The sequence below is a fragment of the Xyrauchen texanus genome, chromosome 3 (genome assembly GCF_025860055.1).
Source record: "Xyrauchen texanus isolate HMW12.3.18 chromosome 3, RBS_HiC_50CHRs, whole genome shotgun sequence".
In the NCBI taxonomy this organism is placed as follows: Eukaryota; Metazoa; Chordata; class Actinopteri; order Cypriniformes; family Catostomidae; genus Xyrauchen; species Xyrauchen texanus.
The window spans coordinates 9,424,970-9,569,148 of NC_068278.1; the positions used below are offsets into that span (position 1 = coordinate 9,424,970).

At 39.5% G+C, this 144,179-nt stretch overlaps 3 protein-coding genes across 5 annotated transcripts in view; all 3 read right to left on the reverse strand.

The window, feature by feature from the left end:
* Positions 1-2,569: 2,569 nt before the first annotated feature.
* On the reverse strand, positions 2,570-65,492 carry LOC127631390 (serine/threonine-protein kinase PAK 3-like). 2 transcript variants are annotated; one of them, XM_052109500.1, is made up of 16 exons: positions 65,295-65,492; positions 42,741-42,931; positions 39,947-40,047; positions 39,485-39,638; positions 36,091-36,128; positions 31,113-31,175; positions 22,965-23,117; positions 22,573-22,747; positions 17,708-17,771; positions 13,788-13,836; positions 13,534-13,646; positions 11,809-11,926; positions 11,611-11,710; positions 10,973-11,169; positions 7,627-7,764; positions 2,570-7,342 (listed from the first exon to the last, which is right to left on the reverse strand). In XM_052109500.1, exons 2-16 carry the CDS (start codon positions 42,907-42,909, stop codon positions 7,253-7,255), a joined length of 1,722 nt encoding a protein of 573 aa, XP_051965460.1. In that variant the 5' UTR covers positions 42,910-42,931; positions 65,295-65,492; the 3' UTR covers positions 2,570-7,252. The 2 variants fall into 2 exon arrangements, with proteins under 2 accessions (XP_051965460.1, XP_051965469.1); XM_052109509.1 differs by lacking the exon at positions 31,113-31,175.
* A 48,593-nt stretch (positions 65,493-114,085) lies between these two features.
* LOC127631434 (zinc finger protein-like 1) lies at positions 114,086-121,560 on the reverse strand. Its single transcript, XM_052109548.1, has 8 exons — positions 121,421-121,560; positions 121,002-121,118; positions 120,771-120,882; positions 120,457-120,650; positions 118,211-118,289; positions 117,793-117,963; positions 117,478-117,601; positions 114,086-116,104 (listed from the first exon to the last, which is right to left on the reverse strand). The coding sequence occupies exons 2-8, from the start codon at positions 121,101-121,103 to the stop codon at positions 115,918-115,920; spliced, it is 969 nt and encodes a 322-aa protein (XP_051965508.1). The 5' UTR covers positions 121,104-121,118; positions 121,421-121,560; the 3' UTR covers positions 114,086-115,917.
* Positions 121,561-123,806: 2,246 nt separating this feature from the next.
* Positions 123,807-144,179, reverse strand: part of LOC127631377 (calpain-5-like) — a 21,239-nt gene continuing 866 nt past the window's right edge. Inside the window, exons 1-14 of one of the 2 annotated variants that reach the window (XM_052109488.1) lie at positions 142,810-142,834; positions 142,618-142,703; positions 141,013-141,202; positions 139,633-139,764; positions 135,683-135,891; positions 134,436-134,628; positions 133,921-134,111; positions 132,039-132,116; positions 131,048-131,243; positions 130,678-130,800; positions 128,372-128,574; positions 125,839-125,960; positions 125,582-125,718; positions 123,807-124,757 (exon numbers count right to left, since the gene is read on the reverse strand). In XM_052109488.1, the coding sequence (XP_051965448.1) occupies positions 124,575-124,757; positions 125,582-125,718; positions 125,839-125,960; positions 128,372-128,574; positions 130,678-130,800; positions 131,048-131,243; positions 132,039-132,116; positions 133,921-134,111; positions 134,436-134,628; positions 135,683-135,891; positions 139,633-139,764; positions 141,013-141,177 (1,932 nt within the window). In that variant the 5' untranslated portion in view covers positions 141,178-141,202; positions 142,618-142,703; positions 142,810-142,834 and the 3' untranslated portion in view covers positions 123,807-124,574. Of the gene's footprint in view, positions 124,758-125,581; positions 125,719-125,838; positions 125,961-128,371; positions 128,575-130,677; positions 130,801-131,047; positions 131,244-132,038; positions 132,117-133,920; positions 134,112-134,435; positions 134,629-135,682; positions 135,892-139,632; positions 139,765-141,012; positions 141,203-142,617; positions 142,704-142,809; positions 142,835-144,179 lie in introns of those variants that run through there. The other variant, XM_052109481.1, reaches the window with a different exon arrangement.

The following is a 144,179-nucleotide window of genomic DNA, read 5'->3' on the forward strand; positions in this document are numbered from 1 at the left end:
ATCAATGACCTCATGCCTCATTCTATGAGTAGATATCACATCAAATCAGTAAAAAAAAAAAAACTTTAACTACTAGATGATACTACTACTAGACTAGATGCAGGAGTGGTGGTGGCGTAGTGGGCTAAATCACATAACTGTTAATCAGAAGCTTGCTGGTTCAATCCCCACAGCCACCACCATTGTGTCCTTGAGCAAGGCACTTAACTCCAGGTTGCTCTGGGGGGATTATCCCTGGATAAAAGCATCTGCCAAATGCATAAATGTAAATGATGATTTAAAGTAATATGTTTGCAGTAGAACATTTTTAATTTGTCTTTTTTAGATTCTGAATTTGTGACGCAGCTGGTTAGAAGTTTTCCTAAAAGTTTGCAGAGGCAAACTGTTCCAAACCACCAAAAAGAATGCAAAAGCATCTTTTTTTTTTTTGGCAAGATTTTGTTCTAACCGGTAAACTTTTGGAATGGCGGCAGCGGAACTTCTGAACCGGAACAAAAAAAAATACAGTTTTTGCTCAGAACGAACCAAATTGAAAAACATTTTGTTTTCAGTCCCTGTCCAGTACTTTCATACTTTAAAATGCATGAAGGTCTTGCCATTAAATTATAAAATATAACAACAATGACATTTATTTCAAAAGAAATATAGCACAAACACTTTTAAAGCAGAATATTTCACAACTATCCACCACTTTCTGGTTGTCAAATGATAGAGGAACACCTTCATAGTTAATCAAAATCAAATCACTTTATTGTCACACGACCATATACACAAGTGCAACAGTAGGTGAAAGTCTTGTGTCCATTTCCGAGCAACATAGCAGTCATGACAGTGACGAGACATATACAATTACAATAAACAACATATTTAAACAAAATAATTTACATATCAAATGTACACATAATTACACAACACAATAATAATATACAATGTACAGTAAACAATATACACAATATAGAATACACATACAATAAAAAATAAAAAGTATATAAAAATATAAATATACAGTAGTTGTATTGTGAAGAGAATATAATTATGACAGTCCAGTGTGAGATACTGTAATAAGATTAATATAATGCAATGCTGATGTATATTGATCGTGAGAGATCAAGTGTTCAAAAGTCTGATTGCTTGGGGGAAGAAGCTGTCATGTAGTCGGCTGGTGATGCGGCGATACCGCCTGCTTGATGGTAGCAGTGAGAGCAGCCCATGACTCGGGTGGCTGGAGTCTCTGATGATCCTCCAAGCTTTTTTCACACACCGCCTGGTATATAGGTCCTGGAGGGAGGGAAGCTCACCTCCGATGATGTGTCTGGCAGTTCGTACCACACTTTGCAGTGCTTTGCGGTTGTGGGCAGTACTATTGCCGTACCAGGCGGTGATGCAGCCAGTCAGGATGCTCTCTACAGTGCTGGTGTAGAACCGTATGAGGATGTGCTGGTTCATTCCAAACTTCCTCAGCCATCTCAGGAAGAAGAGGCGCTGGTGAGCTTTCTTCACAACGGCCTCAGTGTGGACAGACCATGTGAGTTCCTCAGTGATGTGGACACCGAGGAACTTGAAGCTGCTGACCCTCTCCACCGGTGCTCCATTGATGGTGATGGGGCTGTGTTCTCCGTCTTTCCTCCTGAAGTCCACTACAAGTTACTTCGTCTTACTGACGTTGAGGGAGAGGTTGTGCTCCTGACACTAGCGTGTCAGAGTGTGCACCTCCTCTCTATAGGCTGTTTTATCATTGTCAGTGATCAGACCTACCACCATCATATCGTCTTCCTGACAGGACGTCCAGGATCAGCTGCACATTGAGCTGTTTAAGCCCAGACCCCGGAGTTTCACATCAAGCTTGGAGGGCACTATGGTGTTGAATGCTGAGCTGTAGTCTACAAATAGTATTCTCACATATGTGTTCCTTTTTTCCAGATGGGAGAGAGCAGTGTGTAGTGTAGATGCAATGGCATCATCAGTGGAGCGGTTGTTGTGGTAGGCAAACTGCAATGGGTCCAGTGAGGTGGGCAGCACAGAGCAGATGTGATCTTTGATTAGCCTCTCAAAGCATTTGCTAATGATGGGGGTCAGAGCAACAGGACGCCAGTCATGGTGTCACAAGTGATTTTTGATTGCTTTGGCACAGGCACAATGGTGGGCGTTTTGAAGCTACACCTGTGGTCACTACTTGGACACCTATGTTAAAATTGCTAAAAAAGTGAAGTTAGTTCTGAGACGTTAGTCTACTGTAGGATTATTTGTTTGCTTTCAGCATTCATTCCGTGAATAGAAAGAATGCAGTGCAAAATATCGCATTTTGATTTTGGGGTGAAATGTGACCTGTACATGTTTTGTGAAACTCACCCATACAGTATATTGTGCTTTTGGCCACATCCACACTAATACATTTTCATATTAAAAAGCATTGATTTTTATATATTTACGCCTCTCATCCATACTAGAATGGCGTTTTCTTCCACTGCAAAACGAGACTTTCGAAAATACTCTCCATATTCACATACTTTGGAAAATAATGGTGTTAGGAAATGGAAAAAACTTGCAAGAAACATCTGATTGTGTCCATGATTTTTTCCTTTTTTTATTATAATTTTCATTAATTCAGTCCAGTTCCCAAACTGAAGCTTTTTTGTGTGTGTTTGTTTTACACTCAAGACACAGCCATGCACAATTAAAATTTCAAAAAGTCTATTGCTTCAACCACAATTTAAAATAGCTTATCCAAAACAAAACAATTCTCACCCCAGCAAAATATTTTCCCATACACCTCTCACCTTTTCATATTTCTTTCCAAGAGAAGGGGATGGACTTGCTGAGATGTGCATGAGTCCACATCAACAGTTTTGTCATGATCAGAATAATTTAAAAGAAATACAATTTTAGAGTTTGTAAGCATGTACAGTCTTTGTTCCATTCTCATATTAGACACCAATAGAGGGATTTTGTCACAACACATAAACAGGGTTCACACATTCAGAAGAAAAGGGCATTTACAAGAGACAAGAGGAATCCTGGAGAGAGTCATTGCGGTTTCCCCATCCGTTTATCATGTTCACATGTCATGTGCTCATAGTTCACGTTGGGTCCAAGCCCTGATTGAATACAAAGTGTCTTTCAATAGGAAAGTCCAAGGGGTATAAATACATTTGCATTGTTTTCCTCCTTGAAATTAAGGGGAAGGCTGTTGTAGAAGGTTGCTTGGTTATTGTTCGGGACGGGTGCGTTCTGCAGTCTCTGTTACAGGCACAAGATGTTGATCTTTGTAAGATATGCACCACCATCTCCATCATTTTGATTGGTTGTACTTCTTGGGACCAGGGTGCACAATATTTACAAATACATATCAAAGATTAGCCTGAATATTACTGTTGTAATGTTTGTAATGCTAACTTATCAAAAGTTACCAGAGCTGGAAAATTAGTTGCGTTATGTCATGCATGAAACTGGTTCCTACCATTTACCTGCATTGATGTTTACTGTAGGTGGGGTTATGACATCCACTGCGGTATACACGGTGGCAGTAGCACTATTTAGATGTTGCTATCCATGCCTTTAGATGTTTATGGTTGTCTGCTAAACTACTGTACTATATCTACTCTTGTACACGTCTGCCTACGGTAGTCTAGTGTGGTGTCCTGAATTTTCACAGTGATTTGAGAGACAGACTATGCAGGCTGAGGTTATCCTATCTACGCAAATACGTAGCACAACTCTCACACAAACACACAGTTTTGTAAAGAAAAATATCAAGTGAACACAATCTATCAGATAACTACATCCTCTACAAGGGCGTACACTTAGGAGTATGAATCTATATTCATAAACCAAGGGAAAATACAAAGATAACTTCAGCAAAAATCAAACAGTTTTTTACTTTTGACCAAAGTTAAAAAAGGCATCAGAAATAGCACCCCTATTGTTGTGTGTTGAAGTCCACGTAGTGTTAAAAATGATAGATCATCTACAGTTAGTGTTGGGGTAGGATTTACAAACTGTTCTCTTAAGGGTCGTTCACACAGGATGGATTCTTGCATTCCAAAATAGCTAGACTGCAAAGCAATTGAATAGAAAGTTGGGGTCTCGAGACATTTTCTTAATAGATAAACTGTTGCACTGTGAATTCGGGAAATGTAGGTCGAAAGTTCTGCTGCTATAATCGGTCTGTTCTTACTGAAATTTGAATCTCTGCCCCAGTGGCTGAAGCTGGGAGCGCTGTTGCACATATGGGCAATTGTAAACCAGTGTAGACAGTGTACACAAATGCCCACTATAGCACCCCTTGTGGCAACGCTGAGAATGACGCAGAGAACAAAAAAACGAGATATGGCCAGCAGCCAAAGTCCTTCATCTAAATGCCAGGGTTTACTTAATTTTTTCTGCATACTGTAGCATCTCGTGATCTGGCAGGCTTTTTAGCCTTTCAAAAGTGTGTCCTTTTGTCCACAAGACCGAATGGATGCACTATGACTGCTTTGTGATACTCTTTAGTACAGACAACTACATCTATAGACAAATACTACAAATAAATCTACAAAAACTGGGCTGCACAAGGACAGTCCGTGCATACTGTACTGATGACGAAATTTGCGTCAGGCGCACTTTGCGCCAGACATAGAGGCATGCAGTTAATCAAAGTGTACATCGGTCTCAACACGTGTACGCTGACCAACAATAAAAATGAAAAAAACTTGATGGAAGGCAATGATGCATCCTGTGTGAAAGCTCTTTAGCACACAAATGTTTTCAGCCAAACGCTGCTCTTCCAATGATTGTACAGATTCACATATTGTTTTCTGACAATGTGTAATTAGCAGACGTTGACACACCAGCGGGGATTTCCTACTCCATAATGCCCAAGATGTAACACATTAGCCCGCTCTACTGGCTTGGTTGTGGGAATTTTGCATTAGCTCTTAAAATGCAGAGTATATACCTATGTGTTCTTATATTCATGCCTAGATGCTGTGTCCCACGGCAGAGATATTGCATAAGAAAACACGGTCTGTGAATCCATTATGGCAGAGAGTGAGAGAGACAGAAAGAGAGAGAGAGAACGGTGCCTTCTAGCAAATGTAATATGCATATAGCCTTCAAATGATTGTTTTTATGTTCAATACAGTTGAGTAATTATACTTTACTTGAAATAAATGAAGACTAGGATTCACCTTCATGTTTTTCAAGCTTTAGGACTGTTATGAGCTTTGCATTATTCTCCTGACAAATAACACCGGCCTGCAGTTTTTCACATCAAAATTAAAAAGCTTACTCACATACAGTGGATTTATTGCAAAAATTGTATCTCATTTTACAGAAAACCAATAATTCATAAATAAAACTGTATATGGTTACAATCTTAAAACAAACATTTCTTTATCTTGTCTTGCGATTTAGGCTCTGTTGGGTCTATGTCCCTGCAAAAGTGTTAGTTCATTCCTAGATGGCAGCAAGTACTGGGAAAAGGAAATGTCCTCTTTTTTCACCATCCATCACAATCTACAAATCTGACATGCAAGTGGCACTCTAACACAACTGACCCCTCAAAAATGTGTTCATCCATAGGCATTCAGTCTATTTTATGATCCCACACACCTTTCACGCTGTTTTGTTGAATATTTCGGCCTCTGAGTGGACTATAAACTTAATCTAGGCGTCATTTCAAAGCTGACATCGTCAGTGTCAAGAAGATATTTTGCATATGATTTTTCATGCTTTTTCTGCTGGACTGCATATGTTATCTGAGACATGGATTATTCACCCAAGCAAGCTCACAGATGAGTAAAATGGCTAATTTGGAAGAAAACAGCATAAGGTAAGAGCTGATATAGAGTTTGTGGCTACTTGAAAGCAGTGGCTTACAGAAGCAGTGATCGGAGCAAACATTAGACAATAGTCTTTGTTGTCTTACAGAGATCATAAGCGGTTGTATAAAATGTATGCATGTATGGATAGATATTTCACTTTGTGATTTATTTTGATAATTATTAAACTGCAGTGTTATGGCTCATTCCTGAGAATGAGAGCTTTCGTTTGATATATAACTCTATTTTAGGACTGTTTGACAAACTATTATATTCATATTGCTACATAATTTCCAGGCTGGTGCTCATTTGCGACACGAAGGCTTTTAGGTCCTATATTGTTATTTTATGTAACACAAAAGTGACAGAGGTCTTTAAATGTGTCATAGTCTTAGCTTTCAAATGGTACCACATACAGTATGACTATTTATGTATCCAGGGACTTCTTTTAATCTTAGCATAACCTTATTACTCACTACTAGCCTTGCCGACTGGACCATTCACATTACCATAATGCAAAAAAATCAAATTTTCATTACAGCAATGTGAAAAAAAAGTTATATTATTTCAATTCTTAAGTACGTCCTTTATGATCATTTAAATAAATCTATAATTATATTACAGTATTTTTATTACACTAATTGCATTATGGTAATGAGATTTGGGGTTGTGAAATGTGCCATAAGAATAATGCCACAATGATAGCTTTTTATGCAAAATATCAGTTTTTATTTCTGTCTTTTGACTTTGTGAAATTTCACCTGTTTTTTGGGATTCCACCTTGTACTTATATTTCTCTCGCTCCCCATGTCTCTCTCATACATACACACATATGCAGTCTGGTTTGCACGCACACACAGTGTAGAAAGGAAGTGATTGCAGTGAATAGCTGTTGTAGACAGACATGCAGATATTTTGATGAGATCCCGAGATTTGGAGGTACACATCGTCAGGCCTTTATCACAGGAAATCCCTGTAAAACCCAAAGCAGATCGCTAGTAATCCAAGACCACAGTTCAGAATAGATTAAATAACAGAATATACAGGTTGAGTGTAGAGGTCTACTGTAATCCACATCATCTTTCATTCCACAGAGATGGAACAAAGGAGCCATTTCTCATCTTTCAGTTTATTGGTCTCCTTTCCAGAGGTCTGGAGGTGGACATACACTGATGGACTGGTGCAACAGTTCCATACATAACAAGAGGTGTTTGAGGGCCAGGCAACAGGGCCGATCCCATCCAAAAGGCATTGAAGAGCTGTCAGTCAGCCATATAAGGGGAAGTGAATGTGTTAGCATGTGCTTATGTAAGGTTTTTATGTCCAGATTCAGATATTGTGTCATTGTGCCATCACACATCTACACACTGTACCTCTGTCGCTACAAGCATTGTGTATGCATGTAACTGTGTGAATGTGTATGTTTGTGAGTGTTGGGTACGGGGAACATCCTAGCGGCTGCTGTTCTTGATTGCTTCCTTGGCGGCTACAATCAGTGGACTCAAGCTGGAAAGAGGCTTGGCAAGCTTCAGGAATGAGTGCTGTAAAGAAAGAGAGATAGAAAGAAAGAAAGAAAGAAAGAAAGAAAGAAAGAAAGAACAAAAATTAATTGTGCTCTTCCGATCTCGGCATCTCCTCACAATCATGTAGGCCTGGGCTCTGTTTAAAACACTAGTGAACTGCCTATATAAATTGTATTGTTAGACATACTGTAGTAGGAGCCCTCCTGCCTTGAAGGCTGTTCCAAACAGTAGGCAGCAAAATATAAAAGTATAATCACTCAAATTTATACAGTTATGCAGATGTACAAAGTTTAGTTTGTTACCTGTAGCAATTCTTTAGCCGAGCCTCTCCGGTCCACATCCATCTCCAGACAACGGTTCAGGAAGTCTCGGAATACTGAGGACAGCCGCTCAGGATTTTGTAGTTCTGGAGTGCCATTGGTTGCGATTAAATACAGGGCCTAATGGAAGGGAAAACACATATATGCACATGTAAAATGTGAGAGAGGTTAAAATTTTAAGCTAAGCATACTGGATGTTTTAAAAATCAAATTTTTTTTTATGTCTAAGAGCAGCTAGATATGTGAATTTTCATGCATTCCTGTTATATTAAAGATTTGGTGACAAAAAAAAACTGCTTTTTTTGTGTTCTATGAGAAAGTTGAGCTGATGTTGACAGTGTCAGTCAGTGCATGGGTTTCATTGAAGTATTCCGGCATTGTCTCTCACTCAATGATCGCTCGGATTACTACTACACTTTATCTGAGAAATAGAGTTCAACTAACAGCTTCAGCATTACTGATGATGATCACCCTTACAATAATCATGTCCTACAGGGAAAAAATGGCAGCAAATAGATTTTTTTCACATGCAAATGAGCTTTGCGGCAAACTTGCAGCAAATTGTACATTGTTGCAAAAGGTTTGCTACAGGTTCCAAATTTTTGGCACGAGTGCCAAATTTGCGGCAAACTTGTAACAAGTATGCGGCTAGTAAGGGCACAGCTGAAGAGAAGACGTAAACTTTCAAAGTGGCGGAGGAGAGAACACTTTCTGTGTCGATGTTAAAGAATGAAACTGCCATCCTACATGTTTTCTTTCCGACAACAAAACACTTGAATGTAAGTGAAATACTCAAAAGATTGTTCCGATAGCAAGTATGGCAGTATCACTCCACGATTGGAGTGTTCTACTATCACACTACAGCTGAGGAATAGAGTTAAACTAATAGCTCCAGCATGTTCATCACTGCAACAGACGCAGGTAAAAGCACGTCTCTCTCTTTCTTTCTTTCTCTCTCTCTTTCTTTCTCACACACACACACACACACACACACACACACACACACACACACACACACACACACACACACACACACACACACACACACATACACACACACACACAAACACACAGAGACAGACATCCTTTTTTCTCCAATAACTTGTTAGAAATAGCCCAAGCTGTCTTTACTGTTTCTAAAATGTGGTTTTCGAATTAGTAACAGAGGCTTGGGTGCATCTTCCTAACTAGAATTGGCAGATGCTGAATACCTAGCATAAGAAAGTAGTTCCTCACACAAGAGCGTTTTTTGGGGGCTGTCCTTAGTTTTTCCCTTCTTATTTATTTAGTTGTTCGTTGAACTGTTGTATAAAACGCACTCACAATCATGCTGTATTGTGTATCTATCACCCTACGGCTGAATCACATTGTAAATGCATTACTGTTAAAGGTGCACACTGTCATTTTATTTTGTCATTAAAAAACATTTACTCCAAAATAAATTAATTGTAATTTTGAAACATATGTATAAAATCATGAATACTCACATGAGATGAGGACTCTAGTGCACCTTTAAAGGGCTAATTCACCCAAAAATGAAAATTATCCCATAATTTATCGTAGATTTGTTTGGGTGAACTAACCCTTTAACAAACTTTGATGTTGAAATGACTTTTTGTAGTAATATAGCTTAAGTTGTTTTTAACCTTGAATTCAGAATGATTAAATGGAAACAAACATTGTGAATGATTTATCCATACATATTTTTTTATAAAAATTGTCCATGTAATCTTTAAACGAAATGTAATAAGTTGCTCTTCCACTGTATGACTTCTCTTCTTTGCTGACGTATGCAAGGCAGCGAGGCAGTAAAGCCAACGGCCAAAGGTTTTTAGATGGTTTTAACCCACCCCTTCAATCAAGTGTCATATAAACATCACAAACTTAGTGTCAGTCGAAGCAGCAAACTTAGAGATTGTGAAGAGGTGTCTTTTTGGTTTCACTCCCAATGCTCTGTTCCATATCTCCAAACTACTTTGGTTACTGGCTCACTGATTTGAATGTACATTTCCCAGAAGGAAATTATTGCCTATTGGCTGTTTTGTTTTTTAAAAAGGATGAACCATTTGATGTGTGTTGCCCCAACTTCCTGTTTCAGTTGGAAATATGTCAGCTCAACAAAGAAAACTTGTCACTTCACTCAGACTTTAAGTGTTTTGGTACTGGGACATCAGTAACTCTTTTTATAAAGGGTTACTCCTTAACAGCTACCTTTGCCTTACCACCCTAGATGACTTTGCCAACTACTAGATTTCCACCACCTAAGCTCAAGATTTACCCTCTTAAATGATTAACAATAGGGTGGCTAATTTGCTCTAGTTTTTAATTTGTTTGATGAATTGTTGCATTTTAAAGGTGCAGTCAGCAACTTTTGTCATTGTGTCATCTTGGACTTACACTGAAACACCTAGTGGCTTGGATGCAGCATCATTTTTAATCAATTGTTTTCAGTTTCAGATGCCGCTGTAGAAATTTTGTATTCACAGTCAGTCATGATTACTTTAATCAATGAGTAAAAGTGTCAAATAACAGGACGGTTACTGAGATTAAGTATTGAGTAGTATTCAGCTGGTCATGTGATTCTAACATGGCTGCCCCCATGTGCAGACCCTCTCCATGTAGAATAAAACAGCTTTTATAAGGTTACTGGTATAACTGGAGTCTTCATTTTAATGTGAGTGCTCATGATTTCCTGCATATATTGCAAAATTACAATTAATGTCTTCAGGAGTTAAACTTTTTTAATGAGGAAAAAAATGACTGAGTGCACCTTTAAGGTTTAGTTGAAAGCTTTTTTTATTTTTATGAAAACTTTTACAGTACCAGTGTTGGGTAAGTTACTCCAAAAGTGTAATACACTAGAAATAACTCATTCTAAAATTGTATTCAGATTACTGACTTTACTGGTTACTTCATTGGAAAAGAAATCACATTTCGAATTACTTTTAAGTTACTTTCTAAAACACATTTCACAGAAAAGCTTTTGTTTTTCCTCTCAAAGAGTTGAAAATAATGTCATTACTTCCTCCTTGTTCTTCGACTCATTAGGGAGCACAAAAACTTCCGCTGTCAATAAACGCAAACAGATGTACTGTACATATTAACATAATTTATGTTTTAAATGTATTATACATATGTAATATTTGTTTTAAATATGTGTAACCCAAGGAAAGTAACTTAATTGAAAGCCAATAACTGTAATCTGATTACAAGAGTTTAAAGTTAATGCGCTACACTTCTCTTGGTACTATAAAGTAATTAAATGACAGTAATCAATAACTTTATATTTGCATTACAACCAACACTGTACAGTTTTGAAGGGTCTTACCCTGAGTGGGTTCTCATTCAGGTATGGTGGTTCTCCCTCCACCATCTCGATGGCCATGATGCCCAAGGACCAGATGTCAACTTTGGGGCCATAGGCCTTCCGGGTTACGACCTCTGGGGCCATCCAGTAGGGCGTGCCCACCATGGTGCTACGCTTGTTCTGCTCGGGTGTGATCTGAGCACAGAAGCCAAAATCCGCTAAAGAGAGAGAAAAAGAGAGAGTTATGATTTGGACTATGTTTGTGATGCTTGCCCTTGTGTTCTGAGAGTTTTTTAGAGTATTACTAAGTGGATGCAAGAGGGTTGCTTACTATCTCAAGTCAAAAGAGCCTACCCTAAAGTCCCTAGAGATAGCTCTTGTCCTTTTTTAAATGTATTTTTCAACATGTTTTATCATCTACCTACCGAAAACCCAAAGAATGATAGCTCAGAAAAGTAATAGCACACCTATTCTAAACGATTCATACAATTTTAGGTAGCACTCATGTCCATAGCACAAATGGTGCAGGACATTTTATGTACTAAAATGTAATAATCATTCATATTTATGAGGAATAGTAATAATGATGCTTGACAACAGTATTAAAGAGTAAAAGCTTTTAAAATTTGAATAAGCTTGATTTGGTGTGAGTAACTCACTGAGTTTCACCGATCCGTCCATGCCCAGCAGGATATTGTCACTCTTGATATCTCTGTGTATAACCTGATTTAAATGCAGGAAGTCCAGAGCCTGTAGACACTGTGAAGACATGCACACCCTAAAAGTTAGTATGCGAGTCCGACTGTGTGTATCCGAGTCTGGAAGTGCGTGTGTGATCTATATAAGTTGTGTGTTACCTCTCGGCATACAGCAGCGATCTGTCCTTCATCCATGCAGGTTTCTGTTACCACATCAGTAAGTGAACCACCTGCCAAATATTCCATCACCACCCACAACTCATCTCCTACCAGATAACTGAAAGAGAAAGATGAAAACTATGCATACCAACAATCTATTCAGGTTTTTGGATGTTTCAAGTCTTTAGTGGCATTTAGATTTATTGAGAAGTGTTGGAGACGATTATGAGAACAAGCAGAAGTGATTAATCCGAGGCATATAATTATCCTAATAGTTCTGTCCTATCAAAACCCTATCAAATTTAAAGTAAATAAATTCATGTATGTAAATTGTTAGTAATTTTTTTAAATATATATTATATTAAAAGTGACCAATTATGCCCCCTTTTACAAGATCATTTATTATACCATTTTATATATATCCCTCTTTTTGTGTGTAATCAAAAACACGCTGTTTCGTGTGTGTCTCTTTAAATGCAAATGAGCTGCTGCTCCCCGCCCCCTTTTCCAGCTTGTGCTTCGGTTACTACAGCAAACAATCCGCCAGTCCACCCCTGTTCGGTCCCAAAGTGCGTCGGCCCACTGGGAAAATATCTTCAGTGGCTCTGATGCCTGGAGTACATGAAGACTCTTATGTTCACTTTTACAGCCAACAACAGAACATTATGACGCTTACGAAGCCGAGACATATTCTTCTCACTGTATCTGCTCCAGTGCGGAACAAAATGGTGGACTGTGCGTAGATCACTCATGGGAGGAGGGTGGAGTCCGACACCAGTCGTGGACGAGGCTAGCTCTAATGTGACATCACTTTAGAGCAGAAACGAAAACCGTTCATTTTGACACACTGTTTTTGATAATAGAAATATAAGAAAGAGGAGTGGGTGGACTTTTAACATTGTAGGGTGGTTGTGTACACACACTACCGACTCACATTTGTGAGTACAAATACCATGAAAAAGTGAATTTTGCATAATAGGTCCCCTTTAATATTAGGGCTGTCAGAATAGTAACCCTTTAAATGTGTTTTTTTTTTTAAAGATTTCCTTAAAAAATGAAAGGCTTATAAAGGCTTTCATATTTTTTTATAATATAGATTATGATACATTCGGAGACTATCAGCCGAAGAAACTACTGAAACAAATAAAACAATAATCATTTTTCATATAAACTAATTACACACGAAACAAACAATGTCTAATGGTTTGCATAGCATGCAGATTTCACAGAACGGGTGCCTTTTGATTCACTTTACTTGGCGCCATCTGCTGGTGGCCATATGTAACATTGTGCTTCATGTGGTTTATCGGATGATCTATGCATCCGATTACCTTTTGTGTGTGCTCGTTTGAAAGATAATCACCTCCTCTAAGTAATGGTATGTAATATTTTGTTTTGTTTAATTTTTGTGAAGTTATAAGCGAAAATACGGCATATAAGCCATATACGTCAAAGACATATACGTTTACTCACTATATTTTTGTCTGTGACTAAAACAAGTATTGTATACTGATTGTATTCTACTCTTTGAGAGCTTTCCAATGACATATGACACATGGGTATTTGATCAGTTTGTTGTTTTTACTGATTACAATAATATGTGCAGTGCAAACATGTTTTTTAATAAATGATCAAATAGGAACACTTCTGATTTGTCTGAAAATTTCAGAGCGCTTGTTTAGTTTTGGTCATAATGCCTGCATATATAAATGCTGAAGGTTGTACCTGTCCAGGTAGTTGACTATATTTGGGTTTTTGTTTTCCCTCATCACTAGAATCTCATTAATAATGAGCTCTTTCTTTGGCTGCTGCTGCAGGTTCATCTGTTTGATTGCCACCTGAACACATGAGAGAGAGAGAGAGAGAGAGAGAGAGAGAGAGAGAGAGAGAGAGAGAGAGAGAGAGAGAGAGAGAGAGAGAGAGAGATATAAAACTGGATGGAAAACATGCTAACATGTCAGGGCTATTAACTAGCTCACCTCTTGTCCAGTGGCAATGTCAATAGCGGTGTATACTGTCCCAGATGCCCTGAAAACAAAGAAGCATGTGAGAACTGTAATAAATTACATTAGTTCATTTTCAGCACTACCACATGAGAGCAATAGGGGGCAGCACAGTATTTGCCATTGGAATTTCTCAATGCTCTTTCATTCTCAATGAAAATTAAATGTAAAAAAAAGTTAGGTATGCTGACAGCAGAGTAAAATAAGCTTTCTGTTGATGTTGATCAGTCTCTGTGTTGCAGGTTTAATTAAATCTAATACAAATACAAAAGGATACAAAATGACCAGACTCTTAACAACTTACCATACAACATTAAAAGCAGAATACTGTGTGACTTACACAAGGCTGAACACTAAAATCAATCTGATATATACAGCAAAGATAACCATAATATAACCAGATACATCATTGTATAACTCCTCACTCTCTCAGACATTTGAGTAATAATTCACTACAGGGGTCGCCTTTACACTGGCATCATCTGGGTATTTTCCTGGGCACAGCTCATTATCATGTCTATTTGTTTGCACTCATTCTGCTTTACATCAGTACTAAAGCGGTGATGCTGTACACACACACACACACACACACACACACACACACACACACACACACACACACACACACACACACAGAGAGACGCTCTCTCTCTCTCTCTCTCTCTTTCTGTCAGGGCACCAGGCCACAGACGATTATCAGTGTGCATGAATAATAGAGCTGCAACTGGATCAAGTATATTCAGGTTAAAGCCTCACGGAAGCACTCTGATCCTGGTGCAGTTTGTCTGTTCAGTATACATGGATTGCCAGCGACTGACAAAAATATGCACAGGCCTGAAATCAGTTATGAAGGAGCACAAGGATGCAGTATTTTCAGATTCAGCATGACAAATGCTTTTTTTTTTTAAAATGGGCATTAAATATTAAGGGACAATTAACCCAAAAGTATTTACATTTAAAATTCTACTTACTTTCATGTTGCTCGAAACATTCATATGTCTATTTCATTGGAACACAAAAGGAGTTATGTAGCAAAATGTCCAGATTGCTCTTTTTCATACAAATAATAAGGACTGTGCCCCAAAATTCTCTCATCATTTATTCACCCTCATGCCATTCCAGATGTGTATGACTTTCTTTCTTCTGATGAACACAAATAAAGATGTTTAGAAGAATATTTCTGCTCTGTAGGTCCATACAATGCAAGTAAACCTGGTCTAAAACTTTAAAGCTAAAATAAAAATAATCCATAAGACTCCAGTGGTTAAATCCATGTCTTCTGAAGTGATATGATAGGTGTGGGTGAGAAACAGATAAATATTTAAGTCCTTTTTTACTATAAACCTCCCTGCCCAGTAGGTGACGATATGCATGAATAATGTGAATCGACAAAAACTAAAAAAGAACTGTTAGGAAAGAAGAGCGCTTAGGAGGACTGTTTGAAAGTGGATATTTATAGTAAAACAAAACAATTAAATATTGATCTGTTTTTCACCCACACCTATCATATCACTTCAGAAGACATGGATTTAACCACTGGAGTCTTATGGATTCATTTTATGCTGACTTTATGTGCTTTTTGGAGCTTCAAAGTTCTGGTCAACGTTTACTTGCATTGTATGGACCTACAGAGCTGAAATATTCTTCTAAAAATCGTTGTTTGTATTTAGCAGAAGAAAGAAAGTCATACACATCTGGGATGGAATGAGGGTGAGTAAATGATGAGAGAATTTTCATTTTAGGGTGAATTATCCCTGTAAATTTCCCTCTGATCCTCACACAAAGTTGTTGTATGGCTTCAGAACACATCTATAGTGAACAACTCTACTAGGGCTGAACGATTAATCAACATAAAATCGAAATTGAGAATTGGCCCATTATCAAACCGCAAGGGCTGCGGATGAATTCAATTAGTGCAGCGCTGCCTGCTGTGCTGCACTAATGTGAGCAGCTCTGTGCCCGGAGTTTGGTTCAGAGTGCTCACCTCCCGTGACATTATATTTAAAACACTCCAGATTCCCTTCAATTTCACATTTGCGTGGAAACGTATTCAGAGGAGTGACGAATCATGCTTCTCTATCTGGCAGTGTGATGGACGAGTCTGGGTTTGGCGAATGCCAGGAGAACGTTTCCTGCCTGAGTGCACTGTGCCAACTGAAAAGTTTGGTGGAGGAGGGATAATGCTATGGGGTTATTTTTCTGGGGTTGCACTAGGCACCTCAGTTCCAATAAAGGGAAATGTTAATGCCTCAGTTTACCGAGGCATTTTGGAAAATTCTATGCTTCCAACTTTGTGGAAACAGTCCTTTTCTATTCAAGGCCCTTTTCTGTTCCAGCATGACTTTGCCCCAGCACTCAACAGCAAGGTCCATAAAGGCACGGTTGGATGAGTTTGGTGTGGAAGAACTTGACTGGCCCACACAGAGCCCTGACCTCAACCCTATCGAACACCTTTGGGATGAACTAGAACGGAGACTGCGAGCCAGGCCCTCTCGTCCAACATCAGTGTCTGACCTCACAAATGCTCTTCTGGAAGAATGTGCAAAAGTTCCAACACACACACTCCAAAATTATGTAGAAAACCTTCCCAGAAGAGTGGAAGCTGTCATAGCTGCAAAGGGGGGACCAACTCGATATTAATGCCTATGGATTTAGAATGGGATGTCATAAAAGCTCCTGTTGGTGTAATGTGTAGGTGTCCCAATAATTTTGTCCATATAGTGTATGTTTGGCCAGTACAATTTACTATACAAATCTAAAATAACCCCATGACTCCAGGTTTATATAGACAGCAGGGAAGATGAGAGCTGTTCACTGCATTAAAAAGCGGTTGTCAACTTCACTTCTTTGCCAAAATAAAAGCTTCTGCCAAAATAAATGCTTGAGGTTGTAATCGGACTGCATAGCAATACCACAAGCAAGTTAAGAATAATAAAAAATAATAATAATAAAATTGAATAACATATTTATTATTATAATACAATTATATAATATTAAAGTTGACTGTGTTTAAAAAAAATAATGATGAAAAGTGGGATGAGCCTTTGACAAATTGTATGTAGAGGACAGTTGCAATTTAGTTTGGTTCTGTTTAAGAGGTCTTAAGTGTTAAAACTCTTTTTAGATCAGTATTTCTATGGGCTGTAGAGCATGGGCTAAACATTGTGTAATTAACACTGTTTTTTATGTTTATCATATCGCATTTCAAATCGCAATCGCAATATTTTATTTAAAAATAATTGCAATTTGATTTTTTGTCCAGATCGTGCAGCCCTATGGACTAATTTAATGTGTCTTTTTTACCTTTTGGAGCTTGACAGGCACTGGTCACCATTCACTTGTATTGTATGGACAAGAGCAGCCAGAACCATTCTGCTAAACATCTTCTTTTGAGTTTCTCAGAAAAAGGAAAAAATCAAGAAGGCTTGGAATATAGTGCTCTGACCACTTTTACAAACTTAGATGTTGCTTTTTTGTTATTTTGGACCCCTAGCAACAGCCCTGGTTCACATTCACTTTCTGAATGCAAGCAGGCAGCATTCTAACATTCTTCAAAGTTTCTCCATTTGTGTTTCATGGAAGAAAGAAAATCATACAGGTTTGTAATTTGTATTTTTAACTATTCCTTTAAGAGGTGATCAGCTGCCAAACTCAAAGCAGACTCCCACTCTCTCTCTTTCTCTTTGGCCTCTAGCCACATCTGGATTATATTTATATGTTTTTCTTTGACATATCTCTTTTTCTTCTCTATATGACTCTTGGGCACATCTTCACCCTGTGACCCAGCCCTGCTTTCTCCTCTTCTCTGTACAAGCATCTCTCCCTTCTTGATTTTCTGAGAGGCTGAGAGGCTGGGTATTCAGCTGGGAGGGAATGTGTGTTTTGGATAGACTTACCCTTGCCCTATTTTCTCAAAACGTGTGTATTTCTTCTTGGGATCGCCAACACTAACAATACTTCCTGGAAGAAAGCAGAGAGCTCTGTAAGATTATATACACACAGGAGCAAATGTATGTGGAATGATGCATGCTGGGAGTTTGGCTCACAGTCCATGTAATCGTTGATGTTTGTGAATGACACAGACAAGTATGTGCATCTGTTTGTGTGTGTCACTGGCAGAGTAAGAACAGTAATCTCTGTCAGTTGTAAGGACTGTAATCTCTGTTTTAGGATTTAGTACCGTCAGTAATCTGAATCATGTGTGGGGTTAAAAGGAACCACTGTGAATGAGCTCCTCTCATAGTGCTCATAGAGACGTCAAGTTTTTCAAAACATTTCAACAAAACCTATCGTAGTCCTTCAGAATACTTGGAATATGATGCATGAGTCGCATGGACTTATTATATGATGGATCCTTTTTAAGCTTTAATGTACAGAGTCTTATAGAGGACAAGGCAGGATATTTTTCTGAAAAAGTATCTTTCTCGCCTCCTTTCCATTGATCACTTTACACTGGTGCCGAAGCCCAGGAAGGAGAAGGGATACGCCGTAGTAGAGTTCTCGCCACTACCGTCCACCCCAATGGAGCAGTCTGCCGGGGGACGAGGAGCCCAGCCACCTGAAAGAGGACGATGGCCGCCAACCGCGAGGGGAGAAGGGGCTCCTAACCGACCACCTTGAGCGGTCAGGGCCACTGCAAGGGGCGGAGGAGTTCCCTACCAGCCGCTGAAACGCGGCGGGGTTTAAGACCGCCGACCGCGAGCGGGGAGGGGCTCACTGCCAAATGCCTGGATCGAGAGAACTGCTACCAGGGGCGGGGGAGACCCCTTCTGTTCCCCGAGAATGCGGCGGGAGAACGAGGGAGGAATGTGGCAGGGCGGAGGGCGGGCCGGGTCGGGTCGTGATCCTACACACCCGGTCCCGTATTAGGCTAATTAAGCCTCCGAGGGATAAAGGTCGACTGCAGAGGATCGTGCAGGAGAGAGAGATCGTTTACGGACATGTCCGTCATGTGTGTGTTTGTGTCTTCTTTTAAGTTTATCATTAAACCATTATTTATATCTTCAAGCCGGTTCTCGCCTCCTCCTTCTATCCCTCGGAGGCTTAATCAGCCTGATACGGGACCGGGTGTGTAGGATCACGACCCGGCCCCGCCCTCCGCCCTGCCACACCATGATATTCGTAAAAATACAAATTTTAAGGTTATTATGGTTTTACTTTATGAATACAATAGTTTAACTATAGTTTTACCATAGTAATATTGTGCAAGGGCACGCAAAACTTCTTGTGAGGCAACCCAAAACTATTGCGATGGCACGTAAAACATATTGCCTGGGATGCAAACTATTGCGAGGGACCACACAAATTACTGCCAGGGATCACAAACTATTGCAGTGGAACACAAAACCGATAGCGAGGGGATGCAAAACTATTAAGACGGCACGCTTATGGAAACTATTGCAAGAGAACACAAAACTGACTGTGAGAGGAAAACTATTGCAAGACAAATCAAAACTTGTTACGAGGGAACACAAACTATTGCAAGGGCATGCAAAACTTATTGCGAGCGAATGCAGACTATTGTTTTGAACGCAAAACTGATTGGGAGAGAACGCAAAACGTATTGCCAAGGATCGCAAACTATTGTGAGGGTACGCAAAACAATTGAGAGGGCAAGCAAAACTTATTGCAAGGGAATGCAAACTATTGCGAGGGCACAAAAATGTATCACGAGGGCACACAAAAGTGATTGAAAGAGCACAGAAAACTATTGCGAGGGAATGCCAAACTTCTTGCGAGGGAATGCAAAACGTAATGCCATGGCACGGAAAAATATTGTAAAGGGGCGCAAAACTTATTGCTAGGGAACCCAAACTATTGTGAGGGAATGCAAACTTATTGCAAGGTAATGCAAGGCTATTGCGAGGGCATGCCAAACTTATTGCGAGGGAACACAAACTATTGCGAGGGAACGTTGTTGCTAGGGCATGCAAAACTATTGAGAGGGCAAACAAAACTTCTTGCGAGGGCTCGCAAAACTATTGCGAGGGTATGCAAAACTTATTGAGAGGGAATGCAAATCTATTGCGAGGGCACACAAAACGTATTGAAAGGGAACCAAAACTATTTCGAGGGAACCTAACCTATTGCATGGGAACGCAAAACTATTGCAAGGTCACACAAAATGTATTGCGTGGGAATGGAAAACTGATTGCGAGTGCACACAAAACTATTGCAAGGGCAAGCAAAACTTATTGCAAGGGAATGCAAACTATTGTTAGGGCACACAAAACTTATCGCGAGGGCACACAAAACCATTACGAGGGCACGCAAAACTTATTGCGAGGGAATGCAAAATTATTGCGAGGGAATGCAAACTATTGTGAGGGAATGCTAAACTAATTGCGAGGGAACACAAACTATTGTGAGGGAATGCCAAACTTATTGTGAGGGAACACAAAATATTGTGAAGGAATGCCAAACTTATTGCGAGGGAATGCAAACTATTGTGAGGGAATGCCAAACTTATTGCGAGGGAATGCAAACTATTGTGAGGGAATGCAAAACTTATTGTGAGGGCAAACAAAACCATGACGAGGGCACGCAAAACTTATTGCAAGGGAATGCAAAACTTATTGCGAGGGAACGCAAACTATTGTGAGGGAATGCCAAACTTATTGCGAGGGAATGCAAACTATTGTGAGAGAATGCCAAATTTATTGCAATGGAATGCAAAACTTATTGCGAGGGAATGCAAATCTTATTGTGAGGGAATGCAAAACGTATTACGAGGGAATGCAAAACGAATGCGAATGAATGCAAAACGAATGCGAATGAATGCAAAACTATTATGAAGTAACGCAAACTATTGTGAGGGAATGGCAAACTATTGTGAGGGAATGCCAAATTTATTACAAGGGAATGCAAAACTTATTGCGAGGGAACGCAAACTATTGTGAGGGAATGCAAAACTTAATGCTAATGAACGCAAATCTATTATGAGGGAACGCAAACTATTGTGAGGGAATGCCAAACTTATTGCGAGGGAACGCAAACTATTGTGAGAGAATGCCAAATTTATTGCGAGGGAATGCAAAACTTATTGCTAGGGAATGCAAAACTTATTGTGAGGGAATGCAAAACTTATTCCGAGGTAATGCAAACTTATTGCAAGGGAATGGAAAACGTATTACAAGGGAATGCAAAACGAATGCGAATGAATGCAAAACTATTATGAAGGAATGCAAACTATTGCGAGGGAATGCAAAACTTATTCCAAGGTAATGCAAACTTATTGCAAGGGAATGCAAAACATATTCCGAGGGAATGCAAACTTATTGCGAGGGAATGAAAAACTTAATGCGAATGAATGCAAAACTATTATGAGGGAACGCAAACTATTGTGAAGGAATGCAAAACTTATTGCAAGGGAACGCAAAACTTAATGCGAATGAATGCAAAACTATTATGAGGGAATGCAAACTATTGTGAGGGAATGCCAAACTTATTGTGAGGGCAGGCAAAACTATTGCTAGGGAACGCAAAACTTATTGCAAGGGAACACAAAACTTATTGCGAGGGAATGCAAATCTTATTGTGAGGGAATGCAAAAAGAATGCGAATGAATGCAAAACTATTATGAAGTAATGCAAACTATTGTGAGGGAATGCCAAACTTATTGCGAGGGAACGCAAACTATTGTGAGAGAATGCCAAATTTATTGAGAGGGAATGCAAAACTTATTGCTAGGGAATGCAAAACTTATTGTGAGGGAATGCAAAACGTATTACGAGGGAATGCAAAACGAATGCGAATGAATGCAAAACTATTATGAAGGAACACAAACTATTGTGAGGGAATGCAAAACTTATTGGGAGGGAATGCAAAACTTATTCTGAGGTAATGCAAACTTATTGCAAGGGAATGCAAAACGTATTCCGATGGAATGCAAAACTTATTGCGAGGGAATGCAAAACTTATTCTGAGGTAATGCAAACTTATTGCAAGGGAATGCAAAACTTATTGCGAGGGAATGCAAAACTTAATGCGAATGAATGCAAAACTGTTATGAGGGAACGCAAACTATTGTGAGGGAATGCCAAACTTATTGCGAGGGAACGCAAAACTTAATGCGAATGAATGCAAAACTATTATGAGGGAACGCAAACTATTGCGAGGGAATGCAAAACTTATTGCAAGGGAACGCAAAACGTAATGCGAATGAATGCAAAACTATTATGAGGGAATGCAAACTATTGTGAGGGAATGCCAAACTTATTGCGAGGGCAGGCAAAACTATTGCTAGGGAACACAAAACTTATTGCAAGGGAACGCAAAACTATTGCGAGGGCATGCAAAACTTATTGGGAGGGACTGCAAAACTATTGTGACAGTACGCAAAACATAATTATATAATTATTATTATATTATTATTATATAGTAATTATAATAATACTATTGGGAATTATGTGTTCTGAAAGATGTACTTTTAGTTTTGTGTTATATGTTGTGTCATTTATGAAATCCCACAGGAAAATTCCCATTTGAATCCTTTAGGTTTACTTCCAAACTATGAGAGAATCTATGCTCTAAACCCACGTGAAAAGGTAAGGAAAAAACGGAAAGGAAATGTTATATAAATATAAAACAAGAGATACAATGAAAGTGTATGGTGACTGAGGCTAACATTCTTCCTAACATCGCTTTTTTTACGAATTTGGAACCAGGTGCAGGTGAGTAAATATGTTGAGTGAAATAATGTCCGAATTTTCATTTTTGGGTAAACTATTCCCTTTAAGTCTATAATACAAGGCCCACATACTGAGTTTTTCCAGTATTTCCTCATCAGTCATCTTGGATTTCTTCCTCTGCCGGTCAGTGTGACGATACAGCATACTGGACGTGTTCTCCGGTTGGACCTGGGACTCCGGAGGGGTTGTGACCTCTTTGACAGGAGCAAGAGGTGCAGCCGGCTCAATGACAGAGCGTGTGAAGATCTACAGACATACAGTGACAAAGTGACAGAGGGTAGGATGAGATCTCAATTGTTTCTCGCATAGTTATGATTGAATATTATATTGTTATAGGCCATTTTACTTCTCTCGCAGCCTTGCAAGCAATGGGATTTCATTGTTTTATACCGTTCTGTTCGTAGAAAACAACTGGATGATGTAATATGTGTCTGACACCAACAAAATAAGCATGTGTACTAACAGATTTGGTGTGCTCTGGTCGTGGAGCGATGATGGGCGGCACCTCATCCTCATCGTCCTCGTCGTCTTCTTCATCTTCGTCATCCTCTTCCTCGTCTTCTTCATCAGACACCGGAGGCGCAAGCGGAGGTTCAGACGCTGTCTTAGCACCTTGCTGCATTCACAAACATAGACATACACATACGCGCAAAATAAAAACAGATGCATCACCGCTCATGGTGTAGCATTCATAACTGCAACATTTCACATTTAAACAAGACCACATCTTCTTAATGTATCATTGAAGTTGCGCCAGCCACAATTCATTTCAACCTCTAGAGGGCAACATCATAAACACAGCCGAGATGAGTGGAGCCCAAATGCAAAGTGAATGGCTATATTCAGAATGGAACTTCCCACTCACTGAATACCGCCAACTATTTTTTTAAACTGTGAGTGAAACAATAGGAAATACTCGACGATAAACATTTCAAACAGTAGTATGCTATGTTGTTGTTCACATGAATGACCTTGCCACAATGCATTTTCCATTCAATAAGTACTGTATCTTTAAAAAAAAAAAAAAAACTGCTATTTTCCACTTTTAAACCAATTTTCTGTACAAATATCGTATTTTTTTAGCAGTCTGAGCAAATAATGAGTCAAAAAAAAATAAATAGATGTTACAAATTGTAACTCGTTCATCACACTGGAAAACTAAGGTATTCTGTTTAAGGTATTCTATTGGCAAATGTGGTTGGTCTTCTGAGTATGCATACTGAAAATTTGCTACTATACACAGTATGCAGCAGTAGTAGTATGCTAGTATCCTCTTTCGTTTCATAGGCAATGTTTTCTGTCCATGTACATTCATGTTTTGAATTATAACATTTACGGACAAGATCCTGCAGCTTAAATGATAGCATTTATGGACAATGGTCTGTTAAAGAACTGCTGCTATCTCTGCTATCTGTCTGCCCTATATACTTTTGTGAAAGTTCATACTGTAACTGGAATTTCTTTTTACAAAACTTTAATCCAGTTATATTGACAGCACTGAAATGATTAAAAACATAAGCATAGATAATAGTATTAGGCCAGGAGGAAGAGCGTGTGATGCAATACAATCATTGTTTATAAGAAGTATGCAGGCTAGAAGTTTTATTTACACGGAAAAAAGGGGAAAGCAGCTCTATTGAAAATACTAAACTAGTACACTTGAAATGAACTAAATACATTTATGGTGGAGATGAGAACATAATTATATAGTGTAAAGTCCAAGTGATTTTAAACAGTCATCAATACGTTTTATATTAAATAAGAAATATTCAAATGGATTCAGACTTCTAACGTATGGTGTTCACTTAAGATTTTAACAGCTTGCTTTAATAACTTATAATGCATACCTTGGGTCTTTACAGATGTGGCACCCTCCACCCTGTAAAACACCTTCAATTTGTTGTGTAACTTAGGTGTAGCTGATGTGTATCTTATATGTTATGTGTAGCTCATTATTTGTTTGACAGCCAGTTGCTTTCTGTGAGAAAAGAATGAATCCTGTTCTAGATTTGTCCTGATTTGTTGCATTATCTCTTTGATTTATAAAAAATAAAACATCAAAATATGTTTTCTAATTGTCTTGAACATATGTTACAAATTTTACTCTATCTGGGCATTTTGTACATCCATTTTTGATAGATATAAGGGCTGGGTCTCTAAGAGAGTGTTTGGAGAAATGATCATGCATTTAAGGGATTAAATGAGCTAATATAACACAATTCTTTATCATTTGGTCTCTTAAAGGGATAGTTCGTCCAAAAAGGAAAATGTTGTCATTGTTTACTCACCTTTGTGTTGTTATAACCCTATATTAATTTCTTTCTTTTTCTTAACACAAAGGGAGAAATTGTGAAAACATATTGTGCTCAGTGATGTCATACAATGGCAGTTTATGGTGACCACCTCTTCAAGCTTCAAAAGAATGCAAAAGTATAATTCTAGAAGTCTAATAAATGATTCCATGAGATTGTTATGAAAGCATACGAAGGGTTGGTTAGAAACAAACCGAAATTGAATTTATTATTTAGTCAAATATTCAATGACCATTGATCTCCTGTGCGCTTTCATGATAGGGCACACGATGGCAACCTGGTGGCAAACGATACTCGATAAAAGGTATATTTTCTATGATAAACAGAGTTTTTGTCCTAACCAGCAGTTACGAGCGACCGTACATTCTATCGATAGCTTGTTTTCTATTTACTAGCACTGGTCCAAAAAACGTTCTCATAACAGTATATTAAAGCCAGCATCTCATGAGCCATTTAAAAACTACTTGATTTTGGCTGAGAATGTTTTTGTGGAGGTTTCACTCCCCTCAGCTATACCACAAATACTCACCGGTTCAGAATGGAGAAGAAGTGGCTGACATTCTGACCTACTCAATCTCTCTCTTTGATTGAGGACACCATTTAAAAATAATAAGGCTGGGCATAGAAATGCATCAATTCTTCAACTACAAACTCTTCAGCCGAGTCCATGGCATTTGTGATGCAATGACAAAAAATAACGTAGCATAGGGTGACCACACATGTCCTCTTTTTCAGACCTGAATAAAGCGTCTGGCCAGGATTTCAAAATTGCCTCTTAATGTCCAGGATTTGTCTTTTGTCTTCATAATGATGTGCTCTCTACAGTTAGTACTATCATTCATTCTGTATATTTGATACTGCACATCAGTTTTCACACATTTGTTTTCTTTATGTGTGATTGTGGTTGTGATTACTGTGGCTGAGAGCAGTTGAGTTTACAGTTACTATTTTAATTCAGATTCATGAACAGATTAATTCATGCTTGGACTCGACTCAGACTCTGTCTGTTATGGACTCAGTCTTGAGTCTGACTCGGCCCCTTTTGGACTCAGACTCAACTAAGGTGGACTCGAACCCAATACTATTAATAACAATCATGAGGCTCATGGAATAATTTATTAGACTTCTGAAATATACTTTTGCATTCCTTTGAAGCTTGAAGAGAAGTGGTTACCATAAACTGCTATTGTATTTACATATTTACATTTGGCAGACGCTTTTATCCAAAGCAACTTACAGGGACAATCCCCCCGGAGCAACCTGGAGTTAAGTGCCTTGCTCAAGGACACAATGGTGGTGGCTGTGGGGCTCGAACCAGCATCCTTCTGATTACCAGATTACCAGTTATGGTGCTTAGACCACTACACCACCACCACTCACAATTCTCAATTGTATGACATCACTGACAGAAAAAAGAAAGAAAGTCATATAGGGTTATAACAACACAGGAGTGAGTAAACAATTACTGAAGTTTCCTTTTTGGCTGCACTAATCCTTTAATTTAATTGCGTACAATCCGTTTATGTTCACTTAATCCAATTGTGTTGGCACAATGTAAATAATATTTGATCCATCAATGTATTGCTGAAACTGGAAATTTCCAGTTCCCAGTATGCTTTGCATGGGACTGGATTGGGTGACTATAAATGAAGTGTTATTTTGATGTATTTCTTTGCTAAATGAAACACGTGGGAGACTTGTTAGAGTTTAGTTAGTGTTAGTGATTTACAGTCATGTTTAATTTTTTGGAGGCTACCATTGTGGAGAAGAGTGGAGCTAATGGTTAGTTCAAGCTTGGGTACATAACTACTGTATAGTCAGTGAGTATTTCTTTTCTCTTTTGAGCGATCATCTGTTTAATGACAGATTGGGGATCTGTAGACCCTCAACAGTACCATACTTGTTATACAGTACAAAAAGATATATAATATGCTAAAATGTTTGTTGTTAGTTAGCAACAAGATGCAAGGTCTAGAGATAATTGAACAGATCAAATTAATGTTAGGTTAACTCAATTCATTTAGGTTTCTGCTACACAAAGTATTTGAGAAGAGCCAACAGAGTTGGGTCTATCATCCAATCAAGTGACTCTCTTGTCTCTTAAAACATGACAGTTACTTTCTTCCGTCACACATAACACTCTTTCCACTTCAGATCATGCTTTGGGACTCTATGGATAGATTTAGATCTATCCATAGATATCTTTAGGGTTTGGGTGATGGCAGAAAATTAAGAAGCATGTACACAACGCATTACACATCTGGGGATTTGCACGTCTACAATTCGTAAAAATGCATATGAACAAACTGGTACGATTTCATACGAATAAGCCATATATATACATATAAAAATTTAAATTCCACAACTGAATTAATTTAAACCAAAATTTAACAGCATTCATAATCATTTAACACACAGCTAACCTACCCATTACAGGCACCTATTTGCATTTATTATTTATATATATATATATATATATATATATATATATATATATATATATATATATATATATTATTTATAATGTAATAATTTAATTTTTTAGACAATATTTTTTTTTTTATATACAATTATTTTTATTTTTGTATTTAATTTTTTATATTTTACATTTAACTTAATTACAACATGTTTAAGCCCCTTTTTAAGCTTTTTACATCATGGGGATCGTTGGAAGGTCCCTAGAGTGTTGGTGGTTTCAGGATTTGCAATATCACCGTGATGGACATTTGATCCACACAAAGATAGCAAAACCTGAAACACATGCGCACACACATTTGCCAAACAAGCCATGTGAGAATTAGATCAATGTCCTTTAAAACCCACATGTTATGTTGACCAAATTGTGAGGAGACTTTACATTTGTGCTGCTAAAAAAAATAAACAAATCTTATATGACTTTCATCCACAGAACACAAAAAGGAGATGCTAGGCAGAATGTTAGAGACTGAAAACTTCAGTCACTATTCACTTTCAATGTACAGAAAACAGATGCAATGAAGGTTCTTCTTAACATCTCATTAACACCAATTAAAACAAAGCATACTGCTTCCCAAACTTTGCACATTGGTAAAAGTAAGAGTTCAAGAACCTCTTGAAAGAGGAAACCTGAGCCAAAACCAGTTTGAAATCAGCAGCTTTATTTGTATAAAGGTCAGACTCACAAGATTAAGCATCACATGCATTTTTAGATTAGTCTCTGCCAATCAGAAACTGGCATTTGGCCTAAAAATGATTCAAACCTGAAATATAAGGAAGAGATTGAGTATCGGGAGGCCTCCAGCACCTTGAGGTATGAGATGGATGGCGGATGATAACAGACACACATACACATATTTGCATGAATGTAGCACTGTCGGTGTGGCTATGTATGTTGTTTTAATGACCTGCAGTAAAGGAAGCACTATCTTTGATAAGGCAAGCAAGCTAGCAAGCAATTTAAGCAAAACACTAGAGCAAAACCCTAAAAATGTGGGAGGAACTTTTTGGAAAGTACCTAAATATCTTACTTTTAAAGACCCCATGAAATCAGACTTTGGGTTTTATGCAGCATGGTCTTTTAGAATCACGTTTCTACACCTATATTTTTGGGAAATAATTTTTATGTGGCTCGTTGTACGTAGAGCAGTACTTTCCTGGTGACATGAACACTAGGGGCGCTAAAACAACAATGACTTTTACTCCCTTACACACGCAAATTACACTATAAACTGAAGTAGTTGCTTTAGCAATTACGTTTATCATCTTACATTAGCTTTTAATGAATATATAGGTAAGGTTTAGGTTTAAGGTTTAGGGTAAGGTCGGTTTTGTTGATTTAAAACTCAATAGAGCGTTAACCTTGTGAACTTTTAACTCGCTTTTAGCGCCTCTCAGTGGACATTTCATCAGAACAGCCGCGATTAAAAAAAAAAAATGAATTCCTAAAATGTCACCACAGCCACGTTATTTTCATGAGATCAGGCTGGTTTTGTGGCTTTTAGTCCAAATCTGTTAGCTTTAAAGCCATCTGTATGAGAGTGCACAGCAAAAAATTTGTAATCTTAATTAGTATTTTTTTAGCGTGTTTTCCAGTAAAAAATATAGAAATATCCTTGAAACAAGATAATTTACTTGAGGCGCATCATTGCATAAGATATTAAGACTTCTTTATTGTTTATAGTTATAGCTTTAGTTAGTTATCCATTCAAAATATCCAAATCTGTCTATTTTTAACATTTACACATTAAAATGTTTTAACAAATTTCCATCAAACTGAACTGAGTAATCATTAACTCAATCACATTATACCATGGTCTGTTCGAATACTCGATTCTGATTGGCTGGAATGCATGCGGTTCAAACTGTTAAATGCACATGTTATTCAGGTCAGTTTTAATCATCGTTCGATATTAATGTGCTCTTTGTAACCCTAGCAACATAACAATACAGAGCAAGCAGAGTGAGCTTTAGCAATTGAAAACATTTCCTAAACGCTTTTATCAGCATAGCTAATAGAAGGAAACTTCTTTTTCTGTTCGAGCTGCTACTGAATGGAACCGCATTCCTTTAACAATCAGAAATCTAAAAACCTATTGTACATTTAAGAACCATTTAAAGAAATGGTTACTTGAATTTCAGAGCTGTCAACATTAACACATTTCTCTAGTCTTCTTGCCTTGTGTGTATGTATATGTTATGTCTTTGTCAGATGTTAGTTTGATTGTTGGTTTGCTGTAATTTGACTGTATTTATTTATTTATTTATTTATTTTTAACATAATAGGATCTTTTACTAAATGCATTGTACAACTTATTTATATATATATATATATATATATATATATATATATGTCATTTTAGTCTTTTTAGGGTGACTTTTAACATCTGTCCTGGGACTGCAGACGAAAAATAGCCTTCTGGCTAATTCTGGCATATTGGCAGCAATGTTAATTAATATGCACTGTCCCTGTAATAATAAATAAAGTATAAACCTATTAAATACGTCTTTTGCTGTCCGGCAAGACGATTTAAACTGTAATGTGTATGTTATGTTGCTGTGCTGAAGTGCCACCACTAGAGCCCAAATGCAGCTAGCATTTTGCAGTGAAGCGCTACCATTCAAGGACAAATTGCGATTTCATTCTTAATTCAGTCAATCGTGCGGTATTGATTGATACCATACCGATGTATAAATGGGTTTCCCCTTATCAATACAGTAAGTGCTACTTTTACTGTCACTGCCACATTTGTAACATCGGTTTTTCCACTTTATTGTGAAAATGACATTATAATAAAAATTCATTAATACATTTTCCCTGGAGTGCCAACCCATCTACTTTCTGTACATATTGTTATTTATGGATTGTTTATTTAATTTTTTATTTTCTTTACTTTGATCCCCCTTTCTCCCAATTTGGAATGCCCAATTTCCAAAACTTAATAGGTCCTCATGATGTTGAGGTTAATCACCTCAATCCGATTGGCGGAGGACAAGTCTCAGTTGCCTCCAATTCTGAGTACGCCAATCTATGCATCTTATCATGAGGCTCGTTGCACATGACACCGCAGAGACTCATGTGGAGGCTCATGCTACTTTCCACGATCCACGCACAACTTACCACGCGCCCGCATTGAGAGTGAGAACCATTAATCATGACCACGAGGAGGTTACCCCATGTGACTCTACCCTCCCTAGCAACCGGGCCAATTTGGTTGCTCAGTAGACCTGGCTGGAGTCACTCAGCACACCCTGGATTGGAACTCGTGACTCCAGGGGTGGTAATCAGCATCAATACTCACTGAGCTACCCAGGCCCCCTTATTATTTCTGAATTGTGGATTGTGCGCCAAGTGTGCGGTCGCACTACATTTTCTACACATGGAAATAACACTGCATTCATCAAACCATTTCATGGTGTCTTTAAGTTAACATGTTGGTGTTTTCTAGACTAGCTTTGCTGTGCATCCGAACAACATAAGCTATAGTGACAAGAATGTTCATTGTAGTTCAGCTTCAGGTGACAAATCCAACATAAATTCAGGGACAGCACTGAGATGACCTCAGTCGAGCCTCTTTCATATAAAACCAAGCTTCTATTAGCACACCTTTAATCAAAATGTGTTTCCAATTAAATCTAAAAGTGTGTTTGCAGTGTGATGTGCAGCATTGCAGAACTCTTAATGTTTAAAAGCTCCCTGCAGTAGCCAAAGTACAGTGAGCATCATGCCAAATAATGTTCTAGACCAGCACCGGAATGGCTTTAGCTTTGCCAAATATTATGCTGCTTCTTTAGTGGCGTACAGTATAAAGGTGAAGTTTTACCTTGTCGAATAACGCGCTGCAGGTTCTAAGGCTGACAGGTGGCCCGGAAGACAGGAGGCGGTTCTGAATGATGACAAGGTTGAGAACGGGAGGATATTTTACTTGACACAAAAATAGAACCACAAAGTATTCAAACACTACAAATGGACTGCAGAGGACAGAAGGGAAGGTGTGAGGGTGCATACAGAGGGAAAGGGTGGTTTGGGTTCTATATGTGAGGGGAATGGATGAGGGTAACATACAACTAAGAAAGGGCGTAAAAACATGGACATCCATTATCCACATTTTACTGCTCGATCGTTTGGAAAATATGTAGCAAAAATCATATTTATGAAGCTCAGATCTTTTGCCCCAGCAAAACAGGTTGTGTCATGGCTGTTCATGAAGATCTACAGTAGATGTTGTTTAACTACGTCACTGGTATTGTATTAGAGAGCAAATTGTGACATATAATAGTGTATTACATCCCACAATATATTCTTTATAATTGGAATATTCTTAATCAGTATACTGTATTGTTTTCCAGTAAAAAAATCTAAGCATCCTTAAAATGAGATACAGCACATTTACCAGAGAAGCAAAACCGTCTAAGAAAATGGGGTTTAAACCAATATAAGTTTAAGAATATAAAGGATACCATAAAAAATATATTAATTTCTATTTTCCAACACATTAGGGCCCAAACTACATCATCATGTTTAATTTTTCTTCACAATAATACTTTTATTATATTTATTTATTATAAGTTACAGTTTACGATATAGTAGTGACATTTTTCTGTCACAGTTTCTTTAATTTCATGCGTCTAGTTAAATTGAGTGTGGCAGGGCGGAGGGCGGGGCTGGGTCATGATTCTACACACCTGGTCCCTTATCAGGCTAATCAAGCCTCCGAGAGGGATAAAGGCCGACTGCGGAGGATTGTACAGGAGAGAGAGATCGTTTATGGCATGTCCGTCGTGTGTTTGTCTTGTGTTTAAGTTTAACATTAAAATATTATTTATATTGACAAGCCAGGGAGGAGGGATACGCCGTGGTAGAGTTCTTGCCACTACCGTCCGGCCATCTGCCGGGGGACGAGAAGCCCGGCCGCCTGGAAGCAGAGGACGGCCGCCGACCGCGAGGGGAGAAGGGGCTCCTAACCGACCGCCTGGAGTGGTCAGGGCCGCTGCCAGGGGCGGAGGATTCCCCTACCAGCTGCTGAAACCCGGCGGGGTCTGAGACCGCTGACCACGAGCAGGGAGGGGCTCGCTGCCAACCACCTGGAGCTGGAGAACCGCTGCCAGGGGTAGGGGAGACCCCTTCTGTTCCCCAAGAACGCGGCGGGGCGTTCCGTCCGCCAGGGGCTGGAGGACTGCCTCCGATCCACCCGGAGAGGCATGGCAGTCGTCCGTTAGAGGGTGGAGGAGTAGCCGAGGAACAAGCTACCGCGTATCGGAGAACTGGCGAGTAAGTGTTTTTTTTTTCATCTCTCTCTCATTGCTGCTCCGCGTTGGCCTTTTCCCTCTCGTTTAAATTTTACAGTGTTTTTTTGGGGGGTACTACACTGTTACAGGAAGTACCCCCCCCATTTTTATTATTTCTGTTTCCCTCCCCTTGTCCCTCCCTCATCCTGGTGGACAGGGATGACCTGCCAGCAGACGGGGCTTCGGGCACACCCTCCCCCAGGGAAAGAGGGGGGAGGGGTGTACGTCATGCCGGGGGCTCCCCTGCCTGAGAGAGGGCGGATCGTGATTCTACACACCTGGTCCCTTATCAGGCTAATCAAGTCTCCAAGAGGGATAAAGGCCGACTGCGGAGGATTGTGCGGGAGAGAGAGATCGTTTACAGACATGTCCGTCATGTGTGTGTTTGTTTTTTTGGCGGAAGCTTTTATTTTTGGAGTTAAGCCCTTTCAGTTTCTGTTTGACGGTAGCTTCTCACTTCCGGATACAGTTCACTATAATGTTTAATGTGCTTATTATACTGTGAATGGCTGCAATTTAATTATGGAAATATATAGTCTGGTCAAGGTTAATGAGTGCTCAGCTGTCTGTAATTTGTTTCACACGGAGCACATGTGATGCTAATGATCAGAGACCATTTAGCCTTGAAAGGGACCAATGCCGTGTCATCAGTGTATGAGCTGCCTGACTCACGCATTCATTTTGAAGCGTGCAGCATATGCAGCTTTATTTCATTAAATCACAGCCTTCTGGCATTTAATCATTAAGCTAGGACATATCACAATTTCAATTTGATTATTTTTTGCATTCATACGTTCAAATTCCGTAACACGCTGCATTTTATAGTTAATTCCGTTTTATGAATGGATTCCGCGATTCTGTCCGTGTTTGATTTCTGCATCGTGGAAATCAAAACCTTTTTAGGGTTAAGCAAAAGTCTTTGTTTAAAAGTTTGAGTGAAAGGTTCTTGTTTTTATGAATGTTTATATATTTGTGCTGGAAATCAAGACAACAACACTGATTAAGAATAACATTGTATATTGGAAAAAGCTTACAAAAGCACAAAAAATTTATAACTTATTTTCTATGTCATAAATAATATCAGTTTGGGGAGACTCTATTTAAAGAAATATTCCAGGTTCGAAGCTCAATCGACAGCATTTGTGGCATAATGTTGATTACCACAAAAATATATTTAGACATGTCTGTCCTTTTCTTAAAAAAAAAAAAGCAAAAATAGCAGTTACAGCGAGGCACTTTCAATGGAAGTGAATGGGGGCACAATTCATAAACGTTTAAATACTATTTCAAAAGTATATACAAGACGTAAACAATATGCATGTTTATTGTAATGATTGTAATGATTTTATTGTAATTTAGGGTAAAACCTTAAATTACAATTTAAACAACTTTACAGCTCAAATAATACAAGTATTACCAGTATAACTAATTTAAGTGTTTTTATAAAATTAGAAGCTTCATATTTCTGCCTTTTAGACCCTCAAAAAATTGCCCCCATTTACCTCCATTGTAAGTGCATCACTGTAACTTGACTTTTGCTTTTCTTAAAGAAAAGGATGGACCTGGGGGGCCTGAGTAGCAAGTATTGACATTGACTATCACCCCTGGAGTCGTGAGTTCAAATCCAGGGTGTGCTGAGAGACTCCAGCCAGGTCTACTAAGCAACCAAATTGGCCCATTTGCTAGGGAGGGTAGAGTCACATGGGGTAACCTCCTCATGGTCATGATTAGTGGTTCTCGCTCTCAATGGGGCGCGTGGTAAATTGTGCGTGGATCACGGAGAGTAGCATGAGCCTCCACATGCTATGAGTCTCTGCGGTGTCATGCACAACGAGCCACATGGTAAGATGTGCGGATTGACGGTCTCAGAAGCAGAGGCAACTGAGACTTGTCCTCCATCACCCGGATTGAGGTGAGTAACCGCACCACCATGAGGACCTAAGTAGTGGGAATTTCGCATTCCAAATTGGGAGAAAAGGGGATAAAAAAGAAAAAGAAACAGACGGAAGTAATAATTAAATTAAGTCTTAATAATATTTTTTTGGTAATCAACATTATGCCGCAAATGCTGTTGGCTGACCTTAACTTATATTGATCACGGAATATTCCTTTAAGTTAGTGGTGCAGTTAACTCATTCAACACCTGTTGAAAAAGAAAATATTAATTAAAAAGAATGTGTTGATATTACTGTGTGGTAAAAACTGCAGTGTGTATAAATCTATGTCTGAAATGATGAGTACAAACACAGACACATTTCCAATTATTAACCAACCAGTTTACAGCAAAGTGACATCCTAAAAGTGTAAAGGCTAAGCGCTGGAAAGCTCAATCTATCCACACATTTCAAGGTCAGTCAGCCCTGCAATTCAACCTGATTCTCACACATTCTGATGTGGGATTCCAGCCCTTAACCTAACGCATGGTGTTCAGTTCATGGAAAGTCCACATGAGGGGAAAATGAGATGTCCAGATTTAAAGAGATACAACTGTGAACCCGAGTCAGCTGCTGAGCTCGATGGAAAATGTAATTGCTGTTAAAAAAGGTGAAAATGTAAAAAGTATTATGTTGCTTGCTCACACCATCTTTGTTTATGAGAGTTGCTATACTGGTTTTGACCATAACTACACTAGCCACCCTCTTGGAAAATCCAAATGAAACCAGCTTAATGTGGTGTCTGATTTAAAATGGTTTCTAGCTGGTCATTTATGCTCATTAGCTGGTCCAAGGTGGTCAAGATGGTTGATCAACTGGATGGACCAGCTGTTGGGAGAGATGTTGACCACCTTGGACCAGCAACAAACCAGCTACCATGTTCTAAAACCAGCTTGACCACTTTAAAGGAAATGTTCACCCTAAAATTCTGCCTAACAACTACTGTATTGTGTTCCACCAAAGAAAGAATGTCATACGTATTTGGAACAAAATGAGGGTGAGTAAATGATAGCAGAATTGTAATTTTTGGGTGAACTTTTGGGTCCCTTTAAGCTGGAATGACCTGGTTTTTCTAGAAGTGGTATTTGAGAAAACACAATCAGTGGGTGGCGTATCAAAGTCAGCAACCGTTACTTAGGCAAGAGCTGCAAAGGAAAAAGCATGAGACTGTTGATACTAAAAATCTCATTTTGTTAATCTCTGTGGTGTCAAGTCACTATTGAGCCTGAGGCTAGTTGAAAAAGACGAACAAGTTGAGTCAAACACGGCTTGACTTATGTCATAGTCATCTGGCCGTGATGGAGGATATGCCAATGACAGTAACGTCAGAAACACATGCAGTTGAATGGAGAAAACATATTGTGAAAAGCTAACGATATAACCTCATGCAAACGATTGAGCCTCATTTGAAGTATTTCATTTTATAGGATCTTTTGTAAGTGCAAGTAATGGGTTTGCTTGTGAAATGGCATTACTGGAAGGTGTTTGAATCATGAATCTTTGATTCATGAGAAGGAACTGGCAAAGTAGATTCAAACATAAAATCGGGAAACAAAATAAGAAATATAAAGTAACTCACCAGAGTATTTGCCGCAATGTAACCATGAGCGGATTTATCTGGAAGCATAAAAAAAATTCCATTAGTTATAGATAATTTTATTAAAAGAAAACATATAAACTATGATTCTTTGAGACATATCTCTAAATGTAGGAGTACAAAAGAAGTACATAAAATGTTATCTAGCAAGTAAATTATGGAAGTATATTAATGACAAATGTCTTTGAAACAAAAAGCTCACTTTATTGCATTAATTAAGAAATAAAACCATGGCATTAACAATACATGCATATTTCAGTAGTTCTTATGTTAATGTAATCTTGTGTTGAAGCAGTAAACATATTTGACTTGCTGTCCTTATATTGGATGGCTCGGAGCTCGAGACTTGACTCGAGTCATGATTACCCCCCAGACTTTACTTATTTAGATAGGTGGAGATGGGGTGGAGGTGGGATGTCAGGAGAGTTGTCACAGGAAGCAGGAAAGCAGCGACATATTTACTCCTGATTGTGGGCTGTGATTTGTCAGATTAAAGTTAACATGCTCCTCCCAAACCTCTGTTAATTAACTCCATTTTGGGAATGCAATTTCATATGGTTGTATATTATATATTTAAGCTGTGAATATTTTAATTAAAAATGTTTATCATTAAAAGATTCAATAATAAATATTCACCTTCCAAAGTTCAGTCTTTGTCTTTAGTATTCGACAGGTAATATTTGATACATTATATTTCTCTTTGCAAATTTCAGTGGTTCCAATTCAGGATATTCAACCTTGGGGGCCTGGGTAGCTCAGTGAGTATTGATGCTGACCACCCCTGGAGTCACGAGTTCAAATCCAGGGTGTGATGAGTGACTCCAGCTAGGTTTCCTCTGCAACCAAATTGGCCTGGTTGCTAGGGAGGGTAGAGTCACATGGGTAACCTCCTCATGGTCGCTATAATGCGGTTCGATCTCGATGGGGTGCGTGGAGAGTTGTACGTGGATACCGCGGAGAATAGTGAATCCTCCACACAAGCTATGTCTCCACGGTAATGCGCTCAACAAGTCACGTGATAAAATGCACGGATTGACGGACTCAGAGGTGGAGGGAACTGAGATTCATCCTCCACCACCCAGATTGAGGCGAGTCACTGTGCCACCACGGGGACTTACAGCACATTGGGAATTGGGAATTAGGGAGAAAAGGGGAGGAAAAATAAAACCTTGATCATTCTGTCATTCCTGTAAGTTTGAATTCCCACACTGATATTTAAGAGGCGAATATTTAAAGCGAAATATAACAATGAGTGTAGCTTGTTGAATAATAAAGATGACATTTTAATTATTTTTTTTTTTTTAACTGAATTTTGGAAGGTTATAATAACATTTTTAATGTTGAAATTTTGTATGAAAAATTTTCAGTTGAAATATTCAAAGCTTAAATATACAACCATATAAAATGCATCCCCTCCAAAATGCATGCACTGTTAATGTAATGAATTATATTTAATTTTGTGCAATTCAGTCTGCTTTTTCAAAGACAAAATAGCTACTTTTGTATTTGATAATGATTTGGTTTTATAACTGTATTCAATTGTAAACTGGATTAAAAACCCTGTAAATAATGTTTTAGATCTCAAATTATTTATTTAAAAGAAAGTTTTGTGTTCAATGCAAGTTAAGCTCGATCGACAGAATTTGGGGCATAATGTTGATTATCACTAAAAATCATTATGACTCATTCCTCATTTATTTAAAATAGCAAAAATCACAGTTTCAGGAATGCCCCTGAAAATAAATTCCATGGGTAAAAAACTGCTTGTTAATAAAATACTTAATTTAAGCTATTGGCTCCTGTAATCACCATTAAGATTAGTTAATGTATTAAACTGTCGCTGTATATGGGTCATTCTCAAATAACAGTGCGATTCCTGGCTGAAAAATGAAGGATTTTATTTTTTCATGTATTCCAATTGAAATGGCTACTAATGATTTTAAGAAATCATATTTTTAATATTATTTTACATGAATATTTTTTATAGTGTTAATGTAGCATCGATGAAACTAGGCAGGAGATTCTCTGCATGGGACTTGATAGAGAGAGTAAATGTGGTATTTGACTGTTTTTGTGCAAGCTGAAAATAAAGGAGGGCACTTGTTAGTGTTTAGTGTTTTATTATGTTAGGATTTAGACGTTTCTGTTATAATGGAGTTTTGGGGGTTACCATTATGGTGAAGAGTGGAGCTTGAGATGTCACATATATAACTGATTTCTTGCTTTATTGAGCAAATGTTGTGCTAACCGTAACATAGCTACTAAACTACACTCTATAGTACTTTCAACCACTAAGAATACATTTAGCATGCTAACATTCACTTTCACTAGTTACTACATTTAGAAAAAAAAGAGGTTTATTTGAGTTACATTGACATGCCTAATTTTGTTGGGTTTACCCAATTCAACTAGTTTCATTCTACACAAAGTGTTTGTGTTGAGATTATATAGTAATTTTAAGTTAGAAGAACTCATTTCAAACATGTGGAACCCTGTCCACAATTTAATCAAGTTCAAAGAGCTATTTTTTTGTGTGTAGATGCATTACTCTTTGAAAACATATTTTGAGTTGCCTGTTACATACAAAATATTTCAGTGTTGAAAGTAAAAGGTCAGAGGAAAAAATGCTAATTAAAAGCCTTAACTAACGATATCAATTCACTACACCACATTATTAAGAGTCAGTATCATAAAAAAAATGTCTCCCCTATTCTCCCCAATTTGAGATGCCCAGTTCCCAATGCAATCTAAGTCCTCGTGGTGGCGTAGTGACTGGCCGCAATCCGGGTTGCCTCCGCATCTGAGACTATCATTCCACGCACCATTCACGTGGCTTGTTGAGCGCGTTACCGCGGAGACATAGCACGTGTGGAGGCTTCACGCAATTCACTGCGGCATCCACGCACAACTCGCCACGCACCCCACTGAGAGCGAGAACCACATTATTGCGACTACAAGGAGGTTACCCCATGTGACTACGGGGTGGTTGCCTAGGAGACCTAGCTGGAGTCTCTCAGCACGCCCTGGATTCGAACTCGTGACTCCAGGGGTGGTAGTCAGTGTCTTTACTCACTGAGATATCCAGGCACCCAGTCAGTGCCAAGGGCAATATTTGATAACATAATGAAAATGGCATACCTAGCCTAAAAAAGACATTTTCTAGGCTACTTACTCAAAAGCATACATTTTTTGATGAGCAAAATGAAGGCGGTTTTCTTGCGCTTGAAAAAGCCTGCACAGCGGAATAATAACGTAAAAGCATGCACAGATTTAAATAAGACTCATATGTAAAAAAAACATTTAGTCGACTAATCTTGCACATACCTAGTTTGTGTGTGTGTGTGTGTGTGTTTGAGTGTTTGCGTGCGTGCCTCACCTCCTGATGTAAAACTCATGTATTTCTGGTTATTGACGGTCTCTTTGGAGTCGTAGAACTTGAGAACATCTATAACAGCCTGAGGGTTCTTCTTCTGTTCCAGCTTAGTAATATTAGATGTTTGCAATAGCCGGGCCCATTGCTCTGGAATACCCTGTGTATGAACATTGAAGACAGACAAAAAGGCCAGACAGGTTAATGATTAATGTCTTTTGCATACATCAAACATAAAGTCTAATGCATCATAATGATATCAAAAAAACATGGAAGGGTTTGGCATTGTTCTGCAAATCCTCAATATGGTTTCTGATATTTATTACTAATACTAATATCTAACACATGTCCATACAAACACCAACTGTCATAATAGGACATCATTGGCAGATCCACACATCACTGATACCAGTCCCTCTCCACACACACACACACACACTACAGTCTATTGAGATTGGGTGCACTCACGGTGAACTCTCCCGTTACTGCGTCAAATCCTACATGGATGGTGTGCTCAAAATCAGAGGGCAGGGAAATCTCAGGACGCTCTTTCTCCTTCTTCTTATTGGCTGTGGAATGGAGAATCAAACACACTTTTGACACCCTTACATCAGCTCATCAAAAACATCCCTAGACTAGTTGGAGTGGTAGAGATAAAACAGTTTAATAGAAGAATTGTTGATGAAGAACTACACTACCCATCAACTACACAAGATCCTGAAGGAAAATGAACCACCAATCAGAGAATTGAAATAGGTATGGGAAAAAATAAATGGGGAAAAAATACTCCCCCAAACAAGACAGCTGAAAAAGTATGCTGGCACTGTTGCACTTTATAGGGAAAATTATAGGTCCTTCAACTGGTCCAAAACTCTCTAATACTGGCCCCGGGCCAAATGGCCATCCTTATTACTGAGCCCAGAGCTGGTACAGCTGGTCAACCAACATGGTCTTACTGGTGAAGCAGGCTGACCAAGAAAGTCTTGCTGGTTAAGCTAGTTAAGAGTGGACACAAGCATCAGCATCCCATTCTGGGGAGCAACATACAAAAACAACATACGTTAGAGACCAGCGATGCTGGTCTTTTCAACAAGGATGTCTAATCTACTTTCAGAGACTCTAGGCTGTGCTGGACTCAAATAAAGGAATAACAGAATGTGCCAGGTTCAACTAGGCAATGCACAGGAATAAACGTTAAAATACGAAGATTTCGAAAGTATAGCCTCAAGACTTAAATATTATGTTGTGTTAACATGATACCTAGTGTGACAGAGTCACTTGTAACTTCTGCATGATACAGTGCAAGCAAGTTTACCAGAAAGGGATGTAGTGCAACTATCCGCAAAGTACTATTTACAAAGAAAAATCCACTTGCAGAATTAAGTTGGTAACACATAAAATCATTCGCCTAGAACTATAAGAATAAATCAGAAAAATGTACAGCTCAAATAACACACAGATGCTGTTGATAGAGCTGAACCTAAAATGAACTTGAATGGAAGAACATGTGGTCAAAATATTTTGAGGAATGTGCTGATTTTGTCGTGATGTAGATGGTTGAGAAAAGAGTGTGCACTGTAGTGTGTTGTTCCTTGCACCCTTTGGTAGAATGTTAATTAGCAGGCTCATGTTACATGACTCAGAATCAGGGATGTGTACTAGTGTGCAAGTGTGTGTCTGTGTGTGTAGTGTTTTTAAAATTGTAGTGATAACTGCACATCTTTGAGTTCATATCTGCTACAATGTAAATCTGTAAGTGCAAGTTTCCATATTCAAGAGTGGGTTGCCAGGTAAAAGATTAAGCAGGTTATTTTAGATTTGATGATCTGTGCATCCCAAATCTCACACTTCTGCACTATTCTACACCATTTTGCATGGGTGGCACTAGGGGTAGGCTACTGGGGCTCTGAATATTTTCAGTAAAGCCCTGAATGTATTTATCATCTTGTAGTGGTGTCAAAAGTACCAGTGCCTCGGTATCAAGTTGATACTAAATATATTTTTTATAAAGGGGATTTTTTCCCCTTTTTCACCCAATCTGGAATGCCCAATTCCCAATGTGCTTTTAAGTCCTGATGGTCGCGTAGTGACTCGCCTCAATCCGGGTGGCGGAGGGTGAATCCCAGCTGCCTCCGCGTCTGAGACCGTCAACCCGCTCATCTTAGCACGTGGCTTGTTGAGCACGTTGCCACGTGTGGAGGCTTCACGGCATCCATGCTCAACTCACCACGTGCCCCACTGAGAACAAACCACATTATAGTGACCTCTAGGAGGTTACCCCATGTGACTCTACCTTCCCTAGCAACCAGGCCAATTTGGTTGCTTAGGAAACCTGGCTGGAGTCACTCAGCATGCCCTGATATTCGAACTAGCGAACTCCAGATGTTGTAGCCAGCGTCTTTACCACTGAGCTACCCAGGAAAAATCTATTAATAAGTCAAGGCGCCATGAACCTCACAAACTTTAGCAAATCTAGCAATAATCACATATTTTAGACTATTTACAGCATGCTATCTTCTAAACTAACTCAAAACACCCACTGAATCAATTTTGTGAATCTGTCAATTGTACACACAATATGTGTCAAACTATGGAAAGCCAAAAGTAAAAAAAAAACAAACATTATTTACAAAAAAAAAAAAAGGTACATATTGTTAAAAGCACACAACTTCTGATCTTTGCGTATCTGAAGTTGAGACAAAATTCAGTGGGACCTTTCAGTTTAATTTCAGTCAGGCCCAGGGCTGGACTGGTAATCTGGCATACCGTGCATTTTCCTGGTGGGCCGATCAGGCGCGGAATGTCCATCAGGAGAACCGAGCGGGCCGGCGGTCGCGAAACGTGCCGAATGGGACACGATAAGCAACAATGAGCCGCCTCGTTATGCAGAATGGACCACAAAACGGCTCCACAATATGCATGGCTGACTCAGATGATCAGCGGGAGAGCGAGATAAGGGGCAGCCGTAGATGCCGGTTCGAGAGAGAGATGTGTAATTTTTAACCAATTGGCACTACTGGAGGCCCATCAATTCATTCACCTTTAAATATTTTGGCTTTGAGCTTCACTTGATGTTTGATAAGTGCGATGCAAATTATTATTATTATTCATTATTATTATATACTTTTATTTGTACCACATTTTACCATAATTACATTTTCCATAAGTGCAGAAAATGTGAAAAATGTGTATACATTCTGTGTAAGCTAATAGATCACCAAGAAATTTGCAATACTGGAATCATGTGGATGGCTGCACTTACTCTTGTCTCCTCCGGGAAAAATGGACCTGAGACGGGCTTTCTTATTCTTCTCTTCTGGAGCCATTGGAAGCGGTTTGGAACTGTGCACTGATGAAGGGTCGCGGGAACTACTGTTCATTCTCAAGGGGGGGGCAGGTGGCTTCTCTTCAATATCGACACTATTGGACATCTTTAGCTGCACTCACTATGGCCTGCAGTGAGAGAGAGAAACAGAGATTCCTTGTAAAGTGTGTTTTCAGATTGGAAATGGAACCATGAACAGTTCAGTGAACAGAGAAGTGAGAGTCAGACTCATTTTCAGCAAGGTCTGTAATCAGTATATATAGACTCGTAGGCTTTATTGATCCTAAAAGGAAAATGGAGACTATGTACAGCAAAATTGCTGTGTCTGTGTAATACTCATAGTTGGTATTATACCAGAGACTATGCGATAAGAGATCCGCTGATACACTGGACACATGGGGTGCACTCGGAACTCCATACTTCCACACTACTCTTATTATTTTTGTGATGTATTAGTTTCAGCAGAATGCCTGAGTGACACACTATACTTGCTGACATTTGCAGTATACAACCAGAGTACAAAGTGAGGAATACTCCATTTCCTCTCTAATGAATGAACTGGAAAGAACACCAACCATATTTTTTTTGTTATTGTGCTTTAATATATTGTAACTGTTCTTGATATATTATTATTATTGCTACTACTACTTGAATATTACATTTTACATTACAGTAGTAAGATATTTCTGTAGCATTTTTTCAATTTCACACATAGTTAAATTGGGCTTTTATTTTGACGGAAAATGAAATTAACTCTTCTGTTTGTATGTTTGGTGCTTCTCACTCACTCAGTTCGCTATGGCTTAATGTGCTTATTAAACCGCAAACAGTTCCAATTTAATTCTATGGTTATATAGTCTGCATATGCTTGGCACTACACAGTGAATAAGGGCTTTGCTCTATGTCATTTATTACACACACAGCTGGGGCTGCAACAACTAATTGATAAATCTATAATTATTGATAATGAAAGTCAGAGACAACGAATTTCATTATCGATTAATTGGATATTTGCAGCGAGCACATATGCTTTAATAATGCTGAGGGTCCTGATAATGCCAAATCTGATTTCACCAGTAAATTTATATGGCAAATATTTTTGTTTTTTACATACTTGTATGTAATGTAATGTATGCAATCAGTAAAATAATTATATCTTTTTCAGTTGGGCAGAAATATTAATATTTTTATTGTTGTGTCATTTTGCCCTATGCTGGGCTGATTTTTTGCTCCACTCCATCCCTGATCGATAATTTCACTCTTTAATGAATTGTACTTTTTGTTAACCTTTACAATTAAAGTAAACAAACTGTTTTGCATATGTCCTGACAGTAATAATAATATTAATCAATTCAATCTTAACGTTTCATGATTAAGGCTTTGTTCAAAGTTTTGTGAGATTATAGAATTGTTTAGTAGAATACAGTACCATAAATCGAACCAAACACTCATGACCTTTATAAATTAATCTAAAATAACATACATTTTAATAAAATACAGGAAATAAAAATCTAGATTTTATAAGTTTAATTGATTAACAAAATAATCATTATTTGCAGCCCTACACATAACGCACTAGATGCTTATGATGCGTGTTTGTGTTTGAGTGGCCGGCTTAACACATTCACTTTGAAGCGTGCAGCACATGCAGACTGAATAATTATTTTAATAAAATTGCAGCCTTTTGTGGCTTTTTTTTTTTTAAGATTTTTAAAACTTGTTAATTTTAATTTTTATTTTTTAATTATATGACATGATATGATATATCATATATGACTGCAGTCATATCAGTAAAATCTATAAATTACTTTTAATTTTATTTTACATGGAGCAGATTACATGACTGGCCGAATGCTCCTCCCTTTCTCTTGGAACCCCCCATTATCAGACACTTTTGCTCAAAAAATAAATTCATCATGGCTGATCTTAAATGGCATCAGAACCAATTATTTGCCAGATGCATTCTGCAAGTTGTCAGTATAAGTCCAATATAACCGCCATATTGGCCTGCACAACATAAATTACTGAGTGTACCTTCAACATAACAACACACTGCTACTAGCATCTATTGAGTGGTGTGTACATTATCAAGAAAACAATTGTCCTCCAAAGCCTTTTAAACTGTTTATATCTACTACACAATGATTCAATAAAGATTTATTTAAATGTTCAGGAACCATTGAACAGCATAACAACATTGCCAACTTTCATTGAGAGGTGAATACGCGCTCATACACGTTCATACACACCCACACAAACAAACATAGAAGCTGTTTTCACCTTTTTGTAGCAATCAATTGTAATTAACCTGTGACTCTGTGGATGTCCTAGAATTTTCGCCATTATAAAAGCATATATACCAACAGGATGTTAGCACAGGCTAGTACCAAACAGAAAACACATCACACACAGTATCGAAAGATGTCCCCCAATGGAGCTTCTGTCAGATTTAGGTCACTTCTGGAAACTTTTTTGTCCCCAAAGAATAGCAAAGTAAGCACACGTTGTCCCTATGTAGAGAATTTTCCTATTATTCTCCCACTATTTTCCCCAAGGTTTTTTCCCACATTCCACATATGACAGATATGTACAGCAATTTAGATAATGAGCAAACCGAATCCAACCATAAATACTCTACAACAAACAATCTGTCATTTAGTCTCTGTATCATTACCCTTAGGTAAAAGTACCAAAGTATCATGGTTTTTAAGACACGGTAGATGGTATCATGGTATTCTTTGAATATATTGTAATCAAACAGTAACATGGTAGCAAACTAACATGGTATTGTAAATGGTCTGCACTTATATAGCACCTTTTTTTAACCTTAGAGGTTACCAAAGCGCTTTACACTGTGTCCCATTCACCCATTCACACTCATACACCAATGGTGGCAGAGCTGCCATGCAAGGCACTAGCCTGCCATTGGGAGCAACTTGGGGTTCAGTGTCTTGTCTTGCCCAAGGACACTTCAGCATGTGGGCCGGGTATCGAACTGCCAACACTGCAATTAGCGGCCGACCCGCTCTACCACCTGAGCCACAGCCGCCCCGTATAACCATCTGATACCTCCCTGTACATGTAAGGGTACTGAAGTGACTTGAACTCTTGTAACCAGAAACTGCTTTGCATACAGCCAGTAGCTCACATGTTAACTTGATATGAATAAGTGACCTCAAGCATAAACAGACTACAGTGTGTGTGTGTGTGTGTGTGTGTGTGTGGTTGTGTTCTCCTCTTTGATACAGGTGAATCCGTCATAATAATCATTATGAAACAGGAAAAAAGAAGCAACATGTCTGAAGTGGGTGAGATTGTCCAGCATATATATATATATATATATATATATATATATATATATATATATATATATATATATATTTAATTATTTATTCATTACATTTGTAATATGTATTATTAAATTTAAACTAAGGGGAATGGTCAGTAAAACTGAAAATGTAAGTTTTCTATGCCGATTATACTGTGTGTGTCTTTAAGCGCATATGTGTATTGATTTATTAGAAATTGATTGGTTTGAAAAAATTTTTGGGTACAGCTGACATAAACTTTACAACAATAACGACGGATTCATTCATGCATGGAGTCGGTTTGCGGGTTTTTCCTCTGCTGTGCAGTTCTAGGTGTGGCACAGACGCTTTAACTGTAGTTTTTCTGGCCCAACCAGAACTCTCAAAGAATAAGAAGTCTCTGTGTAAGAGAGCCATAAACCACCCCCAACACACACAAATACACACACAACCAAACCTTCAAAGGTTCTACTTCCCATCTACCTACCTATGCATGTCTAATGATTCCAAATACACAAACACACACAAAATTAAGCCTGTGTATGAATACAATTGTAGCAGTTATACCAGTTATAGCCGTTAGGATCTGTTTAACCCATTCATCAAAGCTAATGACTACTTTGCACCTCAGGTCACATCCACACTAATCCGTTTAGTTGTTGTCATGTGACGCAGATCCATTCAACCCAAAACAATCAAGATGGCGGCCTATGTTTTAGCGGCCTTATTGTGCCTGCTGTACACTTTGTGTTGTTAAGGATAAATGTTACTTTGTACAACCTTCACATCCCTTACAAACAATCTAGAGTTCTGGAACACTAGCCACAACTTCCCACAAATTTGCTATAAATTTGTATAGCATAATAAAAAATAAAAAATAAAGTATTGGAAACACAAAAAATGGGACTGTTTGAAAAAAGGTTTTGTCCCAGAGAAACAAATAACTATAAACGTAACTTTAAATATACACAATAGGGTACAATTATGTGCCAAAAATGAGTAATAAACATTCTTTATAAACTAGTAATATTCTAACTAGAGGTACAAATAAGATCCCCTTCAGAATACCACCCCAGTCACGGCCCTTGTATCTTAGAAAGTACAGCTAAAGTCATTTTTTTACACAATGAGGGTCACAGAAGTGAAAAAACATCTGTGTTTTATAATGACCCAGGTCAGTAGCTGGTCAGGATACTATATGCACTGGGGCTCACTTTTCCACACACTGATCAACAATCCCAAACATCCTCTTAAAAATCAATGATTCAATCAGAGATGCCCATACAGTCTATTTAGTCATAAAACACCATATTATAGTGTGGACAAAGGGATTCAAAAACAAATGTTAGACCATATGTGTGTGCGTGGGCAGGTTTAAGTGGTTTACGAACTGGTAATTACAAGGGTTTTGTGCTATAAATGTGGTTTATGAGGACATTTCTAGTGTCCCCATAATTCAAATCGCTTAAAAAAACATACTAAATTATGTTTTGTTGAAAATGTAAAAATGCAGAAAGTTTTTGTGAGGGTTAGGTTTAGGATATTGTCCCATTTGCACATATGCCATTAATATACCATGGTATTCTTGGATTGCCATGCAAATATCATGGTACTATTGTAATCATTCAACACAATATATGTCAATGTACCATAGTATTACCTTGTTATACCAATAGTGTACTTCCATAGTACAGTTAATGGCTTTTGAAGTGATATCAGGTTATCTGCAAGTACATGAACTCCATTTAAACCCCATCTGTTAGCACTATAGTAGTTTTGTGATGTTAGTAGCATTAGACATACTCGGGTCATCGCTTATCATTAGTAATAGATGGTCATTACTGCTCAGTGCACTGGACTAGTGGCCTAAATCTGTGTACAGTCCATATGGAGCAGCGATAGTCTTTTCTGTGGGGAGGGTTTAAGAGGGCCGCTGTAGTGTTTCCTTATGCCTCACTGTAGCATTAAAACTCTGACCTATTTAGAGCTGTGCGCAGACCAGCAAAGAGAGAGAGAGAGAATATGAGAGTGATTCCCTGAATCTCTCATCTTTCCCCTCATCCATTAGTCTCTCTTATCCGTAATGTCCTTTTGAGCAAAATAAGCTACACGGAGACCACAGTGATGGCCTAGATCTAACAAGAAACCTATTAAATTATCCGAAACTGCTCAGAATATCCTCAGTGTTATATACTTTACATTAGCTGTGTTTTAAAGTTGTGCTGCCTATTTGTCTTGCGCCTACACAGGCAGTCGCCTCCTAAGACTGCATCCTAACTGACATGGAATCTCATAAGTGACTGATCTGGGACTCTCTATTTAGGCAACAAATGCGTTCACCACACAAATATTGCTCATCACATGAGGTGCGCAGGAGACTTGGCAGACTCTAATGTTAGCATGTTGCTAAGCTAACAATATGAGACTCTAATAAGGAAACAAGGCCCGAGACTATTTATTCAGAGTCGGAGCACTTGTATTAAAACTAATGGGAGAAATTGGAACATCCAGTATGGCAGATGTAGAAAAGGAAGTCCTGCCTTGCAGGTAAAAGAGCTAATAACCTTTTAAGTAAGGACATCGTGTATGCGCATGAACTGGACCGTCCTGAAAAATAGGGATGTATCTCTAATGTATGTACTGTTTCTTTCTAGTTGCAAAGCCATAGAATATTTGCTACAGTTTACGTCTGAGTCTAGAGAGCAGGTTATACCTGCTATGGAAAAATTGTCATGCTATTCAGTGCACGAGCATCAGCATTGAAAATGGACACAACTGGCCTCTTTAATTTGTAATGCATTAAATGGTTTAAAACTTTGATTACTATCTAAAAATGTATTAGATGATAACTATTGGACTTCTATTTAATGTACTGTAGCAATAGCAACTTCCCAGCTCCATGGTTTGTCATTTCTCGATATTGCCGATCATCGCCTGTCAATGACTGTCACAATAAGCATCGGGGTATTTGTCAGATATCGTCAACATCGTCCTATTGCACAGCGCTAGTCAAGAGTGTGCCCCAAATGGTGCACTCATCCATCTTGTGTTTGAATTTCCAAAGTGTAGGTATCATCCCAAATGGAAAAGTTCTTGCTACACAGAAGCATTCACAGTTTTTCAGCTAGCCAAATTGGCATTTTAAATGCCACTGCAACGTGTTACCGCTAGCTTTAGCACGTTAGCCAACCTCAGTTCAACACTTCGACCTCAAATAATATAGGCCTACATATTCACACAGTGTGTGGTGATGGTAAAGCTTTAAACTCACATTTGTAAGGTGCTGTCTTAACAGAAGTTTCTCAATTGCCACTTTCTCCATTAATTACAACTGTTTCGTAAGGCCAGAATTGTGGCCAGGTAACTCCGCCCCTTCCACTGCGAGTGCATGAAGTGTCCAACCACACTTTTGTTTTGTCCATTAAAGAAGTACATTATCCGGGTACTCGTAGTATACTTCTTTCTGTTGCATTTTCAGTGTTAACATACTACTCGCACTACTTACCCTACAAAATGAAGTAGAATAGTGCAGAAGTGTGTGATTTGGGACTGCACGTTGGCAAATGTAGTAGAACAATTCGGTATTCCATGAATACAGAAAATGTGCATATTTTGTACAGCATACATACTGTGTACTGCAGAAATAGTAGTAGTAGTAGTAGTATAGTAATATGCTTTTACTAAGATCTCTCATTCTCTCTTCCATTGATCAAAGATTAATGCTCTCTTTAGTGTCCAGCTGAATATGAATGACTAATACTGCAGCTGCCTTCTAATCCCCCCTTGTATTACTCCCTCGTGTCTGTCTTTCTCTCCTTGGTGTTCACTCCTCTCACCTGCTGTAACACTTTCATATGTCTGCTGCAGGCATATAATGTTTCACTAATCTTGGACACCTTCCCTTGCACTAATTTGCATTATAACTGACCTCAAAACTCTGAAATGTAATTCTCTCTTTCTTTCACTCACGCACACATGCACACATGCACACACACACACACACACACACAGAAAAGAGAGAGAGAGAGAGAGAGAGAGAGAGAGAGAGACAGACATACATGCCCTTCTTATGTGCATCTCATACAGCGTGTGGTGTGATAGAGAGCAGACAGGGATTAATATTTGGGGTGCTAATCACCATCTCACTCCAGCTGATCCCTGATCTGCTACTAGGGATGATGAGTTATATTAAAGCAGAGTGTGGTAATGTTATAAGCATGGGTCATAATGTTTGTGATGGTTCTCTTTTAACATTTTCATTTGTACACAAATAGAAAGAAAAGTGAAGCTGAAGCTACTGGAGTTTTTAAATGCATGGACATAAAAGTTAAACAATATATTAAAGGAAATGAATGCTAGAATAGATAAAGTGGTTCTGGTGTTTAAATAAACTTTAGTAGTAGTATGTAGTATCCCCCAACCCTGGCTTATACTGTCTTACATACACAAAATGATGTTCTTTCCTATCACCAACTAAGTGCATACTTTCAGTGAATAGTATACAGACTGATCACACTGTGAATTCGGCAACGGGAGGTTAAGTGTTCTGCTGCTGAAATCGGTTAGTACTTAGTGCTGAGGTGAAATGCCCACAGGGTGGTGCAAAAAGCAAGTTGACTTTTTAGTAAATGAGGTACTACTCTCAACAGGAATGCACATTCCAGTTACAGAATATTACATCAGTAGTACATAGAATCCTTTGTGATCATGTTGTGGTATAAGCATACGAATTGGGACACAGACATATTTTCTATTGCTTGCTTTCCATTTCTGTCATGCCCCGCCCAGAGTGAAATCTCATTAGTCCAAAATCCCACTCTACGTAGCTGGAGGGTGAATACAGATAAAGTGGGACACTTTTTCAAATAATTTGTCATTTGTGTTGTTCTCAACATATGATCCAAATGACTACATCAATAGCCCCTTTCATAGATGCATCCTGGTAAACAGCAGTAAAATTGTTGGATTGCCTTTACTAGTAAATGTACCACATCTGCTTTTTTCACATCATCTCCAAAATGCCATTAAACTCTGAGATGTAGTTAGTATTTTATCAGTTGACAGATTTCTTCATTCACATCCAACATGAAGAGAAGTGCTTTAAAGCTGGATTACACTAAACAAATTCTATATGAAAAGAATCTAAAATATTAGGTATACCACACTCACCAACCATGTAAATGGCTACAGACAAAAACAGGGCGTCACACACTAAACGACTGAGGATTACTCCGACTGTCAATTCAATCCGATCACTAACTCATCTGGAAACACACGCCACCGTTCTAAGAGACGCATGACCGATGTAAAAAAACACGGATGTACGGGAGAGCTCCCGTTGATGTTACTGCTTCTCTGTTCCTCAAAAGTCTCAAAAGAAACAGCCAGAACTCATTTGAATGTGGTTTTGAGTGGAAAGACGGAGATGGTAGCGTGAAGCATTTACCCTTGATTCCATTGATCATGATATAAATAATGGGGGAACATATATAATGTACTTGCTTGTTTTCAGAATCTATGACCCTGGACAGCTGAGGAAAATGAAAGGCTGGTCTTATACCATATATGTGCCAGTTTACTGTATTAACATACAGCCTGTAACATCTCACCAGACTGCTTGCCCATTATGACGCCTCAAACTCCATTATCCTTTCTCTCAAGGTCAGTAAGGAAGTGAGGAACCACCCCGCCTCTCATCTCTCGCCATCTCTCTCTCTCTCTCATTTATTTGAGAAAAGGAAATAGTTTCATATTCTCTTCTTTTTATAGAGGGAGACAAAATGTCCTTTGTCAATTAGTGCAATGCTTAAACAGTCCGTCAGTCCATCGTAAGGCATATCGCAAATTTGGAAAGATATAAACACATAGAAGACTCCAAAAAAATTTTTTTATACATTATATTGAATAACTAATTGATCCTACACTGTAAACACAATTGTTGCCATTACCGGAATATCAAAATGTCTTAATTAAACATTACTTGAAATGTCAAGAAATATCTATGTTCCTTCATTAAATATATTGAATATTCCGGGTTCAATAAAAGTTCAACTCAATCGACAGCATTTGTGGCATATTGATTCCTACACAAAAATAAATAAATAAATTCTTCTTTAAAAATAGCACAAGTCTGGGTTCCAGTGAGGCACTTACAATGGAAGTGAATGGAGGCCAATCTGTCAACATTTAAACACTTACTGTTTCAAAAGTATAGCCACAAGACGTAAACTATATATGTGGTAACATGATTTTAGTGTCATAAAATCAGTATCGCCACTCCCTACATGCATACTACGCAGTCTGCGTAGGGCATCAACTCCCTAGGGGGGCACCATCTTACCCTAGGAGGCCACCAAAAAGTCCTCCGGCCCTTACTCGCACGTCATATGTTATTGGAGGACTGAAAACAGTTGCCGAACACAGACATTTACATTTATGCATTTGGCAGACGCTTTTATCCAAAGTGACTTACAGTGCCCTTATACAGGGACAATACCCCGGAGTAACCTGGAGTTAAGTGCCTTGCTCAAGGATACAATGGTGGTGGCTGTGGGGATCGAACCAGCAACCTTCTGATTAACAGTGCTTTAGCCCATTACTCCACCTCCACTCTCTGACGATCACTTCAAGCTCATATCACATGAACCCCCACCCCCCACCCCCCCATTGGAACTCTGCGTAGGGCATCAATTTGGCGAGCGGCGACCCTGGATAAAATTGCTTACTAAACTTTTCTATGTAAAGTTATATCCAATTTTAAAAGTCAAGTAATTTTTATTTGTATAGTGCTTTTCACAACACATATCATTTCATTATGCTTACATATGATGACATTACAATAGTGTGGTTTAGTGGGTTGCACTGTGGCCTCACAGCAAGAAAGTTCCTGGCTCACCCAGGGCCTTTCTGTGTTTGTGTGGGTTTCCTCCAGGTGCTCCGGTTTACCCCATAGTCCAAAAACATGCAGGTTAAGTAAACTGGAAACTTTAAATTGCCCGTAGGTGAGACTGAGAATGTGTATGTCTGTGTGTGTTGCCCTGTGATGGACTGGCCATCTGTCCAGGGTGTTTCCCTGCTTTTGACCCGAGACAGCTAGGATAGGCTAAAGCACTAACCGTGACCCTATTTAGGACAATGGATAACAAATGAGCAAATCTGAGTTCAGTCTTCTTGCATCTAGTAACCTTAACTTAAATAGATAAGTTCATCCTATATGAACCCCAAGTTAAGTAAACATAATTACACAAGTTTTGGAGATGGCATTACTCAGTTCAGCTGAGGGAACGAGTTTACTCAATAGATTGAGTAGGGTCAACTTATTGGGGTTTTCAGTGTACAATAAGTCATACGTATTTCAGTGTTATAACTTGAACAAAATAATTCAACTGATCACATTGTTTTGGCCTACATAGGTGTTTATTGCGTCTAAGATATTTCAGAATGGCACACATGGCTCTTTTTGAAAATCGGATGCACATGCTCTCAGATGATACCACTGGTCTGCCACTAATCACATTATAACTGCATGCAATTTGTTGTCATTGTTAGCTGATAATGTGATTTAAACCATATTTAAAATCATGTTATTCCATTATTCCATTATTCCTATTCCGTTAGGTGGAACTAGTGGTGCAGAAGCACACTTCAGCTGTATTTTGAACGTAGCCTTTGTGGATTCAGTTGACAGGTTGAAATTTAAACCCACTTATCTACTTCCCTCTAGGTGTATTCCCTCTCTAACTAGCCTATAAAGTAACATAGATATCCTGAAAGTGCTTTGACTTAAAGCCAACATTGTAATCCTTTGCATGGATGATGTAACAAATAGCCACTGTTAGATCTAATACAGTAAATCATTTTCACTGAGAACATTCTTTAGAAAGTATGAAATGAGAAAAAAGTTATGGATCTATTCTGTGCTGCCACAGTTTAATTGTCCATTTATGGGTAAAATTCTGTAAGGCGTTAGGGGCCATTATATATACAAATTTAACCAAAGTTGTCCAAATATTCCTTTATTTTATATGTTTTTCTCCCCAATTTGGAATGCCCAGTTACCCAATGCGCTCTAGGTCCTCATGGTGGCGTAGTGGCTCGGCTCAATCCGGGTGGCGGAGGACGAACCTCAGTTGCCTCTGCGTCCGAGACCATCAACCAATGCATCTTATCACGTGGCTTGTTGAGCACGTTACCGCGGAGACATAGCGCATGTGTAGGCTTCACGCTATTCTATGCGGCATCCACGCACAACTCACCATGCGACCCCACTGAGAGCGAGAACCACATTATAGCGACCACGAGGAGGTTACTCCATGTGCTTCCACCCACCCTAGCAACCGGGCCAATTTGGTTGCTTAGGAGACCTGGCTGGAGTCAATTAACATGCCCTGGATTCGAACTTGCAACTCCAGTGGTGGTAGTCAGTGTCTTTACTCGCTGAGCTACCAAGGCCCCCCCAAAAGATTTTATGTTTTACTCAAAATTGTATTTATGACTCAGTGATTGTATTCATGCATTGTTGGATATGTGTAATTTTGTAGATCTTATTGGACATTTATATTGAACCTTATGATTTTTATTCAAAGAGATCCAGATTTAGTTTTATGTGTGGACTTTTCAGACGGTCCCTTAACACACCATATGAAAAACTTATATCAGTGTTATATTACCGATCTGGAATGATTTTGCCTTGACACCTTCTAATCGGCTTTCAGACAAATGCTGATTCAATACAGGACACGTTATTTCATATTAAAACACTGGACAATCCCGTATTTTACGGGACGGGTGGCAACCCTACATACTGGTATAAATCATTCTCATGAGCAAAGTGGGGATGCGGAAAATCGTGAGTTTAAAGGGAGAAATTGTAAATTGGGAGTACTGTATATCAGGAGGAGAGGTGGAAAATGGTAGAAACATGGTCAAATCGGAAGTGTTGGCAGGTATGGATACCTTAAATCATGCAGCTTATTGAGGAGAGGTAAAGAGGAGAACCGAGATCATTTTTGCTTGGTGGACATTAAAGTAGGCTATAGCCTATAATTATAGATCTGTATTGCTTTTGTGCCACATAAATAATCAAAAAAGAAGAAACGTATCATCTAAAAACACAAATCACTTAAAATAAGCGAAGTGACTTCTGCGCAGGGAATGATTCCCTGAATTATTTGAACTATAGTTCATTTAAAAACCATCCGAATGATTCACTAAATTGAATTGTAGTTCCCTATGCTACATTTAGAGAGAGAGAGAGGATGGTTTAAGTGAGTATGTTTGATTACATTTCTGCATGCGCAATTTCAAAACCACTTCAAAACGCATGCCAAACAGGGTACATAAAGCGCAAATTATTAGCAGAAAAATCAATGGTAGTCTACTGGGAAATAGCAGACAATATTGATGGCTGAGGGTAAGTTCTGTGTGATTCCCTGCTGAGACGGCTGTAATACTGACTAACACTACAGCAGTAAATGGGTTTTCTGCAGCTACAGCAGCCTTAGGCTCATGAAAATCTTCCTCACTAAAGATGCTCTCGTTAACCTAGTTTCCATCCACTTGTCACGCTGTTTTTTTATCGATAAAGATAAAAGACTGTAATATTGGTCCTGATGTTGCGCCTATCACAGGTTGCCACCAGTTCTGACCAGAAAGCGAATCGTCATTGCCCTGTTCAAACTGACAACCTGTACCAAGTAGTGGTGGAAACTTTCACTCCTTGCACTTGTCGATGACCGGTGCATGATACAAGATTTGTGTTGGCACACCTGGACTTGTCATGATGCAGATCTGTTTGCAGCATATGCCGTTAAGACCAATCCATAACACTGCCAGTAATGCTTCATATACAATCATTTGGCTTTTAAGGACTTAAGGTATATGCCGTCATGATTAACACATGCTAATAATTCGAATAATTCTGTCACGTGACACTACATTTTTGCATTAATGCCAATTTTCTTGAATAAAATGTTTCCAAACCAGTTTTTCATGACATTTGAAGTATCGACATAGAGTTTATGCGCTAGATACACTGGCTAATTTAACATTACTCGTCTCACTTGCAAGAAGCGACCCAACAGACTTCACATTACACACATACACACTTTTATTTATTTTATTTTATTTTTGTTTCTCAGTTCACACAAAAATTTTAATTCTGCCATCATTCATTCACGCTCATGTTGTTCTCATCACGGATTGTTCCAGTCCCTTATTAGTCAATACAGCGTCCAGCCATGCTAAAATACACAATATAGTATGATGCTAAACATCTGTTCACAAAGCAACACCCATAGTCCAATGTTTTGTCATAGTCCAATAAGGCATTTAAGGCCAACGGAAGACAATGGGAAGCCCCCACCAAAATGTAAAAACAAACATTTGTGTATGTGTTTGTGTGTATTTATATTTATGTCATGACTTAATATCAAACATACAAACAGTGGCGGGTCTGGCTTACTTGGTGCCCTAAGTGAGATCCGACGTGACGACCCCCTTAATATCAACAACAACAACTGGAGAAACAGATCAATATTAAAGTCCTTTTTATACTCTAAATTTCCACTTTCACATCTGAAAGTCACATGTAATGCCTGTTTATTTTCACTTTCACATCTGAAAGTGTAAGTAGAGATTTAGTGTAAAAAGGGACTTTTTGATATTGATCTGTTTCTCACCCACATCTATCATGTCGCTTCTGAAGACATAGATTTAACCACTGGATTAGTTTTATGCTGCCTTTATGTGCTTTTTGGAGCTTCAAAGTTCTGGCCAACATTCACTTGCATTTTATGGACTTACAGAGCTAAAATATAAAATAAAATATTCTTCTAAAATATCTATCTATCTATCTATCTATCTATCTATCTATCTATCTATCTATCTATCTATCTATCTATCTATCTATCTATCTATCTATCTATCTATCTATCTATCTATCTATCTGTCTGTCTGTCTGTCTGTCTAATCTATCTATCTATCTCTATCTATCTATCTATCTATCTATCTATCTATCTGTCTATCTATCTATCTGTCTGTCTGTCTGTCTGTCTGTCTGTCTGTCTGTCTAATCTATCTGTCTGTCTGTCTGTCTAATCTATCTATCTGTCTGTCTGTCTGTCTGTCTATATATATCTATCTGTCTGTCTATCTATCTATCTATCTTTCTATCTATCTATCTCTCTCTCTCTCTATCTGTCTGTCTGTCTGTCTATCTGTCTATATGTCTGTCTGTCTATCTATCTGTCTATATGTCTGTCTGTCTGTCTGTCTATTTGTCTGTCTATATATATCTGTCTGTCTGTCTGTCTATCTATCTATCTATCTATCTATCTATCTATCTATCTATCTATCTATCTATCTATCTATCTATCTGTCTATCTGTCTGTCTGTCTGTCTGTCTGTCTGTCTGTCTGTCTGTCTATCTATATGTCTGTCTATCTGTCTGTCTGTCTGTCTATCTATCTGTCTGTCTGTCTGTCTGATCTATCTATCTGTCTGTCTGTCTGTCTAATCTATCTATCTATCTATCTATCTATCTATCTATCTATCTATCTATCTATCTATCTATCTATCTATCTATCTATCTATCTATCTATCTATCTATGTGTCTGTCTGTCTGTCTGTCTAATCTATCTGTCTGTCTGTCTGTCTGTCTAATCTATCTATCTATCTATCTATCTATCTATCTATCTATCTATCTATCTATCTGTCTGTCTGTCTGTCTGTCTGTCTGTCTGTCTGTCTGTCTGTCTATCTATCTATCTATCTATCTTATGTTTGTTCAGAATGTAAAAATACATTATGAACATTCATAATCTTAACCATATAGAGACTTTAAGGCTGAGTAGCCTGTCAGGAACAACTCAGGTCACCTTTACCCCATTGCAATCTTGCGAGCTCTCTGCGGGGGCAGGGTGGCTCGATTTAAGGCACCTTTCTCACATAGCAATCTTCTGGGGGCAGGGTGGCATGATTTGGAGCACCTTTCTCCCATAGTGAGCCAGGAATGGGGCGGCACAGTTCGGGGCACCTTTTCCCCATCGCAATCTTGCGAGCTCTGTTGGTGGGTGGCCGATCAGGTACCCTGTTGTGCTGCCCTAGGTGCCTATGCCAGGATCCGCTACTGCATACAAACCTACTTCATTTGCTCTTTCACACACACACACACACACACACACACACACACACACACACACACACACACACACACACACACACACACACACACACACATCGTTGTGTTTCCATGTTTTATGGGGACTTTCCATAGACATAATGGTTTTTATACTGTACAAACTTTATATTCTATCCCCTAAACCTAACCCTACCCCTAAACCTAACCCTCACAGAAAACATTCTGCATTTTTACATTTTCAAAAAACATAATTTAGTATGATTTATAAGCTGTTTTCCTCATGGGGACCGACAAAATGTCCCCACAAGGTCAAAAATTTCGGGTTTTACTATCCTTATGGGGACATTTGGTACCCACAAAGTGATAAATACAGGCTCACACACACACACACACACACACAAGGTTAGGGTTAGAAACTGACTATAGGATTAATAAATCAATAGTACAGAATGCCATAGTATACTCTATTAGGAGTAGATGTGGGGGTTTGTGGGTAAGTGCCTGTCTCTCTCTCTCTGCAGGCGGTTGCCAGATGGCACTCAATCCTCTATGTTAATCCAGTATAGTGACCAGGGCCCTCCTAGCACTTTGCAGAGGCACACAGGCACACACGTTAAATGTGACAATGCGGCCATAGAAGTGAGGCTGAGGATCATTTATATTTTCAAGTGTGTGGCTGAGTATATCATATTTCCTTAGTCTCTAACGCTGGTGCTAATTCTATCCAGAAACTTGCGTGTGTGTTTTAAGCAATTGTTAACACTTAGTTTAGGTGATTTCATCTGTCAAGAGATTAGGGCTGGGCAGAATACTGAGTATTGACAACATATATTCATTCATACAGATTCAATTATTGATTATTATCTACACACACACACACACACACACACACACACATTATATATATACTGTATATACACACAGATGAGCCAAAACATTATGACCACTCAGTGGAAGAAGGTCACTTGGTCCGATGAGTCCGTTTTCTTTTAAATCACGTGGAGGGCCATGTACTTGTGCACTGTTTATCTGGGGAAGTGATGGCACCAGGATGTACTGTGGAGAGAAGACAAGCCAGTGGAGGGAGTATGATGCTCTGGGCAATGATCTGCTGGGAAACCCTGGGTCTGGTCATTCATTTGGATGTCAATTTGACACGTACCACCTACCTAAACATTGTTGCAGACCAAGTACACACCTTCATGACAATGTATACCCTGGTGGCAGTGGCCTATTTCTGCAGGATAATGCACCCTGCCACACTGCACACCAAATTCCCCAGATCTCAATCCGACTGAGCATCTGTGGGATGTGCTGGACCAACAAGTTCAATACACGGCTGCACCACCTCGCAACTTAAAGGACTTGAAGGATCTGTTGCTAAAGTCTTGGTGCCAGATACCACAGGACTCCTTCAGGGGTTTTGTAGAGTCCATGCCTTGGTGTGTCAGTGCTGTTTTGGTGGCACGCAGAGGACCAACAGCATATTAGGCAGGTGGTCATAAAGTTTTGGCTCATCAGTGTATATAAATATGTTCATATTCAGTATATAAGAATACATTTTATAGATGGGCATTTTGATTAATTTTGTAGAGTACTCTTACAAAAACAAAAAAGACTAATCAATTACTTGAAATTTAGAATGTCCAGTCTTCAATCTTTGAACCAGTTACTGTTATTATGAAAATTAGCACTATGCGTAAACAACAACATCTAGATTTAAAAAAACTAAATGGCAAAAAAAAAAGAAATTGCACTCTCACATATAAACATACATTGAAGACTTATGAAGTGATAAAATCCAATAATTCAATTATTTTTGGGTAAACAATTCCTTTAACAAGGTCATGCATTCACAGCACCAACCAATTCAATGAGTTCTAACTGCAAGATTAGATGGAAAAGCAGTTTCATTGTGGTCAATGGCGGGCAAAAACACAAAGGAAAATCAAATTGCAATATTTGAGCAGTCGAATTTTTACTAGTCGAATATTTAAAGCTAAACTAGTACTTGATTAATTGATTACTCCTGAACATCCCTAATATATATTTATTATATGTTCAATAATTAATTCATTCATTCATTTATACATTGAATATATATATTTTTGCTGGTGATATACAATTAAGCAACCTTGTGAACATAAGAATGATTTTGACTAATATTTTTCATATACCGGTATTAGTATGTTTTATTAACATTTAGGTAGGCAAATACTGATGACCATGTATTGTTATATTTGTCTATATAGTCTAAATGAAAATGATTAAATATTAATTTTCCTTGTGTTCATTTAATATAAACATGTCTTATATTGAGTATCACTAACAGTTTTAATTCTTTTTTTTTTACGAATAATTTTTTAGCTATATCACCCAGCCCTAGAAGAAATATACCATTATTCCCTGTGTATTTAATATACAGAACTCATACATACTCTCTAAAAACATGTCTGTAACTAGAATGTGCAACCTCTGTTTACCCCTCTCTTATTCTCACTTGCAGTCCTTAAACTCAATCTGAAAATCTAATTAACATCACAACACTATAGAAAAAGCAATGAGAGCAATTTAAGCCAATGTGTGTTTCATAATTACATTTGCACTTGGCACTCTGACTGTCTCAATCATGCCAAAGGACTCTCAACTTCCTAATAATATTATCCAATTCCTTCAAACCTTACTGAGGCAAATTCACTTTACAGTTGCTCAACTTTTGCATGCTTTATTTCAAATGATGGTCAAATGATGGAGAAGTATCTAATGCACTTTCTGCATTATAAACAGCCAATTTAGGTGCCTGGATCGCAGTGGTGGAGCTATACAGTTCCAGATGGTGGGAGCCTGCTGCATCCTTTTTTTAAATAAAAAAACTGAGGTGTATTATGTGTTCATCTGAAAACCCCTTTTCTTATTCTTTTATGTTCTTGTGCCTGGCTGTAAAGAACTGAAAAGGACCTAAAACAGAGCCTTGTGGAACACCCAGGCCTATTCACCACAGTGATTAAATGTTCAGTCCTTCTGTTCATTTTAAGCCTTAGTGAGACATTTAGCACACATTCACAAGCATGCAAAGGCACCAAAACAAACAACATACTTTTCATTAAAGTTCATAACAGATGCCCTCCTCCTCTCCCATCCCTGCCAATCCTCACACACTTTAGACATGGAATTATATATGCAAACGCACACATTCACCAGCTGCTGAAATACTCAGCCTGTCGCACCCCCTAAAATCATCCTGCCATTTGGATAAATCCCCCATCACACTTAACACACTCACACACCCACTTTTACTCCCATTACTCACTCACATTCCATATATTTGCTTCTGGTCTCCAAAGAAACTCTAATCCCAAATATCCCCAGAATAATAAACCCTTAACCTTTGCTAATGTACAGAAGACACATACAGACACGTCTGGGCTCTTCATCTATATCTGTAGACCTCCACTAAAGATCAAGTTGGTCAAAATTGCTGATCTGGTCACTCATTCACTGTTCACCATAGGCTATAGTGAATATCATACAGTTTACTGAATTGGGAAACAGTGAGAAAAATGTATTGTTGTAATAAAATCTATTTTCAATTCCGGAAGGTGATGTCAAAGATCAAAATATGAAGGTATACAACAGTTTTATAAGTATGAATGGGTCTATAAAGGATCAACATTTTAACGTCAAACGTGTGGGCAAACCTTATCTGAAACACACACACACACACACACACACACACACACACACACACACACACACACACACACACACACACACACACACACACTCATGTTGGTCTACCTATCATTATGAGGACTTTCCATAGACATAATGACTTTTATACTGTACAAACTATAGATTCTATCCTCTAAACCTAACACAACCCCTAAACCTAACCCTCACAGAAAACCTTCTGCATTTTTACATTTTCAATAAAACATTGTTTAGTATGATTTTTAAGCGATTTGAATTATGGGGACACTAGAAATGTCCTCATAAATCACATTTATAGCATAATACCCTTGTAATTACTAATTTGTAACTTACAAAATTGTCCTCATAAATCACAAACACACACACACACACACACACACACACACACACACACACACATAAAGACATACTGTACACAGGAACCCCAGCTTCATGTATTTTAGTTGTGCTGACCTGGCTTACTTTGCTCATTAGATGCTCATACCTCAGTGGAATGAAACAGAGGAAAAGAGAGATTGCCATTATTGTTTTAAAGAAGAATGCATAGGAACCAACACACACACCTTGAAAAAGATACAACAACAACAAAAAACGCACCTTGATATTATCTGCTTCCAATATTGGCATAAAAAGACAAATGGCCATAATAAGAAAATAATAAGAATATACACTGGCAGCTAAAAGTTTGGAATAATGCACATATTTAGTTGTTTCAGAAGGAAATAGGCACTTTAATTCACCAAAGTGGCATTCAACTGACCAAAGTATAGTCAGGACATTACTGATGTAAAAGACAGTATTATCACTATTTGAAAATTTTAATTTTTCATCAAATCTAGACAGGCACCATTTCTAGCAGCCCTCACTCCAACACCTTATCCTTGAGTAATCATGCTAAATTGCTAATTTGGTACTAGAAAATCACTTGCCATTATATCAAACACAGTTGAAAGCTATTTGGCTCAATTAATGAAGCTTAACATTGACTTTATGTTTGTTTCTGAGTTGCCACAGTATGCAATAGTTTAGGCCAATATTAGATCAAAAATGTCAAAAAAGAAACAGCTTTCTCTAGAAACTCGTCAGTGAATCATTGTTTTGAGGAATAAAGGCTATACAATGCTTGAAAACTGGCCAAAGCACAACCGGCTCTACAAGGACAGAAAGAGACGTGGAAGGTCAGATGTACAAGTAAACAAGAGGATAAGAACATCAGAGTCTCTAGTTTGAGAAATAGACGCCTCACATGTCCTCCGCTGACAGCTTCATTGAATTCTACCCGCTCAACACCAGTTTCATGTACAACAGTAAAGAGAAGACTCAGGGGTGCAGCCTTATGGGAAGAATTGCAAAGAAAAAGCCACGTTTGAAAAAGAAAAAGAAAAAGAAAAAGTTAGAGTGGACAAAGAAACAGACATTGTACAACATATATTGGAAAAGAGTGTTATGGATCTTAATCCCATTGATCTTTTGTGGGATCAGCTAGACTGTAAGGTGTGTGTGAGAATTAACCGACAAGACCGTCACATCAATGGCAAGTGCAACAGGAAGTGTGGGGTGAAATGTCACCTGAGTATCTGGACAGACTGACAGTGATAAGATGCGTGGATTGACGGTCTCAGATGCGGAGGTAACTGAGATTCGTCCTCCGCAACCCCAATTGAGGTGAGTCACTACACTACCACAAAGACTTACAGCACACTGGGAATTGGGCATTCCAAATTGAGGAGAAAAGCGGGAGAAAATACCCCCCCCCCCAAACAAAAACAGCCCATCTGGCACCAGATATGGGTCAGGAGCTTAACTTAATGTTCATATCAACCACTAGAATGGAGAAAAAATGTGATTTCAGTGATTTGGACCATGGCATGATTGTTGGTGCCAGATGACCACTCTATACAATTGTGGTGAGAAAAATATCAATGCTATTCTGAGATGCGGATTGGCGCTAGTTTGGTGACACGAGGGGGACCTACACAATATTAGCCAGGTGGTTTTAATGTTATGGCTGATCGGTGTATATATATATATATATATATATATATATACTGTATATATACAATATATAAATTTGTCTTTTTTTTAAAGGCCAATATTGAAAGTAAATAATATGTGCTTTTTTTTTGGTTGACAATATTAGGGCAGCACAATTATGACAAAAATCATAATTGTCAGAATTTAAACAGAATTTACATTAAAATATTTATTTGTGTGGGGCAACTACATGCCTTATTATTTATGTTGCCTACATGTCCAAAACAAGTTGATTAGACATAACTCCTAATTTCCTATATTGGTGCTTTAGTTTAACTGTCAGTTATTTACAGTGTACCCCTCATCCATATACACATACAAAAACTCCATGAACACCCCTGTCCCACAGGACACATTTAAATTAATCAAATCCCCGATGCACAATGCAATCCTCCACCCAGTCAGGAACTACACCGATCACTTGTCCTTGCTCTTTGTTTCCACCATCTCTAATAACACTTCCATAAAGAGACAGGCCTTGGAAATATCTCAGACTCCTGAAATGTGTGTGTGTGTGTGTGTGTGTGTGTGTGTGTGTGTGTGTGTGTGTGTGTGTGTGTGTGTGTGTGTGTGTGTGTGTGTGTGTTCATGTGTGCATAGCCTCTTGTGAGTCTGCGCAGGCTTGGCAGAGGTAAAAATCAATCATTCTGAAGCGTCCCAATAAAAGGCTCAAATACTGACATGGAAAAAAGCAGGCTTTTCAGGCAGCCTGAAAAAAGGCCATATCCAAACACCAATGACATGAATCTCTCCATCTAATCATCCATCCATCCTTTTCTGCATCTACCCAGCTGTAGCACCAATAGAACAGGGCCGAGATTCTTTGGTTGAAATGGAGACATTCACACAGACACAAATGCAGCCTTGAATCTCAATGCCCCCAAAATACCAGTGCTTTTAGTAACTGTGTTTGCTCTGCAGCTGCTTCTATTCTGCAATCACACACCCCCACAACGTTCATTTATGTGACATCAACAGAGATGCATTTTGTGGATGTGGCATTGAATTGGGGCAGGGGCAGGGGCAGCTGACAGCAGCAACAGCACCCAGAATGCATCTCCTCCATCAACACAACTGCTATCTCTTTCTCTTTCCTCTGCCATCTTCCTTTTCCTCTCCTCCTAAGAAGGGCCGAATTCTGAAAGCCAAGGAGAAAGACAACCTCCTCCTCCCTTCCTCTTTCTACCTCCATCCACCTCCCTCCCTCTGTCTGTCTCTCTCTCTCTCTCTCTCTCTCTCTCTCCCTCATCCATATTCGTGTCATCGCGGACAGAAAAAGAGCCCTTTGAAACAACTCACCTGAAACATGTCTTGACATTCCCTGGCTGTATCCGTGGAAGCCTCCGTGTGTTTCCCTTGTACATCCTCCACAGCATATATTCCTGAAAGCTAATGCACACACAAGCTCTCCATTCTGTGGTCAGACCGGTTCCTGACCCCCAAGCCTGGACTCACTGGCTTTAGTCGGCAGCCTGCCTGCTTCACTGCCTGCCTACTGTTCCCTAGCCAGTGATGTCACAAAGCCCTTACAGCCTTATTGGCTAAGAGACTGCATGTTAATAAAGGCAGCTGCCAGGAGAGAGGGGGAGGGCGCAGCCAGACAAACTGGATCTGCTGTTTCACAGACTGGTGGATTCTCAGTTGATAAGGAGGGTTTTTTTTTATTCCATGCAGTTTCATTCAGAGTAAAAACCTCAGAAAACTTAAGACCCCATAAAAGTTGTATCGCTTTCATTCTATGTCTATTAGCTTTTCAATCCATCTATTTGCTAGAGAGCTTTTAAAAGTTGATAAAACTATGGAAAAATGATCTTTTAGCAGAAAGTAAAAATCCCCTTTATTTCAATTCGTCCATATTCAATTGAACTTGAACCAAACTTATAAACATTTAAAGGCCGACCTACCATGAGCTCTAAGGTTGTTAATCATTAGTTGATGCTTCTGTTGAAGCCATCATGCTGCATTATTTCAACTTAATATTTTCAAAATTGTATTTAATAGCAGAATTTCTGGTGAAGAACTACAATGCCCCTAATCCTAAGAGGTAAAATCAGCCAATTAGAGAATCACAGCAAACAAAGCACACCAAAAGAGCTCTGCAGCGAGCGCCCACTTACATGACGTACTGTGAAAGGTTACACTTTATTTTACAGTGTCCTTCTTACAGTGTAATTAAGTACTGAGTAATATTAATTAACAACATGTACTGGGACTGGGTAGATTAGATATTAAGCAAACAATTAGTTCTCGTAGTCAACGTGTTGAATGCAGGAGTAAAGACCTGAGTGACTTTGACAATGGCGAAACCGGCGACAGGGTGTTGAGCGCCCAAGGCTCATCGACGGCCGAGGGCAACAAAGGCTGTCAGGTCTGGTACGAACCGGCAGAAGATCTACTGTTGCACAAGTCACAGAAAATGTGATGAAGGTTACGGGTAGGGATGTGCCCGAAGCCAAATTCCTTGTTTGGAAAGTCACAAATAAAGACTTCAAAGAGGCACAAGCACAACCACTTCTTGAAATGTCTATGTTAATGGATCACACGATTCACACATGATTTCCATGTATTCATTTATAGCCGTGAGCGTGATGTCAAATTCCTGATCTGAAGTGATAATTTCACATTATGGAGCTCATCTAGCCGTCTTCTAAAGTTGACCACATGTCCACATTAGCAATTAAGGAAATTATCTGGTTAAGACTTTCTTCTGGAAAATGGTAAATGGTCTGTACTTATATAACGTCTTTTTTAACCTTAGAAGTTACCAAAGTGCTTTACACTGTGTCCCATTCACCCATTCACACACATTCACACTCACATTCACACACCAATGGAAAAAAAGTTCAAATGCTCCATAAAGGTTTAAATGCTCCATAGGGTATTCTATTATTAGGAATATTCCTCTTTATGTAAAACGAAGAAACTGAAACATGCTCTGACATTTTTTCTTCTTCTTCTTTATAGTGTGCTACCTCTGGTAAGGAGCTATATAAATGTAATATTATTATTATTATTATTATTATTTATTTTTACTAAATAATGGTGTCTTATCATAAAAAATCCTTTCACCTGTTTGTAGGCTATGTTGATTTTATTTCCAATTATTTAAATGTTTCAATTTGTATTTATTATCCACTGAAAAATGTGTGCTTGTCATCTCACATTTTGCTTGACAACTGCCTTCAGAATAATGTTGTTATACATGCACAGACAAAAGAAAATGCTGTTTCTTGCATATATTAATATCAGAAATATCAGGAGAAACCACAGTTCACCACATATTCCAAAAAATAATAAAATAATATATTAAAATTGTATCGCTATTATTATGAAAAGTCATATACAAGGCATTTTATTAATAGAAACTATAAATGTAAGAGTAACTTTTAATAATCAGATATGGCTAGACTGCTGCAGTCCATTATGTGCTTTAATTTTAAGTTTTAAGTTTGTAGTCTAACAATGCTCTTCAATGTCATTTGAATTAGCCAATCAATTCGATAAAGGCGGGACTAAAGTTTAAGGAGCTAATCGTGGCAGAGACAGTGCTTGCCAGTCCCCGGACACACCGTCGACTGGTCATCAGCCACTCCGACCTCTGTCAGACGACAACCTGCTCTTCCCCTGGCAGACGTCAGCAAGTCCTCCAACCCCTGGTGGACAGAACGGCTCTTCCTCTTTCTTGGCAGATGACAGCGGTTCCTCTGACTCTCCGTCCCCAGCAAGACGGCATCGGATGTCAGCGGTGAAGACTCCACGAAAGCATATCCCTCCTCCCTCACGGGTTTCGGTACCAATGTAACAAATGTTTACAGAAAAGAAGGAAGCGAGAGACAGCTGCAACAGTAAACGTAAGTTTTAATAACATAATTAACTCAAATCAATTTAAACACAAACACACAGATATACACAGCAGCCACATGTGGCTCTCTCTCTCTCTCTCAAACTGGCACCTCAGGCTCATCTTTATCCCCCTTCCCGCTGATTAGCCGTATTCAGGGCCGGGCGTGTGTCCTCATGGCCCGGCCTGGCTCCGCCCTCCTCCTCGTCACAGTCTTGACATTTGTGAACTTAAAAAACAAATAAACATATCTTTTAAAACCAAAAATGTTCCAATTTTAGGCCTTTATTGCAATTAACGTTTTTAGTCAGGACCAAAGAGTAACATTGTTTTTATCACTTCAACACCCGCGACCCCCCATCCTTCAAAATGGTTCAAGACCCCCATGTTCAAGACATGATTACAGCCTTGGTTAAAGGGAAACTAACAACAGTAGAATCTAGACTTCTGAACAGCAAAACAAGTGGGTTTACCGAGGGTATACGCAAATGTTGATTCTTAGAAGTCGTTATACTCAAACAGCCCTGGGAAAAAAGTAGCCATACGGCGTATACGTGCGTATAGCCCCGACTACACCACTGATGACCATCGAATACCATCACTGTACCATAGTACCACAGTACGTTCTTTTAAATGTTTAAACTAATAAAAAATTACTTTTGACATTATATAAGAATTTGAAGAAAATTGGAAACAATGACTAAGATAACAAGCATTAATCTTAGTTTATTTTTAGTCTTTTTATCTTTATATTAAAAGTATTTAATAGATAAAAGAAGATTATTTTTAAGAAGAATCCTTTAGTTTGCTATGCACAGCTTTGCACGTAAGTTTGTGTGTGAATGAGCATTTATCTTTTTGGCACAGCCTTTTTTGGATTTCACTGCGGGCAGCTACACCAAACAAAGTCCTGCTGTAGCTTGCCCTAATTTGCCTATGATGTCATCTTTTTTCCTCTTGCTCACCTGTGATTGGCTGTTGGCTGCAGCAGCTGCTGTCTTGAGGCGGAGTCTTGTCTTAGCTGCTTAGAATCAGAATCACACTGGTTTTCCTGACAACTTTTCAGTCCTGGGGGATAACAGACCTTAAGGGGGGGGTGTCAGACACTGACAAGTGTTTCAACAAATTATAATTATTATTTTTGTATCACCCAGAACACTTCCACCTGTTACTGTTAGACAAACACAACATCTTACATATTGTAAGAGTAATTAAATTCTTACCACACACACTTTATCTTAATTAATACAATTTGTCTAAATTACAATGGGAATTAAACAAAAAAGATCACCTCCCTTAACTATTTAGCTACAAGATGGAGCACTTCAAATGAATTGGAGAAATTGGAAAGCCCAATATGTTGGAAGTAGAAAAGAAAGTCCCGCCTTAAACCTTTTAGTTAAACGGACAGTTTTGGCCATTTGCATTATCTGTGCATATTGCCACCTACTGGGCAGGAAGAAGAATTTACTGTATGGGAAATACGGAATAAAATATTGATCCGTTTCTCACCCAAATATATCATGTAATTTCTGAAGATAAATATTTAAGTAAACACAAGTGCAACTTTTACAAAAGGGTGCATCAAGGGAGCATATATGCTGCAAAAGTGGTGCTCGTGAGCACCCTGCTGAATATAAATCATGACCAATAGGACAAACTTTTTGAACACACATGTGGAGGTCACTAGACTGCAAGTCCACAAAATGTGAGTAATTTTGGACAGAGCCTTAGAGGCTAAAAAAACAGACCTTACTCCAAAGTTGTCGCATAGTTGCTCCAGCCTACTTCACTTTAAAAGCTCCACTGTTTTGACCTTCTTTCCAAATCTAAGCGAAGAAAGAAGAACTTCACCATGAGAGTATCGGCACCTTTACGCTCTGGGCTAGTTCATCAAAGATGTCCAAACCCCCTTAGGCAAGTCTTAAAGTTGCACCACTGTTGTCCTGGACATCTTGCAGGTGTTTCTCTAGGTCATCTGGTAAAACATGGGGCTTGTAACACTAAGGTTACATTTTCAGAAAAACATATATCCTTTCAATATGTGCACCTTGAAAGCTCTTTAAGTTGCTTTGGATAAAAGTGTCTGCTGAACACAGAACAATGGTGATGGTTTAAGGCTCAATTTTTGGGGGACCAAATCCTCAACCTTCTGGCTAACAGCCCTGAACCACTACACCATGTATCCACTTAACAGATGATGAACCCAGATGACATATACAGTGATCAATGGAAGTTATCCTGCAGTCTACCCTTCCAAAATCAAACCTCATATCGTCTAACTGGTATCTCAACACTCAATACTTCTTTTCTGCTCAGTATATATTTTCCTGCATTACTGTTGATCTTTTGGGCAGAAGAAAAACACCAGCTTCATCAAATGACACATGTCATCTCTCCAAAGAGTTCAGGCCCTTTTACTGACATCAGGGGTCAACACACTTCTTAAGACAATCATCATACAATGCTTTGTCCTCCACATGAAAAATGTTGCAGACAGAATTTAAAGATTGGCTTTCTTTGAATCCATAAGTTTAAATTTGACAAGCCCCACAAGATGATGAGTTGGAATTAGATTCGGAATTCACTAGATTGCAATTCAAAAAAATTCAAAACTATCACACAAGAGACATGCAATATTGACAACTCAATTTGTTGGGCGCCCAAGGCTCATCCATGCATGAAAGCTATCCCGACTGGTCCGAAACAATAGAAGGTCTACTGTGGCACAAGTCACAGAAAATGTTAATGATGGTTAAAGAAGGAATGTGAAAATCACAGAATGCATCCTGTTGCGTATGGGGCTGCGTAGATGCAGACCGGTCAGAGTGCCGATAATGATCCCTGTCCACCATCGAAAGCACCCTACGATGAGCACACAAGCATTAGAACTGGACATTGGAGCAGTGGAAGAAGGTCATCTGGTCCGATGAGTCCCATTTTCTTTTACATCACATGGACGGTGGTGTACATGTGCATGGTTTTCCTGGGGAAGAGACGACACCAGGATGGACTGTGGGAAGATGGCAAGCCAGTGTGATGCTCTGGGCAATGTTCTGCTGGGAAAACCTGGGTCCGGCCATTCATGTGGACGTCAATTTGACATGTGTCACCTACCTAAACATTTCTGCAGACTAGGTACACCCCTTCAATGCAATGGTCTTCCCTGATGGCAGTGGTCTCTTTCAGCAGGAACATGCACCCTGCCACAGAGCACACAATGTTCTGGAATATTTTGAGGAACATAATGAGGTGTTCAATGTGTTGCCCTGGCCTCCAAATTCCCCAGATTTCAGTCCGATTGAGCATCTGTGGGATGTGCTAGACCAACAATTCTGAGCTATGGCAGATGTACCTCACAACTTACAGGACTTGAAAGATCTGGTGCTAATGGTTTGGTGCCAGATACCACAGGACACCATCAGGGGTCTTGTAGAGTCCATGCCTCGGTGGGTCGGCGCTGTTGGCGGACCAACAGCATATTAGGCACATGGTCATAATGTTTTGGCACATTAGTGTATGTTATAACAAATATTTACAAGTATATATATTTTAAATATTGATGATTAATGTCATCTAATGTTTCTAGAAATACTGCATATGTTGTGTGTATGATATCATACTTGTGGGTAATACTTCCTTAAATTCAAATTAATATTACATTTCTGCATTCTGTTTGCTGCCTCAAGTCAAATTCAATGTAAATTAAGGAACAGAAGGAGTCCTCACAATAGCTCTGACACAAATTCCATCTTGTGTTTTCCACACTGACATAGCCCACATAGGCCTAATAATCATGAAACAATCTGTTTGATAATCAATGGCTGCTCTTTGTTAGGTCAGTGGCAAACAGGGTCAAAGTTGAAATTAATTGAACTGTGAGAGTTGTGCTACAATGTGTGACCTGCATGCAACATGCCACCAAGGGCAATGTTGTAGCTTGATGCTTCATTCTATAGAGTTCTATGCATTGGGGAACATATCAAACATATATTATATGACATCTAGCACTTGGAAGTCACCATTTAGACCATTAGATCAAACAGGCAGCAGTAGCATATTCACCTTATTCGCCAGAGAAACTAGCGTGCAGCCATCTTGAAAATTACATCTTTTAACTTCCGGTCTAGCGGTTGCTACGTCAATGTTGATGTCAATGTGTAATTAGCTAGCAAAGTGGATTGACAGGTTATAGAGCTGTCAAAAGTTATCATTAGTGTTTTAAACTGTTCAGGGGATGACATGATAGCAGAAAGCAGAGCAGGAAGATTGTAAAACAAGAGTACTTTATACATAAATACACAAGATACCTTCACGCTGTGGACATACTGATGTTCTTCTGTGCTCATGAAACTCCAAGAGACAACATAAAGGCATTCAAAATATCTCTGTTCAACACCTGTGGCCAGCTTCTTATTTCATTCCCATTGCGATATTGTTAAGGTGAGCAGATGTTTTCAGTGTTAAACTGGGATGTGGGGATGGGTGCAACACACATACACACGCATACACAAACTTGTTTTTATATCATTGTGGGGACTCTCCATAGACTTCGATGCATTTTATGGATTTTATACAGATCTAATGATAATTTCTATCCCCTAAACCTAACCGTCACAGAAACATTTTTGCATTTTTACATTTTCAAAAACAAAAAAAAAACATTGTTTAGTATGTTTAGTAAGCCATTTCCCTCGTGGGGACTGCTGGCTGGGCCCCACAAGTTAGGTGATCTCAGGTTTTACTATCCTTGTGGGGACATTTATGTAATAGAAACATGTACACATAAACACACACACACACACACACACAGAGGTTAAGAGACAAAACACGGATGTGCACTGAAAAGGGGTAGGGCTGAATAAGGTGAACAGTGTACTGCTGCCAAGAGATAAACAGGAGACATTATTGGCCTTTACAATAATTGATGACTGAAGTTTACTCAGTCTTAACATTCATATTACACTGTCATATAGATCTTTCTAGCAAGTTTGAAAAGACAAATAAAAAGATAAACATTCCAAAACATGATATGGAACAATCACTACAGCCATTCATGTAGTAAGAGTAATTATTCAATTTACTTTCAAATGTGTATAGCATTTGAATTTAATCCTCAAACACCCCACCATCCCTACATTGAGGTAAAAAAAAATACAATAAAAAAAAAAATACACCTTTTCCCCCCTTTGACTTGAGTTTATCTTACCCAATTGTAAAATAGTTTTTTTTCTTGTTTTTCCTGAAAACAATACATAATATCACTTATTAAAAAGAATAATGTCATTTTTTTCTCTCAAGTGAATTGGCCCTATCAAGACCTCCAATGGACCCTGGATTTGTCCATGCCTAGCAGACCTCAGGCAATCAAGATCCATAACTTGATCTCACAAACTATCTCTTTAAGTCATGGTGACCCCCAGGGCTCTGTGTTCGGCCCTCAACCGTTCACTTTGTTGTTATGACACAACAGTGTGAAGTCTCATCCACAACAACTCAGGTAAGGTATTGCTAGACATGATGTCGACTCCCCGATGCGTTAAAGGCATAGTTCACCCAAAAATGAAAATTGTCTTATCACTCACTTTTACCATCCCAGACTTTCTTTCTTCAGAAGAATACTGTTTCTCACCCACACATATCATATCACTTCTGAAGATATGGAATCAACCACTGGAGTCTTATGGATTACCTTGATGTTTCCTTTATTTACTTTTTGGGTTTCAAAATTTTGGCACCCATTCACTTGCATTGTATGGACCTACAGAGCTGAAATATAAATTTGGTGGGCTATATCAAGTCTATAGTTTGTTAGCAGATTACAGTTTTTAACCAATCAGAAAACATTTGACCATGGCACAAATGAGTATGAAGTGACTTGCTGATGTCCTATGTTGTGTCAATTAATATTTGAGCATGTGAAACATTGTTTCTGACTATTGTGAATCCTGTTCATATACATTTAGGCGGTGCTGCCATAAGTTTATACAGACAGTATATTTCCCCCCAAATGGGAGCACTAATATAATGTACATTTTTGAAAAGAAAAAACACTTTTTTTCCCCCCTTGACTTGAGTTTATCTTCCTTAACAATATTTTTTTTTCTTGTTTGAAGCATGAACCCCATTACATTTTGTAAGATTTATCTGAAAAAAAAAATAATAATACTTAATATCACTTATTATGCATATGTTTTCTTCTCAAGTACGTTGATCTTGTTTTAAGAATATTTACTAGATATTTTGCCTAGAAAACAATAATACAAATTCAGAAAATAATTTTTTGCAGTGAAGCAATGGATCATCCTGCATAAAAATACACACACATACCTCCATCACATTTTTCTTTTGTTTTTACATCTTTATAGCACCTTAGATGTGGTAAGCATCCTGGGACACAGTTCAGTGGGACCCACAGATTGGTGTATCACCATGGACAACCCCTTTCCTCTCCATTGATCTCCCTCCCCCTCTTCCTCGCTCCCTCGTTCCACAACCCCTTAATGCTGCAATACAGCAATGAATCAGTGTTAGTCGTCATGGCAACCCCTCCACTCCTGCTTCCGCCCACCTAGCGACCATGTTAGTTGGAGATTTACGAGCTCGATCACGAAAAGATACAGAGAAAGAAAAAGGGAATGACAGAAGAAGAATGAGAGATATCTGACTAGAGTAATACAATTATTTTACTCTGGTGACTATATGAACATCAAGAAAATAACACTGAGACTACTGGTATATCATATCCTGCACGTTAATAATTATTTTAATATCATTTTTATGAACATCTATATTGAGCTTTATAGATCAGTGACATACATAAGAAATATAGAATTACATGGATGCAAAGCTGTGTCTCTTAAACTTTCAAACACACGTAGGCACAGGTGGCTCAGTGGCTGCTTTGTGTAATAGGGCAACAGACCCCTATATCATGTAGAACTCCCTTCAGATCAATCTCTGTGTGCTTACAATATACATTATATTCATTTCATTGTATAGAATCTACTGTATCTATCTGTTTGCCTGGTTTCATATTATATAATATTATACACTAGTTTGGTTTCCATTCACGTGTTTGTATGTGAATATTGGAATATTGCATTAAAAATACTGGATGGAAACACCAAGATGCGAATACAATATCCAAATTCTGCATAAAAACATTAACGCCCACTTAAAGTGGATAATTATTTTATTAGATGAGAAGGCATGAGCGCAAACTACAATAGAAATACATTTACTGAATATATTCCTACAAAATGTATATAGGAATATAGATACACATCAAAAAGTCATGTGACTTTTCCTCAACAAGCCATATGAATGCATAAATCTCTCAATGAATATCATCAATTGGTGCTTCTCAAACAGAAGGCTGCAGCCTAGTAAGGGTGTGTCCTTCCTAGACCAGTCTTTCATAGGCTGTAGGCTAGACTCCCCCTCATCATTCAGTGTTAGAATGAGACAGTCTAGTAAGTGCGCATGGTGAACCATTAGCTTAGTAACGTGATATTTTACTTTGTTTAGAAAACCTATATACTTCAGAAAACGATAAATATGTCCTAAATCCCTTAATTTCACGTGACTCGTTTTCCGGCCTTTTTTAAAATAATTTGGGACATGATTGTGGGTGATTGAATGCCACAAAGGATACACCTGATGCATCCTCCAAAATATGTTAAATGAAAGCTGTGAAACGAGGCTGACTTCCAAGGGTCCTCATTATTGAGACGGTCTTCAACGGTGCTTGATGACATGGCCCCTTCCGATTGAGAAGCACCCGGTATCATTGCATAGCTTCTCAAATGTTGCTCTGGTTATTCTAAAATGCTGGACACAAAGCATGTCATCGAATGTAGACATAAGGCTTCTGCCGCTGATTGCAAGCAAACTTGAGGTTTGTTTTTTGTCTCTAAACCACAAGTAATTTTTTGCAATGAACAAAAAGAGCCTTCTATTTTGAAATTGGCTTCTATTTTGTGCCAATTTTCCAAGAAGTGATTGTGTTCTCTGGAACACATGGGATGGAAACGCTGCTATATTCGCAATTTGTTTTTAAAATATTCAAATGTTTTGCATACTTTTGTAATTTGGATGGAAACATGCCTACTGATATTGCCAAAAAAACACTCCACAAGCTGATGAACAGGTGTGGTTTGTTATAACCAAGGTGAAAAGAACCCTGCAGTTAGAAAACCCACACAAACCTGCTCCAGATGGTATCCTGACAGGGTGCTGAATGAATGTATGACCTCCCTTACTACAGTCCCAATGTACTCACAATTGGCAAAATGAAATCCTTCAAGGGGCTGAAGACCCATATCAATGCCTCCATTGGATCCTGGATTTGTCCATGCTAACAGACCTCAGGCAATCAAGATCCATAACTTGGTGTCCCCCAGGGCTCTGTACTCGGCCATTTACTGTCCACGTTGTTGATATGACTCAACTGTGTAAAGTCTCATCCACAACAGCACAGGTACAGCATACCGAGAGTAGGTGATAGACATTATGCCGACTCCCCAAAGTGTTAACAAGTGATAGAATAAATGTTGACTACATTTATTAAAATAGACTACTAGTTATTAATAGTCAAAGTCTGGTGGGCTACATCAAGTCTATAGTGTGTTAGCAGATTAACATTTGACCATGACATTAAGTAAATGAGTGTGAAGTAATCTTCTGATTTCCTTTGTTGTGTCAATTTATATTCAAGCTTGTGATACATTGTTTCTCATGAATGTGATTCCTGTTCATAAGCATTTAGGTGGTGCAGTCACAAGTGTATAGAAACAGTATATTTACCGCTTTGACGCAGTATCTATGCAGAGTCAAATTTATACTGATTTAATCATTACATTTAGCAAATGTAATCTAATTGGCTCATAATGCCATGAGGGGGCCCAGTGACTATGAGCGCTCTTATTTCAGCTCAGCATGGATACAGAAAAAGAGAGAAAGTGAGTCCTGGCCGAGCCCTGACTACGCAGTGCTCATTAATAGTAAAAGGCTGATCATTTGCATGGTCAAAAGGGACAGGTGCAGTGGGGGTAGGGAGGAATTGACAGGTATTTGCTTTCATAGGGTGTGACATCCCTACACTTCATTTGTGTGTGTGTGTAGTAAAGGAGCGGATTAGGGTGTGGGAGCCAGTTTAAATAATGCAAGATAGTGGATAAAATAGTTTAAAATATATATCCACACACATTTTTATCTCCAAGAGACATTTCTCAAGTGTTATAGAACAGGAACTGTATGAGAGTCAGTGCAGAAAATGTAATGTAATATTTATTTTCCTTGTATGTCTGTCTGTGCAAGAAAACCTTCAAGGACTAAAACATGCAAAAGTAGTACACAAAACAGAAAAATCTATTATTATAATTAATTTAATCTTCCGCTGCATACAAATGTTTATGTTTGGGGAACTCTGACCAGAAAATTCATATAGCGAAGAGATGTTTGACCAAAAGATCTAAATGTCACAGATTGGCTTCTCGGCTCAATAAAAGTAATACAAACGTCAAAGTTAAATGGTTTGCGGAAAAGTGGGGTAGATAGTTCATTTTGAAATAGTGACTTTATTATTATTTATTCTGAACTAGAAAGTGATGTTATATCCTGTAACTGCACATTAACAGCGCAGTTAAGGACTGGCGCTGGCAATAAAAATGGTTAATTACAATGCAGGGCTGCATGTAATTATGAGGTCATCTGACCAGCATGGCAATCTATTTGATTTGTGTAAGTTAATTACTGCTGGTATGAAATACAAGGTTAATTGATTTGTGTGTGTGCATTTTTTTGGCAAGTTCAGACCTGCAAGAAGAACTACTTAAGGTGTATCAGAGCATTTTGTAAAGTTTTGGAAATCTATGATATTGATTCATTCATATCTTGATTTTATATACTTCTATATAGATTCTGTGTTGACAGCTTGAATTATGCATCAGTAGAAATGTCTCAACACAGTGCAGGTACACATGCTGGCTTCATTATCAGGTTTGACATTTACAAGTGCAGTTGCGTTTGTAAAGCTGCTATTTGCATACTTCTACTACACACAAAAAGGTATGTACTTTCCCCTTCACCAAGTATATACCTTTTTGTGTTGTAGTAAGATAGTGGACATTCCAGGTCATCATAAAATGTTATCTTGATACCACAATAACCCCTTGTTGCATTCTCTTCACTTTTGAATATAAGCTGAATTCATTACCTTAAAATTCATATTACTTTATTTTATTTAGGTTATCCTTTACTTTAAGTCTCGCATTCTTCACCACTTTTCTGCAATTGAAAAAGTTTGTGAACGATTACATTCTCCCCATCTTCCATCGCACAAGGGGTTAAAGTCGACATTAAATCAAAATTAACCGATTTTATGATTCTTCTCTGTTGGCGTATGCAAGGCTGCACTTCCGATAAGCCAAGTGTTTAAGGCACGGTCACATTTACCTTCGCTCAGCGAAATTCCACAGGCAAAATACTGTCATCTCAATGGGAATCTACATGATCATTTATTTCGCACAATGGATTTATAATGGACAATGAATTTGTTCTCGCAGATTTTGCATGGATAAGTTTGGCGAACTTTTACAGATGAATTTGCTGCGTTGACCAATAGAAAGTTGCTTGGTTTGGCAGTGACTTCTGTTATATACAATGGACAAGAATATCATTTTATTGGCTAGTTTCTCAAAGTTTAAAAGCAGCATTAAAAAGAGGCTGTTTAGCTATTCATTTTTTGCTGGTTTCACACGTGCTCAACATTCTTGAATTTTGCCGTGCAAAGATAAATGTGACAGCGCCTTAAAAACTTGGCTTAACTGAAGTGCAGCCTTACATAAGCGCCTTTAGTGAGTTTTAAAGGGGTCATGACATGAGAAACCAAATTTGCCTTGATCTTTTGGTATATAAGAGGTCTTTGTATCATTAAAACGTCCTGCAAGTTTAATATTTTAAGACGTCCTCCCCATTCTAAACGAATCATTTATTTAATCAAGCTCAAAATACAGCTCGTTCTGGATTCATGGTTAGAAGTGACGTGTCGGTTAGAAGTGACGTAACAGCGTTTGCATATGACCGCCTCCAGCACAACATAACTACGCTATAAGCGCAAGACAACTACGCTCATTTCAGTATCGCCGTGCGCCTCACAAGTGTTCAGTCGATGGACAGCGAGCTCTGACAGAGACTACTTGTGCACAGGAAAATTACGATGCCACACAGATGTGCTGTTCCTGGCTGTGGTCAAACAAAACCTCTGAATAAGCTGCCGAAAGATCCAGACGTCAGGGAAAAATGGATGCAGTTTATTTTTTGCAGACGACCCAGTCACGGCAGTGTTAACTTAAGCGTTTGTTCTGTACATTTTAAGGATGACTGTTTTGAGAACAAATCTCAATATGATGCTGGCTTTGCCAGAAAACTGTTGCTCAAAGATAAGTCCGTGCCGACTATTCTGGGAACAACGACGACGCAAACTGTAAGTAATCTATTTTAAACTTTAAACTACTTTTTAAAGCGCAATTTCATTCATTATGAATAATCACAGTGTTTTTACTTAGTTTACTTGCATATTGTTCTGGCTGGGGGCGTCAATAATTGATACATAGGCACTGACGTTAGCCAATCATAACAGTGGGCGTTAACACTGAAGTCTTAAATGGAAAACGCCCCCAAAACAGACTGTTTGAATCAGAGGATGAGAAACAGGGTGGGAAAAGGTCATAAATCACTAGATTTTAAAAGTTTTTCTTAAAAAAAAAATATATTAATACTATAATTGCACTTAAGGGAACATAATAATACAATAAAAAAAAAACATGTCATGACCCCTTTAATTAACCCCGCCCAACTCCCTTAGTTACGGGCCCATTGCCCTGAATTAAAAAAGCAGCGAATTTGTGGTTTTGTTCGAAACATTTCATGCCTGAATGCTTCCAGAGGTAATCACTTCCGAGTGGACCGGAAACCGGATGCTAAAATAAAAGTGTGTCTGTTTGTTGACAGCAAACTCGCATTCAGGTCTGCCTCCATTTCTCCATTTTTGTCAAGTGCGGCATAACAAAGCATGACAGATGTGAGATATTGCTTAAATATAATACAAGAACTATTGATTTATTTATGATTATTATTACTAGTAGTAGTAGCAGTAGTAATAGTAGTAGTAGTATAACAGTGAATATAACATAAATATACAGTAGTATATATTTTTGTCAAGTCAAGCGTATTTTTAAAGCCAAAGTGATGTACAATAGTAATTAATCCAATAATAAAACATAGATAAGAATAACAGCAATAAAAATGGAAATCACACAACAAGAAATAACTAATAATTACAACAAAACATTTTCATACTTTTTTCCATTTAAACTGACATTTAATTATTATTTTTTTGTTGTTGTTGAGTGAAGCTTTTCCATTTCTGTGTATTTTTGACGGTAGCTTCTCACTTCCAGAGGAGCATGTCAGAAAGTGACCCAGTGTGATTATTAAACCACAGAAAGCTGCTGATTAAATAAATACGTAGTCTGTATGTGCTGCATGCTCCAAAGTGAATTAGCAATCTGCTCGCTGTCATCATGATGGTGTTTTCCATGTATGAGCCAAGGAGCTCTAAAAGGTACTGAGCATCCAATGTCTGCACAACACCGGCCCCACACATTCACTTTGAAGCACATGCAAACTATATATTTATCTCATAAGGACTCACCTCAGCCTTACACAATCAAGGAACAGGCCTACACATAACAACTATTCATACATGTTACAGTTGAACAGCTGTAACATGTATGAATATTACACAAACAGTAAAGGCATACAGCTGTGGCCAAAAGTATTGGCAGTGACATAAATATTGTGTTTTGCAAAGTTTGCTGCTTCAGTATTTGTAGATTCTTTTTTCACATGTTTCTATGGTATTCTGGAAAACAATGATAAGAGTTTCACATGTTTTAAAGGCTTATATTGCAAAAAACATTCAATATATGCAAAGAGTCAATATTAACAGTGTTGACCCTTGCTCAAAAAATTCACTCTGGCATGCTGGATATCAGCATCTGGGCCAAATCCTGACTGATGGCGATTCATTCTTGACTTATTAGTGCTCGGAGATGATCACAATTTGTGGGCTTCTGTTTGTCCACTCGCCATTTGAGGATTGACCACAGGTTCTCTATGGGATTAAGATCCGGGGAGTTGCCTTGCCACGGATCCAAAATTTCAATGTAATGATCTCCGAGCCACTTCATTATTACTCTTGCCTTGTGACATGGTGCTCCATCATGCTGGAAAATGCACAGATCATCAACAAATTGATCCTGGATCGTTGGGAGAAATTGGTCTTGCAGGACGTTTTGATACCATTCTTTATTCAGGGCAGTGTTTTTGGGCAGAATTGTGAGAGAGCCCACTCCCTTGGATGAAAAGTAACCCCACACATGGATGGTCTCAGGATGCTTCACTGTTGGCACGACACAGGACTCATGATAGCATTTACCTTTTCTTCTCCGCACTATCGATTTTCCAGATGTCCTAAACAGTCGGAAGGGGGCTTTATCAGATAATTGTTTTTTTGCACCAGTCTTCTGCTGTCTTCCTTGTACTTCCTGCAGAATTTCAGCCTGTCCTTGATGTTTTTCTCTGAGAGATGTGGCTTCTTTGCTGCCCTTCTTGACACCAGGCCATTGTCCAAAAGTCTTCGCCTCACTGTGTGTGCAGATGCACTCACACCAACCTGCTTCCAATAATGAGCAAGCTCTGCACTGGTGGTGACATGACTCCGTAGCTGACTCCTCAGGAGGAGATGGTCCTGGCGCTTGCTGGACACTCTGGAACATCCTGAAGCCTTCTTCACTGCAGCTGAACCTCTCTCCTTGAAATCTTGATGATCCAGTAAATGGTTCATTCATGTTCAATGTTCTTTGCAGCAATTTCCTTGCATGTGAAGCAATTTTGATGCAAAGCGATTATGGCTGCACATCTTTCTTTAGAGGTAACCATTGCGAACAAGAACACAATGATTGGAAGCACTTCTTTCCTCATTTTATAGCAAACAGTCTGCTCTTATATTCCAATCAGAATTATAGAGTGATTTCACTTGACTTGTACTCATTCACACTTTCCAAGGTGCTGCTGATATGATTAGTGAAATGATGTTGATTGGTCATTTTGTGCCAGGTCCAAAAATCACTGAAATTTGGGTTTCTGTGATACAGTAAAAATGTTTGGCCAATGAAGCTTTTTGCAATTATTTAAAATGCATCTGATCACTCAATATACAATAATCTAGAAACAATGTGAATCAACACCACAAAAACTGAAGCAGAAAAAGAAAAAAAATGGTATGTAACTGCCAATACTTTTGGCCATGGCTGCACATGTCAGTACAGTGTATAATAGTTTAACAAAACAAAACATGACTGTGTGATGCAAATATGGAATACCATTTTTTATAATTTAACAATTTTTTTAAACATTTGTTAATAAACATCAACAATTAACACCAACATTACAGTGTCATTTGTCAATCTTTTGCATATGTCAGGTGTTAGTCCACCTATTGATCATCCAGTCAGAAGTAATTCGAAGGACCCATCTTAGTCTAAGTGATTTTCTTGGACAAGGCTATATCCCGTTATTGAAATGGCTGTATATTTACTACACGAAACACACATGTCTACTTTGGAGAGTCTATAATTAACATCAGACAGTTTATTTGTGACATGGTATGGTCCAGAGTATACAGTATCAGAGCCAGCTTGGCTGTGAAGTTTGCAAGGGCATCTGATTTGTGGTGATCCCTGACCAAGAAACTGTATGCCGCTTCAGATCATAGTAGTGTTTTCTACGCTTATGGCTGGTGTCCAGAACTGCTCTGGCATGATCATGAGCATCTTGCAAGGAAGCTCTCTAGCTCTCTGGGAAAGACACATTGGGTTCATCCATTCCATCAACACTTGGTTGTGTGATTAAATCACTTGCCCTCATGAGGTGCGGTACAAAAAGTGAAACAGATCTGGGGTATGTATCTGTCCCATGAAGTGTTTCTCTCCAATGTACTGTATGTGTGGATTACAGTTCCCCTTCTGTCGCTCTCTCCACGTTGTGTCAGAGAAGCGACACTAGGGGTCTCTCTTGAGCGCCGATATTCACCTCTGAACTATGAAAAAAGGCCAATGAGAGTTGGCAACCAGTATTTGCATGTCCCGCCCCCGGACATACGGGTATTTAAGCGGCGCAAATACGGGAGTTCATTCAGAAAATTTCTTCGGAGCCGATGGTCGTGTTTGCAGACTGCTGCGTTTTACACACCGAGTTCCTGCTATCCTCTGCTGCATGCTGTTGGATTCTACGGCGCACAACAGTGGCTTTCTCCTGTTTGCACGGCTGTGCACTTCCTGCCCCTGAGCGCATCGACAGTTGCAGATAAGAAAGATCTCTCACGAGTTCTTTCATTCATAAAAGAGTGATTTTATTTAAAAGAGTAATTTCCTCTAAAAGACCAAAAAACACAGCGGCGTTGAACGTCCTTATAAGGACGCGTCTTTATAAAGATGCCTTTCCGCCCCTGTGTTGTTCCTGGATGCGGTAGAGTACTCTCCGCTTCCGACGGCCACAGGCGTTGTCTCGTGTGTCTGGGCAGTGATCACACTGAGGCTGCGTTTGTGGATGGTTCATGTTCTCATTGCGAGAACATGACCATGACAACGTTAGCGGTCGCGGCTTGCTTACAACCGTAAGCAAGCCACTCCAGCCGCCCCGCGTCGCTACTTCTTCCCACGGGATTGAGGACGATGCGGCTGGCGATGGAGGCGATTCGGGATGGCAGCGGGTGCAGCTCCACCGGTACGCCCCTCGGACCACCCGCGCCCGGCACGCTCGTTGACTCCTGTCCCCGCCGAGGTGGCGGCGACTCGCCTCACAGCCAGTCTGCCTACCCTCTTGCGATGGAAGCAGATGAGTTCGCCGCGACATCGGAGGGCGTGGGCTCTGATGCTGAGGGCTCCTCTGGGCTGCCACCTCGGGCTTGCACGCCCAGGAGGAGGCCGACGCACAGATGTCCGATATGCTTTCCGGGCAGCCAACAGCGTGGGCCTGGATTGGAACCCTCCATCCTCCCCACAGCCATCACGGCTGGACGATTGGTTCTTGGGCGTGGGCGCCGCCACAGCCTCGCCCCGGTTCCTTTCTTCCCGGAGGTGCATGATGAGCTGACGCCCTCGTGGAGAGCACCCCTCTCCACTCGCCGCACCGCCACCTGCTCATCCGCCCTCGCCACCCTCGACGGCGGAGCGCCACGGGTACACGGAGATCCCCAGGTGGATAGAGCTGTTGCGCTCCACTTATGTCCCGGAAGCACTACCACCTGGCGGGCCGCCCTGTACTCCCTTCCCGGTCCTGTAGAGCAACATCCTCGCCACCGCGAAGGCCTACAGCGCTACCGACGCGCCGCCTCGCCCTGCATGCCATGGCTCTCCTGCAGGTCCACTAAGCCAAGGCACTTCGCAACATGCACGGGGTGGCCCTGATCCCGACACGCTGCAGGAACTGCGCTCAGCGACCGACCTCGCCCTGAGAGCGACGAAGGTCACAGCGCAGGCACTCGGGCAGGCGATGGCCACTCTGGTGGTCCAGGAACGTCAGCAATGGCTGGACTTGGTTGAGATGCGTGAAGCTGACAAGACTCGCTTCCTCAACGCCCCTGTCTCCCAGTTCGGCCTCTTCGGCGACACCGTTGAGGACTTTGCCCAGCAGTTCTCCCTGGTGAAGAAGCAGACGGAGGCCATTTCAGCACATCATGCCGCGCCGCAAGCTTGCCGCCACGGCCCAGGCCCCACCTGCTCGCCGAGGGCGTCCTCCCGCGGCCAGAAGACCTTCTGCTCCGCCCCAACCTGGGCCCAGCTCTCAGCCCCGGCATCGAGCAAACCGCAGGAAGCGTATGCCCCTGCCTCACGGACCCCTTCGAGGACCCGGAAGGCTCCCAAGCGTCCCTGAGACAGCGGACCCAGAGGACGAGAAGTTAGCTCCGAGGTGGTAAGACCACTCCGTCCCCGGTGGAGGGCCGGGAGGAGAATCTTTTGTTTTTTCATTTGCCGCACCCCTGACGGGGCTGCGGTACCCAAATTCTCAATAAAAGAGCTATTTCCTTTACCTCTGGGTCACATGGCTCGCAAATGCCGTTCTCACGGCACTTTGCTTTCAGGCCTCAACAGTCTCGGCGCCCAGGATGCGGTGCTTCCGCCCTCAGCCCCATGACTGTTCCCCGCCGGCCGTTCAGACGAGTCCAGAGGACGCCAGCATCAGACCTCCTCCTCAGTCACGAACCCGCCTCTGCCGGGTGCGCTGAACAAGGTAAGTGCTTTGAGTTTATTCTCAGCACCAGAGCCTCGGACGCCACAGCGCCTCCCGACGCCGCGTTACCTGTTCCGCAGACCGCCATGAGCCCCGCCGGTACGCCCAAAATACTCGCCCCTTGGTGCCCCTAGCACGGAGCTTAGAGGCATGGCTTTCACTGCCCAGCTCGTCACGGTGGCTGCACCGACCATCCGACTCGGTTACGCAATTCAGTTTGCCAGGTCTCCGCCCCTTCGTGGGCGTTCGTTCCTCCGCAGTGCACGGCGAACATGCCCACTCCCTGCGCTAGGAAATCGCCTCCCTTCTAATCAAGGACGCGATAGAGCCTGTCCCTCCGACCGAAACGAAGAAGGGTTTCTACAGCCCTTACTCGTTGTACCCAAGAAAGGCGGCGGCATACGACCGATCTTGGACCTGCGAAGTTTTCAATCGGACCTTGTCCAAACTCCCGCTCAAAATGCTTACCCAGAAACAAATTCTATCTGGCGTCCGCATCTAGATTGGTTCGCAGCGGTAGACCTGAAGGACGCCGTACTTCCACGCCTCAATTCGCCCTCGACATCGACCCTTTCTACGGTTCGCGCTCGACGGCCAGGCGTATCAGTACAAGGTCCTCCCCTTCGGCCTGTCTCTGTCCCTCGCGTCTTCATGAAGGTCGCAGAGGCGGCTCTTGCCCCGCTACGAGGAGCGGGCATACGCATACTCAATTACCTCGACGATTGGCTCATTTTTGGCCTCCTCGCAGGAATTACTATGCGACACAGAGACCAGGTGCTCGAGCACCTCGGCCGCTTAGGGTTTCAGGTCAACTGGGAAAAGAGCAAGCTCACCCCGGTCCAGAGCATCTCTTTTCTCGGTTTGGAGTTAGACTCAGTCTCAATGACAGCACGTCTCTCTAACGAGCGTGCTCAGTCAGTGCTGAAATGCCTCGCTTCTTTCGAACCAGGCACCGTGGTCCCTTTGAAACGTTTCCAACGGCTCCTGGGGCATATGGCATCCTCCGCGGCGGCCGCGCCACTGGGGTTGATGCATATGAGACCACTTCAGCATTGGCTCCAGACTCGAGTCCCGAGACGAGCATGGCGCCACGGCACGCACGGCATGGAAGTTACTCCCGCCTGCCGCCAAACCTTCAAACCCCGGACAGACCTCTGCTTTCTAAGGGCAGGAGTACCCTTGCAGCAGGTGTCCCGTCGCGTTCTGGTTACAACCGACGCCTCAAATTGGGTTGGGCGCCGTGTGCAACGGGCGCAGAGTCGCAGGCCGGTGGAACCGAGGTCGCTCGCGCTGGCACATCAACTGCCTAGAGCTGCTGGCCGCTTTTCTTGCCCTGAAGAAATTTCTTCCGTTGATTCGTGGGCAAGCATGTCCTAGTCAGGACAGACAGCACCACGGTGGTGGCCTACATAAACCGCCAAGGCGGAGTACGCCCCTCCACATGTCACAGCTCGCCCGCCGTCTCCTCCTTTGGAGTCAGCAGCGACTGGAGTCACTGCGCGCCACTCACATCCCCGCAACCTCAATGTGATAGCTGATCGCTGTCAAGGCAAAACTTGCCCGGCGGAGAGTGGAGGCTCCACCCCAATCGGTCCAGCTGATTTGGGACAGGTGCGGCAAGGCCCAGGTAGACCTGTTTGCCTCCCAGGAAACCTCCCACTGTCCGCTCTGGTATGCCCTCACAGAGGCTCCCCTTGGGACAGATGCTCTGGCGCACAGCTGGCCAGCTGGGCTGCGCAAGCACGCTTTTCCCCAGTGAGCCTTCTTGCACAGGTGCTATGCAAGGTCAGGGAGGACAAGGAGCAAGTCACTCTGGTGGCCCCCTACTGGCCCAACCGACGTGGTTTTCGGATCTCACGCTCCTCATGACAGCCCCTCCCTGGCTGAATTCCCCTGAGGAAGGACCTTCTTCTCAGGGACGGGCACGCTCTGGCATCCGCGATCCAGACCTCTGGAATCTCCACGCCTGGTCCCTGGACGGACGCTGAGGATCTAGCCGCCTACCTTCGGCCGTCATAGACACTATTAACCAAGCCAGAGCCCCTTCGACCAGGCATCTTTACGCCCTGAAGTGGCGCCTGTTCACGGACTGGTGTTCTTCCCGAGTCGAAGACCCGCAGAAGTGCGCAGTTAGGTCAGTGCTCGTGTTTCTTCAGGAGAGGCTGGAGAGGGGCTGTCCCCTCCACCCTCAAGGTGTATGTTGCCGCTATCGCCCACCATGACACGGTAGACGGCAAGTCTCTTGGTAAGCACGACTTAATCGCCAGGTTCCTAAAAGGTGCCCAGAGGATGACTCCCTCCCGCCTAACCTGTTTCCCTCCTGGGATCTCTCGGTCGCCCTTATGGGACTCCGGAGACCCCCTTCGAGCCGCTTGACTCAGTTGGACTCAGGGCCCTCTCTCTCAAGACCGCCCTGCTGATCGCTCGCTTCCATCAAGAGGGTCGGGGACCTGCATGCGTTCTCTGTTAGCGACGCTTGCCTGGAGTTCGGTCCGGCGGACACTTTCGTGATCCTAAGACCGCGACCGGGCTACGTGCCCAAGGTTCCTACCACACCCTTCAGGGATCAGGTGGTGAACCTGCAAGCCTGCCCCGGGAGGAGGCAGACCCAGCCCTTTCACTGCTGTGTCCAGTACGTGCCTTACGTATTTACCTGGACCGCACACAGAGCACCAGACGCTCTGAGCAGCTCTTCGTCTGCTTTGGGGACAGCAGAAAGGGAATGCTGTCTCCAAGCAGAGACTCGCCCACTGGGTTGTCGACGCCATTTCCCTGGCTTATCACACCCAGGCCGTGCCCCCCTTTGTGGTCCGAGCCCACTCCACCAGGAGTGTTAGCGCCCTCGTGGGCACTGGCTAGGGGCATTGCCCTAGCAGACATTTGTAGAGCAGCGGGCTGGGCAACACCTAACACTTTTGCGAGATTCTACAATCTCCGAAGTTGAGTCAGTATCGTCCCGTGTTCTCTCAGGTACCGAGCCCATAGAACTCGGTGGCACGCCCACGATCTGACCGGGTGAATCGCTTGCACCCAGCCCTTCCCCTAACCAGGGGAAACAGTGCGCCTTCTTTCCCAGGAGATCCCAGGTTTGGGACACTGGTTGACTCCTCCCTAGCCCTCGTGGGTCGCAGTTCTCGTGGAGGAACTCACCGACCCAAACCACTGCGGTACCACTAGCTACCCTGTACTGGTATAGGTGCACCACAGGTAAGGCCTCCTGTTCGGACTCCCCTGTGTGTAAAACCACGGTTCTGTCCCCTCACGAGAGTTGACTCCGTGTTTTCCTTAGGCAGTTACAGCTGCCTCGGGTGCCGTGCTGTATGCTTCCCCTCTGCGAGGCTGGATCTACCACCGCACTACTGTTCCACATAAGACCTAAGTATAGGCCATGCGATGTGTTTGCCACTCAAAATTTGCCTCCCCTCCCGGGTTGGTGTGGCCTCCGCAGGGTCTCCTCCGCCCTAATAAGGGCTAAGACCCCCTTCCCTCAATGCGTGTAAGGGCCCCGGCCGTAGTTGCTCTATGCGAGAAACATAGAGAGAAAAGAGGCCCAGCCAGGCTGGCCCGTTCCCATGTTGGCGGCCGTCACCTTGTTCCCCCCTCCAGGGTAACGATAAGGAATCCTGATGGATTCATGGGGCATTGGGGAAGGGTACGTGCAGCCTGATACAGTTGGTCGTTCTGCACGTAGGAATACCTGCTCGCTCCTGTATCAGTACACGGCTCAGCGCATGGCTCTCTTTAAGTGGACCCCTAGTGTCGCTTCTCTGACACAACGTGGAGAGAGCGACAGAAGGGGAACGTCTAGGTTATGTATGTAACCTCCGTTCCCCGATGGAGGGAACGAGACGTTGTGTCTCCCTGCCACGTCGCTGAGCCGAGCCCCTGTTGTGGCCGGACCATTTCCGGCTCCTCAGAAAAATCCTGAATGAACTCCCGTATTTGCGCGCTTAAATACCCGTATGTCCGGGGCGGACATGCAAATACTGGTTGCCAACTCTCATTGGCCTTTTTTCATAGTTCAGAGGTGAATATCGGCACTCAAGAGAGCCCCTAGTGTCGCTTCTCTGACACAACGTCTTGTTCCCTCCATCGGGGAATGGAGGTTACATACGTAACCTAGACGTTTTCAAGGTACAGTTCACGCTTTCTGTGGAGTTTGTTTGTGTGTGATATGCTGTTGTCAGCCTGTGCTCCATACCAAGGGTAGCCACCACAAGTTCGAAGAGGTTGCTCACAATTGGCATGCTTCGATCCAATGTTAGGTAAGTTGTGCGCCGTGGCAGGCAAAGAATTTACTTGCTGCTACCTGTGTTGTAGCTGTCCTTACTGCATTCACTTCGACCCATATCAAGGAATAGCCGACAAAGACAAAGACAAGTGTGTACTCCTCATTTCCATTCTGTGTATGAGGCAGAGGGCCTGCAGAATCCTCTCCTGCATATTCCCAAGGTTTCTGTGGTTTCATTGGGCCATCAGACCTGCTGGTTTTCTTTGGCTCAGCTTTGTGAACTGACATGGAGATGGAAACAACATATCTTTTGACATCTGCTGCCATTTTTGGCCAAAAGAACCTGAGCTTTAGCCTGGTCAATGTGACACCAAGATGGCCAGCTGTAGGGTGGTCATAGTAGTATTTCAGCAGAGTGCCTTGAAAGGCATAAAGTTTGAGCTGCTTCGTTCACTGCTTGTTGCAGGCCACAAGTCATCTTAGAGTCTTTAAAATAAAGCAGCTGATCTTAAATGACATACTTTTAATGTTTGTCTCCCTTTTCATTACTTTTCATTACAAGGTCACAGAGAAGATCACTGACCACTAAGTCATTACTCTGCAATTGTCTCAACTGTGCTTGGCCTGTTAGTATGACTGAGGAGAGGTTATGGTGATCCATTCCTTCTATGATGGCAAACTCCGGTAGGATGTCAATGGGGTTGTCGTCATTTGTAAGTGGGCTGCGGGACAGAGCATCTTGCACTTTGTTTTGAACAACTGGTTTGTGGACAATACTGAAATCAATGTTCTGTAGGTGCAAGGACCATCTTGCTTGTTGTCCTGAGGGGTTTGGGTGGTTCAAAGGTGGTTTAAAGACTGTCACATGAAGGCCTTCTATGTGAGGTCTGAAATACTCCAGAGCCCATATCACTCATAAGCATTTTTTTCTCAAGTGTTGAGTTAGGTTTCTCAGCCATGTGTAAAGCTCTACTTGCAAAAGCTATAACAACATCTCGTCTCGTGTCATCTTTTTGCATTAAGGCCTCCCCAAGCAGGAATCTGTGTGAATGAAGAATGGGCAGTTGAAGTCTGATAAGCACAAGATTGGTGTGGACGTGAGGCACTCTTTCAAGAAAACCATGGCTGCTTGAATACTCTCATGCCATCTGAACGGAATCTCTTTCCTGGTGAGAGCAAAAAATAGTTCTGCTTTGCGGGCATAATTTGGTATGAAATGTTGGTTATAGCCTGTGAGGGCAAGGAATCCTCTGACTTGTTTCAGGTCTTTTGGTATTTTGAACTCAGTCACTGCTTTTACTTTCACTGGGTCTGGTGATATACCCTCTGGCATGACTCGATTGCCAAGGAATATGCACTCACTTAAACAAAACTGACACTTGCTCAGCTTCAGAGATAAACCCACTGACTCCAGTCTTGACAGGACTTCCTGTAGGTCTTTCAGATGTTGCTCAAAGGTCGGCGAGTTGATAACAATGTAATCCAAGAACACTGTAGCATTTATAGATCAGGCCAGCGAGAACAGTGTTCATGACCCTTTGAACGGGGGCTTTGCTGAGCCCAAAAGGAAGAACTTTGAACTCAAAGAAGCCACAGTGTGATATGAAAGCTGTTTTTGGTCTTGACTTCTCCTCAACGGACACTTGCCAGTACCCTCGAACTAGATCCAGAGTGGTAAAGAATTTCCCATGAGCTAAGAAGTCCAAGGATTCATCAACTCGAGGTAGAGGGTATGAATCTTTCAGTGTGAGTTGATTTACACCCATGTAGTCGACAAAAAACCTGGGTTCGCCACACAGATTTTTAACTATCACAACTCATCATCACCACCGTTAGTCATTATCACACAGTGACACGTTGCAGTCCAACACGAAGCAAGAATGGAGCTGTATCCAGCCGGTTCTGGTGACCTCAGGATAGGAGTCCCGAGGTCAGGGAAACAAATTAAATAATATTAGCATAGATGCTATTCAATTTATTGCAGAGTTATAGATCACGATCAAGGTTTCTGGTTCCTGATTCCGGCAGACCTAACTAAAACAGTCTAATTGTGAGTTTAGGAGATTAGGTGTATGCCTGGCTGAATAGATGAGTCTTTAGTCTAGACTTAAACTGAATGAGTGAGTATGTCTGCATCTCAAACAATGTTAGGGAGACTATTCCATAGTTTATAAAAGATAAATCCTGACTGAAATTTTTTAGATATTATTTCTCTGTAGAAATGAGCATACTTTGGAGGATACTACATTTTCTAGTATTTTCGACATAAATGGTAGATTTGAAATCGGTCTATAATTAGCCAGTTCACCAGGATCAAGCTGTGGCTTCTTAATAAGTGGTTTGATAACACCCATTTTAAAGTTTCTTGGGAAATGTTCTAAGGATAGCGAGGAGTTAATAATATTAAGAAGAGGTTCTGAGATTACATGGAAAACCTCTTTTAAGAGCTTGGTTGGTATTGGATCTAACAAACATGTTGTGGCTTTTGATGTTTCGATGTTTCAATTATGGTGATGAGTTGGTCCTGTTACATTTTGTCTGACTCCAAGAGAGTTGAGAATATTGATAAATGCTAATCCCAATGTGTAATTTTCATTATCTATGTGAATGTTGAAGTCACCAATAATTAAAGCTCTATCTACAGTAACTTCACCAAGGAAATCAGAATAAGGCCCGGTTGATCTATGTACTGTAGCAAGGGTAAAAGACGCCAGATATTTTTTATTTCTATCTATATTTGACAGGGTCACATTAAGCAGTCTTAGTTCGAAAGACTTACATTTATATCCTGTCCTCTAAATAACACAAAACACTTCAATGTAAATCATTGCAACCCCTCCTCCTCGACCCCTCAGATGAGGCTCATGTTTATAACAATAACCTGGGGGAGTAGATGTATTTAAACTAATATATTCTTCTGGTTTAAGCTAGGTTTCAGTCAAACAGAGCACATCCAAACTACAATCTGTAATAATTTTATTTACAATTAGTGCTTTTGTAGAAAGAGATGTAATTTTTAGTAGCCCTACCTTCATATGATGTTTATCTTTAATTGTTTCAGTTTTGTTCAATTTTGACCTTAATCAAATTTTTTTCTAAATTATTTAGTGAGTGTTTGGTAGTTCGGGGAAGACACAGTCTCTGATATCTAGGTGATACAATCTCTATGTATTGTAGTTTATATGACCTGTGTGACGTCTCAAGGCAACTAGCAGACGTTCGGATTAACCAGTTTGTCTGCTTCCTGACCTGGGTGCCAGTTATTCAAATACTCTCATTATTAAGACTATGAGCCAAATTACTAGAGAGGAGAGCGGCACCTTACCTGGAGGAATGGAGTCCGTCTCTTTTTAGCAGGTTAGGTCTACACCACTGAGACATCCAACCATTCAGTGACACTAATCTACTATAAACCTCATCACAACGACGAGCAGGGAGGGGGCCAGCACATATCTGGATTTCCATACTGCCTTGAACTTTAGTCTTGAGTCTTGAAGATATCTGGATTGAGCGTATTAACTTGTGTTTGTGGATGTCTGCTATTTGGGATACTGCTGAATTACATGACTTTGATCTACATCAGATAAGACTTTTGCATTAATTCATTCAAAACCTCTTCATTCACCATCAACTGCATACATTACACTTTTTAACACAGTTTTCTACTGACTGGACCTTATACACTCATTTATTGTATTGTTTTTTGACTGGTTTAATTTCATGTATTGTTTATACTGTTGATGTTTTTGATTATTTTCATATTTGAATTCTACATAAAAGATATAGTTTTTCAACTATTTGGCATTCATGTTTCTTACTTGTTTAAATGGACAACTTAAAATGCATTAGATCCCCCTTTATTATAGTATAGCTGGTTTTGAGTTTAGTAAGACTCGACACAGATATAAGAAAATGTCAATTGGACTGCAAGCAGCACTGTTGGCAAGTTGAATTGGGGGTGCTGTCCAAGGCTGAAACTTTTCTTTGTGTTCCAGGACTTCCGAAATCATATTTGTTCAAACCGCAGTGAGGGAAGCAACTGTATCAAGTGCTGTGTCAACAGCTTTGTTGTTGAGGTTGACTTTGATGATAAATGGTGTGTTCCAGAATGATGGAGATGTTGGATCCTTCAAATGACCAAGGACAGGTGGCTCAGTTGTGGGCACAAGAGGGGGTTGAGGCACATTTATCTTCTGGAGGGAGGATTGCCTCTGTAAAATGTCCTCCCTCCCCTGAAGGTCAAATATTTTTCCCCGCTCACCCCTGTTGGCATTTGATGAGAGTTCTGCTTTAAAGTGGCAGTGAATACACTGAATACACTTGTGGGACAAAGTTGCAGTTTTTAATGTTTCGAGACGTGAACCCAGGTGCAGAATATTTAAAGCATTAAGTTTCCCGTACTTGTTTGTTTTTTGGTTCTGATTGATTCAAAACTGAAGCTAGAGCTTGGGTTGTGTTATTTAGCTCCAGGGAACTTTGAGCAAGGGATCTTCTATAAAGGTATCACTCAACCTGTGTCTCAAGGCAATCAGTCGGTTTTGGAGCTCTCTGTCTGGGTAGAGACTAAAAATGTACAGTCAGATCATCAAGTTCTGGTCATTGTACTCTAAACAGTGTATAACAGATCAGCTTAATATGCAACAGTAAATTAAAGTAGTTTCAACAAATGTTAATTGTTCCCCTTTCACATGCAGATAGTCACAGCAAATGTAAAACGTCAATTAAAGTATTTGAAAAATATTTTGAAAATTGCCCATAAACCAAGCAATTCAGTTGATTTAAAAGTTCCCTTGAAACATCAATGACAGCAGTGCAATATATATCAATGATTAATATAGAAACAGAGAAATAGCTTTGTTTTTGTTTTTTGTTTATTACAAATAAAAACATTTTTTAAATCAGTTGAATATGTAATTCCATGGCCATTAAATGCATTGAACAGTTCAAATGATGAAGCAACTGTTTAATTTCAGTTCGAATCCCAGTTAAATCCAGATGAATCATTTACTTCCATGCAACGGACAAGACTAGAATAGAAAATGTTCTTTCGTTTTAAATCCGCTGGCTCAGTACATGCAGTTCCCAAGGGAAAACGGACAAAAGAGCAGGAAATTCACCAGAAACAAATTCAAAGACAGGAAAACTGTCCGCAACGAACCACGAACCGAAGTGTTCAGTAAACCTTTTGTCGGTTCCCATATTTAAACAAATCCTTCATTCTCCCAATGAATCACTTCAAGCATCTTGATGAACCGCTGGTGTCCGAATGAATCTTCTCATGTGTCTGAAAGAATCTCATCTATCGCTCGTGTCTGAAGCACTAGGGTACTAGGGTCAGTGGACATTCGGGGCTTAGCCTAGGCCTCTGTGGATATGGGGCCATATACATAAACCTGAATACATTTATGATGTGTCATTTATATAGTACACTAAAAATTCTCACTAACTTTTGTCTCAGATACACTCGAAGATCAGAAATTGCATGCTTTTAACATATATACTTTAAAACAAGATTTTAAAAAACACTATTTTGTCCCTTTCGACTTTCCGTAGTTTGACACACATTGTCTCCGCTGTATACAGTTTTATTGAATCATCGGGTTCTTAAGTTAATTTACAAGAAAGCAGGTTGTAAACAGGCTAAACATGTACTAGAGATGAAAAATAATAGCTAGATCACCTAAAGTTTGCTTCGTGTCTTAATAAAGAGTTTTGCTAAACACGCAAATGTCCTGGCTCTTGACTTTAAAGTTAGCAAATTCCTCGAGTACATCGTATATATTACTCCTTGTTTTCAGCGTTATACATCTAAATATTTGGTACTTACTCCATCAGGATGGACCAACTCACATAGTTTCCAAGACACAGCCACAATCACGTGCCTCAAACTCTCCTCATGTTAACACAAAGTTTACATTAGAGCGTAAAGCAGTGTGGGTGCTGAATTGAGTCTGTATTCTGTGTTGTCAATACAATAGAAAGTCAGGAATCATTCATTTATATACAGTATATTACCCTAACTTTATGTAATGTTAAAATAAAAAAATTGTTTTCATATCAACTTGATACCCAAAGCACTGGTACTTATGACGTCATTACAAAGAGATGATCAAAATGGTAAATGGTCTGCACTTATATAGAGCCTTTTTAACCTTTACGGTATTGAAAGCGCTTTACACTGTGACTCATTCACCCACCCATTCATACACCAATGTACACTGCCATTGGGAGCAACTTGGGGTTCAGTGTCTTGCCCAAGGACACTTTGACATGTGGAGTCATGTGGGCTGGGATTCTAACCTCACGGTTTGTGAAACATTTTCAACAGTTTGGGTGTGAGATGCAAAAATACGGGACAAACGGAATCCCTTGTGGACTTCATAGGGAATGCAATTTTGTTGGCTCAAATATGGGATGATTCCGTATTATACGGGATAGTTGGCAACCCTATGCCAAACAATGCCTCTTAAAAGGATGTAATGCAATAGCTTGTGTGGAACACAGAGAAGTTAATGGCTTTGATATACAGTATTAAAATAATGTTATGGTCAACAATTTGCCTTTTTACTACGTTCAGATGTATTTGGAGTAAAAAAAAACATGTAGAATGGCCAGATATGTAAGCATGTGGCATACATATGTAGAATTTACATTATAATGTAAAATTTTATTTGTGTTATTGGATAATGCTCTGTAGGGGAATAGTTCTGTCATCATTTACTCAACCTCATGTTGTTCTCTACTCATATTACTTTATTTATTTGTTGCTTGGAACAAAAAAAAAGAGCCATTTTGAAGCAGGAGTCAAATGGACCATGTTTATGATACTTTTATAGTGCATTGAGCTTGACAGCCCCCAGTCCTCATTCTTTTTTGTTATATGATATATGATAGATTTTGTGTTCCACAGAAGAAGAAAAAATCATACAGATTTTAAATGAAATGAAGGTGAGTAAATAATGGCAGAACTGTAATTTTGGGTGAACTATCCCTTGAATAAAAGACACTCTTACACAGGGAAACACATCAGTAACATTGCAGTAATTTGTAAGATTTTATTAGAAGTTTTTGTTTTCTGCTTTGCCATTCAATGCCTCTCAGACTCTGACAACAATGTTTAGCTAAACCCTCCATCCTTACATCCCCCAACCCACTTTGTATCTCTCGTTCACATCTCTCCTCATGACTACATCTATGTGTCATTATTAATCACCACCTAATGTGAATGCTCGCACAGACCTGCATACATTTAATCTGAGACCCAATCAGGTTTTTGTCCCTCCTCCCTAAGGAGTCCCACCTCCCTTATATAAACTACAGCTACCTGTTGCTGCTAGGGATGGGCGATACCACTTATTTTCTTTTCTATCCGTTAACAATAATTTCAAGTCCAATATCGTCGATACCGATACCAATACTGATACTTGTTAAATTAATTTTTTGGCGAATACTTATAATATAATACTTATAATAATTTTAGTCATTATTCAAGTCATTATATTTTTTAAGCCTAGCATAACAGAAAATTATTAGACTTTTGTTTTGTTTACCTTACAAAAATTTTATATTTCACTGCAGTAACTATAGTTTAACCACAGTATTTAATTAAACCATAGTTACCACACAATTAACCATAGTTACTACTACAATATTGCAGTAGTAACTCAATGGGTTCCAAAAAAAAAGATCCATCTGTTAAGAAAAAAGATAATTTTGTAACTCAGGGGTGCAATAACATGCAGTATTTTCACAAAGTTTAATTTACATTTAGTTACATTTTAAATGTATATACATATATTTACGTTTAACGGAAATAAATATGCAATGCAAATTATAGTTACTCCAGGGATGCTTGTGTGTCAGATACTGGAAATGTCCCGCCCCTTACTGAAACGAAAAATATGATTGGTTTGCAAATATCCAAACACGTCTGAAATGAACGTTCTGATTGGTGGATCAGCTTAGTCGAACTGTCTGTCTCGCCAGTGCTCCCCAGTGCATCTCCGTGCCTGTTTAGAGAGAATCTCTGTAAAAAATAATAATACAACACAATTCACTCAACGGTGCTGCAGCATTGCGTTATTAGATGGAAAAAGTTCTGGGTCAAAAGCTTGTTGTTCTGGCGGCCACATGTATCATCACTTTTTTCAGGTGGGCATGCGATCGTTATTTTTGATACAACGTCAGTGTCGGAAGTATCGATACTTTTAGGATCGATCTGCCCATCCCTAGTTGCTGCTTTATTCTCCACATACCACAAGCAGAGAAAATGCAGAACCTAACAATTGTACTGAATCACACTTCCTGATATTCAGGAGGTGATATCAGAAAACAGAAGTATATGGCTTCGCTTATGCATCCCTCCCCAACATATAGGGATGTTGCATTCCTGCTTCAAAGACACAGTGAGCCACAGAAGGCTCTGTAACATCCAGTCTATAAAATCTTAGAAATGTGTAAGAAAATGACCAACTTGCCACAGCACAAATCTCTATCTCAAGGCATGGCCATACCCCTGGTGGAGTGAGTTCCTCAGCGGTTGACGATTAGAGTTATTATAACATAACACAATCACATCTACCACCCAATGAGAGGTTCTAGCTAGAAATAGGTTTACCCTTATGAGAGACAGACTATGAAATAAAGAGCTGACTATTTTCCTTTCGGGCTCCTGTCTTTTGCACATATACACTCAGAGCTCTTACTGGGCACAATGTAACCGCTCTTCCTCCACGTAGGAAAAAGGTGGCAGGTGAAAGGCCATCAAGTCTATCAACTGGAACAAGCCGAAGGAGTTGCTCACTTTAGGAACAAATGCAGGGTTTGGTTTAAGTGTTACATTCAGACCAGAGCTGGACCGTGAAGAAAAATCGGCCTGGGATTTTACATGCCAACTGGCCCAAAAGTTGTTGGGGGGGTCCTTTTTTGCAGTCTGACCATGATCGGCCCTAAAGTGTGTCGGCCCATCGGGAAAATGCCTGGTATGCCAGATTACCAGTCCAGCCCTAATTCAGAACTCCCTAGGCGAACCTCATGCATGAATTAACTTATGGAGCATGTAGTTCACTCACTTGCATAGCAGTCGTGAGAGCAAGTAACAAAACAGTCTTTAAAGAGAGCAGCTTTAACGTGATACTCTCTAGCAGTTCAAAAGGGGGCTGAGACAGCCCATTCAGAACCATGGACAGGCCCCACGGCGGAAAGACTGGTCTAGAAACCGGGTGTAACCTTCGAGCACCTCTCATAAAACGACAAATAAGTGGGTTCTGGCCCAAAGTGCCATAGTCAATGACCACATGACATGCTGATATAACAGCCAAATAGACTTTGACCATAGAAAACCATCTTCCCTTTTCTAAAAGGGAATGATATGTCTGTCTGCACACCATCATTCAAACACTCCCCATTTGAGATCATATAATGAATGCGTCAAGGCTGCTGTCGTGCTCTGGATCATTTCAGTCACTCTCGGGGGCAAACCGATGTTAATGTTTTGCCTCTCATGGGCCAGGCCTAAAGAGCCAACATCTGAGGAGAGGGATGGAAAATCTATCTGCGTCCTTGACAGAGAAGATCTCTGTGCAGTGGTAGAGGCCATGGGAGGTTGTAAAGCAGTTGAGCCATCCATTGCTTCCCTGGCAAGTTCAGAGCTCTTAGAATTAGAGAATGACCGAACTCCTTCACTCTCCACAGTGATGGTCCGATCAGGCTCAGTGGGGGAAAGGACATTGCACGTCTTTGTGCGATGTGAAGAGATCAATGGCTGCCTGTCCGTATCTCTGCCATATGAGGCTCAACAATTGAGGGTGACGCTTCTATTCTCCATATAGAGGATTTCCTCTAGACAGCAAATCTGCTCCCCTGTTCATTATGCCCAGAACATGCATTTTGCATAATGACAGCAGGTACGTGCTGCTCCACACAATCTCTGCCAAACTGTAAAGCTGGCATGAGTGGATTGCCCTTTGCCGATTTATATAGGCTGTCACTGTCATGTTGTCTATTCTGATCAAAATGTGATGATTCCTGAAAAAACTCACAAAAGGTCTGAGAGCTAGAAACACTGTTAGCAGCTCCAGAAAGTGTATGTTCTTTTCTCTCAGTGCGGGAGTCCAAACACCTCTCACAGTTCTGCCCTTGAACACTGCACCCCAGCCTGTGACAGAAGCATCCATTGTCACCACTGTTAGCAGCTCCAGAATATTTAAGTTCTTTTCTCTCAGTTTGGGAGTCCAAACACCTCTCGCTGTTCTGCCCTCGAACACAGCACCCTAGCCTTTGAGAGATGCATCCGTCGTCACGATGCATCTTTCTCATTAAAATGGGGCCCAATGGGCATTCTGTCCTGAGAAAAGATAGGACTCTCCAGTAACGGAGAGCATTCATGCATTTTGACGAGATGATCACACTACGACTTAGGCGGCGCTGATGGCCCATGCACAGTGGCGCTGTCCAGTTCTGACATTCCCTCATTCGCAGTAACCCCAGTGGAATCACAGCCACTGCTGAGACCATAAAGTCCAACATCTGAAGACCCAACAGGGTTTTCATGGGGGGCCTGGGTAGCTCAGTGAGTAAAGACACTGACTATCACCCCTGGAGTCACAAGTTCAAATCCAGGGTGTGCTGAGTGACTCCAGCCAGGTCCCCTAAGCAACCAAATTGGCCTGGTTGCTAGGGAGGATAGAGTCACATGGAGTAATCTCCTCGTGGTCACTATAATGTGGTTCAATCTCGGTGGGGCGCGTGGTGAGTTGTGTGTGGATGCCGCGGAATATAGCGCGAAGCAACCACACGTGCTATGTCTCCGCGGTAACGCGGTCAACACGCCATGTGATAAGATACGCAAATTGATGGTCTCAGATGCAGAGGCAACTGAAATTAGTCTTTCCTGAGGCGAGTTGGGGAGAAAAAAATTTAAAAATCCAAATAAGAAAAGAAAGGGATTTTCATGTACTCGTACTTACTGATGCATACTTACAGGGCTCTCTGATAAGGGAACCTGAGATATTTCCTGTGAGTAGGAAAAATGTCTATGTGAAAATACGCGTCTTGCAGATCTATTGATGTAAACCAGTCTCTGTGATGAATAAAATGAGACAGAGTTCTGAGCGTGAGCATTTTGAGGTTCTTGAGGTGCTTGTTAAGGACCCATAAATCTAGAATGAGACGGAGACCTTCCCCTCTTTTGGGAATAACAAAATACCAGAATAAAAACCCTGAAGGCATTCTTCCAACAGTATCATTCTTATCACTCCCTTGCTCAGTAAAGAGGATATTTCTTCCTCTAATATCCAAGCTGACTCCCCCTGAGCCGCTGACATAACCACTCCTTTGAAAAGAGGTGGCTTTACAGCTAATTGAATCCCATAGCCCTTCTCTACTGTGTTTAAAACCCTGGGATGAACTTTGCATGCTATACACAGATAGCAGTGGAACACTCAAACTTTCTGCTGTTTGAACCATATTTGTAGACATCCCTTCTCGAGGGAAACATGTGTTGGTCTTGTGAGAGATTGGGACAGAGAAGCCCTGGGTGCTGTCTCCAGACCCCTCCTGGCAAATTTGACTGACCTTAGATCGACCGCTTCTTCTTCTCCCCCTGAGGGCTAGCGGATGTTGCTTTGCAGCTGTGGCCGCAAAGGCACTGCTGATACAGTTCTACTCAGCAGTCATTGAGTTGGTCCTCTGCACTTCAATAACTGTCTGGTTTGGTTCAGCTACGAAATCGGACATCAGAAGACTACAAAGGACAGTTTGGAATGCTGAAAGGGTTATTGGTGCCCCCCCCCTTCAAGAACTGTACACTTCCAGAGTGAGGAACAAGGCTAAAAAAATCACTCTAGACCCACTCACCCAGCCCACTACCTTTTTGAACTGTTGCCTTCTGGCCGACGGATAACAGATAACATATTTGTATTAGAATTGCACTATGTGTGTGTCTGTGTGAATATGTACGTATGTGTATAATTATTTTTTATTATTATCTATGTCTATTATTATTACCTCACAGAAGCAGTTTATTCAGCGTAATTAAGCATGTCCTCCATAGATATCCCTTAAAAAAAATGCATCTTGTCTCCTCGCCAGTGTACCACCAATAGAATGTCTATGGGGCCGCCTCGTGTGGCTATTTCATGCTAAGATTGTAGGCTCAATAATGTAGAACGGTTTTGGCTGTGTTCCTGCATTCAGCGCTTCAGTCAGCACTGTGTGAGCAAGTGGCACTCTCTAGCGGTCTGGATGGCATTATCCATTATCTAGCATACCACCATTATAATACAGAATTTTTATTTAAACGTTTTATTTTTCCATGATTTTTCTATATTTACATTTCTATGGAATTGCCAAACATATGCATAGTATACATTTTTTATGTTTTCCCATATAAAATACATACATGTAAAATGTGCGTTCTGTTGTTTTGAACTGCAATAACAAAAGTCCACAAATATTTTAGAAGTACAAAATAAAAATTTTTCATATTATCATACAGTTATGATATTATCATATATAGATTATAATTTTTTTAATCTTTTATTTATCTTTCATTTTGGATCTCTTTAAAGTTTTGGCCTATCATGTGTTCAACAGATCCAATCCAATGTTCAATGGAAATTATGTAAGGGATAATGTACAGTCAGCCGTTTGTTTTGATAATAAAAAATAAACCCAACAGAGTGATCAGTACCCTGACATGAAGCGGAGGGGTTTTGTATAACCCTTAAGGGGTTTATGTGGCAATAACAACGGCTGACGCTACATTATCCCACTTAATACACAGCTACTAACCAAATAAATAGACATGAAATATTGATTTACATTGAAATTGTGTTACATCTTGTACATCTTTCTAAAGTAAAACAGTGACCTGATGACAAAATAAGGTAAGTTGCAAACTATCGGTATCGGCCAAAAAATGGCAATGCATCCATATAAAGAAATGAAACTAATATACATGACTCCAATCTAACAAAGATTTTTTAAATAAAATGACCAAAAATTTCCCGTTTCTCCATATATTATACATTTTTAAACCTTTACCATCTACCTTCATTAAACATGATAATTCCACTAGATATAGATAACACTATACAGACAACCTAGAGAAATGTAATGAAGTTAAAAATATTTAAATAATATCAGTTAATTAACAATTTAAATATAAAATGTATTATTAGAGATGTATTTAACACTATAATAACTCTGATTCACACAACTGTATCATGTGCCTACTCCACACACTGATATTCCTAAGAGATAAGAGGAGGGATGTATGAAGAAAAACATTTATTTGTGTGTCAGTTTGGGTGATTTGAGAAGGGTGGGCTCAGTACTGCACCTGCACAATAGCTGCAATTTTTTTAGTGTTATTCTTGCCTCTTTTTACCCCCTCCCTCCCTTTATCAACAAGGTATCCCTCTAGTGAAACAGATGGAATCTATGAAAATAAGGCTACGGATATCTGGGAGCAGCTTTTCTAAATAAACCTCTCTGTAACAGTTCAAAGAGAGTGTACAATGAGAAAGATTCCTGGTTGAGCTGGCCTGGGGTCCCAGTGACAACTGGATGTAAAGTGTTTGGTTGTCAAAAGCAAGAGCAGGGTTTTCAGAAGGCTTATTGTTCTAGGATATCACCAGTAAAAAAAAAAATCTAGAGTTCTGGCGAACTAGCCAAAAACTTGCTACACATTTGCCACTCATTGATGTGAATGTAGGGCACAGCATTTAGGTTTCAGACCACAAAACTGATGAGTAGCCTTGGTGAAAGACAGCGACTGGATCTAAAACCTTTTGATGAAACACAGTTCCAACATAACAGACAACTAATTGTCCAATGTATTTCCATTCATACAGCACAGGTTTAACGAACTCACTCTCAAAACGTGCATGTGCAGGGCCAGATCTAACCCTTAAAAAAAGGCACTGAAATGGAAGACATGCTTCCAAAGACCTAATTTCTTAAACTAATTTAAATGCACCAAGAACATCCTAAGAGGTTAAAGTAAACGGGTCCTGCAATAAATGTATCACAGCAATTGCTAAGACTTTTTTTAAGACATGTTTTCAACATTTACTGTGGACACCTTCCACATTCTTGCCTGGCAAACTATTATATTGCCCCTCCGAGGTGCTTTCTAGTCTAGTAATAGCACACCGTTCCTCAATAAGATGCACGATTTGAGGTGTCATTCATACCCATAACACATGATGCATGACGAGTTGAAGTTTTACACTTAAAGCCAAAGTATACTTCGGTTGTCTGTTGCTGATCGCTCCACGGACCGTATGCGTGATGCAAATTTCGTCATCAGCAGTCAGTGCGTGGACAGATTTTCTCAAGTGGGTATAGCTGCAGGCCAAAGATCTCCAAATGGTGGCAAAATCTCCACTAGATGGTGGGGTTACTCCAGAAGGGGGAGGGGTTACTTCAAATGGGGGTTGCGGCAACTTCAAAAGGGGGCGCCACTTCCACTCTCGGTTAGGGTTAGTGAAAGGTTAGGTTTGGGGCTCCCTATATCTTTACGCATGCGCCTGCCATTAAGTGTTCTAAAAGATTATCACAAAGCAGTTGAAGTGGGCATGCATCGAACACATTCATATTTGCTCACGATCAAAAGAGTCGACCAGGCACGATCTGATCCGGAGCACACAAAAACTAAGTATACCCTGCCCTTTATAGTTAGGGGTTTGTTCAAAACCCTAACCAAAGTACAGTTTGAGCAATAGTAATATTAAGGCGTCTTATAGAAGCAAACACACATCGAATATATATCAGGGTGGATACTCCCTATTGACCAGGTGTGCTATAAAAAATAGCTTTAGTTATTTTATCAAAATATATGACTGATATTGGCAAAAATGTTGAACAGCCAACCACAACAAAAGCATCCTTAAATTTGGGTCACTGTTAGAGCCCTTATAGAAGCTACCCAGGGAAGGCGTCATGTTGACATGAACTCTATTCTTCTCTCTCTCTCGCCCTCTTTTTTCCCTCCCCTCTCCCAATTTCACCCACCACATGAGCGACAATTATCTATGGCTCTGAGCTCATGTGTCTAATTGTTGTGAGCTTGCTGGGGTCCTCGGCTTGGGGATTGGGGTCCTTGTGTTCTGCATGGGCTCACACTGACAAAGGCAAGAGAGCATCTGGCCAGCACAGTGACCACATGGGGCTACGGCTGGACCTTAGGGCCAACAGATGGTGGCTAGGGGCCTCGGGCCACCATTAGCACAAGAAAGGAGGGACATAGAGAAGTATAGATAAAAAAAAGAATGAGATTGTTTTGAAGGACCCCCCAGTTGTATTACCCACAGCCCCACTTTCGGCACAACAAAAGCTAAATAGACGACATGGTGTCAAGCAAGCAACACATGCACAAGATACGTTATTAATTACATAAAGTCAGAGCAGAAACTGGTCCCTGGCCCAGTGCAGACCATTTTCACTAAGCTAAGTCACCAACACTACACATTCTGGATGTCTCCTTTACCTAATAAACCTGATTCAACTCATCAGCTTGTTAGTGAAACTGAAAAATGGGTGTGTCAAATAAAGGACATGGCCAAAATGTGCAGTATTGTGCGTACTACTCCAAGACTAGGATTTGGAAACCCAGGGAAATAATTTAAAAGTATTTGCCCCATCTGGTTGCCAAATATAATTTAAGGCATCATGTACCAGAAGTACTGGTGACTCCTCATTTATATTGTATTCAGCAGGGTTGTGCACCATTAAGAATCGAATTGAGAAAGCCTTTTACATTCATATTTAATTCCATAATTTAATAATACATTTTTGCTACCCAGTATGAGTCAATTTAAATAGTGTACTACTGTGTAGCATTAATGTAACGGGCTACATTAGCATGGTACAGTAAAAAGATATGATGGTAATAGTTATTTAATTTTATTTATTTAATCTTTTTTTATTTTAGACACAGACAACGCCTGTCAGTCAACTCGAGAATGCGCATGTGCATTATCATTTTTTTGGTGTAATCTGAGGTAAAGAAGCACTCTTTATGATACTGTCCTTATCAGGCTAATCAAGCCTCTGCTTGGGATAAAGGCCTACTGCGGACGGTGGTGTGACAGAGAGAGAGAGTGTTTACGGGCAGCTGTCCGTCCTATTTGTGTGTTTGTGTCTTTTGGTTTTAGTTCTTTATTAAAAATATTATTTATATTGTCAAGCTGGTTCTGGCCTCCACCTTTCCCTTAATCCCTTTACACACTTGTTTAGATAGCATAATTTACATAATTAGCTGCCCGGCCTGCCTGAGAGCGTTTCAAAGATGGCCGCTGAGTGCACTGAGTTGCTAAAAAAACTTTGGTTGCACCCAAGCAGCCTAAGCATTTCTAACGCCAAACATCAAGACAATATTAATGATACGTAAAATAAATCAAACGTAGCAACAAATCTGCTTGTAAAATTTTTCCATCTGCGTGAGACTTTAATTTTCTACAGAGAATATACTTTAAAGCTCTACAAAGGAAGTCAGACCTCCTAAACTGCTATACAGCCCTGACATTATAAACACCAATGTAAAGACGGACAAAACTTTGCCTTGCATCAACATCAATATGAGGCTATTAAAAGCTACACAATTGTTTTGTTAGACATGAACAGCATTTCATTAATGAGCAAGTACACCAACAATCGATCTTCCAAACCATGGTTTTGCCTCACCTTGATTCACTATGGTAAGCCTATAGGCCTTTATCACACTTCCACATTCACAGAGCAGAAGCTTCGCTTAGTAACATAAAACAACTTCCGCTGCAGTCTGTTTCAATGGCAGTGCCCACAAAGCGGAATTATTATGGACTATTTTATGTAAAATTCATCTTAAATAAATCTCAAATCTAAACAGACCTACCTCACCGTACAGTCATTACTCAGGGACAATGAAGTATATACAAACTTTGTCATGTTGTTTTATTATTTTAAACAGGATGTATGTGAGAAGGGACCACTTCGCTGGTGGCACTAACATCCTCTCTGGTGAAACAGCGTTTCAAAATTGTTTCACCATTTAATTGGCTTTCGACAAAATCTTTCACAATGCCACCATTTTATTGGCTGCTGGAAACATTTTCTGCATTTCAAACAGGATAAATCAGCCTCCGTAGGGCACTTTGAAGGGAGAACAGTCATGGCCGCCATGTTGAAGGGTTGTACCAAACTGAAGTGCTCATAAATAGCTGCTTTGATGAGCTCTTTGAAAAGAATGTTTATGTAGGGTTCAACTGATGGACACTTTGCTGCCAAACAGACTGGAACTGGACCAATTTTTTAAAACAAAGCTTAAATTAATTTATTAAGTCTAATAGTATTAAACATTTATTTTCCATTTGCATTCTTTAAGTAGTTGAAGGATTAGTGGTAACACTATACAAACGATAACAGTACGTGCAAAATCATGAATTAATAGTTACTTCAGCATAAATTAATTATGAGTTAAGTAATGGAAAATTCAGGAACTAACGAAGAGCTAGTCATGTGAATTCATGCTTTAATAACAGCCACCGTAATTACATGTTAGTACATGTCTGATAGTTAATGCATTAATGAACCCCTAACCAAACCCTAATCAGCCCAGCCCCTTTTCATCGCTCTACTCTTCAGAATTTTGTCATCTAACTTCCTGTTTGTATTGAAGCTATTGAGAAGAGTCAATCTAAATCGATTACATGTGGGAACACAGAAAGTATTTTTCACCAAGAGTTGATGATGTGAGTTTATACCACCCCTCTGCTATGTGAAAATGCTCCTGAGGTGTTTTTCTGTCACTGTCAGTGGTGGACAGTAACGAAGTAAATGTAATTCGTTACTGTACTTAAGTAGCTTTTTTGCGTATCTGTACTTTACTGAAGTATTTCAATTTGGGGAGACTTTTACTTTAACTCCACTACATTTCAAAGTCAAATATCTTACTTTTTACTCTACTACATATTCAAAATCAGTCATTCCTTTTTATTTATGAGTGGATAAAAACGTAACTGGTCAAACGAGCCACCAATCACAGTACAGCTGCAGCTTTGTTTTGAACTTGCCTTGGCGGCATCTACTAAGCACGTAACCAGGGGTGCGTTTCCCAAAAGCATCGTTAGCCCACTATGGTCGCAAGTTCGTCGTTATCATCATAGTTCAACGAGTCGGTGTTTCCGAAACCATCGCTCCAACGAACATTCGCAAACAGCATCGCAGAGTTGTGTGGTTGGAACGACAGCTCTCGACCTGAGGTTAGAAGCAGAGTTTCTTGTTATTATAACGTGGGCTTAATAAATTATTATCTTGAGCCAAATAAGCAAGATGACATTCAGTACAATCAGTATCTTTTATTTAGAAGACATACAAATGTACTTTATGTCTTTTAGTTTGTCAATAGATTTAAAGCACCGCTTTTGAAGAGTGCATGTGTGAACGTGCTCTAGTGCGTAAGAACGAGCCTATGATTGAATCTGGAAATAAAGCAAATAACTGAGAAAAATAACTGAGAAAAATATGAGATAGTCCTCAGATGACATGTCCGTAATTTATAGCAAAACATCTAGCATTAATTCGATCGCAAACAGATTCATTAAAAGTAGTTTTTACTCCACCACATGTGTGACATCATTAACCAACGTGGTTGAACAACCAATTTGCGACAATACGGTTTCGGGAAACAGTCGTGACTAGCAAGTTGATTTCTTCAACAGTGCATCGTACTACGGTAGTGGAGCAGCAAGTTACGCCGTTGAACGGGAAACGCACCCCAGAGCCGTTAAATATGAGAGTTGCGAACATAAACGTTTGCGACAGTGATCTCGCCGCCGCGCGGTCACGTGATTCGTGTAGCTCTCAATAGTTCCAAACAAATTGCGTTGCCAAAGATTTTAAGCGGGGCAGAGAGCAGCTGCTATTATTGCAGCAATTATCGATAAATATTGATATTATTTTGACACTAAAATGACTTGCATATAATAGCATTTTTTTTCTGGGGAGTAGCAGAAACAGTGCATTAATACGCTATGCGTTTAATTTTGAGGAAATTGCCTGCTCCCATAACATTATATATATATATATATATATATATATATATATATATATATATCTATGTATGTGTGTGCAGTGTGTGTATATACACTCACCTAAAGGATTATTAGGAACACCTGTACAATTTCTCATTAATGCAATTATCTAATCAACCAATCACATGGCAGTTGCTTCAATGCATTTATTGGTGTGGTCCTGGTCAAGACAATCTCCTGAACTCCAAACTGAATGTCAGAATGGGAAAGAAAGGTGATTTAAGCAATTTTGAGCTTGGCATGGTTGTTGGTGCCAGACGGGCCGGTCTGAGTATTTCACAATCTGCTCAGTTACTGGGATTTTCACGCACAACCATTTCTAGGGTTTACAAAGAATGGTGTGAAAAAGGAAAAACATCCAGTATGCGGCAGTCGGCAGTCCTGTGGGCGAAAATGCCTTGTTGATGCTAGAGGTCAGAGGAGAATGGGCCGACTGATTCAAGCTGATAGAAGAGCAACTTTGCCTGAAATAACCACTGCTACAACCGAGGTATGCAGCAAAGCATTTGTGAAGCCACAACACGCACAACCTTGAGGCGGATGGGCTACAACAGCAGAAGACCCCACCGGTACCACTCATCTCCACTACAAATAGGAAAAAGAGGCTACAATTTGCAAGAGCTCACCAAAATTGGACAGTTGAAGACTGGAAAAATGTTGCCTGGTCTGATGAGTCTCGATTTCTGTTGAGACATTCAGATGGTAGAGTCAGAATTTGGCGTAAACAGAATGAGAACATGGATCCATCATGCCTTGTTACCACTGTGCAGGCTGGTGGTGGTGGTGTAATGGTGTGGGGATGTTTTCTTGGCACATCGCTTAAATGCCACGCCTACCTGAGCATTGTTTCTGACCATGTCTATCCCTTTATGGCCACCATGCACCCATCCTCTGATGGCTACTTCCAGCAGGATAATGCACCATGTCACAAAGCTCGAATCATTTCAAATTGGATTCTTGAACATGACAATGAGTTCACTGTACTAAAATGGCCCCCACAGTCACCAGATCTCAACCCAATAGAGCATCTTTGGGATGTGGTGGAACGGAGCTTCGTGCCCTGGATGTGCATCCCACAAATCTCAATCAACTGCAAGATGCTATCCTATCAATATGGGCCAACATTTCTAAAGAATGCTTTCAGCACCTTGTTGAATCAATGCCACGTAGATTTAAGGCAGTTCTGAAGGCTAAAGGGGTCAAACACAGTATTAGTATGGTGTTCCTAATAATCCTTTAGGTGAGTGTATATGTGTAGTGTGTGTGTATATATATATATATATATATATATATATATATATATATATTTAATGGCGTTGTGCAGGTTTATGTGAATGTATCATAACATTAGGATGTTAATAATTATGACCATAGACACTGAGAAAAATATATACAGTAAATACTGTAAATGTATTATACCTTATGGGAACAGTCCCTTCCCTCCAAAATCAAATACACAAAAATGTATTCAATTAAAATATATATATATATATTTTGTATACATCTGACTAATTAATGTCATTTTATTAATAGATTGGTGTGCCAAGAGTGACATTAGTCTTCATGTAGACTGAGTTAAGCAAGAGTCTTGTGACAAATTATAATAGGACATTATGGCCATAAAAAATCATAGTACTTGGATACTTAAGTACATTTGAAGGCAAATACTTTTGTACTTTTACTCAAGTGAATGTTTAAAGGCAGCACTTCTACTTTTACTTGAGTAATATTTTACCTTGAGTATCTTTACTTTAACTCAAGTACATGGTATGTGTACTTCGTCCACCACTGGTCACTGTATAAGTTTGTTTTCTGACACTCCTAAAGGTAAATTGGACCTGGCAGGTCACATTCAGACAGCTGACACACTGCACATTTTCATGTTACAAGTGTGTCATTGTTATACATTATTTAGGGTTTCAACTTGTTCATAATTTGTGTAAAAATGTGTAGTTGACATAAAATTTCAAATAGGACAGCTCGTATTATTTTACGTGCAAGTTCATGACAATAAAGGAAATTATTTGTACTTTTTAAATCATTTCTTTCAACATTTTTAAGAGGCGTAAATGTGATTAAAATATGTATATATATGTAAACGGAATATAAAATAAAACGTATACTTTTATGTGTGTGTGTAAATATAGTGGCACCCCTTCCCCTGTCCTGGTTTAATACTCACCTGAACAATAACGTGATGGGTGAATAACATGAGAAGACACCAGTGCTGATCGTACAGGCGCTGGAAGTGAATTTCTCCAGTCTCACTAGCTGCTGCCTGTCCGTCAGAAAGCTGGTGATCCACTGACAGATAGATGAGCAAACAGAGAGTTGGGTTAATTTAGTCTGAGTATAACTGGGACGATGGTGTTGAAAGCCGAACTGAAGTCCAAATAAAGGATCCTTGCATATATCCCTGGTCTGTCCATATGTTGCAGGATATAATGCAATCCCATGTTGACTGCATCATCCACAGACCTGTTTGCTCGATAAGCAAATTGAAGGAGATCCAGAAAGGGTCCAGTGATGTCCTTCAGGTTGGTCCATACCAGTCTCTCATATGACTTCATGACCACAGATGTCAGAGCAACGGGTCTGTAGTCATTAAGTCCTGTGATTTTGGGTTTCTTTAGGACGTGGATGAGGGTGGAGCATTTGAAGAAGCTGGGAACTTAACAGTGCCGCAGTGATGTGTTGACGATCTGTGTGATGATGGGGAACAGCTGGTTGGCACAGACTTTTAGACAAGTGGGTGAAAATATGTTGGGGTCCTGTGCTTTCCTTGTCTTTTGTTTACGGAATATCCGGCACACATCCTCTTCACAGATCTTAAGTGCAGTTTGAGTAGCAGGATTATCCCCACTTCTGTAAGCATCCTCTTTGGCCTGACAAAGCTGCCTGAGTTTTGCTGTAAAACATGGTTTGTCATTGTTTATTGTTAAATAAGTCCTATTAGGAATGTACATAACCTCATAGAAACTGATATATGTTACAGTATCTGTGAGCTTGTCCAGATTGGTGTCTGCAGCTTCAAAAACACTCCAATTAGTGCAGTCAAAGCAGGCTTGCAGCTCCAGCTCTACATGTTTATTTCTGCCTGTAGGGCAGAAGAAGATGAACCAGAGAGTGATCAGAGAGTCCCAAAGCTGCTCTAGGGACACAGCGATATGCATCCTTTAATGTTGTGTAGCAGTGATCCAGTATATTTCTGTCTCTGGTGGGGCATGTAATGGGCTGTTTGTATTTTAACAGTTCATAGGTGAGGTTGGCTCTGTTAAAAGCACAGAGAATAATAAGTAAGTCCGGGTATTGTTTTTCCATGTCTGTGATCTGATCAGCCAGCTGATTCAGTGCTGCACTCTCACACGCTTGTGGAGAAATGTAAACACTCACCAGAATAAACAAGGAAAACTCCTGTGGCAAGTAGAAAGGCTTACAGTTGATAAAGAGCACTTCCAAAATAGGAAGGCACATCTTCTTTAACGTTGTTACATCTGTACACCAATTTTGTTCCACTGCCTCTCACTCCCTTCCCCATTAGCTCAGCAATGCGATCCGGTCTGAACAGCTGGAAGGCCGGCAGATGTAATGTGTTGTCCTTGTCTGTACATATGAGATGTACTTCATCCGTTTTATTTGGATGAGAATGGAGATTCACTATATGAATTCTCTGCAGTGCTGTTCAAAGCCGCGCTGACAGAACTTGACTAGCTTGTGCCTCATAGCGAGCTTGAACAACACAGCTGCGCCTCTGACAAAAATGTCCAGCAAAACATCCGAATAGTCAAAAACTGGGAAAAGAAGGGGGCCTGGATAGCTCAGTGAGTAAAGACACTGACTACCAACCCTGGAGTCACAAGTTCAAATCCAGGGCATGCAGAATGACTCCAGCCAGGTCTCCTCTGCAACCAAATTGGCCCAGTTGTTAGGGAGGGTAGAGTCACATAGGGTAACCTCCTCGTGGCCACTATAATGTGGATCTCGCTCTCTGAGAGGCGCGTGGTGAACTGTGCATGGATGCTGCGGAGAATAGCGTGAAGCTTCCACACTCACTACGTCTCCCCGGAAACACACTCAACAAGCCACATGATAACATGTGTAGATTGCTGTCAGTGATTTAATCCTCCTCTAAATTTGTCTAATTGGTTTTCGGTGAGATCAAACCAAAATATAACACAAAATAACTTTCCTTGGCCATCATGATTTCAAACTCTATTACACTTCCTTGCACCATCTAGAACTCTGTGTGTGCGTCAAGCACTATAAAGTGTAATTGAGCTTGAAATCATGATTGCGCCAAGAAACTGCATTGGCAAGATGTACAGTGAAAAATGAATTACATTTACATTTATTCTCACCCAAACTGATAGCATCACTTCAGAAGACATGTATCAAACCACTTTCATACAGATTACTTTTTTCTGTTTTATGTGCTTATTGAAACTTCAAAAATGTGGTCCCCATTCACTTGCATCATGCATTGTATGGGCCTAAAGAGCTGAGATATTTGTTTTCCTAGACGAAACAAAGTCATACACATATGGAATGGCATGAGTGTGAGTAAATGATGGGAGGACTATTCCTTTAATATGCTCAAAATTTGATAAGGATGATCCATGCACATTATGCAGAATAATCCTGCATCATCCAGTGATGTTTATGGTGAACCTGAAGACATCAAAAGTTATTAAAAAAAGTTTATGGTAACCACCTCTTCAAGCTTCAAATGGACACAAAGTATAACTCAGAAGTCTAATAAATTATTCCATGAGACTCATGATTGTTATGAAAGCATACAATAAGATTTGGTGAAACAAACCAAAATCGAATGTACTATTTAGTGAAAATGTTCACTGACAGTTGATGATCTGTGCGTGTTCATGAAAGGGAATGAGAGCAACAGTTCACGCATCTCCCTCGCGACATTGGGGTGTTCAAGCAAAAACTCAGGTCCACCAATGCTAACGACATGCAATAAAAGGTATATTTTCTTCGGTAATCAGAGTTTTTGACCTAACCAGCAGTGATGAGTGACGGTACATTCTATCGATCGCTTGTTTTCAGTTTTTGGCATCGTGCGGGTAACTCCGTCCACTGTGAACAGGCACCGGTCCAAAAAGCAAAAATAAGGCTGGGCATAGAAATGCATAATTTCTTTGACTACAAACTCTTCAGACAAGTTTAGTAAGTTCTCTGTTATGTGTGCAGCTGTATTGTGTTTTGTTATCGCTATCGCTGTGGAGGACCTGATTTTAGATAAACAAAACAAGTTTTCGAACGGCCCAATGTGGCGAGGGGGCTGTGTGTAATGTTGCTCTTGTGCTCTATCATGAACATGCACAGGAGATATAGGATCAGTGAACATTTTCACTAAATAAAACATTAGATTTCCTTTTGTTTCTCACTAAACCTTATCGTATGCTTTCATAGCAATCATGAGTCTCATGAAATTATTTATTAGACATCTGAATGATACTTTTGCGTTCTTTTGAAGCTTGAAGAGGTGGTCACTATAAACTGCCATTGTCTGACATCACTGAGCAAAAGAACATTTTCACAATTTCTCCCTTTGTGATAAGAAAAAGAAAATAGTAAGTTAAATAGGGTGAGTAAACAATGACTACATTTTTATTTTTGGGTGAACTATCCCTTTAATAGTTAGGACAAATCATGTATAAATATTTCTGCTTAGGTACAACTGATGTTAGCATCAGCCTTGTGCTACTGCAGCTCCATTGGCTTGGATAGATGACATTAAAGTGGGTTATTAATGACAGATATTTACTCAAAACCCTTTGAAGGGATTAGGGCATATGGATGAACCCTTCAGAATGAAAAGCACCCACTGTTTCACACTTTTTGGCCATTTTTATCCTCTTGCGCCCTCTTTTGGGCTCCCTCAGCCACAAGGGGTGGTGGGGGCAACATGGCCAGTGATAAAATGATTAATTCATCATCAATCCACTAATGTTTACGTGACCTCCATTCATAGTCTGAACACGTTACCTGAAACAATGGGTGCTTCCAATTGCACAACAAACTGGTTGACAAAGGCTTGTGGAGATTGCCAAGAAATAACAGGAGCCCAATGAGGATGGCAGAATTTGGCCTTTCTTTTTGCTTGCTTAAAAATTGGCATCTGCTACTCTCTGTATTGCAATAAATAAAAATTTAAATGTGGAAAAAATGAATGCTGTGAATGCTTTCTGGATGCACTGTATATTGCCACTTGCCAATGGCAGTGTTACCCACCTGCTGACAGGTCACTTCCTGCCACTGCCACCACTGGCAGCTCAAGACTTACTACTACTGCCTGACAACAACAGTCAGGGAAAGAGTATTACAGTGAAAACTTTTACATGTAAATGATACTCAAACAAAACAAATCAGAATGAGTCATATATTATATATCATTGTGTACAATATGACAAAGTGAGGAACCGTGGATCCAGAGGAGAAAGTTGTATGTAGTGTGCCACAAACAAATGATTCAATGCACTCCAATAAGGAATATCGGTAGGGAAAAACATAGCTGATAATTTTCTTGATGTCGAAGGTGTGGAAACAATAGCATATCAATGCGTAACTCCAGATATATTTGAGCTTTAAGCTGCAGATGTGAATGTTTACATTACACTGTACATTCTTCTTAAGTACATAAAGGCTGTTAGGGTGAATATTTATTTTGATTTTGGGCTAAAATATGGCCTAGATGTTTTTTCTTGAGATTCTCCTGTGTGCAGTTTGCATCTGTATATGTCGGGCTGTATCTACTTAAGCATTTAGTAATATTTCTGTAGTCATTTGGGTTAGGATTTAGTATGAAATCAACAAATCGTTCTCTAAATGCTACAGAAGTTTTACAATCAACTGCACACAAGGAAAATCTGCAGAGCACTTTTCACAAGCATGGAGTCTGGTAACCGAATCCGCCAATAGTAAAATGTACATTTGTGACACCTCACGTGTCCACATATTCCCTCTGCTGTTCATTTCCATTGAGTGAACACAATGAATTCTATGCATAAAAAGAAAGAATTAAAGGATTGATTGCAAAACATCCACACTCACTGCAAATCGTTTATCCCAATGTTCAAGAAGGGAATGCAAATTTATAAAAGAAGATTTCAAAACTGAATGAAATACAGCTGCCCCTCACTAAGTCTTCAATAATGCCTATATCATCTCACTCAAGAGAAATGTTGTACAGCAGCCTTTGTACCAGCTTCCTGACCATCTTACTTCTCTCAGGTAGACCCATAAGACATGCATTCCTCCCACAGTCCAAACGGAGACATCTTCACGCTGGTCCCAGCATCCCAAGGAGCTTTCTCTCTCCAGCACTTCCAGTTTTCCCCAGTAAAGCCAAACCGCAGGCTGAATCCAATTACAGAGTCTAAGTGGGAAGGGGATCGGTCACTTGTTGCCTACCCTGATGTTGGGATTCAGCATGGGATTCAGGTTCGGGTCTGCCTCAGCTGAGGCTCGCCCCAGTTTGGCCATGATGATGATGAGCGTGAAGAAACCAATCCCTCCGACCAACAACAGCATGAAGATTCTCTGCTTCAGAGTAAGGGCCTTCTTCTTAGTGCCTGTACGATTCCTAGAAGGAGAAACAAAAAGAGTACAAGTGTTACAGTAATCAATCATTAAACGACCAAATTCATACAGAAATGAATTCTGAGCGGAGTAGTAGTAACTATGTTTTTACTTGTATGGAAGAAAATGTGAGTGTTACTTGTCCATGCCGCCCTTATGCTAGGATATTCTAGGTGTTTGCATTCCTATGTGGTTGCTAGGGTGTTACTAGGTGGCTGCTTACTGGTATAAAGTCTAAAGCGGTCACCAGTATCTATGATACACTGGTCTCTAGATTTTAACTAGCACATTTTAAGTTGTGCAAGATAATAGTTCACCCAAAAATGAAAATTCTCTCATTTATTCACCCTCATGCCATCCCAGATGTCTATGACTTTCTTCTGCTGAACACAAAGAAAGATTTTTAGAACGATATTTCAATGCAAGTCAACAGGGTACAAAACTTTGAAGATTAAAAAAAAAAAAAAAAAAAAAAAAAAAATCACAAAAGCAGCCTAAAAGTAATATATACACGACTCCAGTGGTTTAATCCATGTCTTCAGAAGTTATATGATAGGTGTAGGTGAGAAACAGATGAATATTTAAGTCCTTTTTTACTATAAATTCTCCTCCCTGCCCAGTAGGTGGCGATATGCACGAAGAATGTGAATTGCCAAAAATGTAAAATAATAATGTGAAAGTGAAAGTGGAGATTTATAGTAAAAAAGTACTTAAATATTAATCTGTTTCTCATCTACACCCATCATATTGATTCTGAAGATATGGATTATAACACTGGAGTCATATTGAATACTTTTATGCTGCCTAATAGCTGAAATATTCTTCTAAAAATCTTAATTTGAGATGGCATGAGGGTGAAATATATGTGCATATATGATCATTTAAATTTTTGAGTGTTCATTTAAATGTTGATAAAGTAAAACTACTAGTTAAAATAAAAATATACTGGGTATATTTAGCTACATATATTATAATTCTTTGTATCAGGAAATCACTGTTAAATTGAGGAAAGTAATATTTGGCAACAGTAAACAATTTACAATACACATGTTTCCCACACCTTCCATGATATTTCCTGTCGCTTGCATTACTGGATAAGGATTAAAAAAAAATATTTTATAGAAACCACACTCACAAAGGATCATTTTAATCAAATGTAATGTTTTCAATGGCTAATTGACTAATGCATAACGTGAAACATCTATATTATTCACTACAGAATTTTCCATATATTTTAAAGATTTACCTAATTTAAAAGTGATATCCAGGCTTCAAAAAGTCAATTTTAAATTGTCCTGTTATTACAAGGTATTCCATAATTGTGGGAACAATAAACAACACTTGTATTAAAACACAGAATGAGATGAAAACACTCACTTTAGGACCTGGGCAAACCAGCTAAGGGCCGGTCGTCTGCGGTATTTATCATCGTCAAAGTCAATCTGCATGACTGCAGTGTTTGCTGAATCTCGTGTGTCATACACCTTCCTAGGGGAAGAAGCTGAGAAGATACATTGTAAGACATTGTCAGAGAATACATTAAATGTAGCACTTCTTTATTTAAACTAAATAAACCTAGTCTTATTCAGCAAACAAATGTTCTCATCAAAGTAAACCAATATCATCATAAATACAATAGGTGTGAGAATCAGTTAATAAGTCTATATGCATAAAATAGTATCTTTAGTCAACCTGTGTTGATGTTGATTGTGTCAGTGGTGGAAGTGGTGCTCATATTTATGACAGAGTGATTCTGGACACTCAGCTCGCCGTTATTTTGGACACTGTGGATGTGCTCCATATCCTGATGGGGTGGTAGACTGGCGGAGGTGGGGTCTGAGATTGCCATGTCCACTGCAGAGGCTGGAGTACAGACACATATTTTAAACATTTACTTCAAGCAAATTATCTGTGAGGTTAAATGGGTATAAAATGGGATTTCTCTCCAAGATTAAGTAACAGTAAAAACATAGTTTAGTTAAGTTTTAACAGACCTTGCTTTTGAGGCATTATAAACACCATGGATTTTCATTTGCAGCGTATGCCATGTCTTTTCAATTATTAGAAACAAAAACTGACTATTGTAATAAGATATTGTGAACAAACTCACTCTCAGTGTTTGACCAGTCAGAGTAACATGTTACATCGTTTGTTGATGAGTTTTCTTCCCTTTCTGGTGGGTCCTCAATCTAGAAAGCAAGTAAAGATGTCATTATAAATTCAGGTCTAAATCAGTGAGAACACTACACTGTTGGAAAGCAAATGTCATGTCCACACTATGCAAGGGGTTAAAATGCTTCCTTCATTTAATTGTATGAGGGTGTTAAGGCAGAGATATTTCTTAATTTAAACTTCTGCAGCAGAAATTGCATTAGAGTTGATAAGTTTGATTTATTTCTATGACTCCATTTCAATAAATCGATGCATTTGCATGACTACTCAAAAATGTTCACGGACATTGCTGAATGGCATTTTTCATTTATTAAAATGTTTTTACAAATATATATGTAGATAAATATTCTTGTGGCCGCGATTAGTGGTTCTCGCTCTCAATGGGGGTGTGGTAAGTTGTGCGTGGATCACGGGGAGTAGCATGAGCCTCCACATGCTGTGAGTCTCTGCGGTGTCATGCACAACGAGCCATGTGATAAAATGCACGGATTGATTGTCTCAGAAGAGGCGGCAACTGAGACTTTTCCTCCGCCACCTGGATTGAGGTCCTCGTGCCACCACAAGGACCTACAATGTAGTGGGAATTGGGCATTCCAAATTTCTAAATACAGCTAATTGTTAACGCTTGCCGTTTCTGTCATATTCATTTACGTATATCAGCAACCATTTGATGCATGTTGTACATTTTTACACAAATAGCTTGTATTTGACCAAAATTCCATTATCGTCAGCAAGCTAACTGAGTAATGTATTATGCTGTTAAAATTAAAGCTCCTAAAAAATATGTATGAATGTACCTGGCGTCGTCCATGTTTCCTATTCTTTCAAACAACAAAGCACTTGAACGTAACGTAATCGTTATAACCACTTCAGAAGTGGGAAGTAGAATAATGCCGATAGCACATGAAGGCAGCATAAATTAGCGCATGTTAGCGAGAGAGACTCTAAGCCAAATATTGGTGGTGGCGTAGTGGCTAAAGCACAGGGCTATTAATCAGAAGGTTGCTGGTTCGAACCCCATGGCCACCACCACTGTGCCCTTGAGCAAGACACTTAACTCCATGTTGTTCCGGGGGAATTGTCCCTGTAATAATTGCAGTGCAAGTCGCTTTGGATAAAAGCATCTGCCAAATGCATAAATGCAAATGTAAATGTAAATCCACAATCCAGAAATAATAATAGCTACAATATGTAGCAGGGTTGGCACTCCTAAAAACATGTCATATTTCATTTTTATTCTTTCGTTCCCACATTAATTTGGAATAACGTCCATAAACGGATGTGACAGTTTGAAAGCGGCACTTACCTATAGGCTACATGAAAAGGGAAACCACTCAAAACACTTTGAAACCAGTAGACTTTGACTTCTGAGATTTCGGTATGATATCCATTAATGCTGCATGATTGATTGGAATCACAATAAGCCCTTGCGCATTTACTGAACCTTAAAAGGCGTTGTTTCTGCATTCAGCGCTGTGTAAGCAAGCGTCGCCCTCTAGTGGTCTGGACGGCATTATCCATTATAATACAGAATTTAAATAGTAATGTTGTTCATTCAATTAAAACAATTTTTCCATGATATGGTTGACATTTACATGAAATTGCCCAACATATGCATAGTATGAATGTGTAATGTTCTATCATAAATGTAAAATTTGAGTTCTGTTGTTGTGAACTGCAAAAACAGGTGTGTAAAAATGTTTTAGAAGTACAAAATTAACTTTTTTTCATACCAGTTATCATAGTTGGTCATTTTTTTCTTTTATCATCTATTAAGCTTTCATTATGACCCTCTTTAAAATGTTGGCCAGTCATTTGTTCAATTCATCCAATCCATGTTCAATGGAAACTATTTATTGTTAGAACAGTAAAAAAGCTTTTGTACCTCTTTGAACATTTTTAAGGCATAATTCCAAAACAAAACAGTCATCTGAGTGGCAAAATATCGGTCTATGGTTTTTTGTATAAAATGTAATATTGTGCTTAAATAATTAATATGATTTGATATGGTTACTGATAAATAAAGAGATATAATTTTTGCTATATCGCCATAAAATGTAGCAGTCTCGATGCCAATGTTATAGAGAATAAAGCTCCATCTGAGAGACCCACAGTCTTGTTTTCAAATATCCTTTAGACTCATTAATTAGACAGATGATCTCATTCTGATCAATTCTTCCTCACCAGTGGAAGGCCTAGTCCTGCTCTCGCCCAGTTGACAGAGGACAGTTGTTCTCTCAGCATGTCAGCAACAGGACTGGCCAGGTTTGGGGGTGGGAACAAAGGACCCTGGCAGGTCGGGCACTGGTACCCAGCAGGCGCCGTGAAGAGGGGCTGACGGGATGCCAGCTGATTTAGACATGACCAGTGAAACAAATCTGAAATAAATTACATGTAATGCTACAGTTATTAAATTGTAAAACAATGTTTAATCAAGTAAAATGTAACCACTAGTTGATTTTCCTTAAAACAGTGAACTCCCAAATGTGTTTTCTCACCATAACACACAAGTCGGACAGTATCCTGAGAATTTAAGGGCTGACTGCAAAGACTGCAGTTTGGGTTGTAATCGCTGTCCTGTAGCCACTGTAGGTATGACTGCACAATACACTGTACAAATAAACAACATATTATTATTATTTTCCAGATCCATGCGAAATCAAGACCTATTCTCTGATCTATCCAAATCATCCATTACAAAAAATTTAAAAAGATATGAGACCACTAACCTTATTGTGATTGGACACAAGACAATGCTCACACACGTTGACACGATGTTCAAAGCAGAACAGGTTCGTTACCTTCCTCTTGGGACACTTGCACAAACCCATGGTCTGTCTGTTACACTAAACATCCATATACATAAGCACACAAAATCAATGTATGCACTAATGTACAGTTAAAAGTATTTTTCATGGCGCTTGAAATCTAACCTTAAATCAGCGAACCACTCTGAAAGCCGACATTAATTGACAATTGACAGCAAATGTATGTCACTTATTCCCTAATATCCCGGCAGTCAGGAAAACTACAATCATTTAAATGTCTATGTTGATGAACTGACCTAGCTACTGACTGAGTCTAGCCTGCAACAACAAACTTCCGGCACCTAATAAGCATATTACAAGCGAAACAACGCTGAATTTACCTGACGATATCGACGAAAACACTAGACGACCACAAAGCGATGTGAATATCAAAGTGAAGCCCAGCGGTCGGACCCCCAGCACAGATATTTTCCTCAATATGTTGTTAGCTTTTCTTCGGATGGCATTTCTGCCACGTCTCTTCCGCTACCGTCTCATGAATATGGCGTCACTGAAAGTCACATCAGAGTCATACGCGCGTTGAAAATTGTAAACTAGAAACATTTAACACTTTTGCGACCTTCGGAAAAAAAATATATTTTTCATTTTATAATTTTTTTTTTTTTGACCATTTTGTCTGTGTTACGCCAACGGCATAACATTTGCCAAAGCGGTGTATTTTGGGGGGAATTTTGATTGTTCATCCACAAAATAGTGACACTCAGGACCTTAAGGACAAAAATGACTCCATTGAAACCCATTACAACTGCAATATTTGATCCTAGTGCCATTGAAGCATAAAATCATGAATTCTATTAAATTATGCTTTCATTCTGGAGCCCTGGCTTCAAAATTTGAATTTGAAATATTGTCCACCAGATGGCGCCATTTTGCTCATGTTTAGCCTATGGAGCAAATACATGCTTTTTTCCTATTTTCTGTTTGCTTTATAATAGAGCAGGGGATTTCAAACTTTTCGAATATAAGAAAAGTGATATGATAATATCCTTGCAAGGGACCCCCTTACAAAAAACTATAAAGGCAGCTTTATATTTCCATGCATAAAGACCCAATTTTACTGTGTGAGAAATGAAATAATAATATTCTCATTGTATTAAAGTCAAAAGAAATTATTAAAATAATCTGTAAAATATCTCCAAAAATATTTATTTTGTATGAAGTTTAGTTCTTATATTATTTTCACAATTAATCTTTATATATAAACATGAAAAGAAACAGTTAAATTAAAAATATGTTTGTATAATGCTTTCACAATAAATGTAAGCGCAGCATAGTTCTAGTGGCTGTTCATCATCACACCATTAGCTGGGTAATTCCTAGCCAATCACATGTAAGCCATTGCTTTATACGTCTGCTCACAATCTATCACATTGCTGTTTCAGTGTGCTAACACGGCAACCTCCACCACCCAACCACCACCAGTTGAGCCCTGTCCACACAGGAGTAGGCTCCTCGCCCCTGCCTCCTATCTCCGGCAGGATATGACGGTTCCGAGTACAACTCCCTCGGACTTTTGCAAGGCTCTGTATAATTGCTGTTGTCTCCTACTCACCCTGCTGTTGTTTTACTTCCACATTCCAAACCTGGATATGTGAAAAGGGTCCATTCACTTTTATTGTATGGAAAAATATGCTGTGGAATTGCATGGTGACTGGTGAAAAACTGGTGAAAATGGTGAAAAACATCCCCACAGCATGATGATGCCATCACCATGCTTCACTTTAGGGATGGTATTGGCCAGGTAATGAGCGGTGCCTGGTTTCCTTCAGACACGACGCTTGCCATTCAGGCCAAAGAGTTCAATCTTTGTTTCATCAGACCAGAGAATTTTGGCGGGCTGTCATGTGGCTTTTACTGAGGAGTGGCTTCCTTCTGGCCACTCTACCATACAGGTCTGATTGGTGGAGTGCTGCAGAGATGGTTGTTCTTCTGGAAGTTTCTCCTCTCTCCACAGAGAAATGCTGGAGCTCTGTCAGAGTGACCATCTGGTTCTTGGTCACCTCCTTGACTAAGGCCCTTCCCCCGATCACTCAGTTTGGTTTGAAGTAAACAACTGTTTACAATTCCACTGAGTTGCGGGGGTGCGCTGACTTTGCTCCCGAGAGAGTTTGTGTGAGAGTGAAAGAGAGGGTTAAGGGTAGCGACGGTGCTTTCCACAATAGCTGTGTGAGGCTGATTAGGACAAAATACATTGAAACAAGTTGCACATATTAAAAGTTATATCAAATAATAGAAACTGTTGTATTGACTCCAGTCTATGTGTGTGTGTGTGTGTGTGTGTGTGTGTGTGTGTGTGTGTGTGTGTGTGTGTGTACGCGCAAGTATGTATGTGTGTGAGCGTGCGGGTGAGCGAGGGAGCGCGAGGGCTCTTTTTAACAGAAATGTATATAAATGTATATATTTAGACATTGTTTGATGGTCTTAACTGATTTATTTACTGACATTTATCAATGTCTTTGTTTTAATTGGTTATTTGGTTGTGGTAGCCTGTATGGCTGTTTGATATAACTGAAATAATTTGACGAAGTGATATGGATCTATTATGTGATCAAGAACTAGAACTACTTCATAGTTGTGCGTTTACTGGAAACATTTAACAGACCTGTAGTATTATAACAAATAATCTTATTCACTGTAAATAGTCAGACATCTCACACGTTTTACATTCTTTAACATTCATTTACTGTTAAAATCAAATTTATTTAGTGTAAGAAAATGATTAAACAGTCACAATTACATATAAATGACAATTTGTAAAATGGAATGTAAAGGGTTTACATCAAAAGTGTTATAAATTCTCCCAGTATGCACTTTCAGTATTGGATATATGTTGTAGTTGTCACAGTGTACAGGTCAAATGTCTTAGCTGAAGATTCAATTCATCATCAAAGCTTACTGTAATGTAGTGAAATTATCATCTTACAGATCTTTTTCACAATGTTTTAACTGTTTGTTTTGTGGATATTGTATTTGATAATCAAATCTACGCTCTAGTCATTGACATTTAATTTTAATGGTGGGAATATGGCCTTGATCAAACCTAAAATTATCAAACTCGCAGATCGCTGATTAGTCCAGCATTTTTAGAAATATATTATGTGTCAGTTTGTGGTTTTATCCGAACCGACCATACAATACACAAAGCCATATGGTAACTTTACATGAGAAGCTAAAATAGTTACATTTATATCGTTGCTATTCAGTGAATAACCAAAAGTCTGGTCCTCACACAAAAGTATCGTATGGCTTCAGAAGACTTGTAATATGAAGACATTGTCTGCTTTCATTTTCCATCCATCAGCCTGAATGTTCTTCAAAATATGTCCTTTTGTTTTTATGGTAAACAGAAAATCATTTAGCTTTGGAACAACATGAGGGTGAGTAAATGATGACAGAAACGATCCCTTTAAGTGCCATGTTCAGGGGCACAACAGTGGTCGTTCGCCAGATCTAGCCCGTCCCCATCACTTGGAATCACATGGAAATGAGGTCTCCAGATGTGATGACTCGTAGGCTTATGGTACCAGGCATCTCGTCAGCCATCGCTCTGCCTCGCTTCCTTAACTGCAGCTTCTGGGGGTCTGAAGGGTCCCGCAGAGAGGCAGTGAGAACCACCTGGCCCATGAACTGATCCTTCACTGCATTACTGTTCCACACCTGAGTGAACGAACAGATAAACAGTCACATACTCTCTTTTGTAATTGCTCAACTTCTGCTGATGTTGATGATTATTCTTGAATTGACATTTTATGGTAAAACATTTTTTTTTTATAAACATATGATAAGGTTCAATATCTTTGTCTAAACATAAACACATAAACACTTCTGTTTACACTACCAGTCAAACTTTTGGGCACACATGATACAATATAATTTTAGACACAGACATTGGACAACAGATAATTGGAAAAGAGTGTTATGGATCTTAAACCCATTGATCTTTTGTGGGATCAGCTAGTCTGTAAGGTGTGTGAGAAGTGCCTGACAAGACAGCCACATCTATGACAAGTGCAACAGGAAGTGTGGGGTGAAAGGTCACATGAGTATCTGAACAAACTGACAACTAGAATAACAAGGATCTGCAAAGCGGTCATTGCTGCATGTGGAGGATTTTTTGATGAGAACTCTTAAGAAGTTCTGAAGATATTTTTCAAATTGTAATAGTAATTTTTCACTATATTAATGTCCTGACTATACATTGTGATCAGTTAAATGCCACTTTGGTGAATAAAAGTACCAATTTCTTTCCATAAGAGCAAAATCTGTAAATTTTCCAAACATCTGGCTGCCAGTGTGTGTGTGTGTGTGTGTGTGTTGTGTGTGTGTGTGTGTGTGTGTGTGTGTATATATAAATATGTTTCAAGCATTTTAGCGCAGGCTAATAGATCAAAAAGTGAAACATGCTTTCAATGAAGTGTGTCGAAACTTTTGACTTGTACTGTGTGTTTATGTGTTAAAACATACATAATAAATGTCATCACCTGAACTGTGATTTGTTTGCGGGGGTTCTTCCTGTAGAAGATGGCCCTGGTGTCAAACACAGGTTTCAGTGTGTCTTTGTTTCCTAAGGACTGGACAGTGGAGCCTTCACAAGTTATCAGAAGGTACGGATCAGCACCTGCACCAAATCCAGAAGAAATAGATGAGACAGCACATCCACCGCATATGCATCATGGATCAGTTATTCACATATCCCACCAACTTTTTGTCTGATGTCCCCTCATCAAAGCTGTCTTACCTCCGTTGCTGTCTTGGATCTGTAGTCCTTCTGCACTGTGGACATAAATTTGAGTGACTGCCTGCGGATAACCCACAAATGATGTCCAGCAGTGTACACTGGGTTTATCAAGGACTAGTTCCCTGATGAGAGAGAGAAAGAAACATACATTCACATTCAAATCCACATCATTGACAACAGCATGGCAGACAGTAGTGTGTAATGACAATACTCTGGAGAGACACATGTTGTCTATGTATTATTATATACAGGTATAACATAGTATTACGATGTTTTCTGGAATACTTGATTCTGATTGGTCAATTGTAGCATTCTGATGTCAAATGCTAAAAAGATAGAGCTCTCTAGCATTTTTGTTATTTCGTTTGTTTGTCATGTATTTTTTTCCACTCTTTCCCAATACGTTTCAACAGGGATGAACTGCTAAATATTCGGCAGAGCATACCTGAAAATTTTTTCACTTAATGACTACAGACCGTTCGCTTTCAAGTCTGTGGTCATGAAGTTGTTTGAGAGACTGGTTTTGGCCTACCTGAAGGACATCACTGAACCCCTGCTGGACCCCCTTCAGTTTGCTTATCGAGCAAACAGGTCTGTGGATGATGCTGCCAATATGCGTCTGCATTATATCCTCCAACACCTCTACAGACCTGGGACTTAAGCAAGGATCCTATTTGTGGACTTCTGTTCAGCCTTCAATACCATCATGCCTGATCTTCTCTCAGCCAAACTGACCCAGCACTCCGTGCCCACCAAAATCTGTCAATGGATCACCAGTTTTCTGACAGATAGGCAGCAGCTAGTGAGACTGGGGTAACTCACATACGGGACCCTCGCTATTAACACTGGTGCTGCCTCACTTATCCGACTCTGTGACGACTCCGCATACAGACGGGAGGTTGATCAGCTGGCTGTCTGGTGCGGTCCCAACAAACTTGAACTGAACATGCTCAAAACAGTGGAGATGAAAGTGGACTTCAGGAGAAATCCACCCGCACTCCCCTCACCATCCTGAACAACACTGTGGCAGCAATGGAGTCATTCAGGTTCCTGGGCTATACCATCTCTCAGGACCTGAAGTGGGAGCCCCGCATGGACTCCATTGTGAAGAAGGCTCAGCAGAGGTTGTACTTCCTTCGCCAACTGAGGAAATTCAACTTGCCAAAGGAGACACAATTCTAATTGGCCATCATTGAGTCTGTCCTGTGTACATCTACTCAGTGATGGCCAACTAGAACTGTGTCAGCAGCTCCTTTGGCAGGTTGAACTTCCTCAGCTGGCGAAGGAAGTACAACCTGCTACAGGAGCTGCTGACACAGTTCTAATTCGCCATCATTGAGTCTGTCCAGTGTACATCTACGTATAACTGTCTGGTTTGATTCAGCAACCAAATCAGACAGAATGTAATGTCAGGACTGCTGAGAGGATTTTTGGTGCCCCCCTGCCCATCCTCCAAGACCTGTACAACTCCAGAATGAGGAAACGTGCAGGTAGATTCACTCTGGGCCCCATACACCCTCCAGACTCCCTCTTTGAACTGTTGCCCTCTGGCTAGCGCTACAGAGCTCTGAGCGGCAGGACATCCAGACACAAGAACAGTTTTTACCCTCAGGCCATTTTCCTCAAACAATTAAACTGCCTCAGGACTCCCCATAGTGCAATGTACACAGGCATTTGGTGCATATGCGCTATGACTGCTGTTAGACACAGGACTTCCTCTTCAGGAGTTAGATCGATAAAAATGTCTATTTTCCTTCAGACTCAAGTTTTACATATGCAGGTATCTCCAGACCTCCTCACACATGCTCTTTTGACTTGCAAATCCACTGTGGTTGTTTTTTCCTTCATCTCCTAATATTTAGTGGCGATTACATCTTCTAACGCTTCTACGTGATAGTAATGGCTCAAAATGAAAGTGTGGCCACCTTGTGGACCCAATAATTTGTGCAAATAACTCCAGGCACATGCGCAATCTGTGCGTTTAAACATGCGTGGTTAGAACAATCGGGCTGCGCTCGTTCAGTGCTTGCACACTCTGCTGGTGACGAGATTTGCATTACACGTCCTGTACGTGAAGCATACTTTGGGCTTTAACCTAACCCTACCCCAACCCTTAGCCTAACCCTAACTCTTAATCTACCCCAACCCTTACCGTAAAACCTAACACTAATATAAACCCTAAACCTACTCGTACCTCAACCTCAGTAGCAGCAAATGTGAATCTTCTGAGAATGTTGCTGAATAACATGTAGTTACACAATGAGTACCATGCATTGTATGCATTTTAAGCAAGTACATAGTAGTTAAAGACACCCAATATAAAGTGGGAAATTTTTCTTGATCACCCTTTTGGGTTATCTTGTAATAATGGCTGGCTGACTATACATGATTCCTCAATTAGTTGTTGTGTTCATGGGGTACATGAATCTTTAGGATATGTAGTCATCTATATTTACACTTTGCCAGTGTTTTAGATTATTTTATTGCTCTTTCGGCAGCTTTTTAAACCACCATGTATGTATTGGATGTATACCTGCAGTCAGAATTCACATCTGTGAAGACGCGGATCATAAACTCTCCCAGCACTTCTGGTGTGAATGTGGAGGGAATGATGATGTATCGACCCTTTTGCAGCACTTTCCTCATAAACACAGTCCGTGCATTTATGTAAGTTGACGTTACAACATTCTGCTGGGTAATGATGTCATGCATGCGGTACTTCCTGTTCATCTCAACCTAAGTGCAAAATGTGTTAACTTTTTTATTTAACATTTAACAGGAATACAGTTTAATACTGGTGACAAGGTAAATACAGATTAATCATGTTTGCTAGAAAAGTAATTTAGTTTTTGTGTTATCTCACGTTATTGAAAATGATTCAAACACTAAAATTTAGTATAACGAATTTCCAGTTGTTTGTGATTATTGGATAAATATAAAATAATTTTATTAGGACTGTTAATTTATTAAATATTTCAACCAAAGTAATTAGATGATGCTGATTATTTCATCGAATTAATCACATATAAATATTTGTTTGAGAAAAGCCACCTAATGAAGATAATTTGATATTTTCATTACATTTGCATTATTGTGACAGAAGAGTAAATCATTAAATAAACATTACTGTATATGACAAAAAGAGGTGTCAGAACTCAATGTATTTTTAGTTTTTCAAATCATATCTCTGACCAACAGTTCACAACTATCCATTTTGCAATCGAATTGTCAATCTGCTATTTTTAATTGCTGGTCTATGGACACACGAGTGAGATGGACATCTTTGGGAAATGGCAACATCTTAAAGAGATTGCACTCACAAAGAGCATTTATATATAGAAACATTAAAGGTGCACTCGGTAACATTTGTCTTTGGACAACTTTTGTCTTATATTTTCTTGGACTTACACTGACACCTAGAATAATCAGGATATCGGAATATAAAACAATTTATCAAAATGTTTAAAGGTGCACTCAGTATCTTTAGTCTTTGTGTCATCTTGCACGTACACTGACATCTAGTGGTTTGGATGCAGCATCATTTAAAATCAATAGTTTTCAGTTTCAGATGATGCTGTAGAAATGTAGTATTTACAGTCAGTCATGATTACTTTAATCAATGGGTGAAAGTGTCCAATAACAGGACGTTTACTGAGATTAAGTATTGAGTAGTTTTCGGCTGGTCATGTGATTCAAACATGGCTGCCCCCATGTGCGGAACCTCTCCATGTAGAATAAAACAGCTTTTATAGGGTCACTGATATGACTGGCGTCTTAATTTTAATGTGAGTGCTCATGATTTCCTACATATGTTTCAAAATTTCAATTCATGTCTATAGGAGTTAAACTTTTTTAATGAGGAAAAAATTAACGAATGAACCTTTAATTTTATCTATAGACATTTTTCATGATTTATCCATGAATTTTCAAGATGTTGTTGATTTCATTGACTTTTCAAGGCCATGGCATTCACAGTTTTAAAATGTCCTTATAGCCTTGTGTACATTATTTCCAATATGGTCATTAGGAAAGCATTGCCTTCTCATCTCATATTTATTCAACATAAGTAATCAGGCATGCGTATAATGCTATATTGCAGACATATAACAATGTACAGTAAAATGTTACTTCTCTGAGATGAAACTGTCATCATTGTTAAAGGAATACATCAGGCAGGGAAATGTCATTGGTTGCATTCATAATCATGCTGTACTTGTGTCGACAATGGAACAGTAATTGGATTTTTACAAACAAAGCAACTCTGCCATGTTCTGTGGATTGATTGTAACCATTATTGCTAAATGAATTATTGAATTGCCCAAAAAATACAAATTTAATAAACCCTTAGATAGCAATAAATTCCAAGGCTCCAGTACCCCAAGGATCGGCCACATCACTGACAAGTGCCAACTACTATCAAACATTTTTGCAATGGCTTCTATGTGTTGATCGACCGGAAACGCTTCGCATTAGCAGCCTGGGAGACCTGGGTTCGTATCCCAGGTTGAAACCAGGAAGTAATTGCATTCGATTAATCAGTGAGGAGTGCGATTCAGAGGCTACATTTTTCCTCTAAAATTACATTTTTACTCAACTGAGGTATTTGTAGGTTTCCTTCCTTCACAACTCACTTCACAACTTGCTTTTGGCATCCCTCTTTGGACATTTCACTCAGAAAATGGAGCTCACACATGCCCATATGCCCAACAACAGTTACCGCTTTGGCCACTGGGGGCAGTGTATTGAATTTTGGTAAGCACAGACTGATTTCAGCTTAAGAAAAGTCAACCTACTCTTTTCTACATTTACTTTGAGATCAGTCTGCAAACTCAATAGTACCTTGAAAATGGCAAACCCCATGGTCAAGTTCTCTCCCATGCCCTGAGGTCTGTGTATCTTCATGTCTTTCTGCTGTAGAGATATCAAGACTTCATCTTCCTCTTTGGTTACATCAAACAGGTACTGAGAAAGAAAATAAAGACATAGTGTATGTATATTTAAGATATTTTTAAGGGAAAATTGTATTTGGCAAAGACTGCACTTTCAAAGCTCTTAAGACTTTCCTTGGAAAAAGAAACCAATGGGACAGTTGTGGATTTACATTAAGAGTATAGAGTCGTAAAATGAATGTGGATAGCACAGATGTTAATCAAATCTCATTGATTTTTCTTTCTTATTGGAGGAAATGGACACAAACATGGAGCAGTACCTGTGGGTTCTGTAGGAAGGTCTGTCTGTGGTTCATGCAGCCTCCACAGCGGTTCCGCAGCGGTTCTGCATGTTTTAACCAGTTTCCAAGATGTACAACCTCATTCCACGTCTTATGGACACTCAAGACAGAGGTATTGATCAGTCGACACACATCAGCATCTGTGAAATTCTTACACCAGTCTTGAAATGACATCCTGCAGCACAAATGTTTAGAAAAAGTCAACATCATTAAAGTAATGGACTTCATAGTTTTATACTAATACCAGCAAATAGAAGGTGGCACAAAATATAGATGTCAATTTATATATACAGTTCCACTAACATTTGACAACAAGAAAGTGTCCAAAAAGAATTTGAGGCCAAACTAATTTCTCTCTTGTGAAATGTTTTGCTTGAAAAGTGTGCATGTGCTTTCTTTTTATTATTTTATTTTTTACAATAAATGCCACTTGTGATGAGGAAGGGGGGCGTTGTCAGGCCGTGATAATGCATGCATGGTGCTGAGTTAATTAATCTGCGGGGGAGAGATAAGGGGGACCGGAGACACCAGTTTGAGAGAGAGAGAGAAGAGAGAGAGACACATGAAGCTGTGTGTGTGGGCGTCTTTGATTTATTTGCATTTTATGTTATGTTATGTTTGAGTTCAGTTTGTTATTAAAGTTATACATTGACTGTTCAGCTGGTTTTCACCTCCATCTTAAGGACCTTGTTACAGTTTTAGATTTTGGAATCTAATTCAAATACCTTCCTATATTTTTAAGTGCTGATAGACTGATATATCAGCCGATATTCTACTATTTTGAATAGACATCTGCCAATAACTGTGACTGATTGGCCAATTTAAAGATGTGGTCCTTTTGATTGCCATATACTGCCACTGAAAACCAATATTGATCGACAATATTTTTGGTGTGTGTTAAGTGTCTCAATGCTTTTTGGGGCCATTTTATGTTATGACCTTAAACAACCAACTATTTAAGATAACCAACCAAAATTCTCCATCATCCTCTACAGTGATTCCCAGATTTTTCCTCTCCATATCACCAACCTTCTTCCATTCTTCAGAGCTGTAGAGAAGGAAGGCAAAGGTGTAAAGAGAGCAGTAGCTGAAACCTAAATGTATTGCAACCATCAGACAACTGTAAAAAAAATCTAGGCCTTGGTGATACATATCTGTATCTGTAAAAGAGTTTAGCATACCTTCATTCAATAAAAAAAAAGAAATGGTTATGCAAATATTTTTCCTATTCATTGCCTTATTTCCAAAAGAGTTTCAATTAAGAGTGCCATGCTACAAACCAAACAGCTCCGAGATGAATCACAACATTACAAACTTTTATGGGTTTTGCATGCCTACATAGACCTTAAAGTGAAAATGGTAAACAGATTGGTAAGGGTACAACGAAAGTCAGTTGCGTGGCCTGCTGTCCATAAAGGTCAGGCTTGAGTGTGAGGTAAGACTCGAACTCCAAGTCCGATCCACCAATCAGAGAATCATTCCCAACAAATCGTGGGAAACAGGCTCTGCATCAAACATCCACTCCCATGATGCATTGCTAATGACGCAACCAAGTTGGTCTACCTGCACTATTAAACTTCTTATGTATTTGTATATATTTTGCAATATACTTTAAATATATTGGCACTATTTTTGTGAGTGCACAAAGATCTACGCTACATGCTCCATCTGAGCGCTACGACTTACTCAATTTGCGTGAGAGTGCTAATTCTAAGTGCAATTTCTGTGCCAGCGAAAAAGCTCAAGTGGGCATGGGTGGGAGTGTTTGCACTATCTGTGGGTGCATGCACGCAAACTGTGAGTATATTGTATTTTAATGAAGTGGTGCAGAGCACAACTTGCTATTTATGGAGAAATAGGTCATTGGGCTAAAACGTTTCAAAAGCATGTTTGTTTTCAGCGCAAAGTCTTAACTCAGTTCCTGCATTTGCAGTTTGGAGATTCCACCAAAAGGTGAAAAAATTAATGTCCAAACTCTGAAAATACAGTGGAATATCAAATTATGTCCATGACGTTCACTGTTGTAGCCATTTTATGAAACAAATATTTATGAGATTTGTGTAAAACAATCTTTTGGTCATAGTTTCATTTTCAATTACTATTATTGTTTATACGTATTTAAAATGTATGATCTAATTTGTATTGGTATTTCTCCACCTGTTGTTCCAATGATTTGTATGTTATTTTTAAGTCACTGCAAAAGGGGCTGGTTTAAGAAGTTTAAGAGAGTAAAATGTTTGGATTTGGTATGATTTTTTTTTTTACCACTTCATTGTTTTGTTTATATTTTTGAAATGTACTTTGAATTGAGAAATATTTTTGGTTGAATTTTTTGTGCTTCAATAAATTAATTACATTTTTCATAATCAAAATTGATCGGTAGAAGCGAATTCTTGTACCTTTGTCTTTTCATCAAGTTTTCAAATACTTTTTACTTAAATCAAAGCTTTACGAAATCAAAGCATCATGTTATCCCACTGAATTATGCCTTGTACAGAAGAATTTGTCATAATTTAACACCCTCAGAGTTCATCATAGGTTTGTTGATTAACAATAGTGGAGGTGGCGTAGTGGGCTAAAGCACATAACTGTTAATCAGAAGGTCGCTGGTTCAATCCCCACACCCACCACCATTGTGTCCTTGAGCAAGGCACTTAACTCCAGGTTTCTCTGGGGATATTGTCCCTGTAATAAGTGCACTGTAAGTCGCTTTGGATAAAAGCGTTTGCCAAATGCATAAATATAAATGTAAATTTAATTAATTATTGCTTAAAACCTATTTCACTATGAAGAGAATGATTTTTACTTATGTAACCTTCTGTTGCGCTCTATTGTGGTTAGTAATCCCTCACCTGTCGCTCCAGGCTCCATTCCACTCATGTTTACCCCAAGGGTTTCTCATACGGAGCAAGGGAATTGTTTCATTCTTGAAGTATGCTATCAAACCATGTCCCAGACGCACTTTCTTGATTGCTGTCACTGAGTATGCATGACCCTTGACCAGACCATTAGACAAGCGCAGCTCTCGCTCATGAGCAGATGCCTGTTGACAACAGAACAGGGAAGATGTGAAGATAATGCTATTGCAACTTGAGCTCTCTCAACACTCATTTAAAAAGTACATTTTAAAGAAGTCTTTGAGGGACCAATTCAAACCAAAACCAGGTTTTTTCTTGACAAAAAAATATAAAATGTAATATTTTAACCAAAAAAAATTACAGGGTGACATAGGAAGTAAGGCTGTTTTTGAAAATGACCTACTGCCATATGTGTATTAATACATACATGTGTAGTACTACTGTACATACTGTAGTATTTGTAATATTATTTCAGAAAAACACACTCTTGTGTTTGGCGATTCACTGACCCGTATTGAGCAGCTGATGATTCCTCCACTCTCATGTACTTTGAGCAGGTCTGAGAACAGTTTGTCTTGGGCTGCAGGGTTTGATTTGTAATCAGCTGCTTGCAGATCCATGGCCTCCGCCACTGCACCACTAAAATCCACCATCGCATCTCCTGTGTTTCCTCCATTCAGAGACTCATAGCAACCAGACAGTCTGTGGACAGAGAGGTGAAAACTTACAAAACAATTTGGATCCAAAAATGTACCCTAGTTAAATGTCAGAGTAATTATTGTTAATAGAGACTTAAAGGTGAAGTATGTAATTGTTTAATAATTTAATGTACATATACAACTGTAAAGATATGAGTAATTCATTCTCAAGTTGACCTCTTGAAGAGTGTAAACTTTAGCACTTTCGAAACATTGCTCTGTTGCATGTTTGATCGGTCCAACATGTCAACATCTGATTCAACTAATAGCATATGTTTGGGTTAGGACTACCTGTAAAAACAGTATAAGTGGGTCTAGCTGGTCTCCTAGCCTGGGAATGCTGGTATTTAGCTGGTCTGCTAGCTGGTCTTTCGAGGCTATCCAGCTAAAAAGTGTCCAACAACCCTTAAAACCATACACCAAACTAAGACAGCTTGAGATTGTTTACAGATGCTGTCTTTGTTTATATCACTGGTGCTTAAGGGAATAGACTATACTGTAAAATAGGACACAGGAGGTGTAATAACAAGACAAGAACCTCAGAATTAAATTGCACTTGACCAAACCCATTAGTGCTTTTCACACGCAATTTTGCCAAACCCACTTGCACCTATACTTAGCGCATTCCTGCGTGAAATTATTGACTTTTGACCCATTGATTTATGGCATAGCGCTGTGCTTACTGCGCAAACTAAGAAAGCTTGTACTAAAATTGTTGTATTTCAATGCAAATAAACATAGGCATCGCATTCACAAGTTGAATAATTTTAAGAGAACTTCAGGGATTGTTTACAGATGCTGAACTTTGAGTTCCCTCTAGACAGATAAGTCTGGCTAGGGTACCAGTTTTGCTCAATCAGCTTTGCAGTTATAAGCTAAACGCTACTAGCTAGTTAGCTTAGAAAGTAGGCAGTAGAAGAGCTAGGGAAACCTATTTGGAAAACACAAATTATTTTAGCAATCCTGTTCTGTGAGGCAAGCGGATAGTACATCCTTCACCTTTAAATTGGCTGACTGATGGATGGATGTGCCTGTATGAACAGTTTTGTTGTGCTAACTTTGCATAAGCCTTCTCAAGTAGAGGACTCCAAAACTCATTATTGAGTTTTGAGTGGCAGTATATGAGTTTGCCGTTAATGGTGGGTAAGCGGTCATCCACTACCACATCTGTCCATTTGCCGAATATCCAGAACTGAAAGTGAAAGATTCCTGCATAGCGTTCTGGATGCTTGGGATCCCACTCCTGCTCTTTCCAGTTGGTAATCACCTGGAGAAATACAGGGGTAATAAATATTTTTGTCTGAATGTATGCCATTTATACATTCTGAATTGCTATTACACAAATTCAAACACTCAAAAAAAAAAATTTGTATCCTATTTTTAAGATTTACGCATTTAAATTTCATAACAAACCTGCATCAAAATTAACTGTGTAATGTTATTAATGTCAAATTAGTTTGTAATTGAACAATTTATTTTACAAAAACATCAGATTAATATGCCTTGCAGTGTCACTCTTCATTCCAACACACATAAAAATGCTATCCCTTTCATTTATGAAGCAATCTCCCATTCAGTCCTATGGGAAGTTCTGCAAAGCTTGTCAGAGCAAGCAACCGTAACCAAGGGGGGTGGAGCTTAGTGAAGGGTCAATTCAATTTGATGGAATTTTATTATGAAATTGACATTGTAAATCTTAAAATTATAATTAGTTTAGTATATGGAACACAACTTAAATGTGCACTAAGTTCTTGTTCATGTCGTCTTAGACTTACACTGACACCTAGTGGCTTGGATGCAACAAACTTTAAAATCAATAGTTTTCAGTTTCTGATGCCAATGTAAAAATTCACAATTCACAGTTAGCCATGATTACTTTAATCAATGAGTGAAAGTGTCAAATAACAGGATGGTTATGGAGATCATGCGAGTAGTATTCGGCTCTTCAGGTGATTCAAACATGGCAGCCCCCATGTGCAGACCCTCTCCATGTAGAATAAAACATCTTTTATAAGGTTTCTGATATGACTGGAGTCTTCATTTTAATGTGAGTGCTCATGATTTCCTACATATGTTTCAAAATTACAATTAATTTCTTAAGAAGTTCAGCTTTTTTAATGAGGAAAAAATTACTTAGTGCACATTTAAATGAATTTCTACAAGACACATTTTTTCTTTTTTTTCATTATATTGTACAAATATTTTTTCTTAAAAATGTTGCCACATTCCCAGCAACATTCCCAGTATTTTCCAAGGAAAGGGCTTATTATTATTGGGCTTATTAAACAGAATAATCATACTTGGAATTCAGCAACAGGAGGTCGAAAGTTCTGCTTCTGAAATCGGTCTGTGCTTACTGAAATCCAAACCACTGCCCCCAGTGGCCAAAGTGTTGTTGCAGAATGGTGCAAAAAGTGAGATTTATTTTTAGTTGTAAATGATTTTATACAGTCAACAGAAATGCATTTATATTAGCCCTACTTCTGCCCTTTCAATCTGGTTTCCGATCGCATCACAGCACAGAGACAGCGCTCATAAAGATAATAAACGATATTCGCTTAAATACTGATACAGGCAAATTATCAGTACTGGTACTACTCGACCTCAGTGCTGCATTTGACACTGTTGATCACAACATACTTCTTGACAGGCTGGAAAACTGGGTGGGGCTTTCTGGGATGGTCCTAAAATGGTTCAGGTCATACTTAGAAGGGAGAGGTTATTATGTGAGTATAGGAGACCATAAGTCTGAGTGGACGTCCATGACATGCGGAGTCCCTCAAGGCTCAATTCTTGCGCCACTCCTGTTCAACCTGTATATGCTCCCAATGAGCCAAATAATGAAAAAGAACCAAATTGCTTACCACAGCTATGCAGACGACACACAGATCTACTTAGCCCTATCACCTAACGATTACAGCCCCATTGACTCCCTGTGCCAATGCATTGATGAAGTTAACAGTTGGATGTGCCAAAACTTTCTTCAGTTAAACAAAGACAAAACTGAAGTCATTGTGTTTGGAAACAAAGATGAAGTCCTCAAGGTGAATGCATACCTTGATGCTAGGGGTCAAACAACAAAAAATCAAGTCAGGAATCTTGGTGTGTCTCTAGAGTCAGACCTTAGTTTCAGTAGTCATGTCAAAGCAATAACTAAATCAGCATACTATCATCTGAAAAATATTGCAAGAATTAGATGCTTTGTTTCCAGTCAAGACCTAGAGAAACTTGTGCATGCTTTCATCACCAGCAGGGTGGATTATTGTAATGGACTCCTCACTGGCCTTCCCAAAAGACCATAAGACAGTTGCAGCTCATACAGAACGCTGCTGCCAGGATTCTGAGCAGAACCAGAATATATGAACATATCACACCAGTCCTCAGGTCTTTACACTGGCTCCCAGTTACATTTAGGTTTGATTTTAAAGTATTATTACTGGTATATAAATCACTCAATGGGCTAGGACCTCAATATATTGCAGATATGCTCACTGAATATAAACCCAACAGATCACTCAGATCATTAGGATCACATCAGCTAGAAATACCAAGGGTTCACTCTAAGCAAGGAGAGTCTGCTTTTAGCTATTATGCCAGCCGCAGCTGGAACCAGCTTCCAGAAGAGATCAGATGTGCTCCTACAGTAGTCACATTCAAATCCAGACTCAAAACACATCTGTTTAGCTGTGCATTTACTGAATGAGCACTGTGCCACTGTGTGTCCGACTGTTTGTACTGTATTTTATTTTATTTTATTCTAAACTGTTTCAATTATTCTTATTTTTTTTATTCTTATTTTAATCTCTTCTATGTAAAGCACTTTGAATTACCATTGTGTATGAAATGTGCTATATAAATAAACTTGCCTTGCCTTGCCTTGCCTTACTTCCTAACCCTAATCCCAACCCTAAACCTAACCGTCAGTGGAGTAAACATTTTATTTTATAGCAAAAATGCAATCTTTGAATCATGCTCACTATTGTTTATGGGAAAGCGATTACTTCCTGGTTTCCACAAGACCAGATCCTGTGTCTCTGAGGCTGCTCACACAACACACTATCAATAGTGCTACAAACAAAGGTGAAACCCTTTCGATTGATGTAAAAATGTCTGATAGGTGTGTGGCAGGGCGGAGGGTGGGGCCGGGTCGTGATTCTACACACCCGGTCCCTTATCAGGCAAATCAAGCCTCCGAGAGGGATAAAGGCTGACTGCGGAGGATGGTGCGGGAGAGAGAGATTGTTTACGGAAATGTCCGTCATGTCCGTCAAGTTAATCATTAAAATATTGTTTATATCGCCAGGCCGGTTCTCGCCTCCTCCTTTCCATTGAACTGCTTTATACTGGTGCCGAAATCCGGGAAGGAGGAGGGATATGCCGTAGTAGAGTTCTTGCCACTACCGTCCACCCCAACGACGCAGCCAGAGGACGAGGATCCTGGAAGCAGAGGAACGGCCGCTGACCGCGAGGGGAGAAAGGGCTTGCTGCCGACCGGCTGGAGCTGGAGAACCGCTGCCAGGGGCGGGGATGACCCTTTCTGTTCCCGTCCGCCAGGGGCTGGAGGACTGCCTCCGATCCGCCCAGAGAGGCGTGGCTGTCGTCCGTTAGAGGGTGGAGGAGTGGCAGAGGAACAAGCTACGGCGTATCTGAGAACTGGCGAGTAAGTGTTTTTTTTTTCATCTCTCTCTCTCTCTCTCTCTCTCTCACTGCAGCTCTGTGTTGGCCTTTTCAATCTTGTTTAAATTTCACAGTGTTTTTTTGGGGGGTACTACACTGTTACAGGAAGTACCCCCCATTTTTATTATTTCTGTTCTGAAGATTGGAACAGTTGATTCCCTGAAAAGGGTAAATACTGGCGTTTTCAACATTTGATCTTTGTTTGAGCATCCCAAAGAAACAACACAGCAACACTGGCTCAACCAGTCATTTAGTTATTAAAAAAGTCTATTAACAGCCCTCCTTGGCAGAGAAACTTTTCATAATGGTCTATAGAAATAAACCCACTAACCTTCTGCCAGAGGTCTGGTTTGAGAGCCAAACAGGAGCAGGCGGCTACAAACCAGCAGTTGCCCACCTCCCCCTGATTCAGATCATGTGCACTGATTCCCTCCACAAACAGGTGTGGATCTTCACTTATCTCCTACAAAGTGAAAGCAGAAAGGAGAGAGTTTAGATGAGGATGGTCATCAACCCAGACAAAACGCTGCAACTGTTTGAGAAATAGTTCAGCTTGTGAGATCAAATGGGATGGATTGAACAGATCCATCAGTATGTTCTCTGCACTTGTCAGCAAGACATGTACACAAAGTACTGTGGTTGTATCAGGATTAATCAAACTAAACAAAAATGCTTGCAGCGGCTCTATAATCTCTGTGATCTTTTATGGAATTTCCTTGAACTTAATTATGTACCAGCCAAGTTCTCACTGCATGAGCTCATCTACAATGCTGAAGGATTGAAAACAGGCCATTCAGACTAACTCCTTGGCTGGCAATGGAATTATGGAAGGCAACATTGAGTAGATCAGTAGCAATGCATGGATTATACACAGATTACTACCGCAAAACCATTTGGCAGTTCGTTTAAATAAAACAGATACAGTGGCCCCGAAACTACTGTATTTACTAATCCTTTATGCCATTCCAGATGCGTATGTCATTTTTTTCTTCTGCTAAACACTTTGAAGATTTTTAGAAGAATATTTCAACTCTGTACAATGCAAGTCAACAGGGTCCAAAAATTTGAAGCTCAAAAAAGCACAGAAATGCAGCATAACAACACAACTCCAGCGGTTAAATCCATGTCTTCAGAAGCTATATGATAGGTGTGGGGGAGAAACAGATCAATATTTCAGTCCACATTTGCTATAAATTTTCCTCCCTAAGAGTAGGTGGTGATATGTGCGAAGAATGTGAATCACCAAAAACAAAAGCAGAAGAATGTAAAAGTGAAAATGGAGATTTATAGTGGGGAAAAAGTACTTAAATTTTGATCTGTTTCTCACCCACACGTATATCTATTATGAAGAAATGGAGTTAACAACTTTAGTGTTATGGATTGCTTTTATGAGATTTTTGAATCTTAAAAGATCTGGTCACCATTCAATTGCATTGTATGGACCTACAGAGCTGAAATATTCTTCTAAAAATCGACGTTTGTGTTCAGCAGAAGAAAGAAAGTCATACACATCTGGGATGTCAGGAGGGAACTAACATTTTTGGGTGAACTATTTCTTTAAATATATTGACGCTGACATTTTAAAAAAATTACCTAATACATGCTGCAGTGTATTACGTAAATATATTGCATATACATATGTTTATAATGTTCAACAGGACATTAGAAAGCTACTGCTGATGTGTAAAGTATTTCCTGCATTCTCACTTACCCTTGGTCTCTTCCATTCGACTCTCCCAGGCAGGGGGGTTCTGTAGAAGAGGGATGCATTAGTGCAGGGGAACTCTGGATCCTCAAATAACTTCTTAGTCTCCTGACATTCACTCTTCAGGGCAGTGTAGTTTTGGTTCTTGAATGGAGTCACTGTGGAGAACATGATTCTGGATTTCCACTCATGCAAACTGAAAATGAAAGGGAATGAAATGGGTGAGAACTTTAGGTAGACTTGTCTAAAGAGAACCTTTTACACTAGTTGGTTAATCAATATGAGTTTTTCAATGGCAAATGCCAAAACTGATACCTAGAGACCTGGATTCCTGATACTGCTGATGTAAAAACGTAATAGAAGTTTACAACAGCAAATTAAATGAACATTTATTTTGTTCACAATATTTTATGAAAATGTATTAAAAAATAGAATATTCCACAGAGCGTTCATGGGTCAATGATGTGATGCTCATTTTTTGTCTGGATCTATTAATGTAAGTTATTCAAAAATACATTAAAAGTGCAATAAACAATTACTTGAATAAACCTCTCCTAAGATGAATGTTTTTTTAATTATTCATTATAAAAATTCATTTTTTTTTATATATTTTTCTGTGGCTTAAATTAAAAGATGTTTAAGTAGTGTAACTGAACAGAGATAATAATATATATATATATATTTAAAGCTGAAAGTGTTGAAAAAAACATATTGTTGGCATAAGTAGTTTGGAATAGTAATTTGTTATTATTTATTTAAAAAAATATGCAGTGAAATAATATGTTTCAAAAGATTATTCATATTTGGAAAACTTTTTTCCACCAAATCAAAGTCAGGTGGTGTAACCAACAAGCATGTAGCCATTCTGTTCTATATATATTTTTTAAATTTATATATATATTTTAAATTTTTATGAGAGGTCACATTTTGAGTAACCCTTAGAAACCTTCTTGATTTTTGTGACTAAACAATTCATGACATTTGTAAAACAATCTAGATTAAAAACCTTTTTGCAATTAATGATTCAGTTGTGTACAATCTTGTGTATTAAAGGTGCAAACATTTAAAAAGATCTTTTATGGCAAAAAGGTTCTGACACTGGTCTAAAGAATGTAACACTTACAGTATCACTTTTTAAGGCCTTTCCCAAATAATCCATCATGCTTTAATATTCTGACCTCTCTCTCTCTCTCTCTCTCTCGTTTAGCAACATAATTCAATTAATGTTGTTTTACTATGTAACAAAGCATTCAATTCTAGAAGTGCACCATAGCAAGTGTTGTCTGCTTCACAGTATTTCTCTGAAAAGTGGTGCTCATTTCAGTAAACTATAGGTAAGGAAGTAGTAAACTGAAATTGGGTGGTAATGCCCAATTTAAAAACTTGGACAGTTCAGCCACAGGATCCTGACAACAAGCTCAATGACTGTCTTCACTTTCAATCAATCTCTCTCACATACTGATCTAATTTCAGACTAATACACACAATAAAACATGATTAAGTATCTTCAACTATACTAAAAGCATGTATAATTATTGAAAATACTATTATTAAAAAGAACTGATACAAAAAAACTCATAGAAACATAACTCACATAACTACATTACTCACATAAACTCATTCAGTGCATATGTCTGGTTGTGCCGTCTGTTTATCACACGACATTTAGAACAGTTTACACTTCTCTTGTACTTTGTCTGTTGTGAAAGAGTAGTGATTAACTTTTACAGTGTACTTCCTAATGATGTCATACATAGGAATGTGTGTGCATGTATCGTTGTGTGTCCATATTACCGTACTCACATACAAACTTGATATACAGGTTCCTGTCCGTGGAGGAGTTGGTATGTGTGTGTGTGTGTGTGTGTGTGTGTGTGTGTGTGTGTGTGTGTGTGTGTGTGTGTGTGTGTATTTCAGTCTGTCAGTTTTAACACTGCTCCTACACAGATAAATCTGACAAACTCCAGACACTGACTTCACTGATAAATCATATCATAAATGATAATATTTTAAAATAGCCTTTGTTCAGTAACTAATTATTGCTTTACAAATACACATAAATCCATTGCATTACAGTGGCATACAAAAAGACTTTGGACCCTTAGGACTACACTTAAAAATATAGGGGAAGATGAGGGAAGACACCCCCTGGGGTAAGACGACCCACCACCCTCACCTTAAATTTTCTCTTGACCATTGATGAAACACATTTATGCTATGCTCCACTTCATCTTGGATATCAATATTTGTGAGAATTATTCCATCAAAACTGTTTTAAGGTTTTGATCTAATTTTGTGTCATTGGAAAATAGCGATCTATGACCTTTTATTTTGTAGGATATTACAAGTTTTTATGTCTATTTGTTAATGGGGGATTTATGACACTGTAATGTATTTAGATCTGTTGAGTAAAAATATATATATATATATATATTTTTTTTTTTTTTAATTAAACAGGACATTTAAAAGGGGTTGTTGTTGATAACAACTTGTTACTGGTGTTCTTATTATTACATTTATTATTATAATTTATGGGGTTATTGTAAAATAATTACATGCATTAGATGTACATTTCAAACACTATTTATTATAACCTATAAGCTAATTGAGTGGAATTAAATCTGAGTATAATTTAAAGCATTAAAAGAGTGAATATATATTATCATCAAAATATTACTAACTAGAGTCTTGACCAACACACAAAAAGATAACGTTTGAAAGTTAAAATGCTCTACTTTAGGCATTATGAAACTGAACAAGTGATTTGGAATTTGCAGACAACTCAGAAGTGTCCTGTTTTGATAACTTGTAAAAATATTTGCACTGCACATATTACTGTAATCAGTAAAAACATCAAACTGATCAAATAGTTTTGGAAAGCTCTCAAAGAGTAGAATACAACCAGCTATTGCTTTTACCCACAGACAAAAACATACCCAAGTAATAGCTAAATAAATGTCTTTGACATACATGTAACATGTACATGCATGTCCGCTTATAACTTCACAAACATAAATGATCACATATCACTTAGAGGAGGTGATTATCTTTAAAACTAGTCCACACACAATGTATTCGGTTGCATAGATCGTCAGATAATCCAACCAAAGTACAATGTGCACACAGCACATAATGTGCTATTTGGCTAAAAACATGTTTGCTTTCCAGGATCA

Bases quoted from the DNA above. Each gene is read 5' to 3' on its own strand.
- LOC127631390 (XM_052109500.1), bottom strand. From the start codon at position 42,909: ATGTCCAATAGTGTCGATATTGAAGAGAAGCCACCTGCCCCCCCCTTG. The intron at 39,639-39,946 runs GTGAGTGCACCC...GTTCATACACAG, and splicing joins CAGTAACGGGAGAGTTCACC to GGTATTCCAGAGCAATGGGC. The intron at 31,176-36,090 runs GTGAGTTACTTT...GTCATCATTCAG, and splicing joins ACATTGCGGCAAATACTCTG to AACCGCCTCCTGTCTTCCGG.
- LOC127631434 (XM_052109548.1), bottom strand. From the start codon at position 121,103: ATGGGTTTGTGCAAGTGTCCCAAGAGGAAGGTAACGAACCTGTTCTGC. The intron at 120,651-120,770 runs GTGAGAAAACAC...AATTTATTTCAG, and splicing joins TGTCCGACTTGTGTGTTATG to ATTTGTTTCACTGGTCATGT. The intron at 117,964-118,210 runs GTGAGTTTGTTC...TCTGTACTCCAG, and splicing joins TGACTGGTCAAACACTGAGA to CCTCTGCAGTGGACATGGCA.